This window comes from Quercus lobata, chromosome 2 (assembly GCF_001633185.2).
Source record: "Quercus lobata isolate SW786 chromosome 2, ValleyOak3.0 Primary Assembly, whole genome shotgun sequence".
Taxonomy (NCBI): Eukaryota; Viridiplantae; Streptophyta; class Magnoliopsida; order Fagales; family Fagaceae; genus Quercus; species Quercus lobata.
The window spans coordinates 51,372,177-51,516,355 of NC_044905.1; the positions used below are offsets into that span (position 1 = coordinate 51,372,177).

A 144,179-nucleotide genomic window follows, 5' to 3' on the forward strand; every position below is an offset into this window, starting at 1 on the left:
GCTTCTTCACAAGTTCTAGAGCAAATGTTATCATTTATTAAAGACCTTTATGGTTTTAGTATATACTTAAGGGGCTCATAATTGATTGTTGTAACTCTCATATATTTGTAGATTACTCATGGTTTTTTCTTCGCCGAGGCATTTGATGGCAGCTGGAGGATGCATCATCGTCATGGAGATTGTGTACAAAATGGACTTTTCCTTAACGGGCTTCCTGATTTGCTGCTTAATTTTAGGCTTTGGTATGTATAGAAATTATTTTGTTTAAATTACTAGGGTGAACAATTCATAGGTGCAGAAAGGTGTCTTATTTTTTAAAGTCTTTTATTTTTATTTTGGTGTCCAATTGGTGGTTTAATCTTCTTTCGTATTAGAATGTGTTGAAATAAGTAACCTTTGTAGTCTGTGCTCTACTGGCTAGGAGTCATATAAAGGTTGGACCATAAAGGTTCAGTTCTAGGGGTGTGTGGTATACTGGTTTACCTCAAATGGCGTTTCCTCCCCTTGTAATAGCAAGGTGGAGTTCATGACCCATTAGGTGTATTGGTTGTAGTATTATATATTCATTTTCATCTTCAGCTTTCATTGATAAAATACTCCACCAAAGATATACAATGTTCTGCAATAGATGAAGCAAAAATAGATCTTGTTTAGTAACATATGTTATTTTCACATTAAAATGTAAAATAAGTATTATGTAAATATTCGATATCATTTTCATCTTCAGCTTTCATTGATAAAAACACTCCACCAAAGATATACAATTTTCTGCAATAAATGAAGCAAAAATACTCTTGTTTAGCAACAGATGTTATTTTCACATTAAAATATAAAAATAAATATTATGTAAATATTTGATATCACTTAGAAAAAATATATATACCATAACTGTTTTGAACATGTATTGATCTGGAGAAGGTTGAAATCTTGAAGCACCATGCTTCATGCTTGTAATAGCCTCAAGTTTTCATACAATTTATTTTCAACCAATTAAGAAAATCATAACTGTTCATACGACCATTTTTGTATAGAATTAAGGGATACTTTACACTTGCTAGTCAGTTTTTCTCTTCACTCTTTCTAACTTTGGCTTTATCTCTTAATCCAAAAGAATTATTTCTATTTTATTGTATGACATGCTTTGTCGGATAAACTAGCAATAGTCTATCATGGGACTGAAAGACTGAAAACATGAATTTTATTGATTTCCTCAAGGTCACTGAACTCCACATAAGTTGAAGCTGGATAATATAGTATATCTTTCTTATGGATTTAACCATATGTGTCATAGAATGGATAATTTTGAATAATTAATAAAATGGGAATGCAAAGCTTTAATGTATAATTCATCTATAGAGGATTGAAGCATCGTGCATATGGACTCAACATGCAACTTAAACTACTGTTTCCCAAAGATGGAATAGATATCTTTGAAGTAAGATTTATCACATTGTTGGCCTCAATTTCCTTTTGAAACTCACATAGTAGAAGAAGAGGGTCCTTATTATGTGTAACTACCAACATAAAGTTTATTAGTTACTTAGAGGAACTGCTGCTTTGTCATTGCATACTTGAAGCTTCTTGTTGGCTTCTCCCGTCCCTTTTATCTGTTGTATTGGAAACCTCTGAGGAAGGGGGTCTTGCCCTTCCTTCTTTGTATTTCCTTTGCTGTATAGTTTTGTTCTTACTGATATAGGGGAAGAAAAGTATGTTAACTAGGGGTGCGTTTGTTTTGGGGGAAAATGATTTCCTGAAATCATTTTTCCCCCAAACCTGCATGTTTGGCTGTCACGGAAAATGATATTTTCCGGAAAATGACTTCCGGTTGACCAATATTTTCACCTTTGACCCGGAAATGATTTTCCACCCTCATTTTCACTTCAAATCATTTCCGGAAAAAGAGAGAGAGAGAGAGAGAGAGAGAGAGAGAGAGAGAGAGCCCAGATTGCGCCGCTCGTCCGACGGTCGCGATCGATGAGATCGCGCGGTGCGATCGTCGATTGAGCGGCGCGATCGACGAGCACGCTCGTCTCTCGTCGATCAACGAGCGGTGCGTGTCTGCGACGAGCGACGCGATCGTCCAACGAGCGGCGTGATCGCGATCGTCAATCGCGCCGCTCGTCGGACGATCGCACCGACCTCGCCTCCGCTCGATGTCGCCTTCAGCGCCCGATCTCATCTTCTCCTCAGCCGCGCGATCTCAATTTGACCGGATTTGATGAATTTTTTTGCTGGGTTTTGTTCCTTTTGTGATTGAATGTGGAATTGATTCATTTTCTTTTGCTGCGTTTTGTTTCTTTTGCCGGATTTGATGCATTTTCTGTAAAAATGTTTGAATGAACCAAACACTGAAATTAATTTTCCGTAAAACGAATTTTGTGACAGCCAAACACATGAAAACGTTTTCCTTTCCGGAAAATAGCATTTCCGGAAAATGGAATATTTTCCGGAAATACTTTTACGCGAACCAAACACAGCCTAGGTAACTAGAAAGGGAAATTAGAGTGAAGCGTAAATGGATTGAGAAAACACATGTTATGGTCTCAGCATCTGGCATGAATTTGTAAATGATTTAGAAACTGGTGTGACACAGTGCTTTAGTGAGAAAATCTTGATTTCTGCTTCTTTTTTATAGTTAATTTTTCATACGTTATGTGCAAATGTGACTGAATTTGTAGGGATATATGAGGCAACTTCTTTGGAACGTACAAGGAAAGATTCTTTACAAAGTTCTGATTTATCAAATGGGGTGTTAGACGACCAAATTCAGATGTCTTCTCTTCCAACTTGAAGTATGTTTCTTATTTGTCTGCAGACATTTTATTGTTTATGTAATATTGATTGTTATTGTTATGTTTGTCTGTAACTAGGATACTCTTGTAAGTTGGGGGCTAAGGGCTATCAACAATGTCCATTTGGATTGAAGTATCCAAGAAAATAATGATGAGGGAAGCAGTTGGTTTTAGCAGAAAAATTGGTTTTTCACAAGTAATAACAAAGATATGTTTAAAGAAAGGGTTTGAAAATGGATAATTAGAGAGATTCAAATAGAACCAGGAATCACACTCCAAACAATAATTTAATGGTCAATGTTAATTGATTTTGATATATGAGGAAGAAAATTTCAATAAGTAAACTGCTATGGTCTGCTTGGGGGGGGGGGGGGAAGGGGAGTTTCATGAATTTCTCATCGCTGACCACTCAAATTTTTTGTGCAGTTGTCAATCTTTGAGTTTGTTTATATCGCAAGCAATTTTGTTGGCAGTATGTGTAGCGGCCATGTTGGTTCTTTATATACAGATTGTGATTAGCAGAAAGGAAAAATATATCTTGCATCAGTCATGGGAACTCCTGGAAAATACTTGGTTTCCGAACTGCTAGGAGACACCCAAGCATATTGTTGGTTGTTCAGATGTTGATGTGGCATTTTGGGAGATTGAGCAGTGATATCAGTGGCTTTATCATATTGGTCTATACAGTTTCAGTTAAAATTACACTTACCTGCTGAAAGAATATACCTGCACTAACCTAGGATTCTGTGAGGGGTGAGGGATAGAATCTCTTATCTTGCAATTAGTTGAGTTACAAGGTATCCAAATTGTTGTATATTGAGTGCTACTCACCTCATCGGCCATGTGACATTTTTTGTTAACCAATGGACTCTTCTTGTAATTGGGTTTCTTTAGTGTACCCAGCACTGGAGAATTATTGATTTTTAATTATTTATTTATTTTCAGTCTCATGCAATTGCAAACAATTTTTTTTATTTATTTTGTAACATCCTGAAAGAAAGTCACGTCACTATTTCAACGAATAATGTGAGGTAAACATTCTGAGAAAAAAATGATTAACAAAATTTCATAACTCGTGTCAATTATACTAATGAGGATGGCACTTAACCTAGTTTAAGGTTTATATTGTGTGTATTGTTGAATATAGGTTCCTTTGTCATTACTAAAAAAGGCATGTTTGAAAGTAAATCAAAATGCATCTTCTTTTTGAAACGTTGCTCATTGCCATAGCAACACCATCATGGATCAATTCTTGACCTTTGATCCATTTTTCAATCGTTCTATTTTGAAATCAACTGGCATTCTTCTCTGTAGGAGAGTGAATTTCTGGATGTAATAGCCACTGAATTCATATCTAAGTTGCACTGCCACCGAATGCTTTTTTGGACCAATACATTCATGAGTCTATGATAACAGCTATACAATAAATGAAGCCAATCCAATAATCCTGACTGCTACGAGCTCCGTTGCCACAAATTTTTAAAGAAACGTTACCTTTCATTGCTTAAAATTTTATAGAATAGAATTTTCCATCTATTCGTTGGATTGGCTTGCTTCGCGGGCTCTGACTTGATTCAAGTAGCCTTTCACTCACTCAACGGATAGTTTTGAAATTAACCAAGGAATATTTTAAGCACAGACCATTTCTTTCCTATGGTATTAAATACATTCCAATTCTCGTTGTTTCCTACGACAATAGCTAGCCCATCACTACAATAACCATGAAGATGAGTTTCTCCCATCTGATTTCAAAGCGTGCACTACTCTCGCTGCAATTATTTCTGCTTGGTTTTGTCAATGCAGTGTCTGAATCTGAAGAATACAAGACATACATCATTCATATGGACCATTCTGACACGCCTGAGTCTTTCTTAACCCATGAATCATGGCATTGTTCCATCCTAAATTCATTATTCTCATCTCCTGCTGATAACAAAGAACTATTGTTGTACTCGTAGTCATACAACCATGTCATAAATGGCTTCAGTGCAAGGCTCACACCCTCTCAGCTCTCTGAGATTGAGAAATCTCCATTTCACATTGCCACATACCCGGAGTCCTTTGGCAAGTGGTTTACAACCTACACTCCTAAGTTTCTTGGGCTACAACAAAGCTTTGGCATATGGCCTGCTGCATCTTATGGAGCAGGTGTGATTGTTGGCATTCTTGATACAGGAATTTGGCCAGAGAGTGAGAGTTTTAATGACGAGGGTATGTCACCAGTGCCACAAAGATGGAAGGGAAAGTGTGAGAATGGCACAACATTTAGTCCTTCAGCATGCAATTGGAAGCTCATTGGGGCGCAAACGTTTAGGAAAGGACTTCAAGCTGCAGGTGTTCAAATATCCAAGGAACAAGACTTTAATTCTGTAAGAGATTTCATGGGTCATGGTACACACACATCATCCACAGCAGTGAGTAACTATGTACCTGGTATTAGTCACTTTGGATATGCAAGAGGCACAGCTAGAGGGGTGGCTCCTGCTGCACTTCTTGCCATGTACAAGGTTAGTTGGGCAACAACAACAAAATCGACTTTTGCAACTGATCTGCTTGCTGGCATGGAACAAGCAATTCTTGATGGGGTTGACATCATGTCTTTGTCCCTTGGCATTGATCAGCCACCTTATTTCAAGGATACCATTGCCATTGCTTCTCTTTCTGTAATTGAGAAAGTAATATTTGTTGTCTGTTCTGCTGGAAATGACCAAGGTTTCAAAACAGTACACAATGGAGCACCTTGAATCACAACATTAGGGGCTGGTACACTTGACCGAAGTTTCCAAGCAGTAGTGACTCTAGAAAATGGGGTTTCCTTTGAAGGTACATCATACTTTCCAGAAAGCGTTTTCATTACTGATTTACCTTTGTACTTTGGCAAAGCCAACTTGAGCAAAGCAATGTGCAACTACGCAGCATTGGATGGAGAAGAGGTTGTTAAGAAGGTAGTCTTCTGTGATTATAGCGCTGAGATTTATGCTATTGATCAGCTTGGGGAGCTCGAGAGGGTAGGTGCTAATGCGGCTATCATCGTTAACAATGAATCATTTACTTTACATCCAGATAGGTTCTCCACTCCAAGCCTTATTTTACCAATTGCTTCAGGATATTTGATTAAAGAGTATGTGACAAGGGTGAGAAACCCAAAGTGAAAAGCATGAGGTTTGTCTTGACGAGGTTGGGTACAGAGTCTGCACCTCAAGTGGCCTTGTTCTCTTTAGAAGGACCGAACCCAATCAGTCCAGGACTTCTAAAGCCGGATATTCTGGCTCCAGGATTTGAAGGGTTAGGTGCAGTTTCACCCATCATACCATACATGCAAGTTGGCAAATATGATTTGGCTTCAGATTATGCAATAATGTCAGGCACATCAATGTCGGCACCTCATGTTGCCGGCGTTGGAGCTTTGTTGAAAACACTCCACCCTGAATGGAGCCCAGCAGCTATCCGATCAGCTATAATGACCATAGCCTATGCCAATATGCCAATGATAATACTGGCGCAATTTTGAAAGACCAATGGACAGGTCTTTCTGGGACACCTCTACAATTTGGGGCTGGACATATCAATCCAAACCAAGCCATGGATCCTGGACTCATCTATGACACGGTTTTTCAAGATTATATTGAATTTTTGTGTGGCCTGGGATACACTAAAAGCCAAATAAGTCTTGTCATTAAACGAACTCAATGGAGCTGCAGCCAAAAGCCTATTAATGATCTAAACTACCCCACTTTCATGGCCATATTCTCTAACAAAACCAGATATCCAGTGGCACAGAACTTTAGTAGGGTTGTGACAAATGTTGGAAACGATGATAATACTGTTTACCGAGCACATTTGGAGAATGTTCCTATTGGAATGAAAATCAAAGTTGTACCTGAAACTCTTAACATTCACTCGCAAATATCATAAGCAAGGTTTTGTTGTGAGCAATGAGATTGATAGAGAAATTCAAATGGTAATCTATGCTTTTCTGAAATGGATTGATCAACATGACCACATAGTATCAAGCCCCATAGTGGCTATCAATTTCTAGCTGAAATTATATGTTAGAAATTGCCTCAAATTCCTAAAATTATTTAGTTTAGGTTTCCTTGGCATGAAATGAAAGGAAGGGCTTTTCCTTAGTATGAAAGGCAGTGAGTTTACTTAGTGTGGAAGACAAATATTCTCCTTAATATGAAAGGAAAAAGTATTCATTATTCAATAAGTAATTGGATGTTCTTTGTCCATGAAGGAATATGTATGGAGTCATATAAATAGGCATTATTATTTAGAGATAGGTGACTTTTGTCTAAGGTTACTCCCATATGGGGAGAGGAGAAAACTCCTAGACGAACATGAGTGGGTTTCTTCGAAGACTAATTTGGTAAATTTTTGGGGTTAAAAGATTACTCATTGTTGTGTTGAGTTTTTGTTTGTTTTATGAGTGTGAAAGAGTTATTGGGTGTATTGGGGCTTTAGGATTGTGAGTTTGTGTGTGCAAAGTTTGTGAGTTTGTGAGAGGTTTTATTTAGGTTGATGAGTTGTGAGTGTGATTGTAATCCATATCATTGACAGTGGATTTTTGATTGGTGTTGCCCGTTGATATAGGCATGGAGTTGGCCAAAACATATTAAATATTGTTCTCATATGTATGTTTTATTTTCTTATTCATGTTAATGTGCTTCTACCAGTCCCAAATCATAACAATTGATATTAGAACTCCGCTATTGCACAACATTATAGTATATTCATGTTCATGCCAATTAGAGTCTCAGAACTCCAAGTTGTGACAGCATTGCTATTTTGCTTTTTTCTCTATGTCGTTGTTGTTGTTGTTGATGATGCTATTGAGAGTTTTGTTATTGTAGTTGATGGTTAATCTGCATGATGAGGTATTTGAAAATAATACCAAGTCAAATTATTGTGATCACTTAGATTTAGAGTAGTTTACTAGTTTATATTACTAGGCGATGTCCTACACATTACTTGGATACTTTATAATTAAATTTATCTCAAAATAATTTTATTTTTTTAAGACCCATATACAATTCTTATGGATAAAGTTTAGCTATAAAATTAGTAAGACTACAACTTTACTCAATATCTTTTTATTGGAGGTGAATTTTGATAAATCTACCATTAGATTACATCTTCTTCTTACACGCTTGCAAAATTTCTAGAAAAATAAAGGTTAATAGCTATGTCATCAATAAATGGTTTAAATTACAAGTTTTTATAGTTTAAACTTATGCATAAAATATAAGCTTATAGATCATATAATAAATAATATCCGATTGACACAAAATTTTACGTGTGTACTAAGAGCGTAAAAAATATGCAATTCAACGGTTAGATTTTCAAAATATGTTGTAATGTTTATTTTATTAAGTAAGGTTATAGTCTTAAGTTACAACCAATTTTGTAACTAAATTTTGTCTGATTTTTATTAAGTTGTATAATATTTAGACAATTTGTTCCAATTAAATTTCAAGCCATTAATATTATGGTAGTCTCCAAGACGGAAGGAGGGGGCCTAGGGGGCCATTGCCTCTCCGAGTTTTTAAACTTCCCCTTACCCTCAATTAATTTTTATAAGAAAATAAGTATGTATAATATGAAGAAATTTTAGTTAATGGCCCCTAAATTTTGAAAAATTTGTGTTATATTTATGTGAACAATACTACATCATTTTTATTTTATTTTATATTTTATTACTTTTCTACCATACATAACTAATCAAACCAAAATATATTCATAAAATATATAACAAAATTTAGCTACAAAATTGATTAGGCTACAACCTTACTTAATAAAATAAACATTATTACTTATTTTGAAAATCTAACTGTTGAATTACATGTTCTTTATGATTTTAATACAAATATCAAATTTTGTGTTACTCGGATATTATTTACTAATTTACAAGCTTATATTTTATGCATAATTTTAAACTATAAAAACTTGTAAGTTAAACAATTTATTGATGACAAAGCTATTGATCTTCAATTTTCTAGAAATTTTGCAAACATGGAGTGTATAAGAAGAAGATGTAATCTAATGGTGGATTTGTCAAAATTCACCTCCAATAAAGAAATATTAAGAAAGGTTATAGACTAAGGCTACAACCAATTTTGTAACTAAACTTTATCCTAAAATATATAAGTTATACAAACCACTAACACATCATTTCATATCCTTATTTACTCTTATAATACTAATACCTAAGTAAACCAATGGATATTCAAGATATATATTCCTAAACATAGGTAAAATAAATCTCTTTAACAAAAACCTTCTTTAGTTTCCCAAAAAAAAAAAAAAAAAAATTACCTTGCTATGTTAATTATGCGTTTGGAGAATTAGAGTATAGACACTATGTTTTTATTATTTTAATTTTAGAATAAATGACAATTGTGAATTTTTTGGCTAGGAGTTATAGATTCTTATATGAAAAATAAGGTTTTTTTTTTTAGTTTATACTAGTCGCTAACCCGTGCGATACACAAGAAAGCTAATGACTATGAATTATTAATTAATTAATCTTTTTTTTATTTTCTACAATCAAAGCAAATGAAAAAAAAAATAAAATCCAAGAATAAAAGAAAAGGTTTTTTTTTTTTTTTTTTTTTGAGGATGGAATGAAAGAAGAGTTTAAGTTGTTGATAGTGCCAAACAACCTTAAAAACTTTAGTTTGGTTGTCTTAGTAACCTGAAGATGCACAAAACAAGAACCTCAAACAAACACATGGAATGAATTTGAAAATTTTTTTTCACAAAGAAAGAAAGCATAGGATGCTTTACGTTACGTTTTGTGAAAGTGAGGATCAAATATGATATCTTTCAAAAGCAAATTGATATCTAACTCTCATGACAAAATATGAATGTTGCACATTAGAATTCCAATCTCAAAAAAATCCCTATCCTCGATACGAAATATTCAATTACTAAATGGAAAATACAATATCAATTAAACAAAAATCTAAATAAAAATTAGGATTCCAATCCCTTAATATCCTAAATTATCCAATAAATATTGCAATGTCAAAATAACCATTTGTATTATATTGAAAAGACAAAAATTGTTTTTCAGAATTTTTTTGTGACTTTTTTTTCAACTTTAAAGGATTTTTTGTATCTTCTTCTTCTGTTACTTCATATTTGTCATTGAATAACTCCTTTTGTACTCCTTGAGTGTAGATGTTGGTGTAAGTTGTACATTACTTTCAAGACCAAATTTTTGTAACTTTGTAGAGTCATCATCCTGTTCACTTGATAGGTTGCTCTCACAATCATTTGTAGTTTTAATTGGAAAATAATTTTTTTTTTCCATTCAAATTTTCCACTGGCATAGGTAGGTTGAGCTCTTCAGGCATTTATCAAAAGTATTATTTTCCAATTGTATGCTCAAGTAAAGAAAAGCAAATTTTAAGCAGTAATTTTGTATTACATTACCTTACCTCTAAACATTTGTTTAAAAGGTCTTTTGTTGATATATTGATTAATGCTTCAGCTTCAAAAGAAAATAAAATGAATATAGCCATTCCTGAGCTATCTTCAACCTTCAATGCAATTCTATACTTGAAAAGAGAAGTGACATATATAATTTGAATACCAAATTACTTTTTTTATATATAAAAAAATATATTAAACCTTTATATTATGTCTACCTTGTGATTGGAAAGTATGCATTTTTGTTGCAATGGTTGCACCATAAGCATTCATCTCTTGATTTTACCTTTTTACAACATACTTTGCAAGAGATAAAGTACCAACTAGAATTGTCTATCTCAATGTTTATAATCTTTCCACGATAGGTGAAAATAGTTTCCTAGAAATTGAAATTTAATTAATGAATATCAATCAATATGCAATTTTATAACAAACCTTTGTCTCTGTCAAAACAGTAAATATAGTGAATTCTAACATTAAGTTGTTCTATAGTGATTTTTTATATATATTATCATGTACTTAATAAATTATTATATGGCAATTGCTATATACATTTTTGTTTCTCTTCCGTGAAAAAATTGATCTTCGCCTCAATCTTGCATAAAAAGTAAACCCCATATTTGGGAATTTGTGAATAAACTAAATGCAAAGTAGTCACAAAAATTGAATTCATAAATAACACTACATGGCAATTGCTAGATACATTTTTGTTTCTCTTCTGTGACAAATTTGATCTTCGTCTCAATCTTGCATAAAAAGCAAACAATATTCTTTGGGACTTTGTGAATAAACTAAATACAAAGTAGTCACTAAAATTGAATTCATAAATAACACTACATAACTGGTCATACAATGCAAGAATTGTTCATAAGAAGATGAAATATAATTTAAAACATATATTAATAAATGTTATAGAACGAAAAAGAAAAAGTCATTTATAATTTGAAATTCGACTTTCTCAAAATCGAGTTAAAAAAAAAAATTCTAGAGGCTTATAGTGGCGTTTTAAGGAGCCTATAATGATGTTTTAAGGACCTATAGTGGCGTTTTGTAACTCGATCTTCATAAACTTGAGTTCAATACAAGTTTTTCCTTTTTTTTTTACCTATAACTCAAGTTACAAAACGCCACTATATGCTCATTAAAACGTCACTATAGGCTTCTTAAAACACTACTATAGGGCTTAACTTGATTTTGGGAAAGTCGAGTTTCAAAAGAAGGGCATTTTCCTAATTAGTTTGGAGAAAGGGGCAAAATACTGGATTGTTTTTTTTTTAAAAAGGGCAAAGGCCAATTTTTTTCCCATTTATAACCATCAAACAATATTATTTTAACCAAAAACATTGTTTAAAAAAGGACATTTTTAATTATAAACAAAACTTATGTACAGTATCTTAGGTGCTGTTTCTTAGATTCCCCTTCTTAAAATTCTGTCATATGGCTACTTAACTTAAAAAATACACTTCCATCAATAAGAAAAAAGCCACATCGCAGAATTTTAAGAGAGGAACCTAAGAAACAGCATCTAAGTACTGTACATAAGTCTTACTCTTTAATTATTTACAATGCATTAAATAAGCTTATGAATCTTAAAAATATCATTATAAATTAATAACAATTAGTAATAAGTTCATCATAAAAAGTAAAAATTATAAATTGTACACATATATCCATTATAATTATTCAATTGAAGGTGGTCAAGTTCTTCACCTGGTAGAGATTGTGGAGCATTATGTAGGCCAATGTTCTCATCTTTGGGGTGAAAGGAATGGTGTTCAGCGCCTTCTTTTTAAGATCATCACCGAGGAGTTCTGCAATGGGTACAAGAGAGTCCAATCTATCATCATATTGGATATAAAGTTGTTGAGATGGTGGACGAACTTCTAATATCTCTTGGATAGATTCCCTTGTGACAGAAAATTCTCTCCCCCTCAACCAACAATTTATGTGATCCCCTTCCACAAAGGCATTTGCAAAGAATTCCCTTATGATCTTAGCATAGACATTCCCACTAGGTTCAACACCTTTGTCCATGTGTTCTTTGAACACTCTTGGAATGAAGGTGTTTTCAAGGGTCTCCATTGCTACAACCCTTTCCATGATGATCGAGGCCCTTTTGTAGTAGTCGTTGCAAGCCATGTCTGCCTCAATGCTTTGGAAATTTTCCGAGTTAGAGCGTTGATGCTTTGTTGACTTCTTTGAGGGCGATTGCTTAATAGAAGACATCTGCAAAGATAGCCACAAACACAAAGAGACAAGTACAAAAAACAAAACAAGAACACAAACTTGATTAGTATCAAGTTAGTCCATAAAACAACCACAAAGTCCTAAAAAGAACATAAACAACATCACAAGATCATGTTGTAATTGCTAAACATGTAACAAGACTTATCTAGCATGAGTGATATGCAAACATGATAAGTGAATTAGTGTGTGCATGTGGTGTGCATATGTGATGCATGATTAAGGCATGACTAAGCACACTTGGGTCAAAGTGTGTAAAACACACAACCAATGATCAAAACATAATAAACATGCATAATCATGGTAATCCCCAAAGTTTGGTACTCATCGGAGTCCAAAACAACACCAAAATGCAATTTGGGCATTTTATCAAACACCTAGTATGCACAAACACATTTAACATGTAAACAATACATGAACATTTGTAAAATATGCCTAAATACATGTTAGAATGCCACAAGGGGCCAACACAAACACAATCAAAGCAAATGGGACAGAGCCCAATCAAGAAAAACAAAAGATTTTGCATAAAATTAAAGTTTCCCAACCCTTTTCAAAAATGAACCCAACTCATGAAAACCTTAAATCTAAGGAATTAAAGATAAAAGAATGATGAAACTTACCTTAGAGAAGACTTAAAGTAGATTGCACTTGTGTTTTTGTTAGGTTTTTGAGAGAAAATTGGTTAGGGTTGAGAGAGGTCGAGGGAGGCAAAGGGTGTGAATTTGAAAAACTGTCATGTTCAGCCCTTTAAAACTGAAAACACGCATTTTTCGCGGGTAAGCTTCTTGCGAAACTACTCGCGAAAAATGCCACTGAAGCACATAACTTTTTGTGGGTAAGATTATCTCGCGAGACAGTCGTGAAAGTTTCTGTCTGAATTTTAATGTTTTCAAGTTTTGTCATCTCCATTTTCGCGGGAAGAGCTAACTTGCGAAGCTTCTCGCAAAAATGCCTCTAAAGGAGTTTTTTGTTAAAAACATGAAATATGTAATATGAACAAAAACTCTAAACACAAAAGCATAAAAACACTTTCAAAAACATATAAAATACTCAAAAATCTTTTTGTGTTTGATCAACAAGCAATTGAGTATATACATCACATTTGAACACGTACAATCACACAAATGAAATAAGCATTCGTTGAACAATAGACTTGTGTGTTGTGTATGTGGATCAAGTATGAACTAGTCTTTAGTCTAGTATAAAGATTCAATTGTCAATTCAATCAAGTCATATACGACTAGTATGAAGATTCAAATGAACATATATGACCCCTTACCAATGTGATTACACTTAATTGAAAGCTTTTTGTTTTGCTTCCATTTTACATACTTTTGATCAAAACAACTCAAATTTTTGAGAATCGATGTCATAAACAATTTGAATGAACTTTGACGAATTAGCCTTTGGCTTTGGCACCATACAATTTAGTACAAATCTCTTTCCCTTTTTCTTAGTCAAATACTAGTATGTGTGATGACTTTTTCAGTTCAAAATTCTCTTTTCAAGATTGACATTTGTAGATCTCTTGAAAAAGAAAAAATGTGAGGAGATATATAGGCACAAGTCTACGCATATATCAAGATCAAGCAAGTTTATTGACCAATCATTCATGAAAAGTTTGAAGATCTATTTACAACAATCAAACGTAGATTTCTAGATGTCGCTCACACTTAGAAAATTTACATACATAACAAGCTAAGCTCGTAAATGCACTACGCCATTAGTATGAAGGTACTAGGCCAAACTCTCATGTGATATACATAACTGCAATTAAATCTACTATCCACCACCAATCTACTTTATGTTATTTTGATAGTAGATCTTCAAATTGCATTGTCATATCCTCTATCATTTAGAAGGTAACTGAAGTAATGATTGTATGTAATGTATAAATTTTATTCTTTTACAATATAAAATTATTATGATAGATGATTAAGATAATTAAAATAAAATCTAATGTTCTGGAAATTTTTTGAAATAGAATTTTAAATTTCTTAAAACTTAGTTAATAGAGTGTCTATTTTACCTAAAAGTGAACTATGATGAGAATTTAATTATTTTTTGCAAAGAGAAGATAACCATAGGCCCAATTTTTATTTTATAGCATAAGATGTTACAGTTAGATCCATACCATGTGTAATACGTTAGTTCATTATGATAGTTCCAAATAATATCCTAATACCTATCTATATGAGTTTTCTTTTTTAATGATACCATAAATGATGGAGTTTAATAGAATTCATTTAAGATCCAATGTATCCAATAATTTTTTTTTTATTTAAAATTTAATGGATACAAGTCTTTTAATTGTAAAATTTTTTAATCATAAAATAGACTCTATCTAAACTCTAAAGAAAAGCATTCGGAATGATCACATCATTGATACCATATCATGATGGTTGCAAATAACAATATTATTATTCATGATTAATAGATAAACAATAAAACTGTGAATTAACAATTTAACAATTCAAATACCAAGTTTAAACTATAACAACACATATACAAAAGACTCCAAATATTAGAACATACTTCTTCTGCCATTTTCATTATTCAATCAAAACCAAAGTTTCAAAGATAATTCCAATTCAATTAAACCCAATACATACATACACATGAACATAAAGAATTCCAAAAATAAAAACAACAATCTCCAAAAGCCTCTGCCTAATACAGTCACTAAATTTTTTTTTTTTTTTAAATTGTGCGTTCTTTAGTTATTTTTCCTTTTATGTTTCAGCAAATTTTTTCTAATTGACCAAAATATCTCTCATATATGTTAACATTAAACCTGATAAGAAAATTTTACATACCTTTCTGTTTTGGAAGCACTCCAAAAACCAAAATCAATGCAAGAGACTGTAGATAAAATACAATAATTCAATGCATTTGGTTGACTATTATCATTAGATACAGAAACTTTCAAACCATCAACCAATGCTTTATTGCTGTCAAAACGATTCTCATGGCTGAATTATACTGTAAAATTTGTTTAAATACATAGATATTAATTGGGTATATCAATATGACAACAATGTTTTTCTACAGTTATTGTGAAACACTTTGTAAATTTAAAACGTGAAATTAAATATATGTAAGTGGTTAGGTGATGAATATATAAATACATATATATATATATATATATATATAAAAAAGTGGTTATGTATTTTTTCTTTCTTTCTTTTTGTCGATATTATTAAAGTCTAGATGTAGTTTTCTTAAATAGGAGAGTATGGATCGTGGGAGAGCGTTATTGTATTTGGCTAGAAGTCTAAATTGTGTTAGGTTTTTTTGTTTTTTTTTAATAAAAAGAAAAAAAAATAGAGAGAGTATAAGGAGTCTAGGGACGGTGGGAGAGTATTGTAGAAAGAAGTGTTTGTGTTATATTTTATAATTTATAGATATAGATATAGTTTTGTTTAATAATAATAATCATGTGGCAAGCTCTGAAGAGGTCAACAAAAAGCCAAAGACTTCGGTTATATATATATATATATATATATATGAGAAACTGCCACAACACCCACTAACTAAATAAAATGTGAAGATTAAAATCCACTACCACTTGCTATTGTATATTTAAAATAAAAGGACATGTCTAGTTGAAAAAGTATTGGAGGTAAACCAAACCCATATAGATATAGATTGATTGTTGACGCACCTAGACTTTAATATGTTCAAAATAAAGCTCTTGATCTAACTTCAAAATAAATTCTACAAAATAGGAATATAATTGCTTAAATTCAAGTTAAGAGAATAGAAAAACTATTAAATTCATGAGAACCTTCTAAGATCTTAGAAGAAAGTGAACAAATAACAATACTATTTCCATTCGATGACACATATTAAGAGTATATAGGAACAATAATGAAACAATTCAAATTTGTGAGCCACTGTGCGTAAAACAAAAAACCATTAAAAGAAAAAAAAAAACCACATGAACTCAGATAAAATTCAAAATATTAAAGTCAAACAAATGGAAAAACCTAAAAAAACAAAAACCTTGTGTATCAATCGATGGCTATTACCTACTTAAACTGTAGCTTCTATTTCAGCTAAGTTTCAATTCAAGTGTTTATCCAAAATTTAAAATTTTCATCAATCTTTGGACTTTTTTTTTTTTTTTTTTTTGCATAATTTGCTAATTGTATAGTCACCCTGTTTCCAACCTTAGACACCATTGTAAACACACAACTGTGATTAAGTTGTAGAAGATAGTTAGGCTCTACCAATAGATTACCAATAAATTTCACCTTTGAAAGGTGCCTAACCCATGCGCATGATTCTCACAAGTTCTTGTGACACTCCAAAGCAAAGTCTGAAAAACTAACATCTTATGCAAACTTAACTGAATGTATTTGTACCCAATAACAATCATCTTCAAACTACATTCCCCAATCACCTTTCCTTGATAATCAGGGATATTAGCCACCAAACCGGCATAAGAATAATTAGAGAGCACATAAGGCTATACATGAAATCCATTCTATAATTTGACATCCAATTCTCTTTTAATAGGATCTAGTAATTCATTGTGTATAAATAATTGATGAAAATATTTAAATAATAATAATTTATATCAATTATAAGAGTTATGAGTTTTGGATTATTGTAAACTAGTATGTAGTCCCGTGCTACCGCACGGGAATGGATATATTATTAATCATGAGTTTATTCATGTTTAAAAGGCTCAGTTAAGTCTAAATTCATATTATTAACCATAAAATTTCATTAACAAAACTTAGCAGTATATATATTTTACATAGAAAGATGAACCTTGGTGACAATGTTTATCCAAAAGATCCATTCACGCTTTTGAATCTTCAATCTCAATTAGTGATTGAAATTTTCGTAGCTTAAAAAATTTAAAATTAAAAAAAAAAAAAAAAAAAAACTCACCCATCATTTGTGTGAAGAAAAAACCTCTGAAGTTCCATGGCTGATAAAAGAAATTGTAGTTTTACGATGTAACATGATGAGCATTTTGTAACATGATAACATTTCAGAGTGTGTAACGATGAGTCATTTTGTAACATGATGAGCAAAGAAAAAACCTCTGAAGTTCCATGACTGATAAAAGAAATTCTCTCCAATCTCTTTTTATAAAGAGATGGGTTTGTGCGTGTTTTTATACATCCTTCATAGTTGTATTATCACGAAACAGGTCCAATGGATTTAGATTGGTATTACTGATTCCCAAAGCATTAGTGTTTAATGTGTTATTAATTTCATCTCATTGGCTTCTGCACATGATAGCAAAATTAAAAATAATTAGATTGTACACGTGTATAGTAAAATTGGAATGAACAATTGGAATGATAATATATGATAGTAACAACAATAGGAAAATTCAAATAAAATTTCAAATTAAATTGTAACAATCTGAATAAAAAATTCCAGTAGAAAGACAGGGTGGAGTGATCCACTCCAAGAAGGCGACCAAACTTGCGTAAATATAGAATAATAAATCTCTCTCCGGAAAATTTACATTGTTCATAACCTTTACCTTCACTGAACATTTTAAAAACATAGTGACTCACATCTGCCATTCAGACATCTACAGCTGGGTCCTCTCCAATTTGCGTGAGATTCCATTGATCACTAAGTTCCTTTGCAACCTACAAAAAGTATCATCCATCGGTCCACAGCAGTGCTTTCTTCATTGTTATAGGTGCCCAACCTGAACAAAAAGCCAAATATAAGGATAGTGAATTTTAGGCATAATGTGCATCTAATCACATATTAGCAATTTATAACAAATGTAAAGATGCAAACTTTGTAAGTGAATAGTAAACAAAACTCAGTGTTAGAACCAAGAAGAAAGCACTTTAATCCGAAACTCAGTGCAAATGTAATGATGCAAACTTTGTAAGCAATTTATAACAAAGATGCAAACTCTGGCTTTGCTATCTTTTTGGAAATTATGCAATGTACCCAAACCAAGTTCTTATTACCGATATTAATCTCTTTGGTTTTCACGTTTGACTACAAAATCAAGAAAAAACTTAATTAGCACAATAACTCACTTGACCCGATACATAGAAGTGGTTTTAATGAGAATAAGCCCACATACATTTAGCCACATGATGCAAAATTCAACTTCAATTTCAGATTCTAGACACATGGCACAAAATTAGAGTTCTAATTTGGAATTCAATTTCACACTCTCTCTGTTTCACCTATTATTTTATATATAGATGATGTGATTAACTATGGGTATTTAGGATGTGTATTTTGTTTGAGAATTAAGGAGAAAGAGAAAGACACATTCTATATCAACTTTTATTCTATAATATTCCTCTAAAGTTTTTTTTTTTTTTCTTGTTACTTCAATTGAATAAATGATGTGTGTGCAATTTATGATTATTGCTTTTTATGATGAACCCATCTATATCTATGTATATATATATATATATATATATATATTTAAAAGCTGAAGCGTAACATTTATTGTTGCTACACTCCAGTTGAGCCACATCAGCTCCACGTCATTATCTTTTTTCTTTCTAATTTTCCTACAATTGTTTTTAACATTTATTTTTCAAATATTTACACTTCCCCAACATTTCTCCTACCCTTACCTTTTCATCTTCCCACTACTTCTCCAACCTTTCTCCCTTCCTTAGCTTTTCATCTTCTCACTACCCTCTACATTAATATCATTCTTCCTCTTTTCCTTCATCTTTCTTTATTTTTGTCTTTTCTTATTCACACCCTCTTACTATAAATTTGCCACTAATTTTTCCATTCTATACATAGTTTTCCCTCACAAAAAAAGGCTCTCTCTCTCTCTCTCTCTCTCTCAATTTTTTGGTGGATTTATTTTTTATTTTTTTATTTTTCTTACATCTCTGCTTTAGGTTGATAATTTTTTATATTCTTAAAAACTCTACTTTGGGTTAATGTGATTTAGTTTTTTTTATTATAAATTTTTTTTTGGTCTCTTTGATTGTTAAATGTTATCCTATTACGTTATAAAGAATTAAATATAGCATATAAAAATACAATATTATTCTATTACATAGTATGATTTGGATAATTTGGTATTTATTCTATTAAATAGCATGATTTTTTTATAGTGCTTAATTTAGATGTTAAACTATAAGACTTTACTAATTTTTATTTATTTTTTAATCCTTTGTGGTGGACAAAGTATTCTTAATAGTTGTATTAGAAGTACTCTATAATGCCATTTATTTAGAGAAAAGCAAAGGTTAGCCAAACGAAAATAATCAGATGGGTGACAAATTTTAGCTTTTGCAATTTTATTTTAATTATTATTATTATTATTATTTTATAACGATGCATATATAGAACTTATCTTTTGTAGATTTAAAGTGACACCCTTAGTCAACATGTTTGTCGGGTTCTTAGATCCACAAATCTTCTCAAGTATTACCAACTTATCTTTAACAAGGTAATGGATAAAGTGGTATTTTGTCTGTATATACTTCGACTTTGAATGAAAAGCCAAATTTTTGGCAAGAAAAATTGCACTCTGACTGTCACTGTGTAGAATGCCCATCTCCTACTTCTTACCCAATTCATCTAAGAAACCATGTAGCCAAATCATCTCCTTTCCAACTTCAGTTGCTGCAACATACTCAGCTTCTGTAGTAGACAAAATAACAATCTTCTATAGATTTAAAGCCCATAATATAGTTATACCACCCAGAGTAAAAACAAACCCAGTAGTACTCTTTCTACTATCAATATCACCAGCAAAATCAGCATCTACATAACCCTGCAGTTTCAAACTTGTACCTGTGAAGCAAAGACATGTATCTAATGAACCCTTCAGATATCTCAGAATTCACTTGACTGCCTCCCAATGCTGCTTTCCAGACCTACTCATGAATCTGCTCACAACTCCCACTGCATGTGCAATGTCTGGCCTTGTACACACCACAGCATACATTAAGTTGCCAATAGCTGAGGCATAGGGCACCTTGCTCAAATGATCCCTTTCTTCTTCTGTCTTCGGTAACTGTTCTTTGCTTAGTTTGAAATGACTACCCAAGGGTGTGCTCACTGGTTTAGCTTCATTCATGTTGAACCTGCTGAGAACTTTCTTCACATACTCTAACTGTAAAAGCTTCAATGTAACATTAGCCTTATCTCTAATGATTTTCATACCAAGGATTTGCTTTGTAACTCCCAAATCCTTCATTGCAAATTGTTTGGACAACTGCTTCTTCAGATTATTAATCTCCTCAATGCTAGACCCTGCAATAAGCATATCATCCACATACAACAGTAATATGATGTAAGAATTGTCAAAAGACTTAACATAGCAACAGTGATTAGCTTGACATCTCTTAAACCGAATTCTATGCATAAAACTGTCAAATTGCTTGTACCACTGTCTAAAAGCTTGTTTTAGGCCATACAAGCTCTTTCTTAGTTTGTAGACTAGATTCTCTTGTCCCTGAACAATGAACCCTTCTGGCTAAATCATGTAAAGGTCTTCCTCTAAGTCACCATGAAGGAATACTGTGTCTTCACATCTAACTGCTCAAGATATAAGTTTTCTGCAGCCACCATTCCCAGTACCAATTTGATTGTTGACATCTTCACAACTAGAGAAAATATCTCTGTGTAGTCAATGCCCTCTTTCTGCTGGAACCCTTTAACAACTAATCTGGCCTTATAACGTTTGCTACCATCATGCTCATTCTTTATTCTGTATACCCACTTGTTATGCAAAACCTTCTTTCTTACTGGCAATTTAGTCAGTTCCCATATTTGATTCCCCAACAAGGAATTCATCTCATCCTTCATAACTAACTCCCACTTGATTGAATTCTCATATTGCAAGACTTCATCATAACACTCTGGCTCACCACTATCAATCAACAGGAGATAATTTAAAACAGGTGAATAACGCTGTGGAGGTCTAATGTTCCTGGAAGATCTATGAACTTCAGCTACAGGTGTATTCAGATGTACCTGTGAATTTACATTCTCCTTATCTTCTTCACCCCTTTTCTGGACAGTACTTTCAGTCAATTCATCTAAGTTGACAAACTCAGATTTCTTTTGATCTATCTCTATAACATCTAACACAACAGTTGACCTGTCCTTGTACATAACCTGTTCATTAAATATCACATTTCTACTTCTGATGATTTTTCTGTTTTGTTCATTCCAAAACCTATAGCCAAATTTCTCATCACCATAGTCAATGAAAAAACATATTTTAAACTTTACATCAAATTTACTATGAGTATCAGAATCAATATGAACATAAGAAACACAACCAAAAACTTTTAAATGTGAAAACTTTACCTTTTTACTGCTCCAAACCTCCTCAGGAAGTCTGAACTCCATGGGAACTGATGGTCCTCGATTTATCAGGTAAGCTGCAGTGCTAACAGTATCAGCCCAAAAAGTTTTTGGTAGTCCAGCATGCAATCTCATACTCCTAGCACGCTCATTGAAAGTTCTGTTCATGCGCTCAGCCACACCATTCTGCTATGGTGTCCCAGGAATGGTCTTCTCCATCCTAATTCCCTGTGTAGCACAATACTCACTGAACCCTCCATCTATGTACTCTTCTCCATTATCTGACCTCAAACATTTTACTTTCAAACCTGTTTCTGTCTCAACCATGGCCTTCCACTTCTTAAAATTTTCAAATACATCAGATTTATTTTTCAGAAAATAAACCTATACCTTTCTGCTTGATTCATCAATAAAAGTGATGTAGTACTTTGAACCTCCAAGGGATGCAATTGGAGAAGACCCCCACAAATCAGTGTGTACTAATTCCAATTTTTCAGCCTTCGGTGTCCTGCTAGTTTCAAGAAGCTCACATTTTTCTACTTTCCTAAGATGCAACTTTCACACATATCAAAATCAACGGACTTCAATTCTGGTAGTTTTCCTTTTAATAGCAGCATCTTCGTCCCTTTCTCACTCATGTGACCAAGTCTGCGGTGCCATAGGCTTGTATTAGTACTTGCATTAGCAATTACAATTGTGTCTCTTAGACATGAGGTCATATACAGAGTACCAGTCTTCTTTCCACGAGCCAATACCCTAACTCCCTTTATAACCTTCCAAGTACCACAAACAAATAGTATTGCATGTCCTTCATCATCAAGTTGTCCAACAGAAATTAGATTCCTCCTTAGGTCAGGAATATGACGAACCTTCTCCAGTAACCAAACAGATCCATTTGGGTAACAATATCCGAACGTCTCCCATACCCACAACATCCAAGGCTGAACCATCAGCCAAATACACCTTACCAAAATCACCTGCAACATAATTCTGTATGATTTCTCAGTGTGGAGTGGTATGAAACGAAGCTCTTGAGTCCAAAACCCAATCATCAAGTGGACTGTCTACTGCAAGAAGTAATGTACCCTGTACCTCTTCTATTACAGCATTAGCGGAGTCATCTTCATTCTTCTTCTTAGGACTTTTGCATTGCCTCCTAAAGTGACCTATTTTCCCACAGTTCCAGCATTGTACTTGTTGGCCTAATCTAGATTTACTTCTGTTCCGATTAGAATTTCTGGATTTTGATCTGCCCCGATTTGAATTTCTGTCATTACCTCTGCCTCTTGTCTCAAGTTTTAGGGTAGAACCAGATCTTGAGGTTTTGCCTGCATCTCTTTTGTGAATCTCCTCAGCTAGAATTAAATCTCGTATATCATTGTACTTGAGCTTTTCCTTTCTTGTAGAATTGCTTACTGCCATCCTCATTGCCTCCCAACTGTTTGGCAAAGAAGTCAAGATGATCAGAGCACGAATCTCATCATCAAAATCAATTTTTACAGACGACAATTGATTTATGATAGTATTAAATTCGTTCAGATGTTGTGCTACTGATGCACTCTCTGCCATCTTCAAATTGAACAATTTCTTCATCAGATGCATCTTGTTGTTTGCGGACGGCTTTTCATACATACCAGACAAATCCTTCATCAGATCTGTTGTGGTCTTCTCCTTTACAACATTGTGTGCAACAGACCTAGACAGAGTTAACCTAATAACTCCCAGAACTTGTCTGTCAAGAAGCGTCCATTCCTCAGCCTTCATAGTCTCAGGTTTTGTCCCCAAAATAGGCAGATGCAATTTCCTCCCATAGAGATAATCTTCAATCTGCATCCTCCAATACGCGAAGTCTGTGCCATCAAACTTTTCTATTCTAAACGCCTTTCCTACTTCCTCTACCATTGCTCCCACTCAAACCTAACCCTAGGGTCTGATACCAGTTGTGGGGAATTTAACCAAAATCCTAACCTGTGAGAAACAAAAAATAGAGAAAAAACACACGCCAAAGAAAGACAATCACACGCACTATTATTCGGGTCAGGTCGGATCGTCAAACCGGATCAAACAAAACTAGGCTCTACAAAGCCCAACACTATGTTTGGGTTTGCAAAGAAAAAGTCAACAAAGAGAGAGATAAACAATGAAAACAACAAAAGAGAAAAGGGTTCAAGGGGGATCACATGAAGATAGAGGTGAGAAGTGAAGGTTCTGCGTGAGGGAGACAATGGTGGGAGGTGAAGGTTGTGAAAGAAGGACGTGAAAGGGGAAGAGTCGAGACTCAGGAGAGATGCCATAAAAGAGTCGGGCTTTTCTTTTCTAAAAAATTAAACTTAATTAGATAAATAATAGTAAAGGCACACAATAAGAAACTCAACAAATAGTCAAAGGTTTTAGTTATATAGTATTTATAGATTATTGTTATATTTTTCTTATATTGACTTCTATATATAAATTTAGGCATATATAATGTAACATTTATTATTTAATTATTTAAATTTGATTAATTTTTACATTTTTCTTGATTTTTAAATCTATTAATATACTCAAACGGTTTAATATCTAATTTATTAAACAAAAATCTTGATATGGAATGTTTAAAGAATATCAGTTATGATCAGTATGATTTAAAAAATAGTTCATAGTTTACAAACTGACTAGATGAAAAATAGAGTTATTTTGGCTAATATAAAGACTAATTTAATGTACATAATTATTATATACAAAATAGCATATGTTAAATCATATTGTATTCTACATATTTTATCAATCTTAATTAAAGACATTCAAAAATGGAATAGAAGACTAATAATTGGAGTATCTCTGTTGTTAACTTTAAATATATAATAGTTTTATTTTTACTCATTAATTTAGTATTGAACTTTTTATAAAAATTCTCATTCTACATTGTTTTTGTTCATACTTTGTTCTTAGCCCTTCAAAGATGAAATTCTGACTGTGTCCCTTGATAGTCTTATTAACCACAACATAATTCATGTAAACGTCCAATCTCTTTGGATTTGGGAATTTTAAAGATTGCTTTTGAGCAATTGCTTGCTTAATTAATATGGCTTAAAAAAATAAAAAGGAAAAGGAAAAAGATATTGAAAGAAATCAAATAATGGAGGAAAATTATTGTTGATGATGTTAACATAAAATGCATCCAAGCACGTGCGCATATAGGTAATGTAGAATTACTTTGATCAGCCAAAGACCCTTTTCACTTCCCGAGTTCCGACACACAAAGCAACAAGACTAGAGTGACAGAAGTGGAAACTCGAAATCCTACTCCCAACAATGAGTTGATGATGTTAGTAAAAACCAAGAAGACAACCCCCCAACGTTATGTCCAATATTCTTCTTCACTCACTTCCCACTGCTAATTGCCTCACCAAACCCAAACCACAAAACTCTTCCATTTCATTTCACACTTCATATTCATCACCAACAAACTCATCTGTCTCCTTTCTATGTGAGCACAGCAACAGCAAACAAGAGCAAACCCAGAAGTGCAAGGATGGTTTGAACTTGAACTTCATTCGTGCCAGCAAGCTCTTGAAGGATCTTAGCTCTTGGGGGATTGGTGGACCTTGCAATTATTTTGTCAAAGTTCACAATCAAACCCAGCTTGTTTCTGCTATCAGGTTCACTCTTTCTTTTATTCCAGACCCCAAAAAAGGGAAAGAAAAAAAAAATTTTGTTTCTAACAATTTGCTACTTTTTCTGGTTTGATTGATTGTGGATCTGAATTATTTTATTTGGTCTTAGATAAATGTAAATCTGTCTGTTTCATTGTATTATTATTATTATACTCTCACTGTCTCACAATAAATTAACATTTTTGAGGAAAAAAAAAAAAAACATGTATTTAAATCAAACAAAATAATCGTAACAATCAGGCTCTCATCCGTCACCTGATCTTTGGCATTTTACAAAAAAAATTTATGTTTATTTTGCGTCATTAAAATGCTTACCATTTACAAAATTTCATTTAATATAGGCTAAAATATTCTTTTTCATCCCTAAAAATAGCTTAAGTTTTATTTTTATCCTTCAACTTTATTATGCCTGTAGCAGGATATGGGCATTTGGATTTTGACGATTATAATCCAAATACTTTGTTTTGATAGTTTAAGCCATCAAGGATTTTAAACTTTTAAATCATTGGATTGAAACATCTAATCCCATAATTTAAAATCCTCTTAGGAATAAACTATAAAACACATCTAAATAAGGAATTTTAAAATTTATAAATTTGGAATCAAGGCTATTCAAATCCATTGATTTGAAATCTAAATTCAAGTATCCAAACACAACCTTAAAGTCATATTTCTGTTCATGAAATTTTAAAATATTATACATTTTATTATTTTTCCACTTTTCTTAAGTTCGAGGACAAAAATGAATTTTGAATGACATTTCAAAGACAAAAATTAATTCTGAATGACATTTCAAAGACGAAAATAGAACTTAAATTATGTCACTTTTCTTCATAAAATATAGTCGGGTTCTATTTCTCGTCCCTAAAAAATATGTATTCCATTAGACATGTTGAAAGGACAAAATGGTTGATATTTTAATTTTTCAATGACAATAAATAAATAACTTTAGGGATGAGAGCAAAACTTGTACACTATCCTGTTTGGTATTGTTGTTTAAACGATAATTTTCAATATTTAAACACTATAATACGTATTTTCATAACACTTAAACAATATTATTAGAAATCTTTTAAAAACTTTTGCCTTTATATGTATGCGTATGACACAAGGTTTAATCTATTTTCTGTTGAGAGAGAGATTCCAAAGGAAATAATATTTACACTTCTAATGGTTTTGTTGGTTAAAATGTTGCAGATACTGTCATGAGCACAGCATACGATTTATTATTATCGGTAAAGGCTCAAATTGTCTTTTTGACGACTTGGGTTTTGATGGTTGTGTTATTCTGAACCGGATTGAGTTCTTGGAGAGCAATGAACCCGGTATTTATAGAGTTGGAAGCGGTTTTCAATTTAATAAATTGGGCATGCAATGCTCAAATGAAGGATTCACAGGCCTTGAATTTGCTGGAGGAATTCCTGGGACTGTAGGAGGAGCAACTTATATGAATGCTGGAGCAAATGGGCAGGTAATTCTGGTTCTAATTTTTGAGTTAAAATGTTTTCTGAGACTGTTTCAGGATTGAAGGACTAATTGGTTTGCCAATGTTCTTATTGATTGAAGGAGACTGCTGATGTTGTTGATAGTGTAGAAATTGTAAAGAATGATGGAAATTTTCAGACGCTAAACAGAATCGATCTCAAATTTGGCTACCGAACATCACCATTTAAATTTATGAAAGACTTGGGAAGCATTGTTGCAGTCATGTTCAAGCTGCAGCCTTCGGGATCAGCAAAAAGAAGACTACAGGAATATCTAGAAAGGTAGTCATTAAAATATTATTATGCTTCCTTGAAGAATTTTGTTTACTAGGAGATGCTTAAGGGGTGTGGTTTGATTTACAGGAGGAGAGTATCTCAACCGATAGGTGAACGTAGTGCTGGTTCAGTGTTCCGAAATCCACCTAATTTGGGAATTGCAGCAGCTGAGTTGATTGAGAAAGCTGGATTGAAAGGTTTTAGAGTGGGAGGAGCCATGGTATCCAACATCCATGCAAATTTCTTTATAAATTCTGGTGGATCAACTTCTCAAGACATGCTTGACCTCATTGCTTTTGTCAAGGAAAAAGTTGATCAGAAATTTGGGGTACAACTCAAGGAAGAAGTGCTATATGTTCATCCATATTGTAATGATTTGAATCCAAATAGAGACAAATGACCAGTCATGTAAATTTAATATTTCATGAAAGGAAACAAGAAAGCTCAGCCTTTAATAATTTCTGATGATCTTTGAAACAATATCTGTTCCAATTAGAGTTTTGATGAAAGGAAACAAGAAAGCTCAGCCTTTATTAATATCTGATGATCTTTGAAACAATATCTGTTCCAATTAGAGTTTTGAAAAATTTTCAAATCCTAATGAATTCATTGTTTGATTGTTTCTGCAAAGTAAATCATCATCATGCTGTGTCAGGCATTTCTGGACCTTCTGGTCAGTGCTTTGGTGATGACATGAGTAAGGATTCCAATGGGACAAAAAAGCAGGCAAAAAGAAACTGAATGCCGAGTCTCAATTTGGTTTTCCAGTCCATCATGAAAAACCTGCCTGAATTCAGTGAAGTGTTAGAGCTTAGAACTACAACCAACAACACAGAAAGACAGAGAGAGACAGAGAGAGAGACCTTGCAGCAAAGAGATCTACAACCAACAAGTGAATCCATGCAGAAGCTAAAGTCATCTCGCTTGAGAACATCCTTGCAATGCCAGGCAGCTGCGCATAGTACACAAGAAAAAAAGATATAACATAAGAATTTTTAAATTTATTAATAAAAAATAAATAAAAAAACTGTTGAATCCAAATTTGGTAGTTAAATACACACCTCAGGCAGCAAGTATTTATTTGCGAAAATCATCCGGAGTGTTTCAGGCGTCCAAGAGAGGTATAGTAGATATGCATATAGAAGTCCAAGCACTACGTATGGTATACTACTTTCCACAGATTTTTTAGTCTGAATTATGCATGATTAAATCAATTAGGAGCACCAACTGACAAAAAGTGGATTTACAAGCTAGTGGAACATATGGATTTAGAAAGAAAGAGAAGAATGTAAACACATGAATCAGTAAACTTAATATTGTGAAGTGAGGTTTAAATGAAGTGATAAGCACTCGATATAATAGGAATTTTGTGATCTACATTATACAAAATAAATTATTGTGAAATTCAACCACCACAGCTACAATGAAGTTGATGCGGTTTTTTTTTTTTTTGATGATGTGGAACCTCACTAAGGTAGGGCCCTTTGGACCCACCCCTGAGGAGTAAACCATGGATACACAACCCCACCGTCAGAACCATGTATCAGGTAATCCAAAGGAACTCCTATGGGGATCAAATCCAGGATGTTTAGGTCTACAGCTCACCCAAGCCTCCAACCACTAGGTTGCACCCTGACGGGTAAAGAAATAAACCAAAGAAGACAGGTGCTGTGGAAAATTCTCTCTCTCAAACATGGTGAAGCTTGGGTTAGTCATTGGAAAAACTTTGAGGAAGCAGTGGTGAGATACTTTTTCACGTTATATAAAATTCTCTATGGGGATGGTACACAAATTCAATTCTGGTATGATCTGTAGTGTGGGGAGCTTTGTCTGAAAGATGTTTTTCCCAGATTGTAACTAATAAGATCAAATCCTCAATTTACCAATTGGAGTCTGTGGATAAGAGTAGTGGGGGAATCAATGGAACATATTCTACTTTAATGCTTGGTAGTGAGGAGGATTATTTGGTTTTTCTGTGTGGAAACTATTTGAAGTTTCATGGATTTTGCCAAGGATGGTGACTCAAATGTCAAGCTCTTGGAGTAGGACTTTTCAAAAGCATAGAAATGCTAACGCTTAGAACGCAGCTTGTTTGTGCTTCTTGTGGACAATTTGGCGTGAGCAAAATAGTAGAACTTTTGATGAAGTGGAACAGCCAACCCATAAGATCAAACAATCTATATGAAGGGATTTATAATGATTAGATGATAGTGTTATGAAATTTTCCTTCTTGCCCTCTTTAGAATTCATAGATAGTCTTATTCTAAAATTGTAATTCTTGTAATTTTTTCCTTTACTAATTGTTTTTTTCTTATTAATTAAAGTATTTTATTTAAAAAATAAATAAAAATAAAGCATACATCTATATGTCTGGAACTATACATCAACTGAGGAATTATATGAAAAATTCAAGAACAAATTGTATGATCCACATGATAAACAGAAACTGAAGAACTGACAATGAGTGCCAATCTCAAATTAATACAAGAAACATACCAGTTCAGCATTAGGAGCCAGAACCATGAGGGTGTAAAATGGGAGAACAGCTACTGTTCCCAATGAAAAAACACTGCTAGCCAGTTGAGAACCTGACAACACTGCAAAGTAAATAAATAAATAGATATGTAGACAACAAAACATAGGGACAAGAAAGTCATCACTGACACAACCAAAGAAGTGAAGGAAATTTCTGCTCAAGCTTATAATAACAGCATGCAAAATGCCTCATTATAGTCAATATTTGTTACAATTTTTGTGATTTTCAGAACCTTCATTCTCAAGCATATCAGAAAGCTCCAAATGATATATCTGAACAGTTGGTTGCCCAAGCACAAGGCATTGTTGTTCACCCTAAATTTGGGTAAGTATGGCAAAAAGGGGGATCTTCAGAATTACAAAGATTGAACTAATAGGCAGGAAAAAAATCTCTGCCACAATAAAGGTGCCCCTAAGGATTGAAAATGCAAGATGAGTTTCAACTTGATGCCTTTTGGAATCCAGTAAAAAAGCAAGAGGATAGAAGGCTGTAGCAGTTATAGTAAGGAAAAATTTGTGGGAAGGGGGAACACTAAAGCAGAAAGTTCATATGTTTCTTCAAGCATGCATTAGAAATGCCAACATACTTCCAGACCACCATCAACCATCTTCTCTCCAAGTACATTACAAAGCTCCCCTAGATTGCATATTATTCAAATAACCTCTATCAATAATATGTATCTCCTATAACAATAACAACAAAGTCTTAATCCCAAATATTTTGGGGTCAGCTAAGCATACCTACTTCCTACAAAATATAAATATGGATAGAGCAACACAAAAATTCTTGGAGAAGTAGGACACCATATGGTGAGGACACATTAAGTAATAAGTATTCTATTCTCTGTGTATTCTAATCATTGTGTATTCTTTAGTTCTGAGGTTAAAAATTTCACAATTCAAGCATCCCAAGTTTTTAAATATGCCAAAAAATTTGTTGTAAGCCTTTTTTATCTTTTGTGTGTGTGTGTGTTCTAATCATTGTGTATTCTATGGTCTGAGGTTACAATATTTCACAATTCAAGCATCCCAAGTTTTTAACTATACCAAAAAATTTATGTCATAAGCCTTTTTTTATCTTTTGCTTACAATTATTTTCAATGTGCTAAAAAATCTCACATCCTCATACTGAAGGTGTATCAATACTTAACCAGAAGTTTCCCACATCATGGGAAACCTTTCCAATTAGAAAACATTACTTCAAACTCTATTTATCAAGTATTGTAAATATAGGGATGTATTCAAATTGGGGTCGGCTAAGAATACCTACTTCAGAGATGTCCCTTGTAGAAGTATCATCAACACAACCTGTTGCTCTGGTGCCAACAGTTAACCATGAAAAAATGGAGTTGAGCTGGAAGCTATATAAATTCAATGAAGTAATGACTTGCATTGATATAATTTCATTGTGAGCTCAGGTATCACATTGTGATATAATGACAGAAGACAGGTGAAGTAATTTCAGCTAAAAATACATTCAACAAATGTTGAAAAGCTTAAGAGGCTTACTTCTTCATGTTTAGCATAAATCCAATTCAAGCAAAACACCTTGGACTTTTAACTGTGAAAGCTTGGATACTGTAGACCAATACAATTCCCACAAAGCCTGGTGCTAGAGGCCATCATGTCATAGAATAGCTAATGGTAAATCATCTTTCTTGATCTGATACTTATTGACGCCTATTTAGGGATCCTATAGCATCTATTTTTTAGTAAAGATTACATTGCTAGAAGTTAAGGGAACAAAATTCACTAAGCTTATAAAGTTGCTTTAAAATGTCATTGCAACTGTCTTTCGATTTGAAATCTGCAATGGAGAGGCTATAAAATGATCATAATTTATACAAATCTTATACATTACTAAGATTTACAGCTTTCTCTAGTCTTGCTCTATGTTTCACTAGTATTATGTAAACTGGTTCTTATGTATGTCTGTACATACACATTTTTACTTCCAGCACACGTTCTGAACTTTTGTTTCTTGATCTGATACTTATTGACGCCTATTTAGGGATCCTATAGCATCTATTTTTTAGTAAAGATTACATTGCTAGAAGTTAAGGGAACAAAATTTACTAAGCTTATAAAGTTGCTTTAAAATGTCATTGCAACTGTCTTTCGATTTGAAATCTGCAATGGAGAGGCTATAAAATGATCATAATTTATACAAATCTTATACATTACTAAGATTTACAGCTTTCTCTAGTCTTGCTCTATGTTTCACTAGTATTATGTAAACTGGTTCTTACGTATGTCTGTACATACACATTTTTACTTCCAGCACACGTTCTGAACTTTTGTTTCACAAGTATATAGATGATACAAAATGTATATTGGATTATGAGGCTTTCTATTCAAACATATCATCCTAACTTCTCATGTCATGTATGTCTCTTAAGTCTCTGTGTTTCGCTAGTATTATATAAACTGGTTCTTATGTATGTCTGTACATACATGTTTTTACTTCCGGCACATGTTCTGAATTTCTTTTTCACATGTATATAGATGATACAAAAAGTATATTGCATTATAAGGCCTTTTCAAACATATCATCCTAAGTTCTCATCTCATGTACCTCTCTCGAGACTTCCCTAAAACAAATAAAACTGGAAGAAAATGAATTACAATCAGTTATGCAACTTTGCAAGTAGTACCTACATTAAGCAAATGTTAAAGTAGTAAAGGTGCAAAAAATGAATTACATGAAGCGTACACTCCAGAGCCTTTTTGATAGAGAGCACATCTTGCAAATTTTGGTGTAGAAATAACTTTTGATCCTCCTAGAAAACTCCAGTCCCTGTCCATGTTGACTCCCACTCTTGCAACCCGTTGGCCACAAAATTCAGAGCCATTACTTCTAAGAGAAAAACCCGTTCTGACATCATGCCGTGGTGTTATAGACTGCCCTGAGTGAACAATCTATGATAAAAATGGAAACTTGATTGTAAGGAACACCGGCAAGGTTGGAAAATATGCACGAAGTTACTGGGGGGAGAAAAAAAAAAAAAAAAAAACCCCTATGTTTAATCACATGTTTTATCATACTTTAAAGTTTAAACTCCTTTGAACAATAACAGGACCTAATTGCTAGTGATTCAACAGATGATCTATACAGCTGGGAAAGGGGATAGAGAAACAGCAATATTCAAATTTGCATCAGAATGTTCATGGAATTCTACTTTCATACCTCCTTGGAACAAAAAAATAAAGAAATTAAATGTGCGTATCTCACTGATTTATTCAAATTTTACAGACGTGAGTTCCATCTGTCAAGAGTCTTGTAGCTCAACTAACACTTCCTAATGCTTCTAACGGGAACGTTCAGGGTTCAAATCCCCCCTCTCCCAACTATCGAATTATCAACAAAAAAGTCCCATCCAGCATTTAGTCAAAGGGTAATATGATGATGATGATGATGATGATGATGATGATTTTACTTTAACATGCCCTAAGAGAAATAGAGATTCATCACATATTTGACACCAAAAGAATATTGTTTTAAAACATGGTGGGAACAACGTTCCACACAAAGTAATGATTCAAACATATACATGACCAGTAGTCAACAGCATAATCCAATGCAACATCCTGCACTACATTATATAAATTAAAGGTACACTTCTATACAGCATGTTACAAATTACCCAAAATAATGCAAACATAAAACCAGGGGACTGTAAAGATGATCCATCGTAGTACACCCAAATATTCATTGTGTGTACCGGCGGCTAAGGCCCAGTTTTGGTTGAAATGCAATGCCTAGATTTGTAATTTTTCCAGCATATATGACACAAATTTATCACCTTAACTGGGGCCATTGCAAAAACTTGGAGCCCTCACTATCACTGATGGGATAGGATAAATTTTTAGATTGGAGAAAATTCCCTAGTTTCAAATTTTATATGATGATGGCTGCCGCTTTTAACTTGTCCCATCCTTGATGATGAATTTGCAGGCATTATTCATGATTGTATGCACTATGCAGAACTCAATTAACCAACTCAATCTTCAAGAAACGTCACCCTAGGTAGTTGAAATATATAGCAAGCAAAGAAAATGAAAAATCAAATATACATCCCATGGTGCAATGGCTGGCTTTTATGATCAGAACCCATTTGGCATTACAAAGAAAAACAAAACTATTTACAAGTGCAATCTCAAATCTAGCAGAGAATTATCTTTTTGGACAAAATATAACTAATTCCATACTATGACCAATACCCATTTGCAATCAATCAGAAATTCATCCAAAACGACTATTGTAACACCATTAAAATAAATAAAAATATAGAACACATAATTGTTGATACCCAGATAGATAAATTGAAATACAAGTCCAAAGAAACCCAAGCAAGCATGAGTGATTTTATTACTAGCCACTAAACTATAACTGGCAAAGACAGACAGTAAAGAGAATTAAATAATTCTTGAAAAGTATAAAAAAGCAAACCTTGAATGAGATTGGAAAGTGGCAAAGGAAAGAAGAGAAGGCCATGTTTTCAAAACCCAGATAGTCAACACCAACAGCTTCTTCATGAGCTAGTACTATATATTACTATTTAAAAAAAAAAATACAAATGTAGAGTTCCAAACAGTGAAGGTCAGCTTTCCACTAATAAGAGAAACGCAGTACAGAAAAGCAGCTTAGCTAGAGAAAGAGAGAGAGAGAGAGACACAAGGCAAAGAGTAATGGCGCACTAAAACTAGCTTTAGAGCAATGAAACTGGACAATGCGTATGTCCCCACTTTAATACTGAATTTGTTTGGTTCCTAAGGTTTGTGGGTGCGCTTCTCTTTTTCTGTTGCTATGTATGGTATGTTCCATCTTATTGGAGGAGATAAGGTTAAATTAGGCTTGGGTCATGTCAGAATCTTTTTATGCATTTTAGAGCATCCACGTGGAGGCATAAATTTAACTATTAGCCAAAAAAAACATCTCCCTTATTTATTTTATCTATTTATTTTACAAAATATCTAACATAAGTTCAACACTATAAAATAATATATCCACTATAATAAAATAATATATTTACTACAAAGTAGTATGAATACGTAAATAAAATAATATATTTAATATAAAACAGTGTGAACATGTAATTTAATAATATTTTTTTTATCGTGCACAACAGCCACTTTTGGCTGTGCACTGTAATTGTGGAGCTAAATTATTTAGTTTTGGCTCTACCAATATAGTCATAAATTTGGGTGTTAAAAATAGCAATATAATTTTTTAGCATTACCAATACTAACGCTCATTGGTGAGATAAATACATTTCCAATATTCATCCAAAAAAAAAACATTTCCAGTACCCATATCCCAATCCATCAAAATAAAAAGTACTACTGCTTTTCTATGCAAAAGGATAGCTTTAGGTTTGGGCTTGAAAATTGACCAATTTGGTCTCGTGAGAGAGATGCAAACAAAGATTAACAATTTATGGATCAAATTAATTAGTTTTTAAATATCTTAGACCTGATTTTTCATTAGCCTAATCTTTAAGGGGGTTAATTGTAGTTTGCCTACAAAAAAAATAAAAATAAAAAATGCTCTGATTATTGAAATCTAATTTGGGATAGTGATTAGTAAAATACAGTATGTGTGTATAATATAATAGGTATTCGGATGGGAATGATTCAACATCTTTCAAGAAAAGTAATTTCAAAAGTTTGGCAATAAATTACAAAAATGGAAAAAAGAACAATAAGGATTTATTGCGTGTATAATACATTTATATTTTAAAAGTTTGCAACAAAAATACGGTAACATTTTTATATATTTTTGAAAATGACTACGATAATCCAACTCACTCCCAAAAATGGCTTTACTTTCCAATCATATTTATTTTCCTTGTAATAAATACACAAAAATATAATATAATTAGAATTAAATACATGAGAAAAAATATATAATAATTTTTTCTATTCTTTTAATTATCTTCATTGAACTAGTTACTATGAACATAACTTTTTCACAATAAAATTTTATAATTATTAAAATATTTGGGTCATGAGTGTGAATGATAGATATGATTGAAACTTATGAACTCACTTTTTTTCTCCATTACTTAATGCCGACTACATCAAAATTTATTGTAAAAAAATAAAATATTATAACTATAGCGTTATTTCTCTTTCAATTATGATCATGAGGGGGGATGCAAGTCTGAAACTATAATAAAAGATTAAAGATATTGTTTTTATTTTTTTAAAAAGAAAAAAGAATAAGGACAATTTTAAAAGAGTAAAAGAGAGCACTTTATTAGAAAAAAAGAATTGGCCTGGGAAATCGTGAGGTGCTGGCTTTAGAAAGGTGGGGTGGGCTTTTTAATATTTTGAGGGATTTTACCAACGGACCTTAAATATATATATATTTTTTTATGAATAGGACTTTAAATATTATAATCTGTTATGGGACCGTGTAATGTATATACCTAGCCAATTATATCGTACTAAAAAAATAATGCTAATGGTACTTTTTTTTTTGATAACCGCTAATGGTACTTTTAAGTTTTAAAAATTGCGTTATTACTGTACAAATCCAAAACAAACGGGAGGCAGGAGTTTCTTAGAATGTTACGTAATTACACGTACTGTTTATGTAACATAAACGTAATTACCAACTTACACTTTCGCTTCAGAACAATTTATAAGTTGTTTTCTATGGAAGATTACGTGTAAAAATTAAATCTTTTTTATCTTTTTACCTTTTTCATTCTCCCATCAATTTTAAATCTTTCCATTTTTTTCCCTCTTTCAACTAAACGGACCTTGAATATTATTGTATGCCACTACTAAATAAATATCTTTCTTCATCGGTAATTAAGAGTTTTACTTTTCAATAAATTACACCATAAATTTTCTGTAATTTTTAAGCAAATTCACAAACTTATTTATTTTCAAAAACTTTTCGTTTACTGAAAATTCACAAACTTTCATCTCTATCCTTTTTTCAATATTGCAATTTGTTGACAGAAAACAAATAAAGAGATGTTAGAGATATTTTAGCCCATTAGCATAAGCCCAAGCCTAATTCTACTTTGTGTGCAAGCCAAGTTTCCTACTTGTACTAGAAGTCTATTAGTCTAAGGTTTAGTCTACTATATATACACATGTTATAATTCATTGTAACACAGGATTTGTATTACACTATAATATATTATTGATGTAACCCTTTAGGGTTTCTTCCGTGGATGTAGGCCGTTAGGCTAAACCACGTAACCCTCGTGTGTTATTATGTTTTATACTTTATGCTTTCACTTCCACATCTATACTAGCATATTCAACATGGTGTATCAATGCTAATATATAACATGGTATCAAAGCCACTTTCTTGTGGACATGGTTTTCTGTCCTTACGGTATATTTAAGAGCAATCTTTGTCTTCCTCGGTGTTTTTTTTTCGCTGCATTCATCTTCTTTGGCTTCCTACTGCTGCCGTCAAAACTCTCCGGTATAGTCAAGCCACCGTTAGAAGTCGCATCAACACTGCAAGACCATTGCCTTCCTCAAACTACCGTCACAAAGCCAAACTTCATTCAAGGGATCTTCTCAACCTTATCAAATCTCAAGATTTCATCAAGCTTTCATCTTGAGTTTGAGAGGGGGTGTTAGAGATATTTTAGCCCATTAGCATAAGCCCAAGCCTAATTCTACTTTGTGTGCAAGCCAAGTTTCCTACTTGTACTAGAAGTCTATTAGTCTAGGGTTTAGTCTACTATATATACACATGTTATAATTCATTGTAACACAGGATTTGTATTACACTATAATATATTATTGATGTAACCCTTTAGGGTTTCTTCCGTGGATGTAGGCCGTTAGGCTAAACCACGTAACCCTCGTGTGTTATTATGTTTTATACTTTATGCTTTCACTTCCACATCTATACTAGCATATTCAACATGGTGTATCAATGCTAATATTTAACAAGAGAAAGCAAGAACAAAACAAAAAGAGGGTCGATACCTACTGTGTATTGTATAATCTGTGTATTTTCTGTATCATGATGTTGTATATATAAATATATACATGGATAAGTTATAATAATAATATTTGAATTTGGAGAATACTGTTTCATAAAGTGAAAATTCAAGTTCTGGAATTTTCTAAGTGAAATTTGAATTTCAGTATTTTTGATCGGTTGAAACCTTTGCTCGATCGATCATAGTGATGAGTAAAATTATTATGGAGTCTCGACTTGGTTCGATCAATGCTCAGTTCTTCTTAATCAATCAAGACTCGTAAAACTGAATTTTCTATAGAATTTTCTGGTAACCATTCTGGATGTTTGAAAAGGTTTCAAGCTTTGTAAACGGTTTTATGAAACATTTTAACTCTCCATACATGCCTTTTGGTAAAATATAACCCTATGAGTATAAATTGAGGCTTATGTTCACTTGAAACATATTCCTTTTCTCTCACAAAAAGTTAGTTACAAAGAAATACAGGAAATCCTGCAATTATTCTCCAAAATTGCTATCTGTAAAACCGAATAACTTGGTTGTATCCTAGGTACAAGTTTGCAGTAACCCTTTAGCAACAAGAGTGTGGGGACAAATATCATCTAAGGATAACAGTTTTGCGCCTCCAAGTTATCTATTTTCTGTTTTGTTTTTTGTGTTAACTTTGTTCTTCCATTATTACTTTGTGTTATATCCCCTACAATCCTAAACAATATTAGTACAATGGAAGGAGCAAGTGATGTTTCAACATAGAAGATGTTAAATCATGAGTTAGTGAAATTGGATCGCTTTGATGGAACTAATTTCTCTCGATGGAAAGCCAAGATGAAATTCCTACTCACTGCACTGAGACTCTTCTATGTCTTGGACCAAAATTTGATACCTTTTCCTACTGCGAGTGATGAAGACACTGATGAAATAAAGGCACAAAGAAAGAAAAGGGAGGAAGATGAACTGATATGCAGAGGTCACATTCTCAATAATCTTTCGAATCATCTCTATGATCTCTACACTTCAATGAAGTCACCGAAAGAGATTTGGAATGCTTTGGAGGCAAAGTACAAAACTATGAAGATAGGTACAAATAAGTTTATTATTCAAAAGTACTTTGATTATAAAATACTTGATAATATCTCAGTTTTGGATCAAGTGCATGAATTACAAATTTTGGTCAATAAACTCTGTGATTTGTCAATCAATATTCCTGAATCATTCCAAGTGAGTGCAATTATTGCAAAACTCTCACCAAGTTGAAATAATTTTAGGAAGAAACTTCTGCATATGTCATGAGATCTCACTTTAGAACAATTCGAAAAACATCTTCGAATTGAAGAGGAAAGTCGGATTAGAGATGGGACTAATACCGACTCTAAAGTGAATGTGAACAATGTGAGCAATGTTCAAAGTGGGAGTTCAAGTAAGACCAATAAGCACTTAAAAGTGAACAAAAGTGGGAGTAGTTTCAAGAAGAACAGCTCCAAGAATCCCAACAAAGACAAGAAGAACTGGACTTGTTTCCATTGTGGAAAGAAAGGTCATCACATTCACAAATGTAAACTCTTAAAGAATAAGAAAAATGATGAAGAAGGCAATGCCAATAAAACAAATGTCATTAAGAACATTATTGTTGTGGTAAGTGATATATATATATATATATATATTTATATATATACATATATTGATATGATCACTGAAGTTCATATGGCTATAATTACAAATCCTTTTAATTGGTGGTTCGATTCGGGTGCAACGGTGCATGTGTGCAACAACAAGGAACTACTCAAGACTTATGAGGAGTCTTCTGTAGAACAAGAAGTGCTAATGGACAACCATGAAAAAGCAAAGGTTCATGGAAAGGATACCGTTGAAGTCAAAATGAGTTCCAGCAAGATGCTGATTTTGACCAATGTTTTTCATATGCCTGATATTAAGAAGAATCTTGTATTTGCCAATTTATTATATAAAAGTGGTGTAAAAGCTGTACTTGAATCAGACAAGTTAATCTTATCCAAGAATGGGATATTTGTAGGTAAAGGATATGCCACTGATGACACGTACAAACTAAGTATTATTATTAAAGAAGTTTCTGTTTGTGCTTATATTGTTGATTCATCTTATTTGTGGCATACTAGGCTAAGACATTTAAATTTCAAATACTTGAAGTTTATGTCAAAGCATGGTATGATTTCATATGAGCTTGATGATGAAAACAAATGTGAAATTTGTATTCAAGCAAAGATGACAAAGAAACCATTTTCTAAGTCAAATAGAAACTCTAATATGCTTGAACTTGTACATTCAGATGTATGCGAATTGAATGGTGTATTAACTAGAAGAGATAAAAGATACTTCATTACATTCATTGATGATTTCTCTAGATTTACACGTGTATTTGATGAGAAATAAAGATTAATCATTTGAGATGTTCAAACGATATAAAATTGAAGTAGAAAATCAAAATGATAAGAAAATAAAGATACTACGTAGTGATAGAGGTGGTGAGTATTTTCCTAATGATTTTTTTGCATTTTGTGAGGAATGTGGCATAATACACTAAAGCTCAACCCCTTATACACCCCAACAAAATAGTTTGTCTGAAAGAAAAAATAGGACTCTTGTAGATATGGTAAATGCCATGATCTTAAGTGAAAAACTTCCATTTAATTTGTGGAGAGAGGCATTACTTACTGCATGTCATGTGCACCATAGAGTACCTTCCAACAAGATTAAAGTATCTCCATATGAGTTATAGAATGGAAGGAAACCAAACCTTGATTATATCAAAGTGTGGGGGTGTTTATCCTTTTATAGAATTGTTGACCCAAAAAGAACAAAGTTAGGACCAAGAGCTAAGAAAAGTGTGTTTGTAGGTTATGCTGAAAATTCAAAGGCATATAGATTATTAGACTTAAGCTCTAATACAGTTGTAGAATCAAGAAATGTTGAATTTATTGAGGATAAATTCAATAAAGATTCATGGATGCCATGATACCTACTCAAACACAAGAAGGTGACTCTAATCCTAATACTACTTTGGATAGTACTAAAAGTATTGAAAGTGGTTCATCAAGTGAGCAAAGAAAGAGTCAAAGAATAAGAAAAAAAAAAGGACTTTGGTCTAGATTTCATTTCTTATCAAGCTCAATTGTATCTTATTAAAGGTAATAGACAAGTAGTCCTAAACAAAATATTCATAGTGTTTAATACAGATGATGATCCTAAAACATTTGAGGAAGCTATGACTTTTAAAGATTCAGCTTTCTAGAAAGAAGCTGTGAATGATGAGATGGACTCAATATTATCCAATAATACTTGGGTCATATTGGATCTACCTACTGAATCAAAACCAATTGGTTGTAAATGGGTATTTATGAGAAAATATAATACTGATGGGTCAATTCAAACTTTTAAAGCAAGGTTGGTGGCCAAAGGCTTTAAACAAAAGGAAGGAATAGACTACTTTGATAACTATGCACCATTAACTAGGATCACGTCTATTTGAGTGTTGTTAGCATTTGCATCCATATACAAATTGATTGTACATCAAATGGATGTAAAGACAGCTTTCCTAAATGGTGATCTTGATGATGAAGTTTACATGGAATAGCCTGAGGGTTTTGTACTTCCTAGAAATGAAAAGAAAGTTTGAAAATTAGTTAAGTCCTTGTACGGCTTGAAACAAGCTCCAAAATAATGGCATGAAAAGTTTGACTCTATGATTTTGTCGGATAATTTTGTGCACAATGGTGCCAACAAATTTAAGTATTCCAAATTTACAAAAGAATATGGAGTTATTATATGCCTTTATGTGGATGATATGCTTATATTTGGTACAAATATGAAAGGTGTATGTGAAACCAAAAATTATCTATCTTCTATGTTTAAAATGAAAGATTTAAACGAAGTAAATACTATATTGGGAATCAAAATTAAAAGACATAGTGGTGGTTTTGCACTATGTTAATCTCATTATATTGAGAAAGTGTTTCAAAGATTTGAACATCTTAATATAAAGGAAGCAAATGCACTTTTTGATCGAAGCATAAAATTTGGTGAAAACACGGGAAGAGGAATAGCACAGCTCGAGTATGCTAATGCTATAGGAAGCATGATGTATGCTATGTATTGTACAAGACCAAACATATCCTTTGTAGTGGGCAAACTTTTAAGATTTACAAGTAATCCAAGTGTGGATCATTGGAAAGCAATTGGTAGAGTTCTTGGTTATTTAAAGAAAACCATAAATTTGAGACTCTTTTATTCTAAATTTCCAGCTGTGTTGGAAGGTTATTCGGATGTTAGTTGGATTACTTTTGTGAGTAATAATAAATCCACGTCTGGTTGGACATGGGCTCTTGGTGGGGGTGCTATTCTTGGGCATCAAGGAAACAAACATATATTTCTCACTCCACCATGGAATCAGAAAGCCTTGGCAGCAACAGGCAAAGAAGCGGAATGGTTAAGAAATATGTTATTAGACATAGAGTTGTGGCCACAACCAATACCAGTCATTTCCATGTACTGCAATAGTGAAGCCACCTTGGGCAGAGCATACAGTAAAATGTATAATGGAAAGTCTAGACATATGAGTCTAAGACATGATTACATAAGACTATTAATTGAAGTTGGTACCATTTCAATTGTCTATGTAAGGTCAAATAATAATTTGGCAAACCCTTTAACCATAGCGGTGTCTCAAGATTTGGTTGGGGTAACATCCATTGAAATGGGACTAAAACCCTTCTTTAAAGAGAATCTCCAATAGTAGGAACCCAATTTTGAATTGATTTAATCTAAGAGATTTAAAGGGTAATAACAAGCTATTGATACATGGTTAGTAAGAGCATTAAATTTGTGTCTCATTTAGAATGGATTAGTGCAGTCTGTTATGATGAAATAGAAGATGAGTTTTAAAGTCTTAATAAAGATCATGAAGTATAAATGTATGTGTAATAGGGACATAAGAAGGAACTTCACCTTTATAAACATAGAAGTGGTGCCACTTCTAGCAAGAGTAAAAGACTTTCTCTTGTAAATGTTTACCAAACCCGGAAGAGCACAAGGCCATAATAGTGCTAACAACATTGGATTCCTAATTGTGTTGTGGATATTCTCATGTGTGTGTTGTTTCCAATTTCAACACATAAGAGTTTTGGTTTAAGCACCAAGCCACCGTTAACTCTATTGATTTCTTGAGACAATTACACTAAGTAAAGGTTTAAGTTGAAAGACACCTTAATTTATGCATGATAGAATATCAATCAAGTGGGATATATATTATTACAACCTAGTGAGGGATTGTTGTATATATAAGTATATACATGGATAGGTTATAATAATGATATTTGAATTTAGAGAATACTGTTTTATAAAGTGAAAATTCAAGTTCTAGAATATTTTGAGACAAGTTTGCAGTTACCTTTTAGCAACAAGAGTGTGGAGGCAAATATTGTCTAAGGATAACAATTTTGTGCCTCCAAATTATCTATTTTCTATTTTGTGTTTTGTGTTAACTTTGTTTTTTCCATTATTACTTTGTGTTATATCCCCTACACATGAAATATAAGAGAAGAGGCTAAGTATATAGGTAATTAGGCATCATAATTGATTAATTACAAATGCAAATATCCCTGATTATGCTAAAATCAAGGATACAATAACGATCCTTGGTTTTAACTTAATAGGAGGTGAACTAATAAGGAAAATATACACCTGATTTGACTATATATACATTAACACAATTGTCATTTGTCAATATTGTGAAAAATAGAAGATCCTACTCAAGAAAAGTTTGTGAATTTTTAAATTAAATAAATAAATAAAAGAAAAAAAAACAAGGTGATTTATAGCTCAGCTGAGTCAGCTCAGAGACAAAGGCCAGCATGGCAGAGCACTAAAAATAAAGCCAAATTTACCTGACAATGTTTCATGTCCCACTTGCACAGCATTTGTTTGTTTCTTTTTCTTCTTCTTCCTCCTCTTTTCATTTTATGTAATTATTTTTTGGATGGGTTGGAGCTTAACTTACTTTCTTTTTCAAGAACGTATTTTGGCATAGGATAAATTAAATCAGTTGAACCCCACCAAGTGTTCTGCTGTGTGGAGTATTGGGCTTAGAAGGGTTTAACCTCTTTACTGTATGTCCAATTTGTAGAATACATCCTGAATCTATTGATCATGTTCTTTGAGATTGTTGTTTCGTGGCATCTTTTGGAGTAGGATAGGTGTCACACATTGAAAGGCTTCAAAAAACTTCTCTTTTCCAAGAGTCTCTTAGTTTAACTGGCATATATTTGTGTTTCAAACGGAGATATCTAAGTGTCGAATCTTTCACCCCAACTATTGAATTATTAAAAATATAATCTATCCTTATGTTCCTTTTCATAGAATTCACATTCCTTGAAAATTTATCTTTTTTATAAGCGTATGGCAACTCTAGCTAGACTAGCTTCATATATAGAAACCATTTTATTTTCCCAAGTGTGGTAGTAAATCACTCGCAATCCTTGAAACCTGTTTCAAAAGAGAAATTGGGTTGCCAAGGTTCAAAAAGACCCTCTCCCCCACATGTTCTTATTATTGAATTATCAACAACAACAAAAACGTGTCAAGTGCTTCTATGTGGCTTCTAATATCCATCCTAAGTCTAACAGGTTAACCATTCCTTCAAAAATGGTGCAAACCAATATGAATGGCTTTTCCTTTGGTAACTCGGAGCTAGCATATGGGGTGGTGGATTCCTTAAGAACAATGAAGGCAACCGGCTGAGGGGTTTTTCCAGATCAATTGGTTAAGGCACAAGTTTAATGGCGGAACTCTAGGCATTGAAAGATGGATTTAATTACTCTTTATCACTAGAGAGCGAAGTTACAAAACTGCATGTGTAATTTGACGCAGAAATTGTTTGCATGTGAATTTACTCTTATTATTGATTGCAAGAACTTGTTGAAGTGTTTCACTAATAGTAATGTGGATAATGCATGTGTTCTTGGAGTTTAATCAATGTGCGGATTCCTTAGCCAAGATGGGGGAGTCTACAATCTCCTAAATAGCGAAAAATGCTATGGTATTATTGGCACTCCTTATCATCATTGCTTTGTGAAACTTTCCCTATTTTAGATGGATCTTGCATGAAGCCATGAACTCGTAAGTCTAAAAATTACAATTTATAGAGCTACAATTTAACATGGAAAAATGATTATCTACATTCCTTGTCACCTATAATCATGTTCCCTACCTTTTTATCTAGATACAACAAAATGTTAGAAATATCAAGGCTCATGCTCTTAGTAGGCTATGTATAATGAACAATTATCGAATGCAGGTATTTTAAGGAGGAATAACCCTAAACTAATTCTAACTTAGCTGAGATTAGATCCAGTGAAGTTAAGTTATTTACTCTATAAGTACATTGATCTACAATAAGCTCAAATCTTAAAGTTTCTAAAAACATAATTAGAAATTGTTAAGTTGTGAATTCCATAGATGTTTTGTTGGCTTTATTCCATGCCAATTTGTTATAATTTCATGCATATTTTCCTTGTATTTTTGTGTGTTTTAATGTACTTGGGTTGTGTTTAGGGTCGATGAACTCATGATTAACTCGTCAGTGGTTCGTGACTAGCAGCACCTCCAAGTTTGCATGTGAAGAGCACGTGAGAAATTTCGAAAGTCAATTAGAGCTGAAGAAATTGCGTGTGACTCACTAATGCTCTTGGAGAACTCATACTCTTGATCCCAGCCATGCCTCTTTTTCCTCCTCTATAAATACCCACATTTCCCACAAAATTGTAAGCAAAATCGAAGAAAAAACCTTAGAAAAACCATTAGAGAATTAGGAGATTTGAGCCTACAAACTCCTTACAAATTGCCTTAGTTTTTCTCTACTCTCTTCCCTCTCCCATTGCCATACATTGAGAGGAGATTTATCCAAATACAACCAACATATAATTTGAGTGTTGAGAATTTCTTGGAGCATTGGGAATCATTTTAGCTTAAACATTTTCAGCCAGTAAGGCTTGGTGGTGCAACTAGTCGGTGTTGCAGGATCCAAGAAGCTAGTGAAGAAGTATTCGAGAAGTCCATTGGTAACTGGAATTTGGGGGCTCAAGTATAGTGGGTAAATTAGGCTTAGAGGGTCTTTTTGTTATCCTTAAACTCCAACTTATTTATTAGTGAATCGATTTCAGCTTAGTGGGCCATAGAAAGGTTTTTAAGCCAGGTTCTCCTATTTTCTTCTTTGATCACACATTGCGTGTTATCTTTTCTTTGCATCCTCTTTACTTATTGCCCTTTATATTATTGTTTTGCTCAATTATGTTTATCTTTGTAATTGTTGGGTAGTTTTGTTAATTAATTGGCTAATTGCTTTAATTATTTTTAGCCTAAAATTAATTAAGTCATAATTAAAGTTGGGAAACTAAAACAATACTTAGTAATTAGGCTAGTGCACTCTCATAAATGGTTGTCACTGTTATCTATACTCCTATATGTGACAGAGTGTCTCAAACACTGGAATAGAAACTCTTGGTAGGGAATTTGAAAAAGAACAAAAACTAAACTAATGTGAAGAACCCTTTTAGATTTATATAGTACCATTTAGAAGAGTTGCTATATCTTAAGCCACAGTTAATAAAAATTCTTTTCGACTTAAAAATATCATGTCTTGTCTCTTGTGTTTAATCTATACAGCTTTGATGTTGTCAATCACTTATGCCTAAATACGACAAGTTGGACTTATTTCAATCAATTGCGTTAATTACATAGCTTGAGCTTCTCAGCACATGCGTACTAGGCTACTAGCTAGGCATTTTAAAAATATTTTTAAAAAAATGTGGAGGTAGAGAGAGAGAGAGAGAGAGAGAGAGAGAGGGGTTTATCCCTGAGAAAAAAAGAAAGGAGAAATTGAGAGTGAAAAAAAAAAAAAAGAAAAAAAAAAAAGAAGAAGAATGTTGAGAGGATAAGAGTGAACATGTTTGTCAAAAGAAGTGATGATAATGTCATACTTTAATAAGAAACTCGTATGTAACCTGTGTGTATATGATGAATTGTAATGGTGCTATTAATGTTAGCTTGGTTTATAAAACATATAGGATATTAGTTCAATCAGGACATTTGGAATTACTAAAATAGTTTTTTCTTGCAATTTTAATGGTATTGGTTAGGCCAAGTTTCTCATCATACTGCTATTATGTATGTAATTTTGAAAATCACTATTAAATATATACAATATCAATTCATAATCACTGTTCGTGAAATTTTACTAAATATAACACAAAATAAAAGAATAAACTAATCTAATAATATCTCCTAGATTGAATGAGGATAGGTACATAAGATCATTCAATTCAATTATAATTTGTTACGTTCAAGATCTTAGCATACAAAATATTTGAATAGAAACAATATAAAAAAATATGCTCATAGTTCAAAGAAAAAATAACAGCAAAAATCTAAACAATTTAATTTGTATGGAAAGCAAACAAAAGCAAAATTCAATTTTGAATCTAATTAAATTTTCTGTAAGCATTGGTTTTATGTATATATATATATATGATTAGGTTTTTTATGGTTTATTTATAGGGAAATGCTAACGGATGTCTTTAGGGTAATAGTTAATAATCCATTTAAAAAAAAGTTTTTATGGGAAAAGAAAAAAAAAATGTTTTAAAAACTTTTTCCATTTTCCATAAAAATTATGTCAAAACTTTTTTAAAATGGATTGTTAATCATTGCTCTAAGGGTACTCGTTAACATGACTCCTTATTTTCTACATTGAATTAACTCATTTGACAAAAAAATTTAAAAACTTACATTAAACAAGAGTCGTGAGACACGTAGCGCAAAATTAAACTCGAATTGAATTCCAATTTTTACACTAAATTAATTAACTTGACACAAAATTTAAAAACTTAAATTAGATGGAACATGAGACGTAAAATTAGATTCTAATTAAATTCCAATTTGAAATCTAATTGGATTTTCTCTCAGTTTTACCTATTAATATATATATATATATATATATATATATATATATAGATGACACTGATGAAATTTTAGGGACATGACAAATAGTAATGGAGTTTTCTTTATGGCTAAAACTTGTTATACACGTGTGTATACAACTTGAAATCGTGGGTTGAACTCATGTTTTTAATTATAAAACACGTGTGTAACAAACAATACTCTTTCTTTATTAATAACAAAGAGATACAATTCTACAATAAAACACATAGGCTCAGTCAAAATCACTCTCTTTTTATCTAAGTTAAAGCTTAGAGTTCATTCAAAATTAGCTCTTTTTTATGGATAAGATCTTTAGGGTATATTTGGTAATTGGTTTTTCCTCTTAGTTTTTGTTTCCAAAAATAATTTTTTAATTTTTGAAACTAAAAAACCTTTTTGAAAACCCAAAATGCAGGGGCGGCGCTACACTATTCTCAGGGGATTCAAATGAACCCCCTGACTTCCAAAAAAAATTTTTTATAAAAAATATTTTTTTTTTTTAGCTTAATACTATAATTTTTTCTTAAAAATATTTTTGCACACCCTGACTTAAATTTTACACACCCTTATTACAAGTATTTCCAACTCTAAGAATAAAAAGTAAGTGTTTGTGAATAGTGTCACTGTTTTTTATAAATTTATATTATGTGTGTGAATATGTGTAATATTGATTGTGTGTATTACTTTTTATTATAATGTTATTTGTGTGAATTATGATGTGTGTGGATGTTTGTGTGTACAATATAATATAAATTTATATAATTTAATAATTAGGAAATAGAGATGGTTTGTTACATGTGTGTGTATTGTAATCATATTATAATAACTTTTTGTTATAAAGCTAGTAAAATTCAAGAAAAAAAAATCGTAGAATTAGTGATTGTCCAAGCATTTGATTGGTTAAGTAGAACTAGTGTATAAGTTTATGTATGAATGAGTGTAGTTGTGTGTGTCAATAATTAATCCAAAGCCAATGAGTTTAGTTTAGTCATTTAGTTTAAAATATTTCTATAAAAACAATAACAAATAGATAATAAAAACTGCATAAAAATAAAAATGTTAGATAAACTTAACAAAATAAAATGATTTTAGACTCATAACTACCCACATTGGCAATAGATACTTATAATGAACTATCATATAACAATTCAAAATTTGAATACTTATAGAAGGAAATTGTAAAACTTTATGTATTAATTTATTTATTTTTTTTGTCGGTAACTCAATATATTCAAGTTCTTTTTTTATTAAAAAATTTTAATGACCCTCCTAAACAAAATTTCTAGAGCCGCTACTGTCAAAATGGACAGAAAACAAAAATTGTTCTCAAAACTCAATTCGTGAAGGAAACTAAAAATATGCAAAAGACTGTTTTTAGTTTCTAATTTTCAAAAGTCAATGAAAACAAGCATTTAATTTAATGAATCTGTCTTATTTAATAAGTTAGAATTAAAGTTCAAATCCTAATAACAACATATTTTAGTATTTTCTATCTTTTTCTTCAAAAAACTATCTTTTTAATTTCAACTAACCAAACATGTTTTTTATTTCAAAAATACAATAAAATTGTTTTTTCTTTATATTCCCAAAAATAAGTTTTTGAAAATAGAAAATAAAAACTATTAACAAACATAAACTTAGTTTCTCAATAGCGATAAAAATTGGGAGGGCAATTTCTGGCTTGAACCAATAACTGTGAACCACCACTAAAGAAAGTTCCAACTGAAAAAGTTAGGACTAGGTTCTAAGTTCTTGCAACTTTATACATATGTTCCTGTTTAACAAATGCTACCGAAACAATAATTTCAAAACATTCACAATTTGTTGAGGTAATAGATTGTGATCTGTAATTGTAAAGTTGTGATTTACAACTATGTTTTATGTTGGCTTTAATTCCTTGTCAAATTTTATTATAATTTTGTTCAATTGTTTCCCAGTGTTTTTTGTGAGATTTAATGTAAGGGTTGAGTGTAAGAGTTTGGTGAAGATCTATGAAGAAGGTGAATTCGCGATTGGCTCACGACTGACAACCTGCGAAAGGCCACATGAGAATCACATGTTGGAATCTAAACAATCTCATGCCAGGTTGGATTTCGCAAGTCATTTCGCAACTCAAGCCAAGTCGTGAGTGACCCGCAAAACCCACTGCCAGAACTTTTTAAGTGTGCTTTTTCTCATTCATTTACCAATACTATATAAGCCCACATTACCCACGAAATTGTAAGGAGTTTTCCAAGGAACTTTTGAGAGAGAAAACCCTAGCTATACACTTGAGAGTTAGAGATTGTAATCCCATAATCATCTACACTATTTCTCTTAAGTTTTCCTCTACTCTTACCTCTCCATTTACACATCCTTGAGAGGTTCTTAATCCAAACACTTATCTTACCCAATCTGAGTGTTGAGAGAAGTTTTGGTACATGTGGGAAGTATTGGAGGAAGCCATTGGTTGGTGGATGCAATTTGGAGCTAATCGCGGGATCCGGATAACTAGTGAAGACATTGGCTCCGTGAAGCCAGTTGGTAGTTGGAACTTGGAGGGTTCAAGTACGTTGGGTAGTGTAGACCTCGCATTTTGTACCCCTTACGACTCAGGCCCCTGTTCCCCAATGATGCTCAAACTAAAATGCCCAAGGCCAGTTTTAAGCCCAATCAGATATCAAATTAACTTGAGGAGTATTAAAATGGAAAATATAACCTTTTAAATGAGTAAAAAATATATTTTTGGAAATAGAATGACCAAAATGGCCCTTGGCCTATGTACTTGGGTCATGTCCTGCGTAAGCGGGAGCATGCGTACCCAGGCACATTTTTACGTATGCAATTAAGGTTTCAGAAGCATAAGAAATGCAAATTTTCTGCAATAATGGCTGAGGTTTGGAATGAATTCCACATCATCTGGAAGCCGTTTCAAACCCCATTTTCTCAACTATAAAAAGCCTTATATGATACATTTTCAAAACATACAAAATTCCCACAGGAAAAACCCAAGATTCACTAGAAAATAGTGAATGAAAATGGAATTTTTCACAAAACACCCTTAAGTCAATTTTATTTGATTAGGACCTTTTATGGCCCCAATCCTTTTAGTTTAACATTGCTAATCACTTTCTTATTTGTTAGTGAATAGATTTGACTGAGGGAAACAGTCAAAAATCAAGCCTAGGGGCTTTTTGCTTTAAGGTATTCTTTCTAGCTTTCTTTTATTTTTTGTCTTTCTTTTCTTGTTTTAATCTTGTTTTCGGTTTGGTTTATGTTTATGCATGTTTGCTTAGGTTCTAAGCATGCTAGGGTGTTAGAATTAGGTTTTTCTTGTTTGTGCTCTGTTTTCTACGTTTTTAGATTTTCTGAGCAAGGACTTGCGTACGCATAATCTTGCCTGCACACACAGGCTTGATTATGCGTATGCAATCCTATTCTAGCATGCATGATATCGTTGCCCAAAAACCCCAAATTTTTGTTTGTTTTTGTTTCTGCCTTCACATGTTTGTTCTGTTTAGCCTCTTTTTCACATGTTTTAGGCTTTATAGGTTCCTGTTTACCTCTTTCACATGCTTGTTTGTTATCACATGTTTAGATTAGGATTTGTTTTGTTTCCTTGCTTTGATGCCATGCCATTCATTCACATTTCTATGCATTGATGCCATAGGTGCTCTGTTGCTGCAAGGTAAGTAAAGGGTAAGTCATACATTAGAAACGTCCATGCATTTACGTTTTGGGTTTATTTTGATTGATATGATGAAACATGCTTAGATGTATGATTAGGGTTTCTAACGTGTTAATGCTTTGTTTTTTTTATTGTTTGATGATATGCTTGTTGCCATATTTAGGGTTGCTACCTTGTTTAGATGTATGATAGGGTTTTCGCATGTTAGATGAGTGTAAGGGTTTCTTTTGTGTGTTTGGCTCTCTTTTGCTTTGTGGATAGATAAGTATGCTTGTTTAGGGTTAAAGATGTCATGTTGTTTGTTAGATGCATGTTATTGTGTGTGTGTGTGAGTCTAGAATACAAGTATTTAAATACTTTTTTATAGAGTTAAGACATAAGACGCAATGATGGGAGGCCAACCTTAGGTTGGGCAATCTTGGGTGCCTAACACCTTCCCAAGAGCGTACCTAAACTCCAAACTCATACTCTGGTAGTAAGATCAAAGGTCCTTCCTCGAGAGGACACTATATATATGGTTCCTAGACCATTGCAAAAACTAAGTGGTGACTCCCCCCTTGTGTCCACAAGTAGATTAGATTTAGAAGGTCTTTTTTATATTTGTGTACTCTAACTTTATTCACTAGTGGATAGATTTCAACTTGGAGGGCCACGGAGAGGTTTTTCGCCGAGTTCTTTAGTTTCCTCTTCAATAACACGTCTCAGTGTTATCTTGTATTTACATCTCTCTTCTCTTACTCTTTAAGTTTTATTATTGTTGTTTTTTGCTTGTGGTTATGGCTTAGAGAGTAGTTTCAGTTATTGCATATCATTTACTCTTGTTCTGCACTTAGATAAGTTAGAGTAAAAACAATTTAGCCGTAAGTTTAAAATTGGGGGTCTAAACACGTTATAGTGTTTCACGCTATTTGAGCTTTCAGTGATACATTACCTTTACACTGAACTACCATTAACATCACTTTTATAATACACCAATCGCAAACTGTCACCTTGACGATTGTGAAATTTGATGTGAAATTGGTTGGTGCCCTTAGACTTATTACTGGTCTCATTAGGTAGTGGCTCCTAAAGAAGTTGATAGAATGGAATAAGTCATTTAGAGGACCTAATCCCCACCCAAACTTGAGAAGTAAATTAACCAAATCAAACAATGTATTGCCTGAAAAAGTGAGAAGCAGTCACAGTTACACACAAAATTGGTTTGAAAATCTCACACACCATGTTACTTTTTTTTTTTTTTTCTTTTTTTGCATCATAATAAGGATTAGGACCACCTCTTTCTGGTTCTAATCGTTTTCAAAAAATTGAGAGAAACCTTATAAGAGAATCATAGCCAATATGCCACTATCTTGTTCATCGTATTAAATTAGTAGTCACAAGTCCAAAATACTAAATACTTATGAGCATTGATTATATTGGTTAAGTTCAAATAAGTTGGCGCCCACTCAACCTATGGAATGGTTCGTCTTCGTCAACCCTTCCTATTTCAATGAAGACTTTCTCAAACATAAACAATTAAAAGGAATTATGATTTGGAATTAAGGCATGTAATGCTTGGTCTTCTCTATATGGTACCAAGCTTTCATGGTTCAAGATGGAGTCACAACTTACAGCCAGGGTTGGACTAGTATTGCACAGCTTGATTTTCAAAGTCAAAATTAACGTTTGCCTCTCTAGTATGGTACCAAGCTTTCATGGTTCAAGATGGAGCCACAACTTACAGCAAGGGCTGGACTAGTATTGCACAGCTTGATTGTCAAAGTCAAAATTAACGTTTGCCTCTCTAGTATAGTTCTTCATGGCATAGCCAAAAGCTACATCAACAAAACACTAAACTCTACTTCTCTGCATACTGTATTTATTCAAGATGTATTTATTTTATTAAAATTCTCTCTCCAACTAGTAGACTTGCCAAACACTACTTTAACTGTGTTAGCTTTTTCTTCTTCTTTTTTAAGTATCGTGGGCAAGTATCTAATATATCTCATTCATTCTTCTTGATTCACAATCATCAAAATTTTAGTTGGACTTGATTATTCCAACCATTTGATTGCAAGAATTACGCTAAATTTTCCATTTCAAAATCAATTTGTCTTCAAGATCACCCAGTGAGTTCATCTTAATAAGAAGGGAGTTTTAACATTTTTCTTTTCCTTCCATCACTTTCCAGGGAAATCTTCCACCATATATGTAGCAGAAGAAATGGTAATTAAAACAACAGCTAAATTTAAAAATTAATCATCTCATTTCACCACTTGCCAATAAAAAGAGAAATTCAAGATCCAAAAGACCAGCCCATTCTAATACACAAGATAAATTTTTGTATCAAATTGCTATAAATTTACCCAAATTGTCTGCATTAGTACAGTTATTAATTTTCAAAATGCAATGGACTAGACACCTAGACAGCATTGCTTGTACATGCAACAGAAGCCTTTTTCTTTTTCAATGATTATCAAGCTTCCTCAAAAAAATAAAACTAAATTTGCAACAAAAAAAAAATGTAAGGAGACACATGATCACTGGGAAGTATTTTTTATACAGTGCTCATCAAGCCAAGAAATTATATCATTAAAAACTTGAATTATCATTTCATCTGGCTCACCCTCAAGAAGAGAATGGCAGGCATCCTTATAAAGGTTAAGCTTCTTGTCTGAACTTCTTGCTTTCTCGTACAAGGCCTTGCTCACAGACGGATCAGTTACAATATCTGCCTCTCCATGCAAGATCAATAACGGCAAAGAGACCTGTAATTATGGTAATTATGAGTCTAAATATAATTATAGTTCCAAATACTTTTCATAAAACTATTCTAATGTTGACAGAAAAATCCAGGTAAAACAAACTACTTCTCAAATAAACCCAAAGTCATATTTGCCAACATGTAATCTAGTGATTTTTTTTTCTCTGGTAAATTGCTTGTTCCTATAACTCAGATCTGTAGGACTTCCTCATGAAGTGCATTTAAAGACAAAGATCTTGAAAAAGCATACACTATCTTGCTCTATATAATCCCATTTGCACCAGATGAATATACCATGAGATATATAAAGTGTAGCCTATGCAAGACTTCAGACTTGGTAACTTATCCTCATGTCAGTTGATGGAATGTTAAAGAGGATGGAATCAGTCAACCAAATTAGGCAAACTGACATTTTAAACTTCAGAATGGTATAGCGAATTGGAAATTAACTAATTTCTATGCTTTGAATAGGTTAAGCTTTTATAAATAGTGAGTGTCCTCTTTTATTGGACATTTATATATTTAAATCTTATTTGGAATGAATCCAGGAAATTTCAGAGAGGCCACGAATAATGTAACAGCTTTAATTTATAACAGATTTCAGCCAGCTAGATAGGCCCCTAAAGAAAACTGATAAGATATTTAATGCATGCAGAAAGAAAGATAAGGAAATAATGACTGTTAAAACTCAAAAGTATTGGGAAAAGAGGCACACAGAACAGACTGATTAGGATCCATTCTGAGCAGATGTTGAAGACAAAGGCACAGTTAATTCAACTTTCTGATAAATGTAACAGAGAGAAGTCAGGGAATGAGCATACATCTTCCAATCGATGTTCTATCTCTTGAGTGGTTTTGAGCATCTCCACTGCAGTACGCAAGCGAGGTTTATCCTTGTAAGCAATAATGTTATAAGCTGTCTGCATTTAGAGAAATATTAAAAACATTTTAGCTAAAAGCGTCCATTGTAAGAACAGGTGGACTAGTACAAAAAGGCAGTTAACATTTCACTGAGAATAAGATGCCCACATTACAGAGAACTGAAGCAATCAACATCATTAGTCTTTGCTAAAAGCATACAACATAAACATCTTATATTTTAAATCCATGGAATTATCTAATTGCATAAAAAGAGACAAACCAGCTCTCTATATTTCACGTCTCTAAATGCTGCTTCAGCCAAATCCTTTTGTGGAACTAACTTAATTGTGGGAAGAAAATTAGCCACACCAATCAGGATTTGCTTGAGTAACCATGGGGGTACCATGTTATCTGCAATCTAAACAAAACAATTTCAGTTAATATAAGGTCAACTAAAACGGTTTCTAACTTAGGTTCAGAGGAGTACTTTGCACATAGGCGCAACAAGAACAGCACCATCCCATTCATTAGGTTGTTTTAGGTGCATTTTCAAAGCTACAGCTCCACCCAAAGACTGACCAAAGAGGAAGCTTGGGATAGTACAGAATTCAGGGCTCTCTGCAATTCAAATTTAACCAAATAATGTGAACAAGCTAGTATATGACACCATTTTCATTTTGATACTTTCACAGGAGAAAATAAATATGTTAAGTACAATATGATAAGTTATATACAGATCATTTAGTGAGAAATTTTACATAATGTATTTAATAACAAATTCTGAGAAAGAGAGATTAACACAAGATGCAAAGTCATCAAATGTCATGGTTTCAGTGATTGCAATAGATGATACTCTTGCTTCCAAATGAGCAAATCAATGGCTTGTCAGACTTGCAGTAAATGACACTGTCAACTTTGTTTGATTAGCAAATGACACTGTCAACTTTAAAATCCAGTTGTTTCTCCTACACCATATAAGCAAAGAAAGCTATCAAGGAGAACTGCCTAGCTTATGCCTGCCACATCAAAGGAATTATTCCATATGGAGGAAGAAAATTCACAACACAAAAACAAGTTTAATCAAATTTAGCCTCTCTTTAAGAACAGTGTGCACATGGGAAAAGAAATTTTGAAACATATTTATAATATAAGCCCTGTAATTAGTCATAAATTAAAGTTCATGCAAGTGCATTTTGATCTAGAGGAACTCTAGAACAGAAAATCTATTCACAGAAAATACACTCTTTAGAGGTCAATATGGTTTGAGCATCTAGCCTCTAAGAGATATATATGTGAGGGATCCACTTGGGTTGAAACTTAGAAGAAATAAAATCCAAAGTTATAAAGGGGAAAAAAATTCAAAAACTTTCAACTAATTCAACTGGATGAAGAATTTTTTAATTATTAAGATCTCATAATAGAAAATAATTCTTTAAATTACCATCATGGTTGGGGAGCAAAGGAAGCTAAACCAGCCAAGAGAAAATTCAAAGAAACATTGCAGCAAAGAGTCAAAAAAGTAGATTGAAAACTGGCAGCCAAGAACAGCCATTCTGCACACGGTTATTAAGAAATTAAGTTTTGTCATGATAACCAACATTCAAAGGCATTAGGAACAAAAGGTAAACCCCTTACAATTTCTTTCCAAATTTCCAATATAGCTAAATGTGTTTCCCTATTTGCAGATTTTGACTCTTTGGCAATAGAGTGATTTCAACTTTGCTTCTAATTACAAACAGTATACCACAAGCTACAGGGATTGCTTTGAAATCTCAACAGCAATTTTCATTAAGGCCACGTGAAAAACTATATTTATTTTGTTGATAAATAACAAAATTTATAGATGTAAGAACCCAAGTACGCATGAAAAACTCTTACCAAGGATGAAAATCGATGAGTCTACAAGAAGCTAAGCAGGAGGTCTACTGGTATATTCCTATGATTTGAAGAATACTTATGCCCAGAAAAGGATGTCCTACACTTGAAAGCACAACACTTTTTTTTTTTTGATAAGTAATAAAGATTTATTGATATCAAAAAAGAGACACCCAGGTACACAGGGAGTATATAGGGGTGTGCATATCAAATACAAAAGTTACATAAATCAAGTAAATCCAAAATTGAAGAAAAGGGTTGGTTTCTCCACACTGAGAACCAGTCCAATAAGGTTCTAAAAAATAATAACTTGAGATAAAGCATAGAACACTCACTATCTTCAAAGCACCTACTATTTCTTTCCTTCCAAATACACCACATCAAACAATGAGACATAAAAGAAACTGTCTTCTTCTAAAATAAAAGCATGGAGGACTGCTAAGCATATTCATGTCAAAATTTACACATACTTTGGTGACTGTTTTACTAGCAATTTTCTTCCACAAACTAAAAAACAAATATATGTGTGAGCATGTGTTTCAGTGTTTGTGCATGTGGGAGCATGTGTTTAGTGCTTGCTATTTGTCTTATAGTACATTTCATAAGACAAATATGTAGCCATGACTCCATTATTTTTGTTTCTGGGAGTAGCTACACCAGACAGATTGTGCTTACAATGAAGGATGACACCCATGTCGACAGAGTACAGCTAAAGGGGGAGAAAAACAACAAGCAGTCACTGAAATGCAATAATGTACTTCCTAGAAACCTTAAAAAAAACACTCATTGAGAAGACAAAGAAATTAAACAGCTTTCCATGTAGGTAAACAGTAAACCTAGTAATATTATTTCTCTACAAAATTACTTACTTAAAAAAAAAAAAAAAAATCTTTCACTACAAGATAAAAGAAAGGAAAAAAGAACGTCACTATTTAAGGTTGTTGCAGAAAGGTTCAACAAAAATGACATGATAGTGTGAAACACGTTAGCTTTACCTTTGATTTTGGAGTATTGCTCAATTACATCATCAACAAGCATGTCAAAGCTGGGGATATAGCAGTGGAGACCTTCTGAAAGACCGAATCCTGGGTAATCCATTGCAAAAACTCCATATCCAGATGATACCAATTTTCTTGCAATTCCTGTTAAGAATGCCATTACCACATCAATAACTAAGTTCCATTATCACAAGTTGGTCACTACAACTACTTACATGAGCTAATTGTCTTCAGTTTATTCAACCAAAAAGAAAAAAGAAAACAAAGCTCCATGCCTTCACAGAAAAATGTGCAGGTATCTCCATAACCATGACAATAGTACACCATTGCTTTGGGGTGAGAGGTGGCTGGAAGCCAACTTTTTGAGAAAATTTTCAATCCTCTAGTGTTCACTTCATATGACTGTACAAGAATAACAAATTATCATCCTTAATGAAAAAGGATAGAAATATATACACTGTAAATAAAACTATACAGATCAAGACACGAATTAAAAACAATTTACAGTAGCATTATAAATGACAATTTGTAAGAAACCTCTTTCACTGCCACCTAAGAAGGATTAAATGACGACTTAAAAAACAATGGAGAGGGGCGAAATCACTTTCCAATTTCCGTGATTTTTAAGATAAATTCAAGTTTCCTGTGGTTATTAATTAGTTTGTAGATAACTTTGGCACCTTTAACAGCTAGTAATAAATTAATAAAAGTAAATTGCTGAGTGAAAAAATATATTTTCACGAGAACTAAGTTTTAGCATCTAAAGTGATCAACAGGAATGAAGCTGCACTGCCCCAATCTAACAGGAAAGAAGACGCCCCATTTAAGGATAAGAAGAGAGTCAAGGACTCTAATGTTTCTCTTAATTGCAATTTGAGCTAGAATGAATGTTGGAGATCATTTATACTCAAATGACAGTTTTTAGAAAACCCTCCCCTTCCCCCGCTTCACCCGTGCAGGGGACAAGGAAAAAGCAATGGTTTTCTGAACATATAATAAGCGTTTTTAAGCTGCATAAGCAAAAAAATTTCCACAACTGGCAGCTGGAGTTTTAAGAACAGGTGCATTTCACATCACCCTTTCTCCACTGCAACAAAACTCAGCCCATTAACATTACCGTAGCATTTAAGCAAATCATATCAACAAAGGCTTGCCAATGGGAAGTTCTCAAGTTGCACTTATGAGATGTAAATTATGTAATGACATTGTTTGTTCGCTTCAGATACCATAAGTAAAACAAAACATTCAACTTATGACGCATTAAGCAACTCCATTTCACACATCAAAGCCTCCCTAGAAATAAAATTTGACCAAAAAGAAACAGATTTCATAGATGAAAAATCTTGATTCTAAAGTTCTTACCTCCTTCATTTTTACTCCATCAGATGGTATCTGCAACACAAAAAAATAAAGTAATCAATATTACCCATTAAAAAATTGAATGAGGGTAAACAGTACACTAAAGTTTGTTTATCAGCCCATACCCATTAGCCATAGTCTCCAGGATAGAATGGTCTGTCCCAAATATTTGTTAGAGTAAATTGATGCATTTTAAAATGTGTTACAGGCACAAAAAATGCATGAAGTTCATTGTGTGTGCGTGTGTGGATTTGCAATGGAAAGAATGAAGCAATTTGAAAATAGCTAGTAATTACAAATGAATTCCACCAAAAACTAATTGCCATAAAAAACAAAAGCAATTTCCTGAATAGTCTTAATACTGAATTCCCTTTCAGCTATTATCCCTCAGTTGCCATTATGGACAATGAATCACACAGCTTTAGGAACTTCCAATCACAAAAATCATCAATTTTACCATTAAATAAACCAATTCAACTTTTAATTTCAGTTAACCTCCCCAAAGAGTAGAGGCACACAAAAAGACACAAATACATAGACAACCAGACAATAGAGATAAAACACAAATTGACTCATTAATGCAGTAAACAAATAAAATTCAAAAGTAAATTTGTATATTTGTATAAGAATACTAATTAAATTATATAAAAAAGACAGTTTCAAACCACAACTATCTTAAGTTCATCTTTTCTAGAAGGTGAATGCAAGTGGTTTCACATAGAATAATAAAAGACATGCGTAATTGATTCACCAATTCAACAAACCAAAGCAATTGAAAGACAATTTGAAAGCAATAACTTCAACAAAAGATAGCTTGAACCATTGGATTCATTAAAGCAACAAACCAATTCAAACACACACACACACACACACACACACATATATATGCATTGAATCAGGCTGCACAATTTCATTCAATAAAACAATAAAAGAACACACCCAAGCTCACACATGTATATGAGTTAACTCGAACAGTTAGACCATTTTATTCACTCTAAAGCAATAAACCCTCACACACACAGACAAATATGGTTTCAAAGAAGGGTGTTTGGCATGTCATTGAACCGGCCCAGATAACAACAACATAACCGGTTAAAACTGTTTTCACTATAGTAACTTGTAAAAAAAAAAAAAAAATTACCAGCTGAAAATTGGACTCAAATATATTCCTAATGCCAGTTTTAAATTTTACATTCACACAGACACATACATAGAAGAATTCTACCATACAAATTTACATAATTATTATAAAATACATATTAAATAAAACAATATCCAATGTTAACTGTTAAGATTAAGTATACATATTAAATAACATCATAGAATGACCCAACATATATATACACATAAACCGGATACAGAAATAAAAGTAGTTTTAAAATATTGAACTCGTTTTTACTTTGTATTCAGCCATGTATATCAGAACTGAAACATTTCAATAATATAACAAACGCCCAGTTTTGAGAGTAAACCAATGGAACAGAAAAACGAAAAAAGAAGAAACCTTGAACAAGATGTGATCAATCCGAAGCTGAATACCCTTGAAGGCCTCACGAGCGCGCATTCTGGCTGGTACTTGGTCCATGTTAGCTTCCAAAATCTTCTGCAACTCTTCATTAACCCCAGCCAACTTCACCACTGGCGCCATCACCTCTCTCCTTCTTCTTCTTCTTCTTCTACTCCTCAATTCTACAAAACCCACTTTCTTAAAACACAAACCAATAACAACAATAATAATAGAAAATGCAACAGTTTTTGAAAACATAAAACAGTTCTAGAGTTTATTGACTGTTCTTTTTTTAATATTGTATGACTACCGTCAAATGTGCGGTGAGTGTAGAACTTTCCGGGGTTCAAAGCCATGTTGTGGGCTTTTATTTTTATTCTTATTCTATAACTTTTATTATGATTTTGGCCCCTTGCTTTTTTTTTTTTTTTTTAAATCAGAGAGAGATAATGAGATCTGACTGACTTTTTTACTAATAAAAATGGATAATGTGTTGGAGTGCGATCTTAGCGGAGGAAGCTTTCAACTTTTTAATGTGAAAACTCTGTTTTTTGTTTTTTTGTGTTTTCTGAAAATACTCTAATGTGTTGTTTTACTTGTTTTTTTTCTTTTTTCTTTTTTTTTTGTTTTTTACTTTTTCATGTTTTTTAGAAGTGGAATTTTTATTTTTTATTTTTAAATTAATAACGGGAGGAGGATAATTTAAATTCTAGAGATCTCTTTTGAAAATATTAGAAAATGACAACTAATATCAATGTGTGATTTTTTTTTTTTCCTTTTTTTAAAGGGAAGATTCTAAGCTCAAACTAGTATTTTATTATTTGTTATTTTTTGGTAACTGAACAAAGAAAAGTAGTGTTTTGAAAAATGGGAGAAATAAACAAAAATGAAAAATAAATAATATTTGAATAAAATGGGATTTAGAATAAGGAATTTGAAAAGTGTGAGAAATAAAAAAATGAAAAAATGAAAAATATTTAAATAAAATAAGATTTAGAATAAAAATTTTGATTAGGTGTTTTGAACTATGATTAACTAAAATAAGAAAAAATAAAACTTTTATCCTAAAATAGAGAAAAATTTTAATAAATTCTAAAATAGAGAAAAAATTTAAGAAATTTAATGTGAATATCTGAAATAACTCTAAAAGGATCTCAATTTAAAATAATTAATATAAAAATATATTATCTTCCAAATTTTGCCATGGTAGTATGCCTATTGCCCAATTAGAGAGAGTAGACATGGTAGGTAGTTTTTTTTTTTTTTTTTTTTTTTTTTTTTTTTTTTTTTTTTTTTTTTTGCCTTAAGAGCATTAATATTGGGATTGTAAAAACCCTCCAGTTACTATTTTACCCCCTAGACCCCTTAAAATCATGTCACATCTAGGTATGTAAACCCAAATTTTTTTCCCTCCCCGCCATAGTTGTCAAATCGTAAATCAATTTTTAATTTTTATGTATCGTGTATCGTAAGATACACAAACATCTAATAAAATTATAAAATAATTATAGATATACATATATAAAAGGTATACTTATTATAAATTCAAAATATATTCAATTAAATACCAATTTAATCATTACTTATGCAATAATATTTAACAAAGCTAACTAAATAAGTCAAATTAACGTATGTTTATAACATGCGCGTTCAAATTGATTAAACTCAGAAGTGATAATACATAATATATGAACCAAAATATAATATTTTTTAATCATCTTATCTAATTAACTCCGTCTAAGTCAATGTTATCATCATGTTCAGTATCTTGCAAAATTATTTTTTCATAGACATTTTCTTCATTATTATCAACATTTACTATTTTTGTTTTTTTATTCTAATAATTTTTCTTTATATTTTTTTTTCTTGGCATTCTTGCTATTTAGACTCATAATAATAATAACAAAATAATAATTATATTTTCATTTAATACATTTAATATCATAGAATATAAATTTGCACATATGAAAAGTAAGTGTTATGAGTATAGACTAAATTTTGTAGGAGAAAGAGAAGGGAAGGAAAAAAAATCATGGGAATTAGATTCAATTAAGTTTCCCAATAATTTTGTGTTAAAAAAATCTAATAACTTGTTTAAATCAAATAAAACCACAAATTTTAACAAAAAAACTTATTTTAAACCCACATGTCTATGTATCATACTATACAATTCATACGATACACACCTATGTATCGGACGATTCATGAGCACTTACGATACAAAACTTTTTGTTTCGTATCGTACGATACTGACAACTATACTCCCCGATATATGCAACCTCACTTTTCACAAGTTATATTCTTAAATCCTATTATTTTATTATCTCCCACTTCTCTCTCTCTCTCCTCTAACTCTCCCTCTTCTCTCACTATTATGTTTTCCCTTTCTTGGTCTCTCCCTCTCCTCTCTTCTCCATCTCTCTTCTCTATCTCTCCCTTTTCTCTCTCTATTTCTCTTTTCTTTTTTCCCTTCTCAATCTCTCCCTTTCCGAATCGATGGTTGCTGGGTTTCAATGGTGCCATTTCGGTGGTAGAGTTGAATTGATGGCTGGGTTTGGCGGTGGGTCGTTTCGGTGCTTGTTATGTCTGTGGTGGGTTTAGATGCTTGTTGGGTCTGTTTGATAGTGGGTTTCGGTGATGATTGTTTTAGTGGCTGGGTTTCGATGGTGGTTGGGTTTTGTTCGTGGTAGTGATGGTGGTGGCTAGTGGTTTGGGTTTTAGGTTTTGTTTGGGTGTGGTGATTTTAAGTTTAGGTGTTTTCTAGTTGTGAGCCACTGAGTCAACTCAAACTCGTTTCGATGGCAATTCAAGAAGAAGAGGATAAAGTTGGACTTGGACCTATTGAGCTTGGGTGAGTTCCAAGGAGTGTAGGTTTGGCAAGTGGTGGAACGATAAAGATGATGATGAGGAGGAGGAGGAGGAAGAGTTGGTAAGAACAAAGGGGTTTCGGATAGATATTGATAAGGGAAAAATTGTAATAATAGTATTCGCCCTTGAAGAGGTATAAAGCAAAACCCCAGTTAAGCCCGTCGGGATCCATTGAAGGCAACAACCTTAAGAAGATCATGTAGAGCGCCTTAGAGCTGACGGGATGACCTTTGGAAAAGGGCATGGGTGGCTGACGACGGGAAAGATGAAGAGATCAAGTGGAGCTGATGACCCTGACAAAACTTAGCTTGACCTCCACGTTTGCATATATAAGGAAATAGCTTGCGCTTCACATTTAGTGCTGATCAAAAGGACTCCTACAAGGAAAGGACTCTGCAATATACACTTTTCAAGAATTCCTATAAGGAAAAGACTTTTGCAGCAAGGAAAAGATGTCAACCATCTACTACTATAAAAGCCTCAATACTCTCATTAACCAAGGTATGCATAATTTACCCGCTCTGGCACTCTAGAGTTGTGAGAAATTATAACTTGACCTTCAGAGAGTATTTGGCCGGCACTACACCGGTGCTCTCTGCAAGGTCTTCTCTTTTTGTGTTGTGCAGGTGTTGTTTTGAGTACGTGAAGACCGTGTAGCAACACAAAAGGTCAAGTTAGAATTGGCAAGAACACGGAGTCTTTTAGTTGAATATTGCAACCATAAGTAGATATGGGGTTTTATTCGTGCCAACACAAAAGGTCAATTGATTATTTTTTGTCTTGATGATAAAAAACAATCATCTAACACCATTAATTTGAAAAAAAAAAAAAAAAAGCTTAAGGTCTATTGTGTGATAGCTTAACATGTACATACAACATAGTACTAGTACCCAACGTAAACTTCCGTGGAATGGAGTAACACACGGTAGTGGCCTTCCTTGAATCTTGTTTCATTTTCAGCTACCACACACTCACTATCCTCTGCAACTAATAAAAGCCACACGTCTACCCATCATCTCTCATCTCTCCTTTAACTTTTGTACGCTTCTGCCTTCTTCTACACAGTGGAACTCAATTGACGTGTCCAACTTACACACCCCAACCCAACCAAACCAAGCACACGCAAACACACCACTCACGCATCGTAAGATACAAAAAACTAGATTGAAAATGAAACACCGTCATCACATTATTTCTTTAAACACAATGGAAAACTTTGGTACTTCACGGTAACGTTGTAATTATTTTTTAGGAAAAATTATATTCATGGTTATGAAGTCAAAGTTTTTAACATTATTTTTCTGTTTTGTAATTTCTTTTCAACCTTTTTATGTAAGTTTTATTCCATTATTACTTGAATTTTTAATAAGCATTCATTGCAATTAAGACCCAAACATCTAAGAGGTCATGACTTTAATAAGCAATCATAATTGTTATTATAATTTATATGGGTAAAATACTATTTTGGTCTTTAAATTTCACTAAAATTTTGTTTTTCATCCCTAAATTTTAACAAGTTCTTTAGAAAGATTTGTTTCTCATTTCTAATCTCAAGAATTGTTTTGATGGTTCTTAGATCTCATGTAATCTAGGTATTATGAATTTAAGTCTTGGTCAACACTTTGGGATTATTTCAAAAAAATTCTTTCCTATAATTATTGAATAAATATAACATAAATGCTAAACACTTAAAAATTAGTCCCCTACTCTAAACAACACAGAGTCTTTTGGTTGAATATTGCAAAAAATAAAGTTTATTTGTGATATGGGCACTGTTCAAACTTATTTGGAAAAATGAGGAGGGAAGCAAATTTCGGCAATGGTGTTGCCAAAATTCTAAGAAAAAGTATGAGAAAGGAGAGAGAAATGATGTGATGAAGGGAGAAAGAGACAATTGAATTTTGGTGATGTAGTTACTAAAATTCCTACCCAAAATCCAAGCTACCCAGGGGGAGTGCCCAAAAAGGAGAGAGAAAAATAGGAATTGTGTGTGGCAATGGAGTTGCTAAAATTGTAGGGGAGAGAAAAAAAAAATTAAGGCAATGGAGTTGCCAAAATTGTGGGGGAGAGAAAAAAAAAAAAGAATTATGACAATTGAGTTGCCCAAATTGCTTGGGAGGAAATAAAAGAAAAGAATTGTGGCTTGCCGAAACTAGAGAAAATGAAAAAAGAATTGTGACAATTTTTTTTTTTGAGGAGAATTATGGCAATTGACTCCAATAACACGCCCAACTTAGAAGGAAAAGAAAAAGGAAAATGAAAAAAAAAGGGCAAGAACACAGCCAAAAAATAAATAAATAAAAACTGGCAAGAACAAGTAAACAACGCTCATGTGCACTGTGTACATGGGCATTTTGGTCTACTCAAATTGAGTTTTTTTCTCCTCTAGTTTTCTCCCCATTTTGGGCAAAAAACTTTTTAGTAGGCCTGAGAAGAAAACACTCGGATCCCACCACTTATTTTCCCTCCCCTATCTCAACCAAACAACCACTTAAAATGCTATATTTCTACTTTTCTCTCTTAAATTTTCCATACTCCTTAAAATTTCTCCAAACAAACACACCCTAAATTGCTTGGATGATTGTTTCGATGGGCTTAATGTTGTTGCCATAAAAGTATTGCTGAAAAAAAAAAAAAAAAAAAGGTGGGGGGGGGGGGTGGGGTTGTTGTCAAAAAATATACCTAGGGACTAGGGTTCGTACTTTGCGTTCGCATGGAACGAAGATTCAATAGCTTCCTATTTCATTTTTCTTTTATTGAAACATTTTATAATTTCATCTAAATTAAAAAATCGAGTTTCACGTTCGTGAATTCCTCCCACACGTAACTATTTCAATGAAAAGGAATTTTTTTTTGGAGGCAGGTAGTTGCCTATTTTGAAAGACTTTGCTTTCTTTGTCACACGTTGTCCAGCTTTGGCCGCCGGCCCGCTTGACCAATCCATGGGTGTTGAACTGAATTTTTTTTTTTTTTTTGAGAGTCAAGGTGTTGAACTGAATTTCATTGCTTATTTCATCTCATTTTTATGAGTAGTATATGTAGTATAAGTTTTATTACATTAATTAAGCTTGCAAACTGATATTTCACCGATCATTAAAAAAAATCAATTTAAATATTCACCATACACAAAGTGCTTGGGGATATAAATGAAAAATGTTCGAGCAGCGGAATTAGCAGTATATTGTAATTATTTTTATAATATATATATATATATATATATATTCACCAATCATATTCATTATTATATCAGTTTGTAAGTTTTATGTAGTAAAATTTGTAATACATTTAGCATTTTCCAATTTTTATACTTTACATATTTTTTATTTAGTTTTTACTATTTTAATGTATTTTATTTAAGTTGTTTACGGCTTTAAACTTATGTCTTAAGTCGAACTCACTTTTACATTTTTGTCTCACATTTAGCAAATAAACGAACATTAAAATTTTGGTGACGTTGAAGTTAAGTATTATTTGAGACGAAGAAAGAATACAAAACCCATGTACATATATTTTCACTTTTAAAAAAAATTAACATTCTACAATTTCAAAAGTTTTTTTTTTTTTTTTTGGTTCAATTTTAGGACTTTTTGTTTATTTAATGGGGGTCTTAAAGCCCTTCAAAAGAATTGGGACAAGTGGGGGGTAAGGTCATTAGCCCTTAGGGCCGGCCCTGCCTTAAGCTTTATTTCTTCAATAGATAGGGGTTACTATATATATTGTCACCCAATTAGGGCTCCCCCTCATAGGCTCAAAACCTTTAAAAATAATAATCATGATAATAACTGTTTTCTCTTTTCTTCTTAACATTATTTGGCCGATGCTATCTTTTTCTTTTTCTTTTTTTTTTTGAAAGGCTTTTTCCTAAATAATATTTAAAAGTTAAATAAATCAGGGGATCAAATAACAAGGACCGTCGATAACTTTAATTGTTTGGATTTTTTTATTATTTTTTGTCAAAGCTTTTATTAGGTCATGTTGATAGATCATCAACTAAAAAATACAAAATTTCGAGGTAGAGTCTGTGCGGGTGTAGCCGTGTAGCCGTGTAGATGGGGGACTTCGTCGTTAGTAGTTAGTACACATGGAAAATGCATGCCACTTGCATTTGATGCTAATTTGGTCGCTTTCAAGCTTGTTTTAGTAATCTAAATCTAAATCTAAATCATTTTCAAAACTATACTTTTTTTCATTTTCAAGAACTTATCTTACTAAGAACGTTCTTGTGAATTGATTGATTATGATATTTTTGAGTTCCCATTAACTATACCTTACATAATATCATTTTGTCTTTTGTGTGTGTACATATATATATATATATATATATATATTGAGAAACTTGTCTTTCGTTTATAGTTTTTAAAACTTATACGCGTGATTCTCACCGTTGAAAAAAAAAAAAACAGATTTATAACATATGCGTGGTTCTCATTAAAAAAAATCTAGGATCACAAAGTTTTTCACTATTTCTTGTCACAACTATAACGTGGCAAAGTGTGATTGGTAAAGAAAAAATAGTGTGTCCATGTGTAAGTAATGGCCAGCATTCACAGTCTGAGATGTTAGAATTGTGTAAAAAAATTGTGGAATAATTTGTAGTCTTAAAACTATTAAAAAAAAAAAAAACCCATTATTCACGTTATTGCTGCAAGTTATAATTCTCTTTTGAAATGAGAATTATTAATTGATCAAAATTGTATATATGAATTTCCTTTTGTAAATTTTAGCATTTATGTATCAGCACATATCAATTGATCAATTTTGTGCCCAAGCTCTAAACAAACTCACTCGCAAGATCAAATTATCCAATGATTCAGATTTCAAAACTTTTCTTATGATTCTTTTTGTGCACGATTGAAAAATTATTGAGAATTAAAAGTGTATAAGTTTAATTAATTTTTCTCACTAATTATCTTCAATGAATTTATTTTCCTTTACGCTCCATTTGTTTCATTGGAAAACCTTGCATAAAAATAGTTTTTTGTGTTTTCCAGTTTTTGATATTGGTAGAATTAGAAAAAATGAGTAAAAAAAAAGACTATCTTTGGTCAACATAAAAAATACGGAAAACAACTCTATCACACAGTAGACTAAATAAGGGCAATTAGGATATTGTTTTCCAATTCATTTAAGGTTGCAATCCAATATAAATTAGAGAAAATACCCTTTGAAAAATGACTCACTTTTTACTAGAAAACATTAATGTCAAAAAAAAAAAATGCTAAAGGAGAATGATAAAAATGTTACAACCACCTGGTTTGCTGGAAATTAACCGTAATGGTGCTTTCTTTTGGATGGTATGTTGGCATAATCATGAGATAGCAAAAATGGAGTCAACGATTTTCAAACAGGAAGAAAAAAAAAAGAAAAAAAAAGTCATTGATAGATTTAGTGTCCGTTTGGCAAAGATTATTTTTACCAACTTATTTTACTATTCAGTTTATTTTTGCTACTATTCATGGTTGATGTAGAACAAACAGCACATGTCTTCCTGGAGTAACAGGGGCGCCGGAAGTCACAACACAAGGTCAAAAGGGGGTGCCAGTAGAGGGCATCAAGGTAACAGTATCAGAATTGCATGAAGTTTGACGAGTTGAAGGGAAACGACATTCTGATCCAATTCGTGGCAATGCCATGATCGTCGCCTAAATTTAAGCGAATTCTTTCCTTAAGACCAGTGTTGTTGATACCGTACCGTACCGGTCGGTACGGTCGGAATATACCATACCGGTCGGTGATCCGGTACGGTTAACCCCTACGTTTCGTTAGGGGTGTCCATCAGAACCCGGAAACCGACCCACCCGCCCAAACCGTCCGGGCCGACTCGAAAACCGACCGACCCGACGCCGGTGACGGTCGGAGACGGGTCTCCGCCACCAAAAACCGTTTTAGGCGGTTCGGATGGCGGGTTTTCTTCCTCAAAACCCGATATACCCGATCTGACCGACGAAAGCGAAGAAAGAACGCCGGTTTTACCCAGATCCGTTCAGATTCATCGATATTCCGGTGAGAAGTTTGGTAGTTTTTGGTCAGATTCGGCGAAGATCTTGGTTTTCTCTTTAAATCCGGTGAAGATCTTGGTTTTCTTGCTTAGATCCGGTGGGGAGATGAAGATTTTGCTCGATTTTTACTTAGATCCGGCTAGATGTGGTGCTTTTGCTTCGATTTTGCTCAGATCTGGGATTGATTTTTGCTTCGATTCTTGCTTGATTTTGCTCAAATCTGGGCTTGATATAGTGCTTTTTGCTTCAATTTTTGCTTAGATCTTGTGATTTTCTCTGAAATCTGGGCTTATGCGGTGAATTTAAGTCAATCCGGCGAAGATTCCGTGATTTTTCTCAGTACCGAGGCCGACCGACCCGACCGTCGTTCACCGGAGACCGATCCGACTCGACCCGATGTCGTCGGCGGTCGGCAGCGGGTCGTTCCATCAGCCACCCGATGTAAGCGGGTCGGTTGCGGGTTGGGCATAAACCCGACCCGGACCGACCCGTGGACACCCCTACGTTTCGTACCGGTAAAAATACCGGGTGTACCAGCCAATACTGGGCAATACCGGCCGGTACAGAAATTTTTTTTTTTTTTTTTTTTTTTTAAGTTTTGTAATTTTTGAATTTTTGTTAGGAAAGAATGGTAACTTATTTGCATTAACTTATTAGTATTATTTGTTTTTTTAGTATGCAATGGTAACTTTTAAGCCTTCTATTTTATTTTATTTTTATTTTTTTTCCCAATTAATTGATACTAAAGTTTAAAACCATGAATAATTAGTTTTGAATTGAGAAAATGTTTTATGGTAAACTTTTATATTTATTATAATATATATATATATATATTTATAAATATAAAAAATAGCGGTAAACCCGAAATGGTACACCGGTATTGACCGGTATCCGAAATATATCGTACCAGTAGCCAAACCGGTACGGCCTCCGGTACGGTATTGACATCCTTGGTTAAGACCCCAAAAATAGTGTTTTTGCTAATTATAGTAATATTTGTTTTTCCTTAATAATTTTTAATTTAAAAGTCAGAATAAGGTCCCGTTTGTTTTGGGACGACCCTTAACGTCAATAGTTTATGATTTTGCATTTAACTCAATTTTGCATTTTTTGGTAAATTTCGGTATTTTGCCACCTAATCGCGTAATTAGTACGATTAGGATTTTAGGCGTTTTTCTTGGTATTTAAATGTTTTGTAGCCATCAGAGACAAAGCAGACTATTATCAATAAACATAGACGTTTTGTTAAATTTCCTTCTGGTGGATTCTAGTTTTTATCTCCTTGTGCATTTAGGGAAACCCCTCGTGGATTCAAGGTTTACTACCTGAAACTAACAGTTTAGTTTCTGTTCTATCTAGAAAGCATCGTGTGTACTTTCTTCAAGTTTCCGCGACATCAATTGGTATTAGAGCCTTGACTTACCCTGGTCTGATGGCTAACTGGCAAGATAGTGACCACCATAACAATGACAACGATGATGATATCAACAACCCAGTCCTCACTAGGGCTAAGTTCCTTGATTTTTGTGATGAAAATCAACAGTTTTGTGATTCAACCCAACAGACTCTGGACCAAATTTGAGAAGCGCTTGCCACCTTACTTACGTGATAACCGAGTGCATGGCCCTCCCTATCGCGGTCTAAATCGGAACAGGCAGCAAGACTACAACGAAGAGAACAGTGAGGACGAGGAGTACACAGAGAGCGTCCTTGGGAATCATCGTGGTCCTACGAGGGATAATGGCCGAGATTATCAAGAGCGGGGGGACTATCGAATGAAAGTAGAGTGACCATCCATTAATGGTAATGTCTCCATTGAAAAGTATCTGGATTGGGTCAGTGAGGTGGAGAAGTTTTTCGATTATATGGGTATTGCAGATGACAAACAAGTGTGTTTGGTGGCTTATAAACTAAAGGGAGGAGCATCTGCCTAGTGGGATCGTGTTTAATTAAACCGTACCTGTGAACGAATGCCTCCAATACGATCATGGAAGAGGATGAAGAGATTAATGGTAGATTGGTTCTTACCACTAGATTACCAACAGGATTTGTTTAGACAATACTAGGTTTGCAAGCAAGGTACTCGAACAGTTAATGAGTACATGGAGGGGTTTGACAGGTTGGCTAATCGCAATGATTTGGAGGAAATTGAAGATCAACGGATATCCAGATTTGTACACGGGTTGTGGGTTTCTATCCGAGATTAGGTATCCTTACAAACCTTATATACTTTAAATGAGGCTATAACCCTATCCAAGAAAATAGAATATCAACATCTTAGGGCAGATTCGAAGTTTTCCAACCGCAGTTTGGAGTCATCTAGTTCCATTGCCAACAAAGGTAAACAACCCATGTTTACACCACGACACAACCCGTGGTTAGGGAGAATAGTGGTGTCAACTAGTTCACAGTGGCAGTAGCAGGTTCTGCAGCCCAACCAATAGCGAATGCCAACCCCTATGCTAGGCCAACTAGGAATAAATGCTACAGGTGCGGAGAACCAGGACATCGATCTAATACTTGCCCTAAGTGAGCCGTAGTGAATCTGGTGGTGACAGAAGAAGGCGAGGCAAAAGGTGAACAAGATAGTGAAGAAGATGGTGAAAAGGTGTATAATGATGCTGATCCATATGCCTATAATCCCAATGAGGTCCAAGAAGATGAGGAAGGCATGCTATTAGGGAGGTCTTTGGTGATTTAGAGGTTGTTGCTCACACTGAGGGTGGAATACGGTGATTAGAAAAATGAGATCTTCTGACCACGATGCACCATCAATAAAAGGGTCTGTGATTTGATCATTGACAGTGGCAGTGTAGAGAACATCGCATCGAAGAGTTTGGTTACCAAACTAAGACTGAAGACAGAAAAGCATCTCTCTCCATACAAGATAGGTTGGATTAAGAAAGGTATGGAAACTCTTGTTACTCAACAATGTCGTGTTACTTTTTCTATGTGTAAATGTTATGTAGATGAAGTAGTTTGTAATGTTGTTGAAATGGATGCATCTCATTTAATATTGGGTAGACCTTGGCAATATGATGTAGATGCTACTCATAGGTGTAAGGATAATGTGTATGTATTCTTTAAGAATGACAGAAAAATTGTCCTTGGTCCTATTAAAGAAAACAGTGTACCCAAAGCTTCTAAAGTGAAGGGGAAGCCATCACTTCTCATTGTTAACAATGAGGATGAGTTTGACAGGGAGTGTAAAGAGTTGAAACAGGTATATGCTGTAGTGGTGACAGATGGAGAGTCGAAGAAGGTTGCTGAGGTACTTGAGGCAATTCAACCATTGATCAAGAAGTTTAAAAAGCTTTTTCCAAAATAGATGCTTGCAAGTTTACCTAAATGCACAACATCCAGCATTGCATTGATTTAGCTCTTGGAGCTAGTCTACCAAATCTGCCACATTACAAAATGAATCCTCGAAAGGGTCAAATTCTACAGGGGCAAGTGGATGAGCTTTTAAGCAAGGGGCAAATCAAGGAGAGTATCAGTCCAGGTGCAACACCGACACTATTAACACAGAAGAAGGATGGGAGCTGGCCTATGTGTGTGGATAGTCAAGCCATCAACAAGATTACAGTCAAGTATCAATTTCTTATTCCTCGACTAGATGACATGTTTGATATGCTGTATGCGTCCAAGTGTTATACCAAGCTGGATCTCAAGAATGGGTATCACCAAATTCGAATCCGACCTGAAGATGAGTGGAAGACAGCTTTCAAGACAAATGTGGGGTTGTATGAGTGGATGGTGATGCCTTTTGGATTGTCGAATGCTCCCAGCACTTTCATAAGGCTTATGAATCAAGTATTGAAACCATTTATTGGAAAGTTTGTAGTAGTTTATTTTGACGATATCCTGATTTATAGTAAGACAAAAGCAGCCCACTATAATCATATGTGAGAATTATTGGCGGTGTTGCAAGCCAATGAATTGTATATCAACCTAAAGAAGTGCAGCTTCTTGACTGATAAGTTGTTGTTCTTAGGGTATGTGATCAGTATGGATAGGATTCATGTTGATAAGGACAAGGTCCGTGCAGTTAGAGAATGGCCAACCCCAAAGACAGTGAGTGATGTGTGAAGCTTCCATGAGTTGCCAACCTTTTATCAAAGGATTGTTCAAGATTTCAGTAGCATAGTAGCCCCTATCACTGAGTGTCTGAAGAAGGGGAGGTTTTCATAGGGAAAGGAGGCAAAACAAAGCTTTGCCTTGATCAAAGAGAAGTTGAGCATAGCTTCAGTTTTGGCATTGCTCAACTTTGATAAGGTGTTTCAGGTGGAGTGTGATGCATCTGTGGTTGGGATACGCATTGGTCTTTTACAAGACAACAGACCAGTAGCATTCTTCAGTGAGAAATTTTGTGAAGCTCAAAGTAAATGGTCAGCCTATGAGCTGGAGTTCTTTGCTATAGTACAAACTCTTAAGCATTGGAAGCACTACTTGATTCAGAGGGAGTTTGTATTATATACAAATCATTAGGCATTGAAGCACATCAATAGTCAAGTTAGCATTAACAGGATGCATGTACGGTGGGTAGCTTATATACAGCGCTTCCATTTCACATTAAAGCACAAGTCTGGTGTCACTAATAAGGTGGCAAATGTGCTTAGTAGGCGAGCATCTTTGTTGACCACCCTACATACTAAAGTTGTAGGGTTTGATTACTTCACAGAGCTATACGAGAACGATGAGAATTTTGGTGATATTTGGGGTAAGTGTCAACAAACTCATATTCTTGTCAATAGTATGTACATCCAGGATGGTTTCCTCTTTCGAGATAATCAATTATGCATCTCTAAAGGTTCATTGAGGGAGCAGATTATTAGGGAGCTGCATGGTGGAGGTTTAGGTGGACATATTGTAGACATCGCATTTTGTACCCTTACAACTCAAGCCCCGTTCCCCAATGATGCCCAAATTCCAAGGCCTAAGGTTGGTTTAGGGCCCAATCAGATGTTAAATTGACTTGAGATGTGTTAAAATGGAAAATATAACTTTTAATAAGCAAATATCTATTTTTGGAAAATAAAAGCCAAAGAAAACCCATTGTTTGCGTATGCAAGCCCCACGCTACGTACACAGATACAAGTTTGCGTACGCAACTAGGGTTTCAAAGACATTAAAAATGCAAGTTTTCTACATTAAAAACTAAGTTTTGGAATGTATCTCATATTGTCTGGGAGCCGTTCCAAACCCCTATTTTTCAACTATATAAAGTCTTACACAATACATTTTCAAGACACTAAAAAAGTCCTAAGGGAAAACCTAAGATTCTTTAGAAATAGTAAATTATAGAGGGAATTTTTCACAAAACATCCTCAAGTCAATTTTATTTTATTAGAACTTTTTTTGGCCTTGATCCTTTGAGTTTAAGATTACTAATCACGTTTTCTATTGATTTATGAATAGATTGACTGAGGGGAACAATCAAAAATCAAGCTTGAAGAGCTTTTTGTTTAAGGTATTCCTTAAACCCTTTCTTTTTCTCTTTTGCCTTTAATCTTTTCTTTAATCTATTTCTTTGTTTAGTTTATGTTTATATATGTTTGTTTAGGTTAGTTTTATGCTTTCTTTATTTTTTAAGCATATTAGGCTATTAGATTTAAGCTTTCAAGTCTTGCTCTATTTTTCTACTTGTCTTTTTTTGGGTTAGGGTTTAAGCTTGTCTACGTATGCATACAACTAGCCTGCATACACAGGCCTATGTATGCGCACGCATACTCGTGCCCAAAAACCTTACTTTTTGATTTTCCTGTTTCTTTTGCTTTATTTTTTTTTACCTAATATGCCTCTGTTTTAACCTTCTTATTATATTCTTTTGAGTTTCTTTTTCTTTGTTCATATGTTTGTTTGTCATTGTATGCTAGATTAGGGTTTATCTTTTTGTTCCTTAGTTTTAATGTCGTGCCATTCATTCACATGTCCATTCATTGATGCCGTAGGTGTTGTGATACAATGAGCTAAGTAAAGATAAGTTATGCATTCACATGTACATGCATATTGTTTGATAACATGGTTTGGTGATAAGCATGAATGTGTTTGATTGAACAATGTGTTCTTAATGATCTTCATGTTCCCAATGTGGTCTTTTGATGTTTACATGTTGCTGCCTTGGATGAGATATATGATATGATGCTAGATGAATGTTAGGTGGATGATATGTATTGATGATAACATGTTAGGGTTTATGATGTGATGATATGCATGATTAGATGAATGCTAGGGTTTATGCTTTAATATGAGATGTCATAATAAATGTATGCTAGGTATATATGTGTGGTTGGGTTTCTTATTGTTTTATAGATAGATAGGTATGTGTTTTGGGATAATGATGTCATGTTGTATACTTAGATGTATGCTAGTGTGTGTGTGTGAGTTAGAATACAAGTATTGAATATGCTTTTAATAAGGTTAAGATATAAGACACAACGATGGAGGTCAACCTTAGGCTTGGGCGGTCTTAGGTGCCTAACACCTTCCCAAGAATATACCTAAACTCCGAACCCATACTCTGGTAGTAAGATCAATGGTCATTCCTCGAAAGGATGCTATATTCATGGTTCCTAGACCATATAACTAGGTGGCAACTTCAACACTTTCCATTGTGTCCACACATATGGGCAAAGATAAAACTATAGCATTGGTGGAGGAGATGTATTATTGGCCACAACTCAAGAGGGATGTTAGCAATTATGTGAGGAAGTGTTCAATCTGCCAAACTGCCAAGGGTCAATCTCAAAATACTAGTTTATACATGCCTTTGCCAATTCCATAAGCGTCATGGGAGGAACTGTCTATGGACTTTATACTGGGTCTTCCTCAAACCCAGCGAGGTATGGATTTTGTTTTTGTTGTGGTTGACAGGTACTCGAAGATGTCCAATTTCATAATATGTAAGAAGACTTTAGATGCTACTCGAGTGGCCAATCTGTTCTATAAGGAAGTTATGCGTTTACATGGAGTGCCAAAGTCCATCACATTTGACCGGGATACCAAGTTCATTAATCACTTTTGGCGGACCTTGTGGAAGCGTTTTGACACTTCCTTGAATTACAGCAGCACTAGTCATCCTCAGACTGATGGCCAAATAGAAGTGGTTAATCGCACTTTGGGAAATCTGATTTAATGTATCTTAGGAGAAAAGCCCAAGCAGTGGGATCTAGCATTGTCCCAGACAGAGTTTGCTTACAACAGCTTGGTCAGCAGAAGCACTAGTAAGTCTCCATTTGCCATTCTCTACTGCATGCCCCCTAAACACATTTTGGACTTCCTACCTTACTTGAGCTTCCAGTGGGGAGTCAAGCTGCAGAGAATATGGCTAATTGTATTCAAGCAATGCAAGAGGAAGTGAGACAGAAACTGGAAGCTAATAATGCCAAGTACAAGGAAGCAACTGATAAAAAGAGATGGGAGAAGATTTTCAGTGTTAGGGATTTAGTGCTGGTCTACATTAGAAATGAGAGATTTCACATTGGTACCTACAACAAGTTGATGAACAAGAAATATGGGTCATTCCATATCACAAAGAAGATCAACAACAATGCTTATGTAGTTGCTCTTCCACCAAACATGAATATTTCTTCCACCTTCAATGTTGCTGATTTGTATGAGTACCATCCTCGTGATGCGCCAGATAATGGGAAATCAAGGTCAAGTTCTTTTCAAGTGGGGGAGACTGATGTAGAATAGACAGCACATGCCTTCCTAGAGCAGTAGGGACACCAAAAGTCACAACGCAAGATCAAAGAGGAGTTCTAGTAGAGGGCATCAGGGCAATAGTGTCGAAATTGCATGAAATTTGACAGTTTGAAAGGAAACAGCATTCTGATCTAGACTTATGTTATCATGAAAGTCGCCTAAATTTAGGCGAATTCCTTCATTAAGGCCCTGAAAACAGTATTTTTGCTATTTATAGTAATCTTTGTTTTTCCTTAATAACTTTTAATTTAAAAGTCAGAATAAGGCTCCGTCTGTTTTGGGACGACCCTTAAGGTCAGTAGTTTATAATTCTACATTTAACTCAATTTTGTCTTTTTTGGTAAATTTCGGTATTTTGTCATCTAATCACGTAATTAGTATGAATTAGGATTTTAGACGTTTTTCTTAGTATTTATATGTTTTGTAGCCATCAGAGGTAAAACAGACTATTATCAATAAACATAAACATTTTGTAAATTTTCTTCTGGTAGATTCTAGTTTACATCTCCTTGTGCATTCAAGGAAACCCCTCGTAGATTTGGAATTTACTACCAGAAACTAACAGTTTAGTTTCTGTTCCATTAAGAGAGTATCGTGTGTGCTTCCTTTAGGCTTTCGCGACATCATAGGTTCTACTGCACTTTTTGGTATTATTCATGAGTCTCACAGTATTATTTCAGCTAATTTTTATCTTTATCTATAGTATAGTACTTTTAACAAAAAGTTTTCAGTTTCATTAAAATAAGCTGATCTCAAATAGACACTTAAAAAGCAATAAAGGTTTGGCTCCAATTTTTTTTTTTTTTTTTTTGAATAATGGTAATAAATTGACAAACAAAAAGGAGGATACAAAAGCATTCATAAGGGACCTGGCATCTCATGCCTCAAACAGAACCCAATTGGGGAGAGCAGAGATGGGATTGGATCCCCATGTAGCAGTAAGAGAAGTCCAGGCAACCAAATTGTGGGCTAGTACGTACATTAGCTTGTCTTGGAACAAAACAACAATCCCAAGAGGAAATAGAGGCAGGAGCCTCTTTGAATGGAAAATAAACAGTGCTCCCTAAAAATTGCAAGCGGCTATCGAAAAACCCAAAAATAGGGAGGGTATAGGATATGTGGCTGTTTTTATATAGTTTATTTTCATTTTTGGGTTTTCTCCCTTTAGGTCCTATTTTAGGGAGATTCGTCGCATTGCAAATACAGTACACGTACGGAATAACAGGGCATTGGACACAAAAGTATGAATACAACAATACAACTGTAGTACATTAAGTGATTGAGTATAATAAGGGTAGGAAAATGAGTATTTGCACCTAATTTTAAAACTATACAGTAAAATATCTTTGTTTTAAAATTATTTAGCAAAATGTTCCTATTTTTGACAAAATCCACTTTTATGTAAAACTCGATATCCTCAAAATCAAGTTTTGTATATATTTTTAAGTGTAGCTTGACATTAACAATGTCGAGTTCCATTTAAATTTTCAAAAAAATTCAAGTGATTCAAGAAACTTCAAGGATTCAAGGGTAAATCGAGTTACATTGAAACTCGATTTTTAAAAAATAGTTTCAAAATAGGAACGTAATGCTTAATAGTTTCAAAATAAAGACATTATACTAAATATTTAAAAAAATAAAGGCAAAAGCCCCTTCTTTTTTTCTTTTTCTTTTTTTTCCATAATAAGTGGACCTTGACTTTCCTTAAGAAACAAAAATAAAAAATAGAGTGGGCCTTGACTTAATAATATTCTGACATTAGCCATGGTGTTGTTGTAGTGGCATTGTTCATTATTATGATTTATGAGTAACAACGGTGACAAAAGCAAAAACATAATTACTGATAGTAAAAAAAAAAAAAACAAATTATTAGATTGCTTCTAGTATGCGTAATGATCCTTCTAATAATAAACCTTTTTGGGCCAATGCATACGTTCTCTATGCCTTAAGACATTATTATTGCAAGGGTGCGTGGTAGCCCACTAGACTAGAGATGATTTTGTGAGTTTTAAGTTTGGTTCATGGGTTTCAAAAAAAGTTTCTTGCACATGTGATTCACCAAATTCACCTTCTTGCACTCCCGACCAAATCCTTTTCCTTTTCTCTAAAATGATCTGTTTTTTTTTTAATTCTAGTGGTCCATATGAACTATACATTGTGAGAGGTAAAAGCAATGCAGCTGGTTTCACTTACCTTGGCTACCCAATTTATCAAGTTTAATTGCAGTAGTTGTGCTAGCAAGATTGTTCATCAACAAAACGCGTAAGATACTATATATACTCCAACTTTTAGCTCGAAATATTTCCCCTTTTTTTTAATAATTAAATACAATAGAATTTAAAATCTATTATATCCATTTAATAATGATTATTTTTTAAATAAAATTAATATATATATTTTGTTGTGTAAGTGCAATTTGAATACAAATCCATTGCTCTGATAAATAATTTTTTCAGTCAAGCTAATTGAAACCCTCAACTGAGAAAAAAAAAATTTTCTTGAGCCTGTCAACCACTTTATGATAGCTTATGTTAACTATGATCAAGGATATTTATATTTAAATTAACAGATTTTTTTTTTTAAGATAATCAATTAATTATCTAAAAAACTTAATTATCCATTGAAATTTTCTTGTGCATTCATGTATTTGATTGTTGATAAGCTTATAATAATGGGATTATCACACGTAATTAATCATAATTATTTACTCATAGTCACATGTAGCTAACCCTAAGTTCAAGAATGCAAATCATTCATTGGAACTTGATGTGATTTGATCTTGTGATAAGGTGGTTTGGATTTCACTCTCAATGTATCATTTTGATTGATAGACATTTAATTAAGCTCTTGTCTAGCCAACAGTAAAAAAGACAAGGTAGAGCCACTTAAGATATGGTGCGAATTGAATACATTCATTTAAAAAGAGTAGTTCCAATTGACAAAAGGATGAGGTAGAGCTACTAAAGATAATTTGATCGTGTGCGAATTGCAAAGGAGAGTGGTTAATTAATAGATCAAAGAGAAAAAAATTCAAGTTGAGAGAACGTGAAGAGATAAATGAAGACCTAAAATCACATTAGCAAAACTAATAATAAAAAAATGACATATTAGTTAAGGATATGACAAAGAGTATAATTTTATATTAGATAAAGGACAAAACTTAGGTATAGTATCTTAGGTGTTGTTTCTTAGGTTCATTTTTTAAGATTCAGCTATGTGACTATTTAACTAAAAAATACACTTTCATCCCATGAGAAAAAATCCACATGACAGAATCCTAACGGGAGAACCTAAAGAACATTACCTAAATACTATACTTAGGTCTTGCCCTTAGATAAAAATGATGTAGAAAGATACGTGTGGCTAACTGTGATTAGTTTGTCCCAAAGTTTGGGGAATAAAGTTTGGTAGTAATTGTTGTTAAAAAGTACAATTATGAATTAAGATCTCAAAGTTCTTAAGGTTAAGGTAACTGAACTGTGAAGTTTATAAAATTCTATTCATCCATATTAAAATGAATGGATTAGATTTTACCACGTCATCAATAATTTAGATAACCTTTATTTAGAGGTCAATGATGTTATAGAATTTAATCCACTAACTATAAAATGGATGGATAGATTTTTATGAATTCCATGACAGAGTTATCTACGTAATTAACTTTTAAAAATCCTAATCTAGAAAGTTAAATCTAAAAAATTTAAGGTTTAAAAAAATTACTTAAATTAACAGTAAAAGTATGTGATTTTTAGGATGAATATGATGCTTTTTAGGGGGGAAAAAAAAGTTTAATGTTGTTTTTGTTTTCAGTTTTCAAAACCCATTTTCCTAATTCCAAAAACCACTTGCATTATTAGGCACTAGTTTTCTAGTCTAGTTCATTTGATTCCCCCCACCCCTCATTTATCTTCCAATTACAAAATTACCATCACACCTTACCTCCAAATTCAAATCCACCACCTATAGCGACATCCAAAACCCATATATTTATCACCATCAACCCCAAATCCACTACCTATAATCACAGTTAAAAAAGAGAGAAAAATCGATCTTGCTGAGGAGAAAGTGAGAAATTGATATTGCAATTTGTGTGGTGAGAAAAAAGAACTATTGGGCCTCACTTGAGTCGAGTTTTTTTACACACACACCAAAAAAAAAAAAAAAAAAAACCACTATACTCATTTTTGTTGTACTAGCCTATTTATTGTTCTTAAACCCTCATTTATTGTTTTTGTTTTTGAAAATTGAGAATAAAAAACACAACCAAACATGTTTTTGGGTGGTGGGACCCACAGAAAATAAGGTGTTTCTTTATGGAACCAGCCATAGCCTTTAGTTTGTAAATAAAGAGTACTTTGAAAAATTGAAAAAAAAAAAATTTTGACAAGAAAAACAGAGTCTTTTGACTGAATATTGCTAAATTTGAAGTTAATTTGTGTTATAGGTACTGTTTCAACTTATTTAGGAATCTGAGGAAAGAGAGTGAATTTCGGCAATACCATTGCCGAAATTCAACAAAAGTAGGAGAGAGAAATTTTTGATTTTCGGCAACACCATCACCGAAATAGGAGGGAAAATTTTTTATTTTTTTTCCCTCCTATTTCGGCAATGCCATTGCCACATTTCACTTTTTTTTTTTTTAAAGAAATGATATGTGCACACAATTTTTACAATATTTTTACAACATTTTTACAACAAATCACAGGTAATTAGTTATTATTAGTTAAAATTTGAATTTAACACTGAGATTACTTTTTTAATCCAACAAATATAACCTGCCACTTAAAATTTGTTGTAAAAATATTGTAAAAATTGTGTGCACATATCATTTCTTAAAAAAAATTTCCCTCCTATTTCGGCAATGCCATTGCCACATTTCACTTTTTTTTTTTTTTTTTTATATTTAAGAAATGATATGTGCACACAATTTTTACAATATTTTTATAACAAATTTTAAGTGGCAGGTTATATTTGTTGGATTAAAAAAGTAATCTCAGTGTTAAATTCAAATTTTAACTAATAATAACTAATTACCTGTGATTTGTTGTAAAAATGTTGTAAAAATATTGTAAAAATTGTGTGCACATATCATTTCTTAAAAAAAAAAAGTGAAATGTGGCAATGGCATTGCCGAAATAGGAGGGAAAAAAATAAAAAATTTTCCCTCCTATTTCGGTGATGGTGTTGCCGAAAATCAAAAATTTCTCTCTCCTACTTTTGTTGAATTTCGGCAATGGTATTGCCGAAATTCACTCTCTTTCCTCAGATTCTTAAATAAGTTGAAACAGTACCTATAACACAAATTAACTTCAAATTTAGCAATATTCAGCCATAAGACTCAGAAAAAACACCTCACCTCGTAACCCGTTAAAAAAAAAAACTCGTAATAGGAATATTAAGGATAGATATTTTATATTAAAAAAAAAAGAGTAAAAAAGAAAATATTCCTTTTTTATCTTTCCCAATATGTAGAAACAAGTTGCGACAGAGCGAGACAGTTGTTAATTAATAAAAAAAATAATATAATAACTGTTTTTCTGAAACCCCGACAGTTTCATAGGACGGTCCTGAACGTGAATCACGTGCAAACTTTATTGCCTTGCCGGAAAGCAAAGTGGGATTCCAGATCTGAAGATGGGACCACGTGTCATGATCTTATTCCGTAGTCAGTGTGAGATGATGAGACGTTGGATCTAAAACGTGGTGGGACCCACCCTTTCTCTCGAATTTAATTCTTTTCTACTTCTTTAGGTCCGTAATTAGCGCGCGTGGAAGTAATAAGTCCCCGAAATTAATGGTTTTTTTTTTTTTTAATTTTCATTTCTACTTTGAGTTTTCATCCGTTGAAAAGTCAAAGTGACAGACAGGCATTGGGCGTGTGTGCATGGAAGCCAGCTTTGTTTTAAAAGCTCTCGTTCACCTTTCATTTCTTCACGCGTAGTTATTAAACCCGAACAAGAGGTTGACCCGGTTTATAAGTTGGGTTAGTGGATCACTGGTTTAATCAGGGGTCAACGGTGGAACTACAAGATTAAATAAAAAAAATTTAAAAATTATATATATAAGTTCGAAAAATCATAACATAAATATATAAATTAACCAAAAAAAAAATGTCTATGCCTATGTTAAACTTGCTATTGTAATTCAAAATCAAGGTTTCACAAGTAATAGCATTAGTGGGTTCCAGTTAGCTCAACTGGTAAAGTCTCTGATGATTGTATAAGAGATCTGGGGTTCAATGTCCGCCTACACCAAAACTGATTGGTGTCTTGGTCTGATAATAAAGAATTATTATCAAGAACGAACGCTATAGGTTGAAACTCTCTAAAAAAAAAAAGTAATAGCATTAAAAATTCTATAAAATTCACAAGCAAAATAAACTAATGTTATAAGATTGCAACAAAATTTTTGCTAAATAAAATTTTATTACATGTCTTTAAATTCTACATATTAAAAAAAAAAAAATCTCAAACTACATAAATAAAAGAAGAGAAAAAATATGTTAAAGACTTAAACTTAAAGCAATAAACAAATAAAACACAAAATAACATAAACAAAAGAAGAGAAAATAAGATTTAAACAATAAACTATATAACACATACTAATATACTCATACCTATGTTTAGCTACATGAAACTAAAAAGTGATTTGTTCATGGCAGAAAATTGATGCATAGTTACAAGTTTGGGGAACTGAAATTGTGAAAAGTGATGGATAAAGTAGTGTGAATCAGCAGAGAAATTATAGAACGGTGCATTATATATATATATATATATATATTAGGTTTTCTCTCATTTAAATTACCATATTATCACACATTAAATAATAAAAAAGTCAATGGGATGAACTTATTAATGTAATTTTGCACAATTCACAAACTCAATCAGGTCATTAAAACCCAGCTGGGTCACATGGTTTGTTTAAAACCCACTGGGTTTTACCGATTTTGACCTGATCTTGTGCACATCTGATCCAATTGATGACCCGAACCGGTCTATGTGCTGGGTCACCAAGTTACTAGTCCGACTAGTCGAGCCGAGTTGGGTTTAATAACAAACTCACCTCTCTCTCTCTCTCTCTCTCTCTCCTTATTTATTTTTTATTTTTATTTTTATTATATATATATTAAACTTTATTTGATTTTTTAGATTATAAGTTGAATATGTATTTACACACTCAATTTTATAATTTGTTGATATGTGTGATTGTGAATGATTAATTTAAAATGTCATGCAAGTTAGAAAATATCTCTCATCATAGAAAATATCGACCACTCAAAGTAATATAAATAGACAATTTATAAAATTGTGTGTGAGATTGATTGTGACTCTAAAATTACTTTTAGGAGTTTTATAACGAGTTTGAAGATAGGCCATGTTAAAGATTAATAAATTTTTTTTTTTTGGAGAGAATGTTAAAGATTAATAATTGATGTAATACAAACTTAAAAAAAATACACATATTAATGATTTATTGGCTTACACATATAAATTCATTATAATTATGTGTTTTTTTGGATATATGTTTTAGATTGACTTTAATTTTTGAAAAATGTACACAAATATTATTTAATAAAGCCTTGAATACAATTTAACCACTACCCTAGAGAGATTCGTTAACAAACGATAAATGTTATGTTTACAATATTTTATCAATAATTTTACAATAAATTCTAAGTGATAGGTTATTATTAGTTGTTATTAATAGACAAAAAAATAATTTCAGTAGTTTGTTCAAATTAGAACTAGTAACAACCTTCCATTTCTCATAAAAAAAAAAAAAAAAAAAAAAACCTTCCATTTAATATTTATTGTGAAATTGTAGTAAAAAATGCATTCCTCTTTACGGAATCCATTATTTAAATACATTTATAGCACACAACTCTCTCTCTCTCTCTCTCTCTCAAAATTAAGGGCATTGACTTCTAACACATAACTTTATTCTGGTTGACATACATATAACCATTTCTTTTTTACATTTTTTTTTTGGGGGGGGGGGGGGGGGGGGGGAGAGAAATGATTAAATTGGGTTTGGAGGGTCAGGATCCAGATTGCTTCTGTGTGGACAAAATTCCATTCTGAGGGTGAAAAAGCATGCAATGGAAACACACAAAAGTTTCTCGGGGAGGTGGGGGGAGTACTTGGTTTTTTAAAAACATAATTTATTAGAAATAAATTTTTTAATTAGAAATGAAAAAAAAAGTTATTAGATAATATTCTTTTTGAAAAAATGATTTTAATTAGGTGGACAAATAATATGTGAAAGTTAGGAACTATATGAAACTTGGAAAAGGTTAATCGATGCTTTAAAGGCATTAATTTAGGAAATTTTTTAAGAAAATTTTTATAGAAAAATAAAAAAGTAAATAATTTTTTGAATTTTTTTTTTTAATAAAAGTGGTATCAAAACTTTTCTAAACTTGTCAATTAACAAATTTTTTAAGGACGCCCGTTAATCGGACTCATAAAATTATTATCATGCAATTTATAGTTGGAAAGGACCAAAATTGAAAATCCTTTCACCTATTCATAGAGTCAAAATCTAGTTCTCTAACTCATGATTAATTTTCAAAATATCAACAAAAATCTTTGCAGATTAATTTCCATCCTTTTCTTAAGTGAAATTAATTTCCTTCTTAATATATATGAAAATAAAAATGTATTATTTTAAAGGACAAAATTTAGTTACAAAATTTGTTGTAGCTTAAGGCTACAACCTTACTCAATATCATCAACATTACTACATATTTTGAAAATCTAACCGTTGGATTGCATGTTCTTTACATTCTTAATACATATGTCAAATTCTGTGACAATCGGATACTAGTATTATTTACTATATCATCTATAATATTATATTCTATGCATAATTTTAAATTAAAAAAAGCTTGCAATTTAAAAAATTTATTGATTACATAGCTATTGATCTTTATTTTTTTTAGAAATTTTGCAAACATAGAGGATATAAGAAAAAGATGTAATCCAATGGTAAATTTGTCAAAATTCACCTCCAATAAAAAGATATCGAGTAACGTTGTAACCTTAGGTTACAACCAATTTTGTAACTAAATTTTGTCCTATTTTAAAAAAGGAGTATAAGGATATAACAAATTTCACTATGAAACTTATGCTCCACTTGTTTTAATGTAAAACATTGTCCTAAAAATGTATTCCAATTTTCAAGTGTTTGTTACTTTGTTTACAGATAAAATATAGTCAAACTTGTAAAATATTTTCCATTAACCATAAATTTTTTTTTATAAAAAGTTGTAAAATGTTTTTCCTTTGAAAATTTAGTAAAACATTTTCTAAAAACACATAGTGGCTTACTCTTTCCCATCTGGTTGCAAGGTCACCAGTTCGATGGCCGAAGACACCTTTCCGACGATTGGTGTTGACGGTCCAGTAGCCAGATAATTCACTCTGACGTTCGATGATGGTGATTCGGTGGTCGAAGACTTTGCACTGCCATCCACTAACAACATTCCAGTGTCTGGTGACTCCACATTACGACTAGTGCCAACGGTTTAGTGGTCAGTGACTCTGTTTTGTGTTTAATGCCAGTGGTCAAAGAATATGCTCTAGTGATCGATTTTAGCAATTTGATGGCAGGAGATGCCTCACTGGCGATCAATGCCACAGTTTGATGGCCTAAGACGCCGCACCGGCAACTAGTGTTGGAGGTTCGGTAATTGAAGATGTCTTTTTGTCAACTAGTGTTAGTGATCTGGTCACCGGAGATACCATTCCAATGGTGATCATCGGCAATTTGGTTGTTGCTCTAATTGCCAATTGCAGTGATTCGATGTTAAGCCATCGGTTTTGTTGGTTTGTTTGAAAATTTTTACTTGTCATACCAAATACCTGAAAACATTTTACTAAAAATGTTTTACATGTAAAATATCTTATATTTAATAATATTTTACTTCAAAATAAACGAAGTCAACCTTTAAAGATAGAAATTGTTGATGTGTCACCTTAGCTAACATTTATGTCTTATCCCTTTATCGGTCTTCTATTATAAAATTATTAGTATTATATTTTTTTTCTTAGCATTTTCGTTAATGGAAAAATGCTTGGTATGGTGGACAAGTTTATTGGCTTTGTGTCACCACTAGTTGTGCTGCTTCTTTTAAAGTCAAGTTCCTCTTTATTCAACGGGGAAATGATGGAGATTATCCATATCAGTAAGCACTAATTTTTTTCTTCAGAAAGTTCCCAATTTTAACATTCTATTCTAACATTAATTTTTACCGAGCAGTTAGGGACTGTGTTTGACTCAATGTAAAATATTTTTCAGGTGAAAATATTTATTATAAAGGAAAATATTTTCAGTTGTTTGATTGCGTTTTAGAAAATATGCCGGAAAAATGGTTTATAGTGTTTGGTTTACACGTAAAATTATTACCGGAAAATATGTATATATGCTAGACTCTCTCTCTCTCTCTCTTAGTTCGAGTAGAGGCCAGAAAATAGGAGTGTAATTTGGATGAAGGTAAAATAGAAGTGTAAATGATTTTATACTGAAGGAGTCAAAATTTTACAATCAAACTGAAATTTCAGTTTGATCTTATTTTCCAATCCATCCAAACACCTTGTTGGGTGTAAAATATTTTCCATAAAGGTTTTTCACCTGAAACAAGCACAACAAAGGTTTCAAGCGAAAAGTTTACCACTAAAGGCCGTGCTCTTTCTGATTTTATTTATTAAATTACGGAGTACATTCACTTTCTTGGCTTATTTCCCTTATGTGGATTTAATTGTAAAAAAAATGAGATTAATTGTTGTTGTTTTATTAATTTTAATTGTTTTGATTAACTCAAGAGTAATTTAATTAGTGTATCATTTTTCTTGGAATTTATTTTTAAAATAATTTGTTCTTGGAAATTTAGTAAGATATTTTTAGGTATTAGGCAATGTTTAACATTGGAAAACTTATCTAACATTAAAAAAAAAAAAAATTGATATTGGAGGGGGATACTCATATAATAGGAAACTATTTGTTGTTGAGATTTATTCCTTTTTTTTTATATATAGAAAAATTGAAATTTATTCATAATTCTTTTTTTTTTTTAGTAAACGGTACTAATACTTATTAGAACACACACAAAAATAGTAATAATAATATTTTAAACCAGATTTATAATACATTACATAACCAGAGTACAATTATAAAATGGTATAACTTTTATAATTATAGATTGAAATTATAAACAGCGAACACTAAACACATATAACCAATATAGGATAAACATTTCTATTTTTTTGAATAAATAATAATACTTATTAAAAAGAATATCGATGTGGCGAGGATATGCTTTTTTCTTAATAGGGAAAAAGTTATTGCGTAACAAATGCATTTTGAGTTGATTGTTTGGTTGTGGGATTCGTGGGAGGTTGGTTAGAATTCTTATGTAATTTTGCTTCTTGTTTTTTTAGAGAGAAAAAAAAATTTCCCATTTAATATCACAATATAATAACATGATTGTTCATTAAAAAAAAAACTAATAATAACATGATTGTATGCAGCGTAGGCAATAACTATGCTATTTTCATTCGAATTTTTTAATAAAAAAATGAAATTACTCAAATTGATAAATTTATTATACAATTTAAACTCTACTTAAATATCTGAACCTATGTTACGTTTAAGTCAAACATAATAAAAATTTTGAAAGGAAGTTTTACAAGAGATAGTTACTTATATTTATTGTTAATAAACATCACATAAAATTAATTTAAAGTAATGCTATTTTCAAGCTCACAAATGTTGTTTTTCCCCATCTCTCTAATGAGGTATGTGGGTACGTAAAAAAAAAAAAAAACTTATAATCAATATTTATAATATTATATGCTACCACCACACATCTTGTTCAAATTTTTGGGAGGAAATTTCATATATATATATATATATATACTTAGATTAGATTAGAGTAGAATTTCTATATTGTATTTAAAAAAAAATCATATACTATTTTTATTTTAAATTATGGTACCATTTTCGATCCCCTCTTAATATATAAAACATGTATATGTAATAGAATCGGTGTAGCAGTAGAAACAATAGTTCCCATAAAATATTAATTATTAATTAATATTTGTTTATATATATTTTTTGTCAACAGCACTAAAAAAAAAAAAAAAAAGTAAAAGTATCATAGAATAAGACAACATTGTCAATTGTCCATTAATTGTCCAAATTGAATCATTGAATTTAGTGAATTTTTAAGTAATTTTCTCCTTATCAGTCCGTCGCTATTTATTTATTATTATTATTATTGCCAAAAATATTGTTGTAGAAAAGAAACGTGGGTTGAAAAATAAAAGTTAAACTCTTGCTTTCATAATCACTACCTAAAACTGTAGAATTAGTCTTTTACTTGGTTAAATAAACGAAAGCGTTTCAGTAATTGGTCAGTACACGGTACACGTACACCTACCTTATGATGCTATATAAGAGTGAGAGGCTCCGGCCCAACCTTTTCTCCCTCGTGGCTCCGTCCTCCTCTGCTCTGTTATCTCTTCTATAATCCTCTCTCAAGGTCCCAACTCTCTCTCTCTCTCTGTTTACGCGACTGGTTTTCTACGCAGATCTGTTGCCTTTTCATTTCGTACTATTTTTTTATGCAATTTATTTTTCACAAACTCCACCCCCTCTCTCCGTAATGGATCTGACTGAATACTGGTTTTTTTAATTGTTGTTTTTGATGTTGTCAAACTCTGTTTTACTCTGGTGCTGCAAAAACAGTGGCTGAGATTTTTTTTTTTTTTTTGGGTTTCTCCGCCGAGGCTTGAGTCGCGGATCTATGAGCTTTGATGTTGGTTTCTATTTGGTTTCTTATAAAATTGGAGAAAATCGAAAAGAAACTGAAGGAAAGTGAGGTTTTGGTTTTCAGAAACGAAAATTAGGACCTCAATTAATTTCAAAATACCCTGATTTGTATTTTTGTATGAAAGTTTGGATTTTTACTTAGATGGGTCGAATTTTTTTGTGTTATATTTGCAGTATATGAAAGAAAGTTTTATTTATTTATTTATTTTAATTTATAAATTTTATGGAATCATGTGTGTGTGAATGAAAGTTTGGGTTTTTACTCAGATTTGGTTAATTTCGGGTGTCTTTTGTGGAAATATATGAATGAAAGTTTGTGTTTTTTTTTTCTGCTTTTTACTGAGATTGGTTGAATTTTGTGTAACAGGCGTTCTTCTGCGGAATTGTATCGGTTATTCGAAGATGAATCACTGTAACCTTAAGCAGAACGCCTTTTCGGTTGTCGGCAGCGAAGAGATGAGAGGCTCTGTCTCGATCTCTGATCTGAAGGGCCCTGTGGTTTGCCCCAAGCCTCGCCGAGTCGGGGTTTTGGCTAACAATTCTCTGAGGCCCTTGAGATGGCACATGAGGTAAAACAATTTCTGATCTGTTCTTTGGATTTTCATGGTTATGTTCAGTATTATAGAATTTTGAGGATTTACGGGTTTTTGTTTTTATTCACAGTCATCCACCCGAGGTCTGTGATTCCAAGGCTGGGGCAGAGCTTCTTGATATCATTCTTATGAAGGTGAGTTGTATTGCTTTTCTTGTTTGCTTTGATTTCAAGTTTAGATGGTTAAAACTTTTAACACATGATATTACAAATTGTTTTGATTACTGTAGCCATAGCCATAGCCATAGCCATAACCAATTACTGTAGCTTTGGTTTATTTGAGAAAGTGTTCTGTGAAAAAAAGTTACAAAATCTTTTTTGAGGGTTTTTTTTTTTTTTTTAAAATAATATTTTTGAGGTTCAATGATGTTGCTGTAATTTTTAGTTTGTTTTTGAAAATGGGTTTTGAAAAGTAGTTACCGAAATTCTGAAGGCTTCATGTTCTTGATGTGGCAGTATCAAATCTTTTGCTTTTGAGAAAATGTTTTAGGTTTAAACACAAGTAGTTTTATCTTTTTTCACTTGCTATGTCTTCTTTGTATATAGATAGAATGTTTAGGCTGACTGTTATCTTTCAACTGGTCCATGGGCTGTGACTAATATCTTGGTTTCTACAGGAGGGTTATGGGATGGAACAATCAGCAACACAGTTTGCTTCATCACCACCATATTTTTGCGGGTCTCCTCCAAGCAGGTCTGCCAACCCGTTAATCCAAGATGCTCGATTTGGAGATGAGAAGGTTGCTCCCAGTGTTATTCCATCTCCTTCGGGTGTTTCATCTCCATCATCATCTTCACGCAAAGGAGGGTGTGTTAGAATGAAGTTTGGCCTTAAACCGGCCGCAGTTAGAGTAGAAGGTTTTGATTGCCTCAACAGGGATCGCCAAAATTCAAGCATCCCTGCTTTCGCTTAGAAACTCCATCAACGGGAAGTGTACATATAAGGAAGCTAAACGCAACCAGAATTCATAAACACAGCAGTCTTAACAAGAGGAGGGAATTTTGCATATTTTTGGAAAGGATTGAGATCTTCTGTTTGTAGTGTATATATCATATCTTTTGTTGGTGATCATCTCATTGCTAATTATCTCTGTAAGTAGTTTGGTTGAAATCAAAAGAGACATCAGATGTCGTTTAGAAAGGATGTGATTATTGGAGAGCACGGTTGTATTGTAATATAAGTTGGGCTAGTGTTGGGAATGTTCTGATTTTTTAGGTGATCACCATGAAAATTTTCTGTATAGAGCGGATGGTGATTTAATTTTGGTAACCTATCATGTAAATTTGCTTGGATAATTATCTGTCTGGTTCTTATTTTATCTTTCCCTGCATTACTCTTTTAAATTTTTGGCTTTTATCTGTTATCTTCTTTTAGAGTTGTTTCTCATCATCGATTGTGAAATTTTTTACCCTGCTGCATCATTGTGGTTCTTAATTTGTTCCAAAGAGATTCTTTTCTGCCTTTTGTCGTCAACAATTTTAACTAGAACCTTTTGTCTCTATATGATTGATGCTCATTGTTGGTACAAACTTCTATCTTTTTCACACATGTTGAATCTCTCTTTTGTATATTGCTTCTCTATTTGTCAAGGTATCCCGATATCAGCATTTTGCCCCATGGCTTCAACATGTGTTATTAAAGTAGACATGCATTTACATCAAATCGTGCAAAAAAATTTTATTTTTTCTGTTTTATATATTCATTTTTCAAAATATTTTACATCAAATTGTTTATTTTGTACTATATTATATTAAAATATTAATTTTTCTTGATTATTTTTAATTCTCTTTCTTTACACAATAACGACTGTATACTCTCTAACTGATATGAGTAGCAAATTTACGAAATTTTAACTTAATTGATATAGGTGATGTTAGGGGTTAAATGTGTAAAATTGATACATTTTTCTATTTTGCAATGATTGATGCACAATATTTGGGGTAGCTACCCCCCCCTCCCCCTCCCCCTTTCTCTTTCCTTCTCCCCTCTTTCCTCTTTTTTAATTAATTTTTTTGATAGCCTTGCCATCTTTTTTAATTATTGATTTGCTTTTATTTTACAATTTTGCAATAATACCCCAAGGAGGTATTGAGGTGTGGGCTCATTGGTATGGAGTGTGACATTAACCTAGAGTTCTCAGGTTCAATCTACCAAGCTATCGGTTGATGGGGTTTTCAACGTATTTAATGAGCAAAAAGTGAAATAGTCTGGTCAAAAGACTGAACATTACTTTCTTATATATATATATATTATAATTCACATTTTTTTTTTTTTGGAACAAACATAGCAGATTAATATTAGTGGCACGTCACTTATACATGAAACCATTATCTACACCATTTCACCAATCACAACTTGCTTATCTTCACTTGTGGTGAAACTTGTTACATAAACTTATTGATGTTTACAAATGTTACTATTTACTAGTGTTTTTCCTTTTTTTTAATTGATAGGTTTAGTATTCTATTTTGGTTTTATTTATAGATTATTTCAATATTGATTTATTTTGATGTACTGTTATAAAGTTACCACTTCACACATGTATAATAATATAATATTCATTCATAAACATGTGTTAATGTATAATTTTAAATTTTAAAAACTTGAAATTTAAATATGTTGTAGATAAGGTAGATATTGATCTTTGGCAATCTTGAAATTTTGCATCAATGGAGAGTATAATAGAAAATGAAATCCAATGATAAATATGTCAAAATACACATTCAATAAAAAATTATTAAGTGGTATAACATTACTAAAAGTTATACCATATTACATTTCTTAATAACTTTATTAGATAAATTGAAAAACACATTGTTGGATTATATTGTCTCTTTATATCTTCTATAATTGCAAGATATCAAGATGACCATAAATCAATTTCTATCTTATTTACAAAATGTTTTAAGTTTTTCTTTTTATATATTTATTTTTTAAAGAATTATATGTAAAATATGAGTTGATATATTTTATGAATTAGATGAAAAATAATATTTGTTTGGCATGAAATTTGGCATAGTAAAACAAAGAGGATGTATAATATAATGGTTTGAATATTGAAAATATTAATCCAATTTAAAAGTCATTAAATGATGTAATATTAACCAAGAATTATACTAATTTGATCCGATAATTAACATATATATATCCTTTTATTTTTCCATTTATATCTTCATTTCTTATTTTTATTACTTTTTATCTTCAATTTTTTTTTCTCTCATATAAAAATAAATCACCTTTGATGAGTCATGACTCATGAGACACTCGAGAAAGACGAAAATTTGATAAAACGATAGTGTAGTTAATTGAATGTAAAACCTTCAAGTTACATTACGTTTTAGACCAATTAATCAATCACGGAATAGTCTCAAAATGGTTTTTTTTTTTTTTTAAAGAAAAAACAATTAAAAATTCCCCGGACCCTAAACTAAAGTAAGAATGACGTAAGAAGTCATCACTGATCATCATAAACGACATGATTGCCCCCCAATAATTTTGTTTTAGGACCCTTCCTAGTGTTTTTAACTGGGGCCGGCTTTGCATTCATTATTGGTAGCTGCTCATTCATTTTATGAAAAGCCAGATCTTACTTCAATTGTAGTACTAATAAATTGGATGTTTGGCGAAAAAGGATAAAATGAATTCCAAAAATCGAAATCAAACAGTTAATACTTTTGATGCTATGCTCACCCTTGTGTATTTACTGTATAAGCTTATGGATCTTGTTATCTAGTACACAATTTAATAAATAATAAATATTTATTTATAAGTTATAATGCATGTTTTTTCCAAAAGAAAAACACTTATTGATAATTTATTTTTTATATTATAAATTTATTGTGATTGTATATGTTTTATTTTATATTTTATATACAGTTTTATTTTATATTGTTTAAAAAAGAAAAAAAAAAAAAACATCAGTTACTGAAATGACAAAAATTGAGATATAGTACCTTAGGTTCTGTTTCATAAGTTCTTCTTTTAGGATTCAGCTATGTGATTACTTAACTAAAAAATACACTTTCATCCCATGAGAAAAAATCCACATGGCAAAATCTTAAGAGGGGAATCTAAGGAACAACATCTAAGTACTGTACTTAAGTCTTGCCCTTATTGAAATATTAAGAGTCCAGTTAATGTGTGCCCTAAGCCATCTATATTTGAAAATATTTTCTCAAAAATTGAAAAAGTATTGACAGCTTTTTCAATTTTCGAGAAAATATTTTTAAAAATAGATAGCTTAAGGCACACGTTAGCAAAATCCAAATATTAAATACATGTTAACTTGTGCCCTTAGATTAGATCCACTGATAATTACATTATAAAATTGATACCAACGTGGTAGGTGCTTTAGTGGCTAGGCCTTGGGGCCAAGAAAACTTAGGTCTTGGATTTGAGTCTTCCTAATTCCCATTAGTGAGCACGTTGATGTTTATTTTCCTATGTGTTACCTTAGGCACGTAGGAGTTACCACCCTTGGTTTTACACAATTTATATATATATATATATATATATATTGAAATTAAATAAGAAAAAAAATCCGCTTTGTGAAGAACTAATAGGCAAAAGCTACCAAAGGAGTGTTACCTAACCTATATGGTAATGTAATATAGGTCACTCATCTACAGTACTAGAAAAGAAACAACTCTTAACATATAGTGCATATAAACAAATCATAGAAAAAAAAAAAAAAAATCCCCTAAACTAACACGGTAAACCATGAACGAGTTCTACACTAAAAATAGCCAATAGTGAGCGATAGATGACAACTCAAGTTTCTTGTGATTTGTGAATTTGTAACAGAAATCATAAAAGTATCTCCAACTATGGTCGGTTAGCTAGTTGTAGTGCTCATGATTTAGGAACATGGCCCAATCGGTTGGTAAGCTAAAACGTTATAATTTCTAAACGTGACTGCCTGTTATAATCACTTGGCTTTTTAGGTTGGCAAAATTTCAAGAAATGTCTATGTCAACAATGGCAATGTATAAATTTGATTAAATTAATTACTGTTTGACAATTGGTTTTATTATTATTTTTCACTCGGAGAATGTCATCATTCACAAAGTCTCTCCCAATTCCAATATTGATGGAAAATTTCCAACAATTCCCTTTCGTGGAAGAAAAAAGAAATACCGTGTTTAAGTATTTCCGTTGGCTGGTCTATTCTTCCTAGGGGCACCTAACCAATCTTACAAGAAAGTGGAAACCATATGCGTTATGCACACTTATTTCTCTTCACCAATTTTCTCATTGTGCCGAAAAGACATTTATGTTGGTCCTTCTCAGCGGATTCCACGGTTGGAGATGTGCTATTAGTTTATCCTTCTTCCTTTATTTTTTCCCCCCCACAATTTTTCACTTTGAAGCATAATGGACGGACTACAATGAATGTGACCAAAATGTCATAACCGCTAGCAAGACCAAGATGTAAAGGAAATTTACATGAAACATCAGCAATACAAATGGGCCTACCCAGGTTATCAAGGTTTTCTGTGAATCTAATGTGTACATCAGTTCTTGAGTACAAGTTTGCAACAAAATTACAGTACCTTAGGGTCAGTTGAATAGGGGGAGGGCAGATTTAGGTTTGTTTAGATACCGCTTATTGTTAAAAATTGAAAACACTGTAGCGAAATAATTTTTAAATATGTGAATAGTGTTGTGGAACACAGTTTTAAAGTTAGATTTACGTTTTTCCGTACTTACGGGTCTTATGAACAGTGCACGAGACCTAGTTAAAAGAAAACTATTTCACTCAAATGGTGAGCTCAGAGAAAAAACTCCTGACCATTTTTACTCAAAAAAATTCTACATCTACAACATTTTAACTATTCTTTCATAACAAATAATAAGTGATAAGTTATTAACTCACTATCAAAATTACTTTTTTACCCACTAATAACAGCCAATAAAAATTTGTCACTTAAGATTTATTGTAAAATGATTGCGAACATAGAATTTCTCTTTTTCACTCCACCCTCCCCTTTCCAACCAAATACTATTTTATATCCTATTTCTTCTTCTTTCTTCTCTTCTCTTCACTTTTCTCTCCAACCAAACAGCCCTAAAGGAGGGTAGTTGTCGTTTAAGGAAGGCTCATGGGCATATTTTGGGTGCTAACTTTTTCTTTTTCTATTGCAATTAAATAACAATTTCCAATTGGACCTCATAATAACAAAAAAAGCAATTACGCATGCTACAGGTAGAGTTTCCTAGTTTTAAAAAAAAAGAATAGGAAACTGAAACCCAAGTAAAAATTAAAAAATAAATAAAAGAATTACCTCAATCTACTAACATAATCGAGTGCTATTGTCTTAAGTCTAAATCCCTTTTACATTTAAAATTCTAAATTTCCAAGCAGTTGTGTTGCGCGACTGAAATGGGAGAATCATATAGGCTAGGTTATGACAATACAAAATTGTATCATAGCAGAGGCAACATACCAACGCAATATTTTGAGCTATTCAATTGAGGTTAAAGAATGTTATAATAGAATCTAGCTCCAAGATATTATGCATGGGAGTTCTAAAATAGTCATGTGACTCATGTGGATTCTCCTCAAGAAAATAGATTATTGGGGAGAATATTTACTAAGAATCAGAATTAGATTTTTGGAATTTAGTTTTTTGATAGTCTTGATTTTGTTCTTTTCTCCAAAAGCTTCCGAGAAGCTGGATTGGTAGATTTTTGTAGCTTTATTTATTTTTTTAATATAAAAGTTTTCGTTTTTTAGAATAAAATATAAAGGGAAAAACCATAGAATCTAACGTTTACCACGACTAATAATAAAACTTGAAGGGAAAAACTAATGGCTTAGACCAATTATGTGTGTGTGTTAGCCTCGAGTTTTTTTTTTTGTTGATAAATATTAGCCTCAAGTTATGTTCTTATAACGTTGTCTCCTTATAATTTTTATATTTGTAAATTATTAAGACGATCAAAGAATTAAAATTTTAAGATTCCTTAAAAAGAAATTATATATAGAACCTTTTTTTTTTTGTGTTGAAATTTTTATATACCTTCTATATATAAAATTTTAAGATTCCTTAAAACAATACCCAAACATGAGTAAGAAATCTTAAAATTTTAATACCCTCCTCCATTTAAAATTTTAAAATATCCAAATAACAGAAAGGATATCTACTCTCTTTTTTCAATCATCTCCTAAAAATGAAAATCTGTATATAAATAAATAAACTAAAATATTAAAAGAAAAAGGTGATGCCAATGTAAATACTAATGACATCATATAGCAATAGCACAAAAAGAGCACTACAAATAAGTTTACATTGGTGATTGGACAACATCCGAATAGAATATGGAAAAGTCCAGCACATAAAGAAAAAAAAAAAAAAAGTGTGATGAGGATAGGTAGGTGAATCATTGCATAAAAGAATGTGAAAGTTGGTTATTGATTGATTCCAACGAATTTTAGACGCAAATGTACAAAACTACTTTATGATCGATTTATGTCATCAGCTTCAACACAACCCTAACTTCTCCCAATCTCTCAGAATCCTGTTTTCATAATATAATTTGTTTCCCTACGTTTCTTCATTTCTTAAACCCATTACTTGAAGACGACAAAATTGACTGGTGAGGGTCATATGAATTTTTTTTGACTTATGGCTAGGCTCTTCCACAATATGGTGCACATCTAATCATCTATGCTTTAATATCTATCAGTCAGCACAATTGTAGCAAAATAATAGTAACTGTATTTTCTGAAAAAGGAAAAAAGAAAAAAAAAGAACTATGGCTTGTAAAATTTGAAGGAGATATTTTGGATATATAGTGTAACAAAAAAGTCCCTTTATTCTAATCCGGTACTTTTTTCATTTTTGTTTTTTTCGAGGTGCAATATTCATGCCATTTTTATGAGGGGTTGGAATGAGTAATATTACGTCTATAATATTTTCATAATAATTTTATAACTAATTTTATGTGATAAGTTGTTACTAGTTTTAATTTAAGTTCACCACTGATATCACCCGTTAATAACAACTTGCTATTTAAGATTTATTATAAAATTGTTAAATATTGTGGATAACATTACTTAGATTAAATAAAATAGGCTTTAATATGATACTTCTATAGATGCCAGTCATTAACTACCTGGTCTTTCTTGTGAACTATTCAAATCATACATGCCAGTCCTTATGAATCCTGACCTCTCAAATTGCATAGCTGATATCCCATAACCTTTAAATGAACACGGTTCGTGACATTTGATAGAGTATCCCAGTTCTTCAGTTCTGTAATGTCACTATAACAGGTGTTTATGAGAGAGCTATACAAATACATCAATGGCATTAGATCTAAAAACTTGTAGAAGCATCAAAACAATTATACGGACGTAAGGGAAAAAAAAGCAATTCAACTTTTGATGAGAACACGAATGCTCAAGAAATCAATTAAGATAATTGATCACAATTTACCACCATCATCGGTAGTGACTAGTTTTAGCGGAAAATGTAGGAAAAGAGTGGTTATAAAAAAGAAACAGCTTAAGATCAATTAATTAAGATAATTGATCACAATTTACCACCATTATTGTCTCTAAAAGATTCCTACAACTAATAAAAACTTTCCTTAGAATTTCAAAAGGGATTTGATACTAGTTTCAAGATTACAAATTGAAGGTTTCCAGATTACAAATTCCTTCTTCCTATTATTGATAAATTTGATTTACAACTTCTGATGGCAGAGAAAGATTGTACCCAAATTCTCAAAAAGAGCTTTGCTAAAGCAAAAGTTTCTACTGCACAGAAACGATTCATTGCAAGTATAAATGTAAAATGTAAAATGAAAAATGCAGTTATTGCTTGTTTTTGTTTAGCACCATAGACAAATTAATTTTTTATCAAGTTTAGTGCCACAGGCACAAAATTTTCACAACAAAAGTTAGATGGTAAGCTGTTACAGTTTCTTATTTGGGCCCACTACCTGCTTGCCACCTAGACTTAGTTGTAAAAATATTGTGCCTATAGCTTAATTCTTCTAGGGCCCCATTATCCATAAAATGTTGGAATCATGTATAATTATCATTGCCAATTGGGTGATACAATAGGTTGTACATAAATATCATGATATATAGTCTCAGATGATTCTGACTCTCTGTATACATTTGGATTCTGGCATCTCTCAATATTTGTACTAAAAAAAGGTCCAAACTAAACTATAACCTAGAGGTAAAATATCCTGTTCATCAGTATATCAAAAATGCACAACCGTCAACATCCAAGAAAATAGCCTCTGTTCCAATGGCATCAGTATCTTTGCTTGCCTATAAACAACATATGAAAGGAAATGTCAAAATATAGTTCAGAAAACAAAGCATCCTCATAAGTAGACGTAAAATACACATTCATGAGTGTGTATGTGGGTATAAAAGAGACTGAGGTCCATAATGGCACATACATAACTCGACAAAGTAAAGCAATAACCAAATTGCATTAGCCATTCACATGTCAGACAGTAATCAAAAGAATACCAGTATCTAGCACAACTTAATATTGTATTGACATCACCATTAGATAAGAATTACGCCTGAAAATATTTAAAGAAGGGGGGGGGGGGGTGTTATCTAGTACAACTTAGTATTGTATAAACAAAAATAACTTACTCTTAGATATCATGCGCTTTGCATCAAACATCGCAGCATGAGCTTGAGTTCCATCACTTTTTTATTTGTGAAACAATAGCTGCATGCTCTGAAATTGAAAAGGGCACCAATTTTAGATAAATTAGCTTTGGAAAGCTTCAAGAATTGAGATATGGACTTACAGGGACTGTGAGAACAATATTCAAGGTCAATAGTTTATAGAACCTAAGATCTGGCCATTTTAAATGTTAACACTTCCTTCTCCCATAAGAATAGGTGAAGGGTGAGGTTGTCAGTTCAAAATTCACTAGATACATGTATAACTAATCCATCAAAAAATTTTGAGCTTAAAAAAAAAAAAACTATTTAACATCAAGAACCTAATTATATTTAAGAGAGAACAAATACCCGATGTAATATACTATTTTGCCAATGAACTTCTAACTCAAATAGCACATCGTCCACTGTGAAAAACATGTGGAAAGTGAAATCATGGGTTCAAGACCAACAGGGTAAGTGACTAACTCAGCCATCAACAAGAAAAAAAGAAGACATTTAGTTAAAAAAAGCTTTTAAATATGTGAATGTTAGATTGGATATGGAATACAAGGACATCAAGTTCCACCCTACTAAAAATTTTCTAACAATCCATGCCACTATTCAAGTGCCCATATTAAATAATGATCACACTTTCAATCTAAAATAAGTTAATAGAAAAAAAGATACCACAATATTTTACAAAATTCAAGAATTTTGCATTTTGATCTAATAGTTAATAAAACTGAAATTAAACTTACCTTTCCAAAAGAGGCACAAAATTCTAAAAATTGCAATGCAAGTTCAACATCTTCAGGAGGTAAATCAATGTCAGCTACAGACATTAAGCTGGCACCCTGAGGCAAAGGAATGTCAACTTCAAATTCTTTGTTCTCAAGATTCATGGTACCCTTCCCGACTTTACATGACATAGCATTGCCATTCTTCATAGCATATGAAACTCCTGCATTTTTCAGAGTTTCACCATCCTTTTCTTCTTTGATCTCTTCTGATTTAATGGGACTCAAAGGAAAATCCTCTGAAACATGTGTTTTTGAATTCTCTTTCATAAAGAGGACACCACCATCCTTTCCGTTTGTTATAGAGACTTCCTCCGAAATTTTAGGCTTCTTTGGGCTAGTATTCTTTGGGTGAGCACCAACATCCCTGCATATTTCCTTCAGTGCTTCCCACTTTAATTTCTTTGACTTTATTTCATCAGATTTTTCCTTCCCCCATATCCTCAGTGAAAAAACTTCATGTCCCTGTGACAGAACACGAATCCCATCAGACACACCAAAACCTAAAATGCTGCTACAAACAAAGTACTACAAAAAAACACTATCGAACCTTGTTTAAAGCAACTAGGTCTTTCAGTGAAATATCCATGTTGTCAACAACCAATTCATTACCAAAATTGTCACGAACTTTGACATTCAGCATTTCTGAAACAGATGAATATCCGGCGATCCTGGCCTTTTGCACTAGTTGACCAGTGGGTTTGTGACCTCTTTTCTTCCTAGAAAAACATTGATCTATCAGAATTACCAAAAGACTAAAAATAACAGATTAGCTCACATACCAAACACTTACATGCAGAAACTGCAATTGCAAATGCCTCTACATCTGGGACATTTCCAGTCATCCAACATTTCCACCTCTTCTGCTTTCTCTCCATATCTAAGTCAATATTAAACAAAACACATTAGCCAATAGCATCAAAAGAAGAACAAGAAGACATTTATTATCAAATCTAACCTGTTCAAGAGGCATTTGTAACAGAAATATATGGGACAAGGCTTCTTCACTTTCAAGTTCTTACACGACACCGATAAAACCGTCGTTTTTTGACGACACTTCAGCATTATACCCAAAAAACATAAGAGATTAATCAGTAAAGCTGGCCCTAAACATTAAACCAATCAAAAGTTCAGCAACCTAAATAACCATTAATTTGGAGAAATGAATCTGGAAAGTGAAGCAGACAATATGATAACTAAATAACCAATCAAAAGTTTTGCATTGTGGTTATTTCCTACACAAGAACTAAATCAATGTTGCGAAGCAGACAAAATGGATTAGGCCGAATTCAATGGAACTTTTTTGAAACAATGCAAAACAAAGATTAGATAATTCTACTTTCTTTCACTTTCCCCCGTTTTCTCACCAACCAAACATAACAAAGATCGCAAATTCAGCAAACTGGCTCAAAAAGTTCAACCAATCCAATCATCAGACCCGTACATTCATGTCAATTTTGCCAACATTGTCATTTGGCACCAGATATCATGACATGAAACCCAATTATCATAAGTCAAACAGGTGGATGGGGGTCTCAACTAATGAATATAACCAACCGAAAACTCGGGTTACATGCTGCAGGTGGCCATCATTTTTTCACAACAAGCCATTCCAGCCTTCGTGTGACCAAGATCTGGCCGTGGGAGGCTGCGATCTACTAGCAGAGAACATCCTCTCTCCCCTCTCTCACTTTCAGCTGCCTGAACCGACCAGTTTCAACCTATCATAAGACCACACTGGTCGGTCAAATGCCCGAGCATCGATGGCCAGTTACTGGATCTCACTTTCTGAAACCCCAAATTATCGGTCGGAACAAAAAAAACACAGCCGAACTCGGCCCGTGATAGCTCCTCGTTCTTTCCAAAAAAAACCAACAACAAAAATAATAACGAGAAGCTACAAAGCTTCACATTCTATTACTCTCACAGATTTTCTTGTAAACCAAAATGAACAAAAATGGGAATTTGGAATCCCAATTGCAGTTATTTTCTATACAATCAATGTTACAAAGCCTACTAAATTCCATTAGCCCCAATGGAGAGTGGTAAGTTTTCCAAACAAAGAGTCTAAGAAATAAGGCCACTAAGCTTGTTTTTCTTTCAATTACGTCGCAAGCAGAGAAACACAAACAGAAAAACAAAAACAACATAATTCAGAGCGGGTGACATTTTCTCGTGAACCAAACAGAAAATTGTGAAAATCCTAGGAAAAAAAAAAGGGAATTACCTGGTGACAGGTCTTGCCGTTCTGGGAATCGTAGACCCGATTGCCGACAACCCGGATTCCGGGGCACTTAGAGCGCTTCGCTTTGTAATTCCCATTCTTCGAAGAGACTTTGTTTTCTTCTGAGCTTGAAGAAGCAACGGCCATACCCATATCCCCGGAATAACTGAAATGTTTTCCGGTCGTCGTTTTAAGAAAACACAGTAACAAGCGTTTTCGTCTTCTGTTGACTACACATATAGTAAGTAGTATATAAAAGAGAAGAGTGGGGGTTTTGAGTTTTCATTGTGTTTTTTGAATTCCCGGGCTTTGGAATTTTTGGAGGCTCATGCTCTCATTGAGGCCGCCAAAATGTGTTTCTCAACTTTCCATATATTTCTTATTATTATTATTATTATATATATATATATATATATAAAAATAAAAAGATAAAAACTTAGATACAATTTATTAAGTGCAGTAAATTAAATTCTTACTTATGTAAGGTTTTTTAACTTGAACATGATGTTCATTAAAAAAAAATGAACATGATGATATTGGGTTGAGTTGCAGTTATCCTATATGGAGAAATTGATTTCAATCGATCCATTCGTAGTCTTCTGTCTCTTCACCTTTCTTATTCATTTGAGATCTTGCTAGATTTGTTGAAAATCTCACTAGATTTGGCTAGATGTTTGCTAGATCAAGTAACATTTGTGTCGATTTGATGAGATCTCTACTGGATCTACACTTGATCGATGAATATCTCAAGATGTCCACCTTACGTCACCATTGACAAGGACAGCAACAAATTCGACCAAACTAAATGTCGCAAATCAAATGGCTTGTTGATCAACACCTTGTACTCCACCCATTGTTAGCGGGCGTGGGCATGGGTTTTTAAGACTTGATACAGTCGAGTTGAGTTCTATCTTGGATAGGATCCAACTGAATCGAACTGAACTCGTGGATACCCTAATAAAGCACATATAATATCATCTTCTTCAAGGATAATTAAATTTAATGTAGTTATGTGGTAAATTTATTGGGAAATCTAAGTGTCGGGGGTTCTTTCTACGTTTCTTGTACCTTAGACACACATCTTGATGTTATTGGATAACAATTAGTCTAGGCTTTTTCTAAGAAGAAAGTTGGGCTTAACGCTTCGTGGAATGAGCTCCAAAGTACCATTCTGCCGCTGCTAGTTTGTGCGCAAACATTAAGTCTAAAGTCCTAGGGAAGATGTTGCAAAGTGGGCTTATCCTCTATTTCTGATGCAGAAGGAACTTTTTTTCAGTTTCTGCCACAGGACTGACTTTTTTGCTATGCAGTAAAACTTTTTGCTGTGCAATAAAATCTTCTGTTGTGCAGTAAAACTTTCTGCTGTGCAATAAATTTTTTTGTTGTGCAGTAAAACCTTCTACTGTGCAATAAAGCTTTTTGCTGCGTAGTAAAGCTATGTGTTGTGCAGTAACACCTTCTGCTGTGCAGTAAAGCTATGTGTTGTGCAGTAACACCTTCTGCTGTGCAGTAAAGTTTTAAGCTTTTTACACTTTTCTATAACGTAAATGACTACTCTTCATTTTTACGACAGAAATACTTTTCTACTTCTTGCACATAAACAAATCTAAAACCCAAAGAAAATACCCATCAAACAAATGTTAGTTTAAATGGGTTAGCATATTCCCAAATATATACATACATATATTTGTATATGCACTTATATGTATTCACATATACATATATAAAATATATTTTTTCACAACATGAGAAACAATGTATATGTGTATATACTTATGACAGGATAATGATTAGTTTGTGTTAAAAGTAAAACACGTAATAACAAAGAAATAAGAAAGTTTCGGCAGAAAAGGTTTAGTTAGTATAATAACTAACACAGTAAATATAATAAAAATGCGCTACAGCAGAATAACTAGTACAACAAGTAAAGATACCACAACAGGACAACTGATGCAGCAAACGTGATAAAAACGTGCTACAACAAAATGACTAAATACAGAAGATATAAGTTCTAATGAGTGAAATCAAATATATTTGCAATTGAAATCAAATATTGAATCTTCCCATAGAATAAGTAAACCAAGAAGGAACCCAAACCTCAACTTGAACAACCTTGTCATAGTCTTTTACCATCAAAGTTATGCATTTTGGAGAATAAGCCTAAATGGCTACTAACTACTACTTTTAGGGGACTTCAAAGAGTGGGTTTGCTAAGAGTGAGGGAAAAGATGGTCTATGGATGCATGCCCTTATTCCTGTCGTGTTTTCTCTCTTCTTTTTACCACTTTATTTCTTTGTTTTTTCTCTTCGTTCTTCTTACTCTTAGTTTCTTACTACTCTCTTGCCGTGGGTTGTTCCCCCTTTGATCTTTCCTTTTCTTGGGTCCCTCTCTCTAGGTACCTCTCTCTCTTTAAGTGCCTCCCTTACGTGCTTATTGCTCTCTTACCGTGGGTTCTCCCCTAGGTGCTTCCCCCTTTTACATCCATGGCTACCTCCTCCTTTTATAGCGAACTGATTCAGTGAGATTTCTCTCTTTTACCCCTAGGGCTTTATCAACTATTTTTGGCTTGTTGTGGGCATTCCTTTAGTATTGCCCACCAACCCATTGGTTGCCCGGCCACTACCTCTGCTTAGAATATATTTGTTGCACCACTACTCATTTCGTGATAAAATTCTCTTTTGTTTGTTTTTGCTGTATACCTCTACCTCTAGGTTCAAATGGATAAAGATTAGGCTACCTCACTACCTAGCTCCATGACATGCATCAAATGGTCCTAACTATCTACTACTTCTTTTGAGTAAGTTACAATCCTAGCAAGGTATATTCCCAAAAGAAGTTATGGTTGGAAACCAAATATGGACCCATTTTCCCCCCACCACCAAACAACACCCTCTGAATCCCTTTACCATGGGCCTACTTCTCTTGTATTGGCTGGGTACAGGTTGGTAGTGCTCCAGCCTTTTTGTGTCCACTATCTTCTATTTTTGTCTTCTTTCATTTTCACGCCGTTTCTGCCGTAACAGATTAGCTTTGTTTCGTTCTGCTGCATGTCTCTGTCTTATTTCTTCATGCATTTCCTGTTGTGTTTGTCATTTCCTTTAGTTTGGCTTTTCTTTCTTTCATGCATTTCCTGCTACTGACACTTTCTGTTATTCCTTGTTTCTTTTCATTGTGCTTTTTCATATTAATTTTCACACTTATCCTTTTATACAAAAGGATTTGGGTCTTTGTGGGCCAAATAATGTTGACTGGATCAAAAGGGTCTTGCGCCTAATTTGTCTTTATCTGCTGAAGTCATTCTACAATAGAACTGTATTCTGCGGTAAAGCTGTATTCTGCTGCAGATCGCTTTCCCTTGCATTTCTTTCTTTGGACCTCTCTTGCTTTTTGGTCTTCTTGGTAGGCCTTTCTTTTCATTGGGCTTTCCTCCGTATGGGCCTTTGGGTACGGATTTACAAAAAAATGGGCATCAACGCTAAGAAACTGGACTTTGCATGCCATGAGATAGAGTTATTTTCTGGAAACTTTTAGTGAAAAAAAATCTTTAAAAAATAAGTCATATTTTTTATAGGGTTTTTTGTTGACGAAAAATAGTTTACCTTTATCTCTTTTTTTATGCCACCAAATATAAGTAAAAGCTAAAAACTATTTTCATATAAGGTTTTCCATCAAAACAAATGGAGCATAATTGGATTGAACCCTTTGAGGTTCTGTGTTAGTCATATTCTAGCTAGCCTACACAAAACCACCACATATAGGGTTGTCCAAGCAACCTGGCTACCCAAACAGACCGACCAAAACAACTTATCACCAATGGGTCGAATGGCGGGTTTCCTCCTCTAAAACTTAAACCACCCGACCTGATTGACCGACAAACACTAAGAATAAGGCCGAAATACCTAGATTTAGCGACGAGTAGGTGCTCCTTCACTCATATTATGGTTGGCCTTCCTTCACTCAGATCCAACCTTATTTTCTTAGATTTGCTCAAATTTTTCTCTACCCACCATCGCTCCTTCATCAATTTTGACTGAATTGACCAGTCATCTTCCCGAGCCCAATTTGACTTGAGCTATGGTGATTGGTGGTTAGTGGTGGGTCTCATCTTCTTCCACAAGACTTGAGGGGTTGAATTCGAGTTAAGGCCAAAATTGACCCGTGGATAGCCTCATCACATTCTTATCTTGACAAACTTTTGTAACTTAGGCTGGGTTAGGTTCAATGTAAAATATTTTCAGAGTGTAAAATATTTTTCTGAGAGGAAAATATTTTTAGGTGTTTTGCTTGTGTTCCTAAAAATGTTATAAAAAACACATTTTCTACTAATTTCTCACATTTTTCTCAGCTTCCAAACAAATATTATAATAGAAAATCCCAAAATATAAACCAAAGAAAAAAAAAATTCTATCTTTCTCAAACTATACATCGATCGTGAAAGAGGGAGAGAGAGATAGATTGAGAGAAAGGGAGAGGTAAAGGTGGTGGCAAGATCTTGTTGGTTAGATCTGAAGGTAGCAACAATGAGATTGGTGGTTTGATCTAGAGGCGTTAGCGATGGCCTCGAGCTTGAGGAGGCGAGATTGTTGGGTGGGTGGTCATGGTGGTTGTCATTTGTGGGTGGGTCACAGTGGTTTGATCTATTCATGGGTGGGTTGCAGCGGTTGGTCCGATTGCTCTATGCTCTCGCCTTCATCTGGTTCAAGCTCTCTGTGAGTCTCCTCTCTCTTTTTGGTTTGGATGGGTGAGTGTGAGTGTGAGGCTAAAAATGACTATAATTCGGTTGTAGAGAAAATAAAAGTGTAAAAGATTTTACACTCCAAAGGTCCTTATTTTACCGTTAACTAAAATTAAATTTCAATTTGATTGTGTTTTCCAGCCCACCCTTTGAATGGTGTAAAATATTTTATGTATTTTTTTCCACCCGAAACAAACAAAGCCTTACACAAAAGTTCCTCCATAAAGTATGGAGTCACGCAACCAAAAAAACGATGTTAATTTGTACTAGGATTAAAGAGATGCTAAGAAATCAAACAAATCAATGAAAATTTCATACCATCTCACATAAAAACTTTCTTCTCCTTATCGAAAGAATTTTTTTTTTTTTTTCTTCTCAATTCACTTGGGCCCACCATATGAGAAATTTATGTGTAATGCTGTGAAATTTGGGTCTGTTAATCAATGTGGCCTTTGATGATTGGACTTGCATGTATTAATATATAATCAAATATACATATATTTAAAAAAACATTATCTACATTTTTTGAGTTTGGGTCACTACCTTCTTCTTTACCTTTTTTATAACTCACTAAAATATTTCATATCCTCCCAATTGACTTCTAGGAAGAAGGTTTAAAGCCCCATAAAGTTATAAAGTTATAAGGAAGAATTAAAACCTATTTTTTTTCCAATTTAACCAATTATTTTTTGGCAATATTTATTTTTATGTAGAACACTATTTGGTTTTTAAAAAACTAATACCTATCCTACATGGATTTAGGAACCAATTATAGAATGCCATATAATTAGCCCGTAATCCCTCAATTTTGGCTTGTTCATCTTCTTTGTATTTTTCGTGCTGCTCATGACTCTCTTTATATATTTCTTCTTGCCGGAGACCAAGAATATTCCCATTGAAGAAATGACTTGTGTGTGGAAAAGGCATTGGTTTTGGAAGAGATTCTTGCCTGAAGACCGTCCCCAAGTCTAAATGTTATGCTACATTAATTTCTATATAACTAGTTTATTGCAGGTACTAGTTAGCTCAACTGGTAAAGTCTTTGATGGTTCTATAAGAGATATGGGGTTCTATCCCTGCTTACACTGAAAACTGATTGGTATCTTGGTCTGATGATAAAGAGTTATCATCAGGAGTGGACGCTATAAATTGAAACTCTCTTTCTCAACAAAAAAAAAAAAAAAAAAAAAAAACTAGTTTATTAATTACTTCAGTTTTTAATTTCCCTATACTATTATAATTTTCCCCCCATTTTGGGGCTCCAACAACTACTATTACAAGGGTGTCATAATTGTTTTTTTCTCTGCAACCCGTTTGCTATTTTTAGTTACTGGGGAGGTTTCAATTTTTATATTTTAGTTAGTTTGTTCTAACTGTAGTTGGGCTTCGGTTTCCTTTCCATTTTCTATTGGGGTGTGTGGTGTTGTTAATGGCCTTTTCTATTCTTCTATTCTATTAATATGAGGTTCGTTCATAATGATTATTGATATCAGTGGTGGTGCTAAACCAAGCAATCAGGCAATTCAGCAGTCTCTTTGCTAAGGCAAACTCGGATGTACAATACTGATTTTTAATCACATAATTTTTTTTTAAATGAATCATGTATTATAAAATTTATAAATGGAATTATTTCATTAAAAGATTTGGTTTCAAACATGTTTGAAACTATTTTGATCCAACCCACTATATGACAATTAAAAAGACTATCCAATTGTAATTTTAGTCACATGATTTTTTTAATTAATCATGTGATTTGTTGAAATAATATACATGAGTAGTAATAAGTTGTTATATAGTGGGTTGGAAAATATAACTCTAAACATGTGTGAGAGACCATGCCTTCAGCTCAACTTGTTCTCTAGTTAGGCCAAACTCATGAGATGATACAAACTCATGGGTAGAACTCACCCTTGAAATGACTTGCAAGGGGAGAGTGCCCAAAAACTTATAAACTTCACCATAAGTTTACACTTAATCTAGTGCCCAAGAGCTTATAATTCTCTCTCTCTCTCTCTCTCTCTCTCTCTCTCTCTCTATATATATATATATATATAAGACTATCAATATTAACTTCAGACATATTAGAAACTATCTTGATCCAACTCACTATATAGTGATTAATAAGACTATCAAATTGTTATTTGAAAATTTTAATCACATTATTTTTAAAAATGAATCATGTATTATAAAATTTATAAATGTAATTATTTCATTAAAAGACTTGGTTTCAAACATGTTTGAAACTATTTTGATCCAACCCACTATATGATAATTAAAAAGACTATCCAATTGTAATTTTAGTCACATGATTTTTTTAATTAATCATGTGATTTGTTGAAATAATATACACGAGTAGTAATAAATTGTTATATAGTGGGTTGGAAAATACAACTCTAAACATGCGTGAGAGACCATGCCTCCGTCTCAATTTGTTCTCTGGTTAGGTCAAACTCATGAGATGATACAAACCCATGGGTAGAACTCACCCTTGAAATGACTTGCAAGGGGAGAGTGTCCAAGAGCTTATAAACTTCACCATAAGTTTACACTTAATCCAGGACCATAACATAGCTTATAAACTTAACCATAAGTTTACACTTAATCCAAGATCATAACATACCATTATGCTTCGTAGCTGACGTCCATGACGATCCACTCTATCGACATTGACCCGATGATAGCCCTTTCTCTTTTTTTTTTTGGCGGTTCAACTCATCTATCAATTATTCAATGACTTAGTAAGACATTTTAATCTAGCCTCTAGGTCACCCCATCCGAGACCCGACCACAAATCCGCAAGCGCAACTCATTTGATCCCATACTCAATGAGTTACGTATGATGACTCGATGTGGTGGTTGACTCTAATACCAAATAATACAAATTCATGGGTAACTCATCCTTGAAAACCCTCTTACAATGGAAAGGTTCCCAAGAGCTTATAAACACATTACTAACCTTACACTCAATCCAGGATCATAACATGTAAATGGGTGGAGTTGTGTTGGTGCCTTTCATGAGTGTGGTGGAGGTTCTACTGATGCTATCATCCCTTCCAGGTTAAGCGTTTTACAATAGAGCCGCTACTACTATTTTATTGAAAAAAAAAAAAAGAAACTAAAAATTGAAAATATACAATATTTATTGATGAATTGAAATTTAATGTATAACTCTTGAAAAATAACCAGAAAATTACATGGCTTTGATCTTAGATATAATTTAAGAAAAATACACTTAGTTTCCTAGTTACAATCTAGAGATTCTAGTGAACTTGTATGAGTTAGATCTCTTTTGACTTAAATTGGGATTTCGAACATAGAGAACTCCGTGGACACGTTACGTGAGAATCAGAATGCTATCCATATAGCCTCCAAGTATGTCTTCTACCCGAGAATAAAGCATGTAAAAGTCACCACTTAGGGCATTTTCTCAAGGAAAAGGTGATTGCCGGAATCATCTCAGAACACCAACCATTAGAAGTGAATATTAATTGTCTATCTCTTCACAAAGGGATTGGGAAGGCAATCCTTTTTCTTCTCACTCACAAATAGGAAATGATCGATATCCATTCTGAAATTTAAAGGGTAACATATGGAAGGGATTATTTGATTATTCAGTATAATTAACTAAAAAAAGAACAATAGAAATGAAATTTCTCTTAAGGGTATTACTTTAGCCCGGTGGACAGATCCTCCGATAGATAAATAGGAGATTTCGGCCTTTTTGGGGGGATAAAGGGTAAAACATCAGGTTATCCTTTTTCGTTGAATGTCTCGGGTTCGATTTAGAGAAAGAACTTTTCCTTTGCTACAAGGCCAATGAGGAGAATCTATTGATAGTTTTGTATTTGGATAAAATAAAATTCGGCTAGTTATAAAACATAAGATAAGTAAGTGGATTAACAAAAAAAAAAGTAGAAAGGAGGGGAATGGACTTCTTAATCCATCGATCTTCCGCTTAATTGATGGACGAAGTTGTGCTTGTTGATGATTGATAATAAGAATAGATGTTGATGATAGATTGGTGTTTTAAAATCTAAGGGTAGTACTACTATTGCATGTCCAAGTGTTAAAATCTTGATGTGGTTTGATATTTTTCTTTCGGTTGTTTGTTGCATTCACCGTAGCATTTTGATTGTTATAAACCTCTTACGTATTTTGGAATTATTTTATTGATCATCCAACGGATCAAATTATGTCTAAAATTAAGCTTTTACGATTGACTCTAGGCAAGCATTTACCAAGATAAGGATATTTTGAATCCCTTGGACACGTGTCTTACTCCCATGGCATCAACTCCTTCATTTGTTTTCTATTTTGTTCTTTGTTTTGCATTCTCCTCACTTTGTGTTTGTGAGCTGTCGTTGCCTCGGCTCTTTTTTAGGTTAGTGCTAGAGCCTGGGCTGTGCAACCCAATTAGTTTTACATGCCCAAATGGTTTTTAAAGTAAAGTTTTGCTTCCTATGGCCCACTTAGTGTAGACATGGGGCCTTGGGCTTTAGTAAAAAACGCTATGAGCTTCAAGTTTGATCCGTGTAGTATATGCGTTTGGGCTTTTGAACCCAATTCATGAAACAAGAGATTGAGGACTTGTAAGCTCATTCCATGTAGTCGAGACTCTTGTGTTTTCATTAAAAATGCTTGTGGGCCTCAAGCCTGATCCATGTGGTCAAGAACTTGGGCTTTCGAGACCGATCCATGAAGGAGACAATGGGCTACCAAGCCCGTTTCGTGTCATGATGAGTATGTATCCAATATTTTGGAATGTGTAGATTATTGGGCAAAAGCCCAACCTAGAGAGAAGAGAGAGACTAATGAGTGATAGTTTGGACTTGCCAGTATAACCATGCTGGTCATGTGAGATCGTAGGGTGTCATGCTTCATTACCGTGTGACTTCTCATGTTTGAGGACCAGACATTGCTAGTATTTTTTTACGCACCTTGAAGATGTTGTGAGAAGCTTAAGGCTATGTCCGGTTCAAGTGAAAATGGAGAGATAAAAAAAAGGAAGGAAAATGGAGGAGAGATAAAAGTTTTCCATTGTTTGGTTGAAGAAAATACAAGATCAAAGGAAAATGGTGTGGGTGGGGATTTTCCACTTGAGCCACCAAATATTATCCTCCCAATCTGGGAGGAAAACTTGTAGAGAAAAATAAAAGTCCATTTTAATTACAACTAGATGACTTTCCACGTGATGCGCAGACTACTTCACAATTTTATTTGAAATCATTTTTATATATATTAAGACTTACATATAATTCTTATTTTGTTGTATAATATTTTTGTTTGCCCACAATATTGTTGATTACTTTGAAACTTGATTTTCTTAATTCATATTTTATTTTAAAAAAATTTATAACACCATAAGACTATGACATATTATAACATTTACGGTTGAAAGTAGATTTTATTTTTCAAACTGATTAAATGATTTTGAAATTTTTAAATAAGAATTAAAAGTATAAAATACTTTTATATCCTAAAATTACATAAATTTAAGCAACCTCCCAAACACTTAATCACTCTATTCTCACAACCAAATATGAAGACCTCAATTGTAAACTAATTCATTATCTTAATGAAAATAAGAAAATCATTTGTAAGTATCAACCTAAAGAGAGCGCGATTAAACAAAGAGGAATTGGCTAAAAACACATCAAATTATCAAAATTTAATTGTTTTTAGTTGGGCTTTGGTATCATTTAAAAAAAAAAGTGGAAAATACTTTGAAATCATCATCAATTTTTATTTTTATCACTATGGCTCATACCACACAAAATAGTAGTAAAAAAACCTACAAATTATGAGTTCTAACACAAAATAAAAAAATACTTAACTTTATAAATAATTAATTAGAATGCTTCTTTTTATTTTTCTATGTTATAAAACAAAATACATTTATGACTTTTCAAAACCAAAATCTCAAACACCTAAAGACTCAAAGCAAATCACAACTTTCATAAAATTTACAATGTCCGACTTCAACATCAAAACCATAAGCTACTGTCACTGAATAAAAAACGCAAGCCCCCTTCCTTGGTCATAGCCTATTCATACAAATTATACTGCAATGTTGGAGTTACGTAGGTGTCGTTGAAAGTAAATAATATCATTTTTTGTCTAAGTGTATTTAAAATGGGATGGTATGAATGGCTGTGGGCATATGTATATAAATGAGTAGAAATTAAAATGGAGAATGGAAATGCAAAGATTTTGTGTGTGTGAGAGAGATGAAAAGTTTTGAAATATTGAATCAAATTAAACAAATAGTAGTCTTAAAACATTGAATAAAAAATGTAACAAAAATTAGTCTTGAAACATTGAATCAAAGGAAATAAAGAGTCTCTATTTTTAAATTTGTTCTTATCTCTAATGTGACTTAAGAGTATTTCAATTATTTTCTTAGAATGCGCCACATTGCAGAACCTCGTGCTCTTTTGCATGAGGTCTCTGCTTTTATACATATATTAATGATTTCTTTTGGTTATTTTAAAAAATGTTTGTTTTGATAGCTATAGCAAAAATAAATAAATAAATAAATAATAGATTTGATAAAATCTATATAATGGAAAATTTTTTTTCCTGATGAGTTTATTTTAATAAAATATCATTGTACTTAATTCCATAAATCACATTTTATTTATATAAAATAGATAGATAAGAAATAAAAAAATAGAATATAATAATTGGGATGTGTTCGTTTTTATTAATTTCCTTAATAAAATTTTCTAAAAAAATATTTCTTATGCAATAAGGGCATATAATTAAATTTATATGATTTAACTTTTTTTGGTTATCTCCTGTTTCTTTCTATTCGTTCATTTTTTTTCATTCCCCACACCAAATCCACATGAAAAGGCCTTTTTTTTTTGGCATTGTTCTACTTTTTCATCCTCTCATTCTAAATATAACTAGTCGCTAACTCGTGCGATGCATGGGATAATTCAATAATAATCATATATATTTAATTTGCTTGAAGGTACATTAATAATTTTGCAAAAAAAAAAAAAAAAAGTACAATGAAACCCCTAATTGATAGCACACCCTAACATCAAAGATAGTAAAAGACTAAATTAAATTTAATTGGATTTTAGTTGATAGGTGTGGAAACTAAAGCATACCTTGCTTAGAAAAATTTTCATTTTGATAAGACCAAACCTTGAATGTCACAAAGGGATCAGGCCAATGTTCTTATCTTCAATGCAAGGTCTCAATAGAAATTCCCACTAAGTTTAGTCACTCCAAGCCTCCAATTAAGAAGAGCTTAATTCGAATAATTAAAACAAACATAATTCATAAACTATGAAAGATGTAACCAAAGAAATAAAAATTATTTGAATACGTTGGCTAGGACACTCGCAATGTAAGCACTTGTCCATTCACTTACAACAAAAGTATCAAAACATGAAAATCACAATAACAAAATACAAATTTTTAACTAAATAAAAAAGTGCATTAACCTATATTTTACAATAAATACCCGTAGAGAAAAATATAACAAAGGTAAATATGTTTGAAGAATAAATATTGAGCAGAAAATAACATAGGAAAAATAGTTCAAATTAAAAGTCTCTAACGTCAGATTAGTCACGAACACAAACAAAGAGAATGTTAATTTGTACAATATTGAAGGGTGAACTACAACAAACCAATGAATGCTTCAGAAATTAACTATAGCCTAATTTTGGCTACTGCTACTAAATTCAATCTAAATTATTGCCAAGACTCCTCTTACCATGCTACATGTTTTCATAATCCATATTATGCATCTATACAATTAATACTACCTTAGTCTTTGGCAATTCTAAATAAATGTATATTGTCTTGTGGCTACTTTAAATTAGTGATCTACTTTTACAAACATCAATTTAGTGTTGTGAAGCTGTGAAGGTAAACATGTAGAATTTCATGTTCAAAAAGTCATATAATTGAAGGTCTATGCAACAGTAAAGATATAATTTTTGTACACACATACCTTTCTTTCGGCTGATCTTCTAACCTCCAATTCTCTCTCAACTTCTTCTTTCTTCCTAGTTGTTTATTCTTTTGCACTCTCTCCTATCACTACAATAGGATCCTTAGCAGCTTGACTGTAAGCTCTGTAGCTACATGACTTGAAAACCCAATATGGATAAATGTTTTCTTGGAGGCAGAGGGAGACGCTGGCTACAACGTTTATGTTTGTTGAAGGTTTAGGGTTTATGGAGGTAGCCTTTATTTGTGTCAATGATGAAGTGTGGGTTTTGGGCCTTCTGGCAAAGAAGGGTTACGTAAAGAGAGAAATAAAGTTGTGTTCTAAGAATTGGAGCAAAAAAATAAAAATGATGTGGCAAACAAAAAGAAAAAGAAAATAGTGATGACGTGGAAAATTGTGGGAGCTCCAAAAACTTCGGTTTTATATATATATATATATATATATATAGACTATGGGCCTTATTAGTTTTATTTATTTATATAAAATTTTAAATATTATTTATAATTACAAATTTATAATATTTATATTATTAAATAATTATCAATTTAAACTATTTTAATGTAAAATAACAATCCAATCATAAAACCAAAAGGACAAAATTTAGGTACTATAGTTGCACGATTTTCCTGGTCCAAACCCTACTGATCAGGCCTTGGCCCAAGGCGCAACACACAATAAATCTTTGTAGAGGATGGGTCAAAGAACTTAGCCTCAGTGGACTTAGTCGGTCTGATGCATGGACAATATTATTGCAGAAACAAAAACACAAGAATGGATATCTAACAGAAGATTCTATTTTCTGAGTACCGAATACCTTTCTTCCCCCCTGCTATGAGGGACTCCACTACATTATATAGCTCTCTCCTTCTTATCTGAACCTTACACTTGTTGATCATCTAAGCCCCCACTTGAGCACCTGTTCTATCAGACACCCTTATCACTCCCTTGTGAGTTGCAGTGGCTAAGGTAGTACTGTTCAGGGGTCTTTTCCTCATTAATACGGCCAAGAGGGTGGTTGTGACACATTTAATGTGGTGGTGGCAACTTTCCATGAGATATTTTGGGTTTTATTCTTTTTTATATGCCTGGAGGATGAACTGCAATGGTTGGGGCGAGCTCTCGGTCCGGACTTCGTAATATCCGAGGAGGAGTTACTCCTCGGACAGGTTTCTTTTACCGCAATTGGGCTTGAATAATGTTCTGGCTATAACTTCTCCTCGGACAGGATGCTTCTCGGACGGGCCCGTAGTTTAACTAGCCCATTATTTTGGGCCGGGCCCCACAATAGCCCCTCAAAACTCCGGTTTTTATCTCCTTCCGAGGAGAAAAGCGGGGTTTTGATGTTAGTGAGAGGATGGAAGTAAGGAAGGCTTGGGGCGCGCGTGGGGGCAGTTACTTTGGACGCGCTACAATTTACGAGGCGCGGCCATTTACTTCCGGAGGCTTTTTGTCCCCTTCATCCAACGGTGAGGCGTGGATCGAACGGCCATCATTTTTTCTCGAATTTTTAGGCAGGTGCGATCTTTTCTCTCTCCTCTCGGCTATATAAGATGTCAGAGAGGTTCAGTTTTCTTTTTACCGGCATCTCATAAACTCCAGAGGATTCCAGAGAACTCCGTCGAACTCCAGAGATCTACGAATACTTGCGTCCGCTAAGCCTCCATAGCCGTTTTTCGTGAAGCGTCTCCTCCAAGAGAGATTTCCAGGCATCTCATTGAGCGTTCTGTGAAGGTATCAGTAAATTTCGTTCATTTCGCCATTTCGATTCCCTCCTCGGACTTTACTTTTCTCCTCGGTCTTTATTTTCATTCCTCCAGTTCAGCTCAGATGGGTAGATTCGAAAAACTAGTAAATATTCCAGCCGCTATGGAGGCCTTTAGGGCAAAATACCACATTCCCCCGTGGGTGGGGCTGCAGTACTATCCTCTTGAAGGAGTATTGACAGATAGAGGCGAGGGAGAAGTTGTTATCCCTATGATTGCTTTCATAGAGGGAGGGATGACACTTCCCATGCGTAGGATTACAAGGGAATACCTGTTCAACCATAGGTTGACACCGCATCAGTGTGCCCCAAACATGTTCAAGATATTAGGTTATGTAGACGCCCTAGACGAGCGGATGAATCTAGGCCTTACCTGGCACGATGTGGTTTATTTGTACGAGTGTCACCGCATCGAGAACGGAGGGTATTATCTTAAATCCCGATCCGAGGTCATTAGGTTGATCTCTTGTCTCCCAGTATCTAATAAGACCGTGAAGAATGATTTCCTTATTGCTTCAGGGGAGTGGAGTGATGGTATTCATTGTCCAACTCGGGCAGGAGTCCCAGATGCGGCGTCTTTAGGGCCAATCCTTTTCGGGAAAAGGGTTTAGCATTGGGGGGTTATTTTTCTCGCTTTATTTACAATTGGAAAATTTCATGAACTAATCCCACTCCTCCTGGATGTTTGCAGATAAAGTTCATGTCGCTCCTCGGCTAAACCTCGTGAACGTGCCGGCGTTGAACTACCTTTTAAGGTCGGAAATTTACGTTACCGAGGACGGACAGTTACGTGCAGCTCATCTGGTTCTGGGCTATCAACCTCTAAGCCGCTCTTTCCAAGCTATCGGTCACGCCATAAGGGCTGGCAGTCCGAGGTTGGCTAGGATTGACGTGTCAAAGATCGGGTTCCTAGCTCAACGTGATTTTCCACCAGTCGTGCTACCCGGCATTCGAGATCCCTATCTAGCAGAGCAACTACCTCCGCCAGACGAGCCTGGCGTTGCTGTTCCGGTTGAAGGGGAAACTGAATCATCTCGTCTTTCCCTTGAGGAAGAGATAGACGAGTTTTATTTTGAGGAGGAGGTTCAGCAAGCCCCCTTGGTTGAGCTTTCAGATCCCGAAGGAGAGCAGGACCAACACTCCGCAGTTGGTGCTCCCTTAATCATAACCTGCTCGGACGACCCCTCGGACGAATAGATAGACCCTATGACTGGCAAGGGAAAAACTTTACGGGAGTTGATGGCCTCCCGAGAGAAAGGTCAATCATCAAAAGGTCAGTCATCAAAAGGACCAACTCAGTCACAGGCCCAGACGCTTCCCCCCGTGGTCTCTCAGATTCCCTCGGACCTAGGCCTTAAGGTTAATCCGGACCTGAAGAAGAAAAGGCCGGTTGACACTCCTGAGGAAGGTGAGGTGGTTGCCCAGCCGACCAAGCAACAAAAAACCACCCGGGCACCGAGGAGCAGAAGGGGTGACTCCGCGGAAAGCCGGGATGAGGAGAACCGTGCTGAGGTGCGCGCTACCCCGCGTACATGGAGCCCCAAGCTAGAGCTAGATGGGGTTGCTATCCCCTACAATGCCTCGATCCGAGAATATAACAGGGGCCGAGCAGGGTACATAGCTGATGCCTTGGAGCAACCCCTACTCCTTCCTCGGGACATGGAGGTCTACAGGCGTTTCTCTCAGCCTGAGATTTTCCTATCCCTTAAAAGGGATCTCGCCATGGTAAGTGACCCTTTTACTATTTTATTAAATTAATTTATTTAACCATGTTAAATTTTAAACCAATCTTGTTTTGTTCGCAGATTACTTAGCAGGTATTTGTGGCGGAGGAGTTTTGTCGTGATAATCGAAGTCGGGCTGAGGCTGAGACCCAGTCTCGGACGGAGATGGAGAAAGCCTTGGGGTCCCTCAAGCACGATCACCTTGAACTCACGAAGAAGTTCAAGGAGTCGGAGAAACGGCGCAAGAGTGCAGAGGCCGGTTTGAAAAGTGCTGAGACACAGGCGGAGGATCAGCGCAAAGAGTTGTACGCGACCCAGATCAACCTTGCCACCGAGAAGCAGGCAGTGTTGGATCTCAAGATTGCCCTGTAAAAAGTCGAGGATGAGCTGCGGCGGGTCAAAGAGGAGGCTCAGCTGATCCAAGAGGCTGCAGAGGCTGAAAAGAGTGCTTCTCACCAGCTCGGGGTCCAAGAAACGGAGGCCAGGCTATCCGAGGAGATCCCCGAGGTGTGCAGGGACTACTGCAGCATCTCATGGGCTCATGCCCTTGATGCTGCAGGAATTCCTGTGGATTCGGCGCTGAGACTGCCCGAGAACATCTTCTATCCTCAGGAGATCCGAGAGAATCCTAATGGCGCTCAAGCGGCTTCGGAGCAGGATCTGGCGGTGCCTGATGCCGTCCCTGTGCTTGATAAAGCGAAGGATCCTGCCACGGACCCTACCATCGAGGCTCCTCCTCCTCAGCCAGAGCAGAAAGAAGATCCTCCCGCTAAGGCTTAGTTTTAGGCTTTTAATTTTTGTATTCCCTTCCTTTTTTTTTTTTGAATGAGAGTTGTCCTGTTTTTGCGCTCTTTTGTAAGGACCTCTCTTTGTTTTGATCTCGGAATATTAATATAGAATGTTTGCTTTGCTTTCTATGGATGTATGCTAGTACCGCTCCTTTCTTTTTTTTAAAGTTTGCAACGACATAAATAAATGTAAACGGTCGAGATAAAAAGGATGCTGGGCAGCGAATTTGAATGAGGGTGGCAATGGTGCTAGACTGCGCGCACGCCTTAAAATGATTTCCCTTAAGTAATAATTTCCCAATCTGTCATAAGTAATAATTTCCCCTAAGTCTGTGGTCCGAGGATCCATGCAGGACTTAGGTTCTGTTTAAAACTTGTATAAATTGTCATAAGTAATAATTTCCCCTAAGTCTGTGGTCCGAGGAGCCATGCAGGACTTAGGTTCTGTTTAAAACTATGAGGAATAATTTCCCCTAAGTCTGTGGTCCGAGGAGCCATGCAGGACTTAGGTTCTGTTTAAAACTATGAATAGTTGCCATAAGTAATAATTTCCCCTAAGTCTGTGGTGGTCCGAGGAGCCATGGACTTAGGTTCTGTTTAAAACTTGTATAAATTGTCATGTAATTTCCCCTAAGTCTGTGGTCCGAGGAGCCATGCAGGACTTAGGTTCTGTTTAAAACTATGAATAGTTGCCATAAGTAATAATTTTCCCTAAGTCTGTGGTCCGAGGAGCCATGCAGGACTTAGGTTCTGTTTAAAACTATGAATAGTTGCCATAAGTAATAATTTCCCCTAAGTCTGTGGTCCGAGGAGCCATGTAGGACTTAGGTTCTGTTTAAAACTATGAATAGTTGCCATAAGTAATAATTTCCCCTAAGTCTGTGGTCCGAGGAGCCATATAGGACTTAGGTTCTGTTTAAAACTTGTATAAATTGTCATGAGTAATAATTTCCCCTAAGTCTGTGGTCCGAGGAGCCATGCAGGACTTAGGTTCTGTTTAAAACTATGAATAGTTGCCATAAGTAATAATTTCCCCTAAGTCTGTGGTCCGAGAAGCCATGCAGGACTTAGGTTCTGTTTAAAACTATGAATAGTTGCTATAAGTAATAATTTCCCCTAAGTCTGTGGTCCAAGGAGCCATGCAGGACTTAGGTTCTGTTTAAAACTTGTATAGTCGTAAATAGACCAGTAGGCAGAGGATAATCACGAAACAAAACATGGGCTAAGCCATTTTCATTAATAATAATATCTTCTGAGGTTATTTACATTCCATGGTCGAGGTACAGTTTTTTCATCCAAATCTTCTAGATAGTAGGCGCCTATCCCGGCCACGGATGTGACATGGTATGGTCCTTCCCAACTGGGCCCCAGCTTGCCCCAAGAGGGGTTTTTTGCACTGCCGAGAATCTTCCTCATCACGAGATCACCCGGACCTAGAGGTCGCAGTTTAACATTGGCATCATACCCTTGTCTCAGCTTCTGGTGATAATAGGCCATATGGATCGTTGCTTTTTCCCTTCTTTCCTCGGCTAGGTCTAGACTTCTTCCCAATAACTCGTCGTTACCGTTTGGGGTAAACGAGTTAGACCTCAGTGTGGGAAAGTTGTTCTCGATTGGGAGCACGGCCTCAGCCCCATAAGTCATCGAAAAGGGGGTCTCACCGGTTGACCGTCGCGGCGTTGTCCGATAGGTCCATAAGACGTGCGGGAGCTCTTCTACCCATCTCCTCTTTGCCTCAGCCAGTCTTTTTTTCAGTCCGTTCACTATGACCTTGTTCACGACCTCGACTTGCCCGTTTCCTTGGGGGTAGGCGGGGGTGGAATATCGGTTAATGATCCCAAACTCGCGGCAATACTCCCTAAAGCTCTTACTGTCGAATTGAAGACCATTGTCAGAAATCAGTGTACGTGGAGTTCCGAAGCGGGTGATAATGTTCTTCCAGATGAATTTCTGGGCATCCACGTCCCTAATGTTGGCCAAAGGTTCAGCCTCCACCCATTTAGTGAAGTAATCGGTTCCGACTATTATGTATCGCTTGTTCCCTACAGTTTTGGGGAAAGGTCCGACAATATCAAGACCCCATTGTGCGAACGGCCATGGGCTAGAGAGGGGGTTGAGAACCCCTCCGGGTTGGTGGATATTTGGGGCAAATCTTTGGCACTGATCACACTTCTTAGCATATTCTTGGGACTCTCTTTGCATGTTCGGCCACCAGTATCCTTGGGTGAGTGCCCTGTGCGCCAGCGACCTTCCTCCAGTGTGACTTCCACAAATTCCCTCGTGTAACTCTTCAAGTAGAGACTCGGATTCTTCTGGATGTACGCAGAGTAGGTACGGTCCAGAGTAGGAGCGCCGATATAGTTTGTGGTCCTCTGATAGCCAGAACCGAGGAGCATTCCTACGTATCTTTTCGGCCTTTATTTTTTCCTCCGGTAAGATGTCGTTTTGGAGGAAGTTCTTTATGGGGTCCATCCAGCTAGGACTCCTTTGATCTGATGGACTTGGGCCGGGTTTCTTCTAATGGGACTTGCCTGGACTAGATCTTCGACAAGGATCATTCGCGGCAGATTATGCGCCGAGGACGTGGCGAGAGTGGCCAACGAGTTTGCATGGGTGTTTACACTCCTGGAAATGTGCGTCAGATTGAAGGACTCAAAGCTCGTCCGTAGGCGTTTGACTTGTCCTAGATACTCTTGCATCCTAGCATCTCTGGCTTCCAGCTCACCCATCACTTGGCCGACGACCAACCTGGAGTCCGAGAATGCTTCTATTACTCTTCCGCCCAATCTTTGAACCATCGTCATCCCTTGAAGTAAAGCTTTGTATTCGGCTTCATTGTTCGTAGCCGAGAACTCGAGTCTTAGTGATTTTTCAATGACAGCACCATCTGGCGATACTAAAACTATTCCAACTCCGGATCCTCTCTGGTTGGCTGCGCCATCCACATAGACCTTCCAATGCAAGGTTCCCCCTGTTGAAATTGCGCCAACCGATTTTCCATCCATGTCTTTTTGCTCGGTTATTGTTTCTACAGAGGGTTCAGCAAACTCCGCTACCAAATCTGCGAGGACCTGACCTTTGATGGAGGATCTGGGCATATATTTAATATCAAAGGCCCCCAAAAGCGCACTCCACATGGCGATCCTTCCTGTGTAATCAGCGCTTCGAAGCACCGCTCGAAGGGGAAGCTGAGTTAGAACGATGACCGTATGCGCCTGAAAGTAATAAGGGAGCTTCCGGGTAGCATGTACTATCGCCAGAATTGCCTTTTCTAAAGGTAGGTATCGCACCTCGGCCTCATGTAATGATTTGCTCACATAGTAAACCGGTCGCTGCACCCCATTATCATCCCGTATCAGTACCAGGCTTACAGCATGGGGAGCTACGGCGACGTACGCAAACAGCACCTCGTCTGCCTCAGGGCTGGACATGATGGGCGGTCGCGACAGGTATTCCTTCAGTTGCTGGAAAGCCCGAACACAATCCTCCGACCATTCAAACCCTTTCCACTTGTTTATCAGGAGGTAAAAAGGTCGACATCGATCTGCTGATCGCGATATGAACCGGTTTAATGCTGCAATCATGCCAGTGAGCTTCTGCACTTCCTTCGGATTCCGAGGAGCCTGTAGGCTGTTAATGGCTTTGATTTGATCGGGACTTACTTCTATTCCCCTGTGGGTTACCATATACCCTAAGAATTTCCCAGACCCGACCCCGAATAAACATTTGGAAGCATTCAGCCGCAACCGGTGCTCCCTTAAGATAGCGAAGATTATTTCAAGGTCTTTCACGTGCTCGGACACCCTTTTACTCTTCACAACCATATCGTCTATGTAAACCTCAATGATCTTGCCCAGCTGTGGCTCGAACATCCGGGTCATCATCCTTTGGTAGGTTGAGCCTACGTTCTTCAGCCCAAAAGGCATCACCTTATAGTGATAATTTCTGATGGGCGTCATGAAAGCCGTCTTCTCTTGGTCTTCTAGCGCAAGGGGTATCTGATGATAGCCCTGGAAGGCGTCCAGGAAGCTCATTCGAGGGTGACCCACGGTTGCATCCACCAATCTGTTGATTCGGGGTAGGGGGAACGGGTCCTTTGGGCACGCCTTGTTCAGGTCTGTGAAGTCCACGCAGACCCTCCACTTCCCTGTCTTCTTCCTTACCACCACCGTGTTTGCCAACCATTCGGGGTAAAAGACCTCTTTAATAGCCCCTGCTTGTTTCAGTTTTGCCACTTCGTCTCTTACAACACTAGTATGTTCCTTTGAAGGGCGTCGGGGTGGCTGCTTCTTCGGAATGGAAGAGGGGTTGACGTTCAGGTGGTGACAAATAAGGCTAGGATCAACTCCCGGGGCGTCGTAGGCGTCCCATGCAAACACATCGACATTTCCTCTGAGAAATCTGACCAGTTCCTCCTTTTCTTGAGAAGGCAACTCAGAGCCGACCTGAAAAAACTTCTCCGGGTCGTCGTTGACAGCGATCTTATCTAAACTTTCACACCTTATCTCCTCGGCTAGCCCGTCGCCTTGCCTTGCCGAGGTGGCTGGTTGCTATAAGCTCTCTGGGGCCGAGGACTCGGCATGGGGCCGATGTAAGATGGCGGCCACCATACACTGCCTGGCCACGGCCTGATCTCCTCGGATCTCTTCTACTTGTCCTCTGGATGGGTATTTTACTTTTTGGTGAAGTGTGGAAGATACGGCTTCTAGGGCGTGGATCCATGGCCTGGTAACTATTGCGGTGTAGGGTGAATAAGCGTCGACCACAATAAAATTTACCTCCACCACCTCCGACCCAATCTATATGGGTAGTCGGATTTGCCCTTTTGGCGTAACAATCCTTCCCTCGAAGCTGAGAAGGGGGGAGTCATAAGCTGTCAAATCTTCCGGTTTCAGGTTCAGCCCCTTGTATAGATCAGGGTACATTATCTCTACCGCACTTCCCGAGTCTACTAACACCCTTTTCACATCGAAACCTCCAATTCTTAACGTAACCACCAAGGCATCGTCGTGAGGTTGAATAGTTCCTCTCTTATCCTCGTCCGAGAATCCCAGTATCAAAGAGCTTCCCTTTTTTGACCTCTTGAGTTCCCTTTGCCTGCCCTCGGAGGGGAGCCGATCAACAGCCAGTACCCTTGGGAGGGGTGGCCCAGTTCTTCCTGGTGCGGTGAGGATGACATGTATCGTTCCGGTGGGGGGTCTTAAGGACACATCCTTTCGAGACTCTTGTATTGCTTGACCGGGATGGCCGCTCGAGGGGTGCAGAAGGTGACGTAACTTCCCTTCTCGGACCAACTGATCTAGGTGATTCCATAGATTCCTGCAATCCTCAGTGGTATGCCCATGGTCCTGATGATAGTGGCAGTACAGGTTCTGGTTACGTTTGGAAGGGTCTCTAGCCATCTTTCCCGGCCATCTGAAATAGGGCTCGTTCCTTACTTTCTCCAGCACCTGCTGTACTGGCTCCTTGAAGACGGCATTTACTGTCTGCGGGTTGCTCTGTCCAGCCTGTCACGAAAAATCTCTCCTCAGCCGGCTAGGGTTATACCGTTCCGACCTAAAATCATTTGCTTTGGGGGGGATGACCTTCTCCTTTCCCCTTCCTTGCAGTTGATCTTCCTCCACCCTTTTGTACTTGTTGATCCTATCCCTCAACTGATGAACGTCAGCAACTGCAATCCTCAGGGATTTCCTTAAGCCATGCTTGGTGGGGAGACCACTTTTGAACGTGCTGATAGCAACAGCATCATGGTTGTCATCTAAGTCGTTATACACCTTCCAATATCTATCCGAGTATGCTTTCAGGGTCTCTCCTTCGTGCATGGATAAGGACAATAGCGAACTGAGGGGTCTGGGGACTCTGGTGTTGGTGATAAAGCGGGAGCAGAAATCTTGAGTGAGCTACTTGTATGAGCTTATGGAATTTGTCTTCAGGCCGTTGAACCACCTCATCGCCATCGATCCCAAGCTGGATGGGAAGATTTTGCACATAAGGGCTTCATTTTGCGAGTAGATTGCCATTTTTTGGTTAAACTGACTCACATGCACTATCGGGTCCGCTCGGCCGTTATAGATGGCGAACGTCGGTTGGTTGAAGCGTCGAGGCAGCTTAGCCCCTTCAATTCTATATGTGAAGGGTGACCTTGAAACCTGGTCCAGCGCCTTCTTCATAGCATCGTTTCCCGAACCCTTGCTGGATGGGCTCTCATACTTCCGTACAGGGCGTGGTTCCCTTTCGTAGAAAAAGGTTTCACTTGGGGGGGTCTTTAACCTCTGTCGGTAACTCGTATCCTCCGCATTAGAGGACTCGTCTGAGTCAGAGGGAGATCGTTTTCGCTGCACACGTCGTAACTTCCTTTTCAGGTCATCTATCTCTCGCTGCATGGCCTGATGACTATTTCGCCTCTGGGACACGTGACTACCTATCTGAGTGTGACTCTGGCTCGTCCGGATAGTATGCACACTTCCCTCACGATTCCCTTTGCCGCCTGAGTTGGCAGGGTTATTTTGCCTCTGAGACTCAGCGGGTTGTGTCTGTTGGGAGTTAGCCTGGTGAGGATTCTCCTGGTGTGGACCTAGTTCTGCCATGCTCGACCGTTGTGCCAGCTGATACCCTAGTTCTTCCCACAGACGGCGCCAATTGTAGTTGCACGATTTTCCTGGTCCAAACCCTACTGATCAGGCCTTGGCCTAAGGCGCAACACACAATAAATCTTTGTAGAGGATGGGTCAAAGAACTTAGCCTCAGTGGACTTAGTCGGTTTGATGCATGGACAATATTATTGCAGAAACAAAAACACAAGAATGGATATCTAACAGAAGATTCTATTTTCTGAGTACCGAATACCTTTCTTCCCCCCTGCTATGAGGGACTCCACTACATTATATAGCTCTCTCCTTCTTATCTGAACCTTACACTTGTTGATCATCTAAGCCCCCACTTGAGCAACTGTCCTATCAGACACCCTTATCACTCCCTTGTGAGTTGCAGTGGTCAAGGTAGTACTATTCAAGGGTCTTTTCCTCATTAATGCGGCCAAGAGGGTGGTTGTGACACATTTAATGTGGTGGTGGCAGCTTTCCATGAGATATTTTGGGTTTTATTCTTTTTTATATGCCTGGAGGATGAACTGCAATGGTTGGGGCGAGCTCTCGGTCAGGACTTCGTAATGTCCGAGGAGGAGTTACTCCTCGAACAGGTTTCTTTTACCGCAATTGGGCTTGAATAATGTTCTGGCTATAACTTCTCCTCGGATAGGATGCTTCTCGGACGGGCCCGTAGTTTAACTAGCCCATTATTTTGGGCCGGGCCCCACAGGTACAATATTCTAAGTACAGTTCTTTAGGTTCCTCTTTTAAGATTCTGTCATGTAGATACTTAACTAAAAAATAAAGTTCTATCCAATGAGAAAAAATCCACATAAAAAAAATTTTTAAAATAAAAACCTAAAAACAGCATCAAAATATTGTACATAAATATCCTCCATTCTATTTTTAGTTCCGTCCGATTTTAGAAACCATACCATAAGAGATGAGAGTAACCTGATCCAGTAGGGTCCAAGGAAATCCTCGGTGGGGCAAATCCAATACCATTTGAAGGTTGGGGTTTTGCTATTCACACGTGGCAACATCTGAATGGGCCAACAGAGATAAGGCAGGATTCGTTGGATTTCAGTTCCTGCGCAGGTGTTGTTTTCAATTATACGTTCAATTATTAATGTTCAACTGAGAGAAGTACTAAGAAGAAGTATCCAAAAACCTCTGCAACTCATTTTATTGGGATGTCCAAGAATCCTCCATAATGTCAGGGAATTCATACTAAATATAGTTTGTCTTCTCTAACGGTAATAACTACCCACCTCCTTTCTGTGTTTTATAAACTCAGCTTTTAACTGTTCTCTGGTTGAATGGTTGATTTGTTTTAAATGTTATCAACTTGGCCAAGTACGTAGTTGGTGTCATGTTTTATTGTTTGCTGGAGAACTAAGATTTGGATGTTGTATTACTCTTCCTTTCTTACATTCTCAACTGCCAAATATATGATGATAGCTATCTCTCTTCTTCCATTTTGTTTTGTGGGAAGAAGATATGCTGTCTTCTATTATTGGTGACTACCCCACATGATATAGTTCATTCTGAATTTTCACATTTTCGTGTAAAAGACAAATTGGGTTGCTTTGGTTACCATGTTCTAATTGAGTAGTGTTCATATTCAAAGTTCTCCCACGGGTATGGTGGACTCGTTTACTATGGGGCATGACGTAAAGTCAGACGAACCAGGTTCATGGAGTTTTTGAAGTAGAGACCGGGAGTAGAATATTCTAGTTATAGACTGGCACTCCATTTCATTCTATATATAGTGCACATCAATTTTCATGAGAATCCAGACGATTCTTAACATGCTAAACTTGTGTGTTGTGTAATTTAGTGAATTCAATTAGATTCCATATGGATTTGATGATTTAAAATCAAGGGATTTGAAGAACAATTTTTAGTATAAATTACTTGGTATGAATTTAACAAGACATGATAGATTTGAACTTTGACGACTTTGTTCCAGGCAAAACACTTGTCATATGAAATAACTTTTTACAAATAGTCATTTCCTATCCACATATTAATAAATGTTTAGTCATCAATGAATTTTATCAATACAAAAATTTGATCTTTAATAGTGTGAGGATAGGTTTTGTACCACTTTTTGTGTTCTACTTTATGTTCCATCAATCACAACTTGTCATTTGTTTATTTTTTTTTCTATATGGCAAGTTATGATTGGTGAACATAAAGTTGTACGAAGGATTTGTATTTGGCTGGGGATTAGCTTGAAATGATCACTTGAGTTAAAATTTCATTAAGCAGGGAAACTATCTAATGGACCTTATATGTGTCCTTTGAACTTCAATCTATGGTTTCAACCTATTATAATTTGGCTTTGTTTCTGGATAATCTCCTGCTCCTCTGCCCCTGAATTCTGACAGGCTGACACGTACAGATACACACAACTGCCTTTTGTTGTTTCTCTGCCAAATGAAGTATTACTGCCCTACTAGTCCATCCCGAAAAACAAAAGTGATATTGTGGTTGGAAAGGATTCTTTATTACATCATCTAAAATACATTGAACACATTTTCTCTTTGGATAGACCTAATTGTTGACATGTTTTTGTTCTGTTTTTCTTTCAGGATTACATGGCTGTGGTTCCAATATGCTATAAAATGCCCTATAAGGACCAAACTCAACCAATTCAAAATGTGATTAGGCATGGTGAGAGAGGATTCTTGAGTGAGTGTATTGCCTTTGCAAATGTTACTAGGTGCTTTATGTGCAGGAGATGGCATGGGTCTTATCCTACTACTGATATCTTGACAAGAACTAAGATTAAAGAAGGGATAGCACCTAGAGGATTAGCTTGTAATCGAGGTTGTTCTATACATTTCAAGGGCATGATGGAAGTGAATGTCCTACAAAGGGGTTGTCTTAGAGAAAGCCACCTAAGGTCCACTTCAGACAATGATTTGCACAGAGAAAAGTTCTCCATGATGTGTTATGCATCAGTGTCTAGTACTAATGAGATGCAGTTGAGATCATTAGATTCTTATTTTGAAAAACTTCAAGATGATGCAAAACTGCCTCCGGATAATTCAAACAACACCAAGGAACTACATAGTAGAAATAGTCAGTTCAGATCAAAGAAGGAATTGGATTCTCTCGAAATCTACCTTGGCAAACTTAGAAAAGGTAATATATATCAGTATTCTGGAAAATTTCTCCCTGTTGAGTAAGTTGGTTTCAATTAAGAAAGCCTGCTCATCAGTTTAGCATATAATGAAATAAAATCTACTAATGCTTGTCATTTTTGCATCTTCTTTAACTTATTGAGCATAATACTAAGCAGTTTTGATAGATATAATATTTGCAGTGTTAGTTGATATTTGGACTCTGTTAGTTCTAGATGTATGGCATTTCTTGATTGGAAAATTAAATCGTGAGATGCAACACTATTACCCGTATTGCACATCAAGTCTACATTTTTAGGCTGTGACTCAAATCTTGTACCATTCAGACCAATCGGAAAGCACTTCTCTAGTGAAGACTGAATTGTAATATAATTTGTAGCTAAAGTTCCTAGATTGGTTATCAGTTTTTCCACCTCAATATGGAACCTTAACTTCAAATCGCTGCTGTCTGCAATAGTCTTACCAATAATTTCAAGTGTTTTCTCTTGTGTTATGCCTTTTCAAAACAACTCTGAAATTTTTCTGGTCTTATCATGTATTCCATTGGGGGTATTTTGGTTATTTTAGAGGCTTTGAGGGTATTTTAGTCATTTTAGAGGTCTTGGATTGTTGTGGTCATTTTGGAGGTTTTTAAGGGCATTTTAGTCATTTTAGAGATTTGGGGTATTTTAGAGGTTTCTCCTTGTTTCAGTCATTCTCCTGAGTAAAAAAATATAATATTACCATTATTTAATAAGGCAATCACATTGCAATGATTTATGGTAATGTGAATGTTTTGGTAATCTTATATTGCCCTAATGTTTTGTACAAATAAATGAACTAAACACCATAATGTTGACATTATGATAATGTTGTTGCAATGCTTGTCTCATTATGCGAACTAAATGCACTCAATGTAATCTCTGTAACATACTTTAGATATCATAAATATGTACGATTGGTATAAACCAATATCTTGGCTTTCTGTTACGCTTCTGGTTCTTCTCTTCTGCTATCAGTTAGTGACAATTGCAAACTTAAAATTCTCATTAAGTATGAGTGCTCTATTCTTTTGTTACCTAGAAATTAAAGAACGTAAAATTTTAATTATATTTGTCGCATTCTAAGGGCATAAGGATTTTGGCTGCCGAAAGTAGTGATAATATGATTATTACCAATGACAATGCTTCTTTTTTAGCGAGCAGTCAATGCTTAAGTCTATAGTTACATTTATTATGTATGTTGCTAATTATAGCGAAAACTGATATTATAGTTTATTCTCATCCTTCAGGAGCAAACTCAGAAAATTACCCTTCATCTACTTCCATTGAAAACACTGCCAAAGGAAATCAAGCAGAAAAACCGTTGTCTATCACCAAAAATTCTAGAAGAGATGATGAAGAGGAACAAAAGAGTTACATGGAACTAAGGAGAAGAAACAGTGGTATTAGCCTTGAAAGGTCTCAAGATTTACGGCAGTATGACTATGATGAAACATCCAATCTCTACTTAATGTAAAGCCCTGGTCTGTCGTAATTGCGTTTTATATTTGACATAGTGTATTTTTCTTGCTTTTATTTTTCATGTCATATCATGTTGTGCACTTACAATTCTCTAATGCTTCTTTAATCTTAATCTTGGATGCAGAAGTTTATTGGTTTCTATAGACATTGCGGTTTTCCTGTTTGAAATAGCAAGTCCGATAAGGAACTCTGACTTAGAGCTCCTTTCTCTTCCATTACTATATGGAGCAAAGATAAACCAATTGATCTTGGTTGGAGAATGGTGGCGGCTACTGACGCCCATGTTTCTGGTACAAGATTGATGATTGGGTTCGTGTTTCCATTCTATTGCTGTTTAGCATTTATTTTTTAACTCAAAATTATCAGACATCAAAATCCACTTCAAATAGTGACTGCTACATTTTGGCAAACTGGATGCATATAGGGTCATAGGTCAGTAACTTATTTATTGCAAATAATTGGGGTCATCAATGAAATTTATTACCGAATCATGAATTGAAGTAGATGACATGATGCATAATGTGATCTGATTTTTCTTTTTTGAAATGTTATTGATTGCTTGGAAGCATTAAAAACTCGAGTCTATGAAAAACAGTGGCTTGATTTAATATAGATAATGATTTCATATTCAACAGTACTAATAGTCAGTGTGGCTCAAAATATCAAATTTGCTATCTCTCAAAACCTTTTCTTTTCTTTTTTTTTTGTTTGAGCTAAGATTATTCTCAAAACCTATTCATATGTGCAGCACTCAGGATTTTTTCACATGGCTCTTGGTTGTTGGGGGCTTCTTACATTTGGTCCTCAAGTTTGTAAAGGCTATGGTTCTTTTACATTTTTCTTGATCTATATACTTGGAGGAATTTCTGGCAACTTGACAAGCTTTCTTCACACAGCAGAGCCAACGGTTGGTGGGACAGTAAGAACATTGCAACTTCACTTACTTTTATTCATTGTTTAGGTTATGCCTTGTTTTTTATTTGATCAAGTAATACTGTGTATTGGTTGGTAAGGTCTCATTTCATGATAGACCATGTGGAAGATCATATGTCACAAATGTTGAAGATCTAAACCCACACAGCTCATACTTAAAATAAGTTTCAAACTTTGTATTGCACAAACATGATAAATTTAGTAGCTTTATCCTTCCATAAGCGCTCGATTTAGAGGCAAATCAACTAGCAGCTAGGTATTGAATTCGTATAATGAATATCTCATACGTATAATTCTCTATTAGTTGGCTTGTTGCTGTCAAATATCTAAACCCTCACAGTTCCTCTTGAACTAAAAGTTTTAAATTAATTACTACGTAAGTTAGTTTAATGGCCTTATCATTGCAATACTTCTAAATTTAGAGGAAAATTGAACTAGTAGCTAGGTATTAGATTCATATTAATTCGATATCTTCTTCTAAAAAGAAATAGTAAATAAATAAATAAAATATAAGTTCAATATCTCATACAAATAAATAAATAATTTTCTATAGATTGGCTTCTTGCTCTGCCATGGCATAGCTGGGGCCAAATCCTGCTCTAGTGACTACATAATTTTCTTACTCAGCAAAGATGCTCGTTTGATCGAAATTGAGTTGGTGATTGTTCCACATTAATATTCTACTTGGCTTAAACATTTTAGGCTCCATCTGCTTTTTGGCAGTCTTACAAAGAAAATCCTACTATTATTGGTCCTTGAATAATCCTTCCATACTAAATCCATCAATCATGTGCGTAGTTCAAGCCTTCCATTCAGATAATATCATAAAAAGTATAAAGCCATTTGCATCAAACTCACAGCATTTTCTGTTCCTTAGACGATCATTTTCTATGTCAAGTAATGGTAATCACTTAAACTCTCGGTGAAGTTGGATGGCTAGCTATTATTATGTATCTATACTTTCTTCCATGGGGGTGTATAATTGGCAATTTCTTTGTACTTTTCCCTGATATTGTCTACTTAAGGGACCCGGGTGGGCCCAGGCCCCTGGGTCCAATTTTTTTTATACTTATTATATATTTTATTTTTGTAGTTGAGATCATTTTTGAAACCTTAGGTCCCTATTCTCTTTAATAAACCTAGCTAGCCTTATTCAAATAACAACTATTCAACCCAAAAACTTAACAAAAACAATAAAAACATTCATAAAGGTGATTGTATTTTAGCAAAAAAAAAAAAAAAAAAAACTATTTTACCACAAAAAAAAACCAAAAATCATGTATTATTGGAGAAGTTAAAACTAATTTTTTTACAATTACAGTAAACTGACATAAATACTAGTTGACTATAGCAAATTGTTAAATATGAAATACAATATTTTATTAAGATTATATTTATTCATTCGATTAAAAAACTCAAATTCTCTCTCTTCCTTTATAATTTTAATTAGTTGTTTATATTATTTTAAATGAAGTGATAAAAAAATAGAACATTTAATATTGGGTGTATTGTAAAGTGTAGTGGTAAAATAGATAAAATAACTTTTTAAGGTGTTAAAAGCTAAAATTTTTAGCAATACCACTATGAATGCTCTAACTTCAACAAAAAAAAAAAAAAAAAATCCTAGCTATCCTAGTATTAAAAAAATCATTATTTTGTTTTTTTTTTGTTCTTGTCTTTGTTGGTAAATTATTGCATCATAATGTATTTAGAAACAACAATTTTTTGTATTTATAATTTTTTAATACTATATAGATGCCCATTTGAAGGTTTTTTTTTTCTTTACACTCCAACTCCTGCTACCTTAAAATCCCGAGTCTGTCCCTGTCTACATTGTGATCAATTTTCTTTTATCTATATATATATATATATATATATATATATGTGATTCTCATCATTTTTTGTCTTCACCTTTCTATATTTGACCAATTCCGTTACACACACAGGGACCGGTATATGCCATAATAGGAGCATGGCTCATTTATCAAGTCCAAAACAAAGACGTTATTGCAAAGGATCTTTCGGATAGTATGTTCCAGAAGGCAATAATTATAACGCTCCTTGGCTTCGCATTAAGCAATTTCGGTCGAATTGATGACTGGTAAGGTTTCAGCCAATAGAATCTTGGATACATTATTTTGTGAATATATTTTTCTAGTTGGTCATTTGAGATTTCTTCGATATAAAATGATTCAGTTCTGATTGTTATGGGATATGAAAACACATGGTCATCATGTATTGGAAGTAAGAATGATAAGATAAACATGCAATAATGAAAACTTATATGGCTTTTGAATTTTAAAACCCATTTATGGATTGACTGTTGTAGGACACACTTTGGAGCAGCTTTTACTGGAACAGCATATGGCTTTTTCACATGCCCAACACTTCAGTTGGATGATGCATCTTCAAGAACTGGTCAAGAAGAAGGAATCACACTTGTTAAGCGATATGCTGATCCTTGTAAATCACTTATTTTCTTCACCATCTTCATTATTGTTTTAAGCTCTTTACTCTTTTTTATTGAACCTCCTCTAAACGCCGTAGCGTCTGAGAACTTCGCATAGATGTGCAGAATAGGATGCAATATGGCAGTAGTGTTTCTAAATTCATGTAGCATGGACTTGAATAATAGGTCTTTCTTCTTTTCATTTCTTATGTTTTGTTTATTTATTTATTTTTCTTCCTTTGATATTGCCCTTAAATTTCACTATGGACACAGTTTCAACCCTATTCAAAGTAGAATAAATTGTTTGAAAGCTTGTCTCAAAAAAATACAGTTCAGTTAACCTTTGTTGTGTGTTTTGATATTAACTCTAACGTAATTTAGCATTGCAAGACCAATTTATCCTCATTTGCTTGTTTTAGAGAGAGAGGTAAATTGGTTTTTTAATACTAAATTCTGTTAGACTAAAAACCAAAATAGACGATAGAGGGGGCCAAAATGGCCAAATACCACCTTTTTTGGAAATTTTTAGCAAAAAAACACTGTTTCGGAAATAAATGGCAAAGTACCACTTTTTCCAAAACTCGAGTTTCAGAAACTCGAGTTCCTCATCAGTTCTGCCACCATGGCACTGTTGAGTTGGATTTGTGCGATTAAAAAAAATTATGTGGTACTTGAGCTTGGTAAACTCGAGTACCATTTACATAATACTCGAGTATACCAAGCTCGAGTACCTTTTATAAATAAAATGCAAAAAAAAAAAAAAAAAAAAAAATTACACAGTACTCGAGTTTGGTAAACTCGAGTACTGTGTAATTTTTTTTTGTTTTGCTTTTTTTTGTTTGGGGATAAACAACAAATAAACGTAAAGATAAAAATAAGTAGCTTTTTTATGTTTTTATTTATTTAAATAGAAGCATTGTAAAATATAGAGATTTTAATTTTGAAATATGAATTTAATTTCTACATTAATTAAAATTGTTCATTGTTTTCTCATAAAAATTGTTCACTGTTTTCTGTATAAACAATTTCTACGATTTTGCATAAAATTATTTTCTGTTTAGCATTATTTAAGAAATTGTTCGCTCTCTTTTTTGCATAAATTATTTTTTGTTCACTATTTAAAAAATTGTTCACTGTTTTCTCATAAAACACCTAGTGAAATAGTGATTTCTAAATTTAAACGCCAAATCTGAATGCTTTTTCATGTTTGAATTTCACAATAATCGAATATATTTTTCTGAATTGATAAAATTTGTTTCTACATTAATAAAATTTTCCCTCTGCACATCATATTTACTGTATATTCAAATCTGCTTATTGCATTCATAAAATCTGTTTTATGCATTAAGTAAAACTGTTCACTGTTTTCTCATAAAAATTGTTCACTGTTTTCTGCATAAACTATTTCTAGCATTTTGCATAAAATTATTTTCTGTTCAGCATTATTTAAAAAATTGTTTACTCTCTTTTCTGCTTAAATTATTCTCTGTTCATTGTTTAAAAAATTGTTCGCTGTTTTCTCATAAAACACCTAGTGAAATCGTGTTTTCTAAATTTAAAAGCCAAATCTGAATGCTTTTTCACGTTTAAATTTCACAATAATCGAATTTGTTTTTCTGCATTGATAAAATCTGTTTCTACGTTAATAAAATTTGCTCTCTACACATCATGTTTACTGTATTTTCGAAGCTGCTTACCGCATTCATAAAATCTGATTTTTGCATTAATTAAAACTGTTCACTCTTTTCTGCATAAATTGTTTTTTGCATTGGCACAGTTATTGCACTTATATGGTTTTTGTGTTTTCTTTTTTAAATATGTAACCATATGAATAATGGACAAACTCCATGAAAGAAAAATGAATGATTCGTATAAATCACCTAATGGTAAATGCCTTGAAAAATTTGAATTTGTAAAAAAGTTCGAATTAGTTGAATGTAGAAATGTTCACTAAGTAAAACTATTTTTTGCATTAAGTAAAACTGTTCACTGTTTTCTCATAAAAATTGTTCACCGTTTTCTGCATAAACTATTTCTAGCATTCCGCATAAAATCATTTTCTGTTCAGCATTATTTAAAAAATTGTTCACTCTCTTTTCTGCGTAAATTATTCTCTGTTCACTGTTTAAAATATTGTTCGCTGTTTTCTCATAAAACACCTAGTGAAATCGTGTTTTCTAAATTTAAAAACCAAATTTGAATGCTTTTTCATGTTTGAATTTCACAATAATCGAATTTGTTTTTCTGCATGGATAAAATCTGTTTCTACGTTAATAAAATTTGCTCTCTACACATCATGTTTACTGTATATTCGAAGCTGCTTACTGCATTCATAAAATCTGTTTTTTGCATTAAGTAAAACTGTTCACTGTTTTCTCATAAAAATTGTTCACTGTTTTCTGCATAAACTGTTTTTAGCATTGGCGCAATTATTGTTGAAAATAGTGGACAATTTAAAACTATGTACTAATGTACTAATCATCCTGATTTGATGAAAATTTCAAAATTGTTGAATGTACAAAATCGTGAAATCTCATAAAACAAAATTTAGATGTGCAGATCGTTCAAATTTGTTGATTGTATAAAATCTTGAAAGTACAGAATAAAATTGTGTAAATTAGATTTCGAATTTTTCAACAAATTCGGATGATCAGTACATTAGTACACAATTTTCCATTTAATTTTCACGATTTTGTACATTTAACGAATTCAAACTTTTCAACAAATTCAGACTATCAGTGCATCTAATTTACACAATTTTATTTTGTACTTTCAAGATTTTATACAATCAACAAATTCGAACAGTCTGTACATCTAAATTTTGTTTTTTACAAATTCGAATGATCTGTACATCTAATGTACACAATTTTCTCTTGAATTTTCACGATTTTGTACTTTCAACGAAATCAAATTTCTCAACAAGTCCAGAATATTTGTACATATAATGTACACAACTTTCCATTGAATTTTCACGATTTGGTACATTCAACAATTTCGATTTTCCATTAAGATTTCACGATTTTGTACGTTCAACAATTTTAAAATTTTCATCAAATCAAGATGATTAGTACATTAGTACATAGTTTTAAATTGAATTTTCACGAATTTGTACATTTGACGACTTCATATTTGGAAACAAATTTGGATGATCTGTACATCTAATGTAATTAATTTTCCATTAAGTTTACTCAATTTGTTATGTTCTTCAATTTTCATTTGAATTTTCACGATTTTACACAACCAACGAATTCAAACTTTTCAACAAATTCGTACTATCTGTACATCTAATGTACACAATTTTTCCTTGAGTTTTCACAGTTTTGTACATTCAACAAATTCAAATTTTTAAACAAATACATACGATCTATACATCTAACGTACATACTTTTCCATTGAATTTTCATTATTTTGTACTTTCAACGAAATCAAATTTCTCAACAACTCTAGACTATCTGTACATCTTATGTACACCTTCACTATTTGGTACGTTCATTGATTTTCCATCGATTTTTCTAAACTTTCTACATTCAACTAATTCGAACTTTTTTACAAATTCGAATTTTTCGAGACATTTACCATTAGGTGATTTATACGAATCATTCATTTTTCTTTCATGGAGTTTGTTCATTATTCATATGGTTACATATTTAAAAAAAAAAAAACATAAAAACCATATAAATGCAATAACTGCGCCAATGCTAAAAACAATTTATGCAGAAAAGAGTGAACAATTTTTATGAGAAAATAGTGAACAGTTTTAATTAATGCAAAAAACAGATTTTATGAATACGGTAAGCAGCTTCGAAAATACAGTAAACATGATGTGTAGAGAGCAAATTTTATTAACGTAGAAACAGATTTTATCAATGCAGAAAAACAAATTCGATTATTGTGAAATTTAAACATGAAAAAGCATTCAGATTTGGCTTTTAAATTTAGAAAACACGATTTCACTAGGTGTTTTATGGGAAAATAGCGAACAATTTTTTAAACAATGAACAGAGAATAATTTACGCAGAAAAAAGAGTGAACAATTTTTTAAATAATGCTGAACATAAAATAATTTTATGCAGAATGCTAGAAATAGTTTATGCAGAAAACAGTGAACAATTTTTTATGAGAAAACAGTAAACAGTTTTACTTAATGCAGAAAATAGTTTTACTTAGTGAACAGTTCTACATTCAACTAATTCGAACTTTTTTACAAATTTGAATTTTTCGAGGCATTTACCATTAGGTGATTTATACAAATCATTCATTTTTCTTTCATGGAGTTTGTCCATTATTCATATGGTTACATATTTAAAAAAAAAAAACACAAAAACCATATAAGTGCAATAACTGCGCCAATGCTAAAAACAATTTATGCAGAAAAGAGTGAACAATTTTTATGAGAAAACAGTGAACAGTTTTAATTAATGCAAAAAACAGATTTTATGAATGCTGCAAGCAGCTTCGAAAATATAGTAAACATGATGTGTAGAGAGCAAATTTTATTAACGTAGAAACAGATTGTATCAATGCAGAAAAACAAATTCGATTATTGTGAAATTTAAACGTGAAAAAGCATTCAGATTTGGCTTTTAAATTTAGAAAACACGATTTCACTAGGTGTTTTATGAGAAAACAGCGAACAATTTTTTAAACAATGAACAAAGAATAATTTAAGCAGAAAAGACAGTAAACAATTTTTTAAATAATGCTGAACAGAAAATAATTTTATGCAAAATGCTAGAAATAGTTTATGCAGAAAACAGTGAACAATTTTTATGAGAAAACAGTGAACAGTTTTACTTAATGCAGAAAATAGATTTTATGAATGCAGTAAGCAGATTTGAATATACAGTAAATATGATGTGCGGAGGGAAAATTTTTATTAATGTAGAAACAAATTTTATCAATTCAGAAAAATATATTTGATTATTGTGAAATTCAAACATGAAAAAGCATTCAGATTTGGCGTTTAAATTTAGAAATCACGATTTCACTAGGTGTTTTATTAGAAAACAGTGAACAAAAAATAATTTATGCAAAAAAGAGAGCGAACAATTTCTTAAATAATGCTGAACAGAAAATAATTTTATGCAAAATCGTAGAAATTGTTTATACAGAAAACAGTGAACAATTTTTATGAGAAAACAATGAACAATTTTAATTAAAAAAAAAAAAGTTAAAAGAGTCATCTCAAACTTACCGAAATTTTTTATTGCTAATAACAAAAGCCACTACCCACGTTTTTTATTTTATTTTTTATTTTAATTTCTTTAAATCGTATAGAAATTTTTGTTGCCAATCACCCACTTATGTTTCATTAATATTCTTCCTCTGAACTATTTCTATTTGTCATCTATTTTAATTCAAATACTTCAACACTCCACTTCTTTTTTACTTCTTTAAAAAAATTCTATTTGTTATCTATTTGGATTTAAATGCTTCAACCATCCACTTTCTTTTTACTTCTTTAAGAAAACAAAACTATTCATACTTATCCCAATCCATACAATTATCACAACAATTTCATTCCCAGTTTTGGTTTCAATTTCAGACTGTATGAAATTGCCCACATTTGAAAATGTTAAAATTGCATTAATAATAGGGATAACAAAGTAAAATTACTACTCCAAAATACCCACTGCTATCTTAACTCTCATTAGCAACTATCAAAAAAGTCCAAGAGAAGGGAACCACTACGAGTGTATCACTATCTCAAGATTCTCAACTCCCACAAGCGTATCACAAACTGATTCAAATTTAAACAAACCCACTAGTTACTATCCTTATCATTCTCAATTTCGCATTCAAATTGAAAAACCAATTAACTTTTATGACAAAATCACATGCAGCAACCTTTTGTTAAACATCTTGCCCATTATTATCATTCATGGAGGGCAGCCAATCAAGCTTGGCAAGAGCGACAGAGATACCCGACTACAACCTTAGTTGCTAAATTTTGATAATTAAAGAGACAAAGTATATCTTATTTCTATTGAGGTACGTATTTCTTAAAGCAAAGGAGGTGAATTCTGAGGTGCTTGTTGTTGACAGAAAGCTTGGCGAAAGAGACAGAGATCCACAACTACAAGTAAATGTGGAAAATGGGCAGGTCGGGTCGGGTTAGGTTGGGTCAATTAGGTTGTGAGTCGGGTTGACTTGTCCCATATTTTTCGCATGAAATATTTTAAAAAGAAAATAACATGTATTTTCCATTTGAAAAGTCACATAGCAAATTACTTAATATAAAATGCATTACTTTGAATTCATCACTCATATCAAAAATGAGCATAGCTAAACAAATTGACACTTTTTCAATAATTTTAAAATTATACAAATCCCAACATTACTAACCAAAACAAAATAGCACAAAGATAAGTAAAATAAATACACAAGTTTCATTTCTACACAATATGAACATCCCAAAACATAAAACAAAATTACAAATGCCTTATTAGATAACTAATTTGATAAAGAATAACAACATATAAGAAATTTACAATCTTAAAAACTAATTTTATAATCTACTATCAATTGTGGTTGTCACTCTATTTCAATTTGAGAATATACATTAAAGTTTGACTGTTTACTTATTTATACACGGTTTCTTTTATGAATATTATGTCATTGTTAAGCAACACACACTCCAGGAAATATCATAATTTATTTTAAAAATCTGTTCATTTTGGACATGAATTGTTAAAAAATAGGCCTAAGCATTCACAATTTGTGCTAATTTCATTGATACTTTGGCTTTACTCGTTTCACATTTATGAATGTTTCTCATAAATTTTAAATTTATTCTTTTATGTCTATAATGTTAAATTTATGTTTTTAACTCTACAATAACCATATTATTTTGGCATGTACTTTGTTGTTTGATACCTAAAAAATCATTACTCATTACAGAATGCCTTAACCATTCATCTTTCAATTTATTTGCATGTAATTAAGGTCTCAATTGTTTTCTTAAAGCTCACAACAAACGATTGAACCAATATTGTTTTAATTTTATTATTTTTTTTACCAATTTTTTTAAATTATAAATGGTTCGGGTCACGGGTTGGGTCGGGTTGGTTGACCTGCAAAAAAAGGAGTTGGTTCACGGGTTAACCCGTTTTTGCTTCGGGTCAAAAAATTTGGGTTCAGGTTGGGTCAGGTCGAATCAGGTTAGCAAATTCTGACCCATTTTGTCAAGTTTAACTACAAGCCCAGTCTTAAAGGCAAATTATATCTTATTTCTATTAAGGTATGTATTTGATTCCTACAAGCTCTGATTCATTTGCTATCATGCTGCATTAGAGTTTTGTGTTACCTTTTTCTTTTTTAGGGTTCTTTATTCTAAGTAAATGGTTGTTTGGTCTTTATTAATCTTCTTATACCTTTTTATATTTACCTACTTGATATTGCCAAGGTTATATGTAGGGATTTTTGCCAAATTGTACCATAACTGCTTGTAAAATGGTGTAAACGCATTACATGGTGTAGTGTGGTGTGCAGTTTTATATTAGATAACCGCATCGCACTGCACCGCCTTGCACCCTATATATATATAGATAGATACGGATAAAATCCCTAAGTAGACGGACATAAATAACGGGAGTAGACATTAGTGACGGAGTCACCAAAAGAGATGGTCCTGGCATTCTAAAGAACTAGTGGACAGACTCATGATCTGGATGGATAGGAGATACGGCGGTTGTCCTTCTTAAAGTAGATGGACTTATAACATGGAGGGAGAGGAGATACGACGGTTAGATTCATCGAGGCAGACAGACCTAAGCGAGACGATTTGCTAAAGCCACATGGCACCTTCGTGGCATCTATGTGTCACCTTCGTGGTTTGAGTGGTCTCCAAGAATCCTAGTATGAAAATGTCTTGCACTCTACGCCCAACTACAATCGGAGGAATCCCTAAAAGGAACGGATCTTGTAAATTGCGAGTATTAATGAGGATTTTCTCTATAAGAAAATACCCCCTCCACTAAGAAATTAAGGTCAGCTTTACACTACTATAAAAACCCCCCCAAAACCCTCACAAATCAAGGTACACGTAATTTTTTCTAGCTTTGGCACTTTAGAGTTGTAGAAATTCTCCCTCTCTAACTTAACTTTCAGAGGGTATATAGTCGGTACCACACTGGTACTCTCTGTAAGGTCTCCTTTATTTCTGTTTCACAGGTTATGTCTAGAGCACGTGAGGACTATGCGATTCATTGACGATTTTTGGCATTATCTCATATATATATATATATATATAACTATTCATATTTAATATATATTTACTTTATATTAAATATATATTATAAATTTATAATATCAATACAAATAGTATAATACCCTAGCCCCTAGCTAACCCGTCTCTCAGTATCATTGTTTCAATTTGTTTGTATCTTAATCAAACTATTAGTATACATCACTTTCACGGTCTCCCCCTCAATCTCAAAGTCAAACTGTTCAATCTCTCTCAGGTTTATTTCTTTTAAGTCTCACACACTCCTCTCTCTTTTTTGGTTACTATGTTATGTTTGTCAATTTTTGTTTGCGTACATATATATTTTTGGATTGGGTGTGGTGGAGGAATAGGAAAAGGAAAAGAGGTGGGAAAAACTAAAGCCTTTCAAAATCTAAGGTAAGATCTACTTCAATCGTATCTTTTTGTGATTTTCGTGTTTATTAAGGTTTTTATTTTGGCATTGATTTGAGGCTTCATGAATGGGATGATATATTGTGATTCTATTTCTGATTTAAATTGTTTGCATTTTTTTTTTCCAGAAAAAAGAAAAAAAGAAAAAAAAGAAGAAGGTGAAGTTGAGTGTGTGACTAATATACCAGCCCAAAACCATTTAAACAGCACCTTGTACACTGCACCTATGACTACAAAACTGAGGTGTGGCAGTTATAGTTTTGGCTAAATTGCACTCCAAAGTGCGGTGCTAAAAATATCCCAAAACTGCACTGAACCACACTGTGAACCTAATTTATATGTGAGGAATTCTACTTTGCATTTACCTTCTGTAGGTTGTCCAAAATTTGGTATTTGTGGTCAAATTTAAGCCACAATTAGTTAAAGTTAGCACTCTTCCTCTGTTTTAACTCAAACTTAGAGCATCCACAGTAGTGGATCTATAATTTTAGCTATTTAGCACCAATAAAAGTTACTTTATCTATTTTACCTATACACATGCTACAACAGTGGATCTATTTTAGCTTTCAACACAATAAAA

At 33.8% G+C, this 144,179-nt stretch overlaps 8 protein-coding genes and 1 pseudogene across 13 annotated transcripts in view; 5 read left to right on the top strand and 4 right to left on the bottom strand.

The window, feature by feature from the left end:
• LOC115975795 overlaps positions 1–3,740 on the top strand; it is a 14,912-nt gene extending 11,172 nt beyond the window's left edge. For both annotated transcript variants that reach the window (XM_031096776.1, XM_031096777.1), the window contains 3 exons: positions 112–242; positions 2,679–2,792; positions 3,219–3,740. In XM_031096776.1, the coding sequence (XP_030952636.1) occupies positions 112–242; positions 2,679–2,791 (244 nt within the window). In that variant the 3' untranslated portion in view covers position 2,792; positions 3,219–3,740. The remainder of the gene's footprint in view (positions 1–111; positions 243–2,678; positions 2,793–3,218) is intronic.
• Positions 3,741–4,513: 773 nt separating this feature from the next.
• Positions 4,514–6,831, top strand: LOC115966031 (annotated as a pseudogene).
• Positions 6,832–11,912: 5,081 nt separating this feature from the next.
• On the bottom strand, positions 11,913–13,135 carry LOC115966035. Its single transcript, XM_031085376.1, has 2 exons — positions 13,097–13,135; positions 11,913–12,455 (listed from the first exon to the last, which is right to left on the bottom strand). The coding sequence occupies exon 2, from the start codon at positions 12,453–12,455 to the stop codon at positions 11,913–11,915; it is 543 nt and encodes a 180-aa protein (XP_030941236.1). The 5' UTR covers positions 13,097–13,135.
• An 11,829-nt stretch (positions 13,136–24,964) lies between these two features.
• Positions 24,965–27,887, top strand: LOC115975796 (UDP-N-acetylenolpyruvoylglucosamine reductase-like). Of its 2 annotated transcripts, none has more exons than XM_031096778.1 (4): positions 24,965–25,405; positions 26,618–26,891; positions 26,987–27,186; positions 27,268–27,887. In XM_031096778.1, exons 1-4 carry the CDS (start codon positions 25,107–25,109, stop codon positions 27,578–27,580), a joined length of 1,086 nt encoding a protein of 361 aa, XP_030952638.1. In that variant the 5' UTR covers positions 24,965–25,106; the 3' UTR covers positions 27,581–27,887. The 2 variants fall into 2 exon arrangements, with proteins under 2 accessions (XP_030952638.1, XP_030952639.1); XM_031096779.1 differs by having other exon boundaries at positions 26,990–27,186.
• On the bottom strand, positions 27,613–34,531 carry LOC115975797 (protein ABA DEFICIENT 4, chloroplastic). 2 transcript variants are annotated; one of them, XM_031096781.1, is made up of 6 exons: positions 34,166–34,531; positions 32,418–32,634; positions 29,677–29,777; positions 28,242–28,370; positions 28,044–28,132; positions 27,613–27,963 (listed from the first exon to the last, which is right to left on the bottom strand). In XM_031096781.1, exons 1-6 carry the CDS (start codon positions 34,208–34,210, stop codon positions 27,855–27,857), a joined length of 690 nt encoding a protein of 229 aa, XP_030952641.1. In that variant the 5' UTR covers positions 34,211–34,531; the 3' UTR covers positions 27,613–27,854. The 2 variants fall into 2 exon arrangements, with proteins under 2 accessions (XP_030952641.1, XP_030952640.1); XM_031096780.1 differs by having other exon boundaries at positions 27,613–27,967; positions 34,166–34,530.
• Positions 34,532–53,649: 19,118 nt separating this feature from the next.
• On the bottom strand, positions 53,650–61,132 carry LOC115975799 (caffeoylshikimate esterase). Of its 2 annotated transcripts, XM_031096783.1 has the most exons (9): positions 61,002–61,132; positions 60,689–60,873; positions 59,188–59,217; positions 58,101–58,227; positions 57,823–57,969; positions 55,440–55,570; positions 55,233–55,370; positions 54,913–55,011; positions 53,650–54,095 (listed from the first exon to the last, which is right to left on the bottom strand). In XM_031096783.1, the coding sequence occupies exons 1-9, from the start codon at positions 61,045–61,047 to the stop codon at positions 53,868–53,870; spliced, it is 1,131 nt and encodes a 376-aa protein (XP_030952643.1). In that variant the 5' UTR covers positions 61,048–61,132; the 3' UTR covers positions 53,650–53,867. The 2 variants fall into 2 exon arrangements, with proteins under 2 accessions (XP_030952643.1, XP_030952642.1); XM_031096782.1 differs by having other exon boundaries at positions 60,689–61,028.
• Positions 61,133–89,698: 28,566 nt separating this feature from the next.
• LOC115975800 lies at positions 89,699–92,009 on the top strand. The gene is made up of 4 exons (XM_031096784.1): positions 89,699–89,806; positions 90,464–90,665; positions 90,760–90,823; positions 91,306–92,009. The coding sequence occupies exons 2-4, from the start codon at positions 90,499–90,501 to the stop codon at positions 91,600–91,602; spliced, it is 528 nt and encodes a 175-aa protein (XP_030952644.1). The 5' UTR covers positions 89,699–89,806; positions 90,464–90,498; the 3' UTR covers positions 91,603–92,009.
• A 7,694-nt stretch (positions 92,010–99,703) lies between these two features.
• LOC115975801 lies at positions 99,704–103,720 on the bottom strand. Its single transcript, XM_031096786.1, has 7 exons — positions 103,360–103,720; positions 102,091–102,188; positions 101,926–102,012; positions 101,683–101,851; positions 101,094–101,597; positions 100,318–100,405; positions 99,704–99,978 (listed from the first exon to the last, which is right to left on the bottom strand). The coding sequence occupies exons 1-6, from the start codon at positions 103,507–103,509 to the stop codon at positions 100,379–100,381; spliced, it is 1,035 nt and encodes a 344-aa protein (XP_030952646.1). The 5' UTR covers positions 103,510–103,720; the 3' UTR covers positions 99,704–99,978; positions 100,318–100,378.
• Positions 103,721–128,062: 24,342 nt separating this feature from the next.
• Positions 128,063–135,170, top strand: LOC115975802 (RHOMBOID-like protein 9, chloroplastic). Of its 2 annotated transcripts, none has more exons than XM_031096787.1 (7): positions 128,063–128,181; positions 129,523–130,078; positions 131,348–131,570; positions 131,704–131,869; positions 132,328–132,498; positions 134,459–134,613; positions 134,842–135,170. In XM_031096787.1, the coding sequence occupies exons 2-7, from the start codon at positions 129,529–129,531 to the stop codon at positions 135,077–135,079; spliced, it is 1,503 nt and encodes a 500-aa protein (XP_030952647.1). In that variant the 5' UTR covers positions 128,063–128,181; positions 129,523–129,528; the 3' UTR covers positions 135,080–135,170. The 2 variants fall into 2 exon arrangements, with proteins under 2 accessions (XP_030952647.1, XP_030952648.1); XM_031096788.1 differs by lacking the exon at positions 128,063–128,181 and adding an exon at positions 128,191–129,420.
• Positions 135,171–144,179: the final 9,009 nt, after the last annotated feature.

Bases quoted from the DNA above. Each gene is read 5' to 3' on its own strand.
- LOC115975799 (XM_031096782.1), bottom strand. From the start codon at position 60,949: ATGTTTTCAAAAACTGTTGCATTTTCTATTATTATTGTTGTTATTGGT. The intron at 57,970-58,100 runs GCATGGAGCTTT...CATTCTTAACAG, and splicing joins CTGCACATTTTTCTGTGAAG to GAATTGCAAGAAAATTGGTA. The intron at 55,012-55,232 runs GTTTGTCTCTTT...CTCTAAATGCAG, and splicing joins ACGTGAAATATAGAGAGCTG to ACAGCTTATAACATTATTGC.
- LOC115975796 (XM_031096778.1), top strand. From the start codon at position 25,107: ATGTCCAATATTCTTCTTCACTCACTTCCCACTGCTAATTGCCTCACC. The intron at 26,892-26,986 runs GTAATTCTGGTT...TATTGATTGAAG, and splicing joins ATGCTGGAGCAAATGGGCAG to GAGACTGCTGATGTTGTTGA. The intron at 27,187-27,267 runs GTAGTCATTAAA...TTTGATTTACAG, and splicing joins CTACAGGAATATCTAGAAAG to GAGGAGAGTATCTCAACCGA.
- LOC115975797 (XM_031096780.1), bottom strand. From the start codon at position 34,210: ATGGCCTTCTCTTCTTTCCTTTGCCACTTTCCAATCTCATTCAAG. The intron at 29,778-32,417 runs GTAATTCATTTT...TTTACTTTGCAG, and splicing joins CTCTGGAGTGTACGCTTCAT to TGTTGTCAGGTTCTCAACTG. The intron at 28,371-29,676 runs GTATGTTTCTTG...TGCATAATTCAG, and splicing joins TGGCTCCTAATGCTGAACTG to ACTAAAAAATCTGTGGAAAG.
- LOC115975802 (XM_031096787.1), top strand. From the start codon at position 129,529: ATGGCTGTGGTTCCAATATGCTATAAAATGCCCTATAAGGACCAAACT. The intron at 131,571-131,703 runs GTAAAGCCCTGG...TCTTGGATGCAG, and splicing joins ACATCCAATCTCTACTTAAT to AAGTTTATTGGTTTCTATAG. The intron at 131,870-132,327 runs GTACAAGATTGA...TCATATGTGCAG, and splicing joins TACTGACGCCCATGTTTCTG to CACTCAGGATTTTTTCACAT.
- LOC115966035 (XM_031085376.1), bottom strand. From the start codon at position 12,455: ATGTCTTCTATTAAGCAATCGCCCTCAAAGAAGTCAACAAAGCATCAA.
- LOC115975801 (XM_031096786.1), bottom strand. From the start codon at position 103,509: ATGGGTATGGCCGTTGCTTCTTCAAGCTCAGAAGAAAACAAAGTCTCT. The intron at 102,189-103,359 runs GTAATTCCCTTT...ATAATGCTGAAG, and splicing joins ACGGCAAGACCTGTCACCAG to TGTCGTCAAAAAACGACGGT. The intron at 101,598-101,682 runs GTTCGATAGTGT...GTTCTGTCACAG, and splicing joins ACCTAGTTGCTTTAAACAAG to GGACATGAAGTTTTTTCACT.
- LOC115975800 (XM_031096784.1), top strand. From the start codon at position 90,499: ATGAATCACTGTAACCTTAAGCAGAACGCCTTTTCGGTTGTCGGCAGC. The intron at 90,666-90,759 runs GTAAAACAATTT...TTTTATTCACAG, and splicing joins CCCTTGAGATGGCACATGAG to TCATCCACCCGAGGTCTGTG. The intron at 90,824-91,305 runs GTGAGTTGTATT...TGGTTTCTACAG, and splicing joins TTGATATCATTCTTATGAAG to GAGGGTTATGGGATGGAACA.